The 144,179-nt window shown below is 41.2% G+C and overlaps 2 protein-coding genes and 1 pseudogene across 3 annotated transcripts; 1 reads left to right on the top strand and 2 right to left on the bottom strand.

Moving 5' to 3' along the window:
* Positions 1 to 32,729: 32,729 nt before the first annotated feature.
* On the bottom strand, positions 32,730 to 74,848 carry PLCXD2 (phosphatidylinositol specific phospholipase C X domain containing 2). 2 transcript variants are annotated; one of them, XM_048494865.1, is made up of 4 exons: positions 74,285 to 74,848; positions 47,965 to 48,425; positions 44,384 to 44,625; positions 32,730 to 37,478 (listed from the first exon to the last, which is right to left on the bottom strand). In XM_048494865.1, exons 1-4 carry the CDS (start codon positions 74,370 to 74,372, stop codon positions 37,322 to 37,324), a joined length of 948 nt encoding a protein of 315 aa, XP_048350822.1. In that variant the 5' UTR covers positions 74,373 to 74,848; the 3' UTR covers positions 32,730 to 37,321. The 2 variants fall into 2 exon arrangements, with proteins under 2 accessions (XP_048350822.1, XP_048350823.1); XM_048494866.1 differs by lacking the exon at positions 74,285 to 74,848 and adding an exon at positions 71,713 to 71,803.
* A 1,515-nt stretch (positions 74,849 to 76,363) lies between these two features.
* Positions 76,364 to 78,107, top strand: LOC125431769 (annotated as a pseudogene).
* A 10,849-nt stretch (positions 78,108 to 88,956) lies between these two features.
* On the bottom strand, positions 88,957 to 133,224 carry CD96 (CD96 molecule). Its single transcript, XM_048494051.1, has 12 exons — positions 133,101 to 133,224; positions 129,798 to 130,220; positions 117,846 to 117,892; positions 113,874 to 113,964; positions 113,375 to 113,563; positions 110,530 to 110,610; positions 103,776 to 103,850; positions 98,589 to 98,666; positions 95,470 to 95,559; positions 93,049 to 93,138; positions 91,288 to 91,411; positions 88,957 to 89,209 (listed from the first exon to the last, which is right to left on the bottom strand). Exons 1-12 carry the CDS (start codon positions 133,159 to 133,161, stop codon positions 89,101 to 89,103), a joined length of 1,458 nt encoding a protein of 485 aa, XP_048350008.1. The 5' UTR covers positions 133,162 to 133,224; the 3' UTR covers positions 88,957 to 89,100.
* Positions 133,225 to 144,179: the final 10,955 nt, after the last annotated feature.

The raw sequence follows: 144,179 nt of genomic DNA, 5'->3' as shown, positions 1-144,179 counted from the left end.
TGAACTGCATTTGCCATTTCTTAGCCCACTCACCTAATTTATCAAGGTCCGCTTGGAGCTCCTCGCAATCCTTTGTGGTTCTTACCACCCTACATAATTTGGTATCATCTGCAAAACTTGGCCACCACGCTACCCACCCCTACTTCCAGGTCATTTATGAATAGGTTAAAGAGCACTGGTCCCAATATGGATCCTTGGGGGACACCACTCCCCACATCTCTCCATTGTGAGAATTTCCCATTTACACCCACTCTTTGCTTCCTGTTTCTCAACCAGTTTTTAATCCATAGGAGGACTTCCCCTCTTATTCCTTCATTGCTGAGTTTTCTCAATAGTCTCTGGTGAGGAACTTTGTCAAAAGCCTTTTGGAAATCCAAGTAGACAATGTCCACTCGTTCCCCCTTATCCACATGCCTATTTACATCCTCAAAGAACTCTAGTAAGTTTGTAAGACAGGATTTGCCTCTGCAAAAGCCATGCTGACTCTTTCTCAGCAGGTTTTGCTTTTGTACATGTTTTATAATTTTATCTTTAATGACAGATTCTACTAATTTACCAGGAACAGATGTCAAACTGACTGGCCTGTAATTTCCCGGGTCCCCCCTAGATCCTTTCTTAAAGATTGGTGTGACATTGGCCATCTTCCAGTCTTCAGGGATGGAGCCTGATTTCAAGGATAAGTTGCATATTAAAGTGAGAACATCAGCAATTTCATGCTTGAGCTCTTTAAGAACTCTTGGGTGAATGCAATCTGGGCCAGGGGATTTGGTAACATTTAGTTTATCAATGGCTGCCAGAACTTCTTCCTTGTCTACCACTATCTTCGTTAGTTCCTCGGATTCGCCTCCTAAGAAGCTTGGTTCAGGTGCAGGAATTTTCCTCACCTCCTCTTGGGTGAAGACAGATGCAAAGAATTCATTCAGCTTTTCTGCAATCTCCCTGTCATCTTTTATTCAGTCTCTTGCAGATTCCCTGCCTGAAAGTACTGACGGTGAACAACCTTCCTGCTGAAGAACAGAATCTTGTTGACTTCTTAACTCAACAATCCCCCTGACAACAAGTATTTGAAATACTACAGAGACCACTACTGGAACAATCCAATGTTGAACTTAGTCACCAGTCATAATATTTTCTTGATCAGCAAGTATCACTTAAAGCAAGTGTTCTGGTATGTTACTGACACATCTCTTTCTGACCTTGTCTCTGTAGCTGATGTGGGCAACCTGGACCTACTCAATGTCTTGTTTCTGATCTTTTCACATTTCTTCTTGGCAAACTTTGGCTGAAAATATATTTTCTGCATGTGAGGCAGTTGCTGGGAATTGTGAGAAACATATTTCCCCCTCTCCCACTATTTTTTATTTCATTTCCCTTTCCAAAAAAACCATATCCACCTTGGGTGCTGTGTGGTTTCCCGGGCTGTATGGCCGTGTTCTAGCAGCATTCTCTCCTGACGTTTCGCCTGCATCTGTGGCTGGCATCTTCAGAGGATCAAAGCCTTTGACGATACATATCCACCTTCCTTTCCTGCTCTCTTATTTCCTTCCCACCCACCAACTACAACCACTTTTCACTACCTTTATCTGCTCCCTGTCTTCATCTTTAGTTCCTTCCCCTCTTCTGACAGCTTGTCCGTGGGAAAACTCTGCAGGGTGCTGGCCACCAGATCAAGGCCAATTGCTCAATGGGGACCCCTCATGTTCCTCATTTTCCCTTGTATTCCCCCTCCACACTATTTCCTATTTTCCGCTTCTTGGCAGCCCATATCCTCCCCTTTCCCATTCACCTATCTACTAATCTTTTATTTGCCCATCCCCCAATCTTCTGCTATAATTATTATTTATTTACTTCATTTATACTTCATCTATCATCAAACTTGGGACTCAGTGCAGCTGACATAATTCACCTCTCCTCCATTTTATTTTCACAATAACACTGTGATGTAGGTTAAGCTAAGAGTGTGAGACTGGTGAGAACCTTGCCCACTTTTACTTGAATCCAACTCCAATGTTAGCTATTTCAAAATTCTATCTAGAATTATTTTAGTTCCTAGCATAAGTGATTTTCAGACTTGTATTTTTCCAGTCTCTAGAGCCAAACTGATCTACCTCCCAGTTCCAGGCATATTTCCCCCCCTCAATGGCTATGTGTATGTGTGAAACTACTATACCAAGTCATGTCATTTGTCCTTCTGACTCAGCATTTTAACCTCTGCCATGAAGTCTTTCCCAGTCTATGATACTGGAATACCCTTAATGGATATGCCAGGGTTTGAATCTAAGACTTTTTGCTTGTAAAATCTGCGTCCTGCCACAAAGCCATGTTCTTTCCTGAAGTACATGGTACCTAAAGTTATGCTAGTATTTACAGCTTTCCCTCTCAATTTATGGATTACTCTTGGTACATTCAGACTGAACTTTGGAAATAATTTATCAAGTCTCCAAAGAAAGAAATGGTCCCTTTTCTCACAGACTTTGGATTTACTCTGAATAGTTATGGCTAATGGATTTTATGGACACTTCATCACAGGCACAGCAGCTGGTTACTCTTTAACATACTGATATGCCAGTGGGAGGGAAAACTAACAGAATAAGATGCATTACTAACTTACTGCCCTGAAGCATATTGAAAGGCAGAGCATTTGTTCACTTCCCATGCATGCATTAGCACAGCTGCTGCAGAGTGAAGTCTATTCCATGAGTCACAGTTAGATCTGACTCTGGGGCAAGGTGCTAGTGGGTGAACAGCGGGAGGAAAAGGTGGGGCCATACATTACTGCCGCAGGTAATGATGTGCTTATATTCTCCAAGGGAGGAAAAAAAGTTCTTTCAGAGTGCTTAATAAGACCATTGCTCGCTGTGATGGCTGATGGTGTGTAGTAGCTGGTCAGATGGCAGGAAGCTGTGTACATGTGGATCCTGACCATGCCAATCCCGATACCAATTTTGTCAATGGCATAAAATCTTCAGAGAACAAACTTCCATAGTGCAGCAATTCTGTGCGAACTCCTTGATGACTGAAAAGCTTTTCGTACAAGGACCAATTATGATGTATGCCAAGTCTCAAGGCTTGTGCCAGCCATCATTAGAAATATGAAGTCCTGAGAAATGAACACACATTCTCTTCCTTGAAATCAGATATTCAGAATGAAGCAAATACGTACTCAACCACTTCTGCTATATTTACCATCTGACTGTAAGTTTCTAGAGGAATTAGGCAAACATTTGGTTTTAGCTTACTGCGGGAGGTTAGGCTGCAAGAGAGAAAGTTCTGCATCCACTCTGATCTATAAGTAGTCAAGTACATGTGTTTGTGAACATAGAACACGGCATGGTCAGGACAACACAGAAGTGACAGGCAGGACGATGTTCACATATTGTCACAACCCCAGACTTGCTCAAAAAAAGGAATTAGTACTTCAAAAGCAGAACTCTCATTTATTGATGACAAGCATAGGAAAACTGATGATAATATTGTTTGAACTGAATTCAAGGCAACAGGCAAAAGATTATATACCCCAGCAGACACACATCAGACCTCACCCTTTCCTTCTCCGAAGGTGAGAAGACATACACACTCATGCATTTTCAGAGGGAGAACGGAAGAGGGAATATGGTCACATGCATACACAAACACATTCCACAGATGGAGAGAATGACTAAGAAGAGGGAGTGAGAGACTAACAGGTTTCACTCCAACCTCCTGCAGATGTAAGTGATAACAGTATCTAGCACAAGCAAACTTTCCCAGGCCGTTTGAGAAGAAAGCTCACAATAGCTAGAAATATGGCAGGACCCAGCCTGAGGGCCATGACACGTACAGTGCCAATCTTCAAGTAGGACATGATCTCCTGATATTTTAATTGACCCTCCAGCTAATGAGATCAGTTCTCCTGGAGAAAATGGCTGCTTTGGAGGCTAAAGTCTTATGGCATTATGTTCGGCTGATGATCCTTCTATTCTCAAACCCTACCTTGCCCAGACTCCATCCCCAAATGTCTAGGCATTTCCCAACCCAGAGCTAGCAACCCCATCACCATGCTGGTCATTGCTGCCCCCCACTACTTTTGCACTTGATCAGCACAGGATGTCAATCCTTCTAGGCTTCCGAAACAAATTAGAATACTCTGCTTGGAGCTGTTCTGCCTGGGGCCACCCTGCAGTTGCTCCTTCAGCATGATCAAAGGATGTTTTACTTTGATCTGGCTGAAAGGGAGCCCCAGGGCTCTCATGAATTGGGCACACGGTGTGGAAACTTCCTGAAATTGAAGACATCCCATTGGGCAAATATAAAAAAAAATCTCCACATGACAACACTCATGTAAGCATGAAAAAGAAAATCCCCACATGACAACACCCATATAAGTATGACCCAGGAATTTGAATCTTGCAAAAATGATCACTCAGTTCAATGGATAATGGCAGACTGTGTAGGTAGAGATGCCCCTTGCAGGAATGTGCCAACCACATATGCAGCAGCAGAGGCGGAGTGAGGGAAAACTGCGCCCAGGGTGCGTGTGTGCCTTGCGCCCCTGCCGTGGCACTGCCCGCTCCACCCCCTCCACAGCCTGGCCATGCCTCCGCTGCGACTCTGCCCGGAGCGTTGCACCCCCTTTCCCATGGGCACGACGCCACTGTGCAGCAGTTCTTCAGACATAAGTTCTGAATCAAGCCAAAGAGCCCTGCATCCTGCATCTCCGAGCCAACTGACAGGTATAGCAGCAGCATTGCTTTTTGCAGCTTATAAGCAAAGAGACTTAGGCTGCACGTGGAAGGACCTGGGGTTCACACATTGCAGCTTTTGACATTTTCTCAAAAGCAGCCCCCTCATAACATTACAAGCTGCCTTGGAAAGTCTCCTGTCAAATTTCAAAAGCAATTTGCAGTGTGTGGGCATGATGGGACTTGGGGGTGGGAGGGTGGAAAGGTATGCTTTTCTTGAATCCTAGCCTAATTGGAAGAGGGAAAAAATAGGAAAAGGTTGACTTTTAAATTCGTAGAATGTCTTGATTAATGAATGACACATAGCACCAATTAAATATAGTACCTTGGCAGTTTTATTTGCATCATATTTCAAATTCTGCACTTTTAAAAAGAACATAAGAACTAGCCTGCTGGATCAGACCAGAGTCCCTCAAGTCCAGCACTCTGCTACTCGCAGTGGCCCACCAGGTGCCTTTGGGAGCTCACATGCAGGATGTGAAAGCAATGGCCTTCTGCGGCTGTTGCTCCTGAGCACATGATCTGCTAAGGCATTTGCAACTTCAGATCAAGGAGGATCGAGATTAGTAGCCATAGATTGACTTCTCCTCCATAAATCTGTCCAAGCCCCTTTTAAAGCTATCCAGGTTAGCAGCCATCACCACCTCCTGTGGCAGCATATTCCAAACACCAATCACATGTTGTGCGAAGAAGTGTTTCCTTTTATTAGTCCTAATTCTTCCCCCCAGCATTTTCAACGGATGCCCCCTGGTTCTAGTATTGTGAGAAAGAGAGAAAAAATTATCTCCGTCAACATTTTCTACCCCATGCATAATTTTATAGACTTTTTTAATGCTAAGCTTTTGTGGAATGGGGTGGGGGGAGGACTGGTGAAGTTCCAGTCAGCTGTAGACTGTACCAAAGAAGCTTACACTGGTCTAAGCCCTTTCCTTTATTATTATCTTTTAACATCTTGCAAGCAAAATCATTATTTCCTGAAAACGGTCAAAAGAAATAAAATATTTCTGACTTCAGAAATGTTTCCGTTCATACCACAAGGCTTTCTTTGAAGAATAGTATTCAACTTTAGCTTATCCTAGAGTACCAAACACAGAAATGAGACTTTAAGGTGGCCATACACTGGCTCCAATTCAAGCATTTTTTTTTGTTTTGCATCAAATGAGATTATAATGTAGAGGCTAATGCCTGGCCTCTACCAGACAAAATGTTCTTTCACAGGCCCTAAAATTTTAATTCCACCCCACCCCTGCCCTATATTTTTTCAGTTTGTGAACTGAATTCTGGCATCCCCCAAGATCTCCTGCAGTCTGTATCTACTGGATGAGTATAAGACACTTCAATCATTTGGATCCTGCTTGTCATTCTTGTGAAGGGTGGGAGATCAATTTCATGGTGCCATTGCTGAGCCCTCTTCCTGGATGTGTCTAAAGAAATACTTCTCAAACGTCTGCTAGCCAACTTGTTTCTGAATTAAAAATCAAAGGCCCAGTTTGTTCTTACCAACCCAAAGATGTATATTTAGAAGGCATAAGCATAATAATCACCCACTGTCAAGTGAGCCCACCCACTGCGTTTCTACATGAGTCACTGATCTGGAATGCATCCTGCCTAGACTTTAATTTCTTTGTGTTCAAGGCACTTTAACAGTCCTCTTCTAGTCTGAGAATTACTGCAGATCAAAATGGGAGTTCTAGGACTGGTTTTTTCCTCTTCCTTTTAAAACAAATAACAGACCCCAGTATGGACCAGGACAATATAGGGAGACAAGGGTAATTCAGCCTCCCCCCACCATTTCTCTAATCCAGTGGCCAGGCGCCATTTGAATAGGTCACGTGGTGGCCTTGTTCATTGTGCCCAGTCTCTGAACGCCATGAGGGAGGGGGCAGCCCACCGAATGCACTCCTACATGACCTACTCCAGTGGCACCCAGGGGCTGGGCAAGCTTGCTCTGGGTGCCATTTTAGGTAGCTCTAATCTAAAATAACCTCATGTGCCTGTTGAGCCCTGTTTGTCAAATGAGGCAAGTTGGACAATTGTGGAATTACTTCAGGTAAAGAAAAAGGGGACCTCAGTGGAGTGTAATGCTATAGGATACACTTTCTAAAGCATCCATTTTCTCTGGGTATACTGCTCTTTGGAGATCAATTGTTATTCTGGTATGTGACCAGGCACCACCTGAAGGTTGGCACATCTACAATTTGCACTGATGCCTTCCAGGAAACCATATTTCTGCAACAAGGAGGAAAAGCAACAACTTCCACTGAAATGTGCTGAGGTTCAGCTCTGCATAACATTGCATAGAAATGAATAATGGCATTGTTGTAGTAAGATTTTTGCATACTAGATACTGCATTCTATAAAGGATAAATTATTAAAGACCCCTCAGTGTCATTATAAAGGCACATTGAAAGCACTCCATAGTCAGCCCTCTAGGCTGTGCATAGCTATGCAACTCAATTCCTTCACTGAACAATGCTTCCAGAACAACTTTTTGTCATAGCTCAGATATTGAAAGGAAAGTGCATTCCACCCCATGAATATTTTAGCCAGCAACAATTAGCTTCCATGCTTATCAGAGACAGGGAGTGACCCTTCGGGCTACAAGCACTTTCTCAAAACAGGCTCAGAGAGGGAGTGGGTTAGATGGTCTGCTGAAATTCCTGATATGAAACCAGGCATTGTCTCACACATCTCAATATGTGGGCATGGATCTGTTTAAACTGAGGGACTCTGGCTAAGTTTCTCCAGACAGAAGTGGAGAATACTCTCTGGAAGTATCAGCCAAAACATCCAAAAGACTTAATGCTAGAGCACAGATAAAGGAAAACCAGAATACTTAATGAATCCTAGAATAATTGTCAGGTTTGGAGGTTTCTGTAATGAGAATTTGACTTCAAAATGTGCCCTGCTTCCTTTACAAAATGCATCAGCCCAATATTGAGAAAGATCCAGCATAATCTACTGCCAAGAATGCATTCCAGAATAGATCATAGCTGTGGAATGGAGACTGGGGAGACTTTCCCTTTCCAAATACACATTTGCACTTGAGAGATAAATTGTTGGCAGCTGGAATTCACCTTCATGAGACAAAACCTGATAGGAAGCATTGTGGGCAGGTTAAGTGAAGCCTCCCTTCCCTGTTGCTCCTGCTCTCAACCTCCAGTTTAAATGGTTTTATTGAAGAAAATAAAAATATTCCCCATCGCTGTTGTGGGGCTAGTACACATCTTACAACAAAATGCAGTTACCGTATATATTCATGTATAAGTTGAGTTTTTCAGTATTTAATTTTTTTTAGGGTTTTTACTTTGTCGGCCTCCAGGGAGTTTTTAGGCTAGCAGCACCAAAATTTCAGGATATCATCAGGTATCACTCCAAGTTTGGTAAAGTTTGGTTCAGGGGGTCCAAAGTTATGAACCCCCAAAGATGGTGCCCCCATCCCGCATTGTTTCCAATGGGAGCTAATAGGAGATGGGGGCTACATTTTGAGGGTCCATAACTTTGGACCCCTTGAACCAAATTTCACTAAACCTGGGTGGTATCATCAGGATAATCTCCTTCTGATACCAGCCAGGTTTGGTGATGTTTGGTTTAGGGGGTCCAACGTTATGGATCCCCAAAGGGGTTGCCCCCATGCCCCATTGTTTCCAATGGGAGCTAATAGTAGATGGGTCTACATTTTGAGGGTCCATAACTTTGGACCCCCTGAACCCAAACTTCACCAAACCTTCATCAGGAGGGTCTCCTGAAGATACTCTGAAATGTTGGTACTGCTAACATAAACATTCCTCCCCTGACCACAAATCCATTTTTGAAGGATTTTAACTCTTGTGTTTTAGCTTGGTTGCTGGTTGAGCTAAGGTTTTTTGTGCTTTTAAAGTTATTGTTGAGACCATATTGTTTTTGTTGACCCTCTTTTCCACTTACAGAGCTAGTTTACTGTTTTTCTTTGAAATAAACATTCAAAAACATTTAACCTACTGAAGCCTCAATTAATGTAATTTTATTGTTATCTATTTTTATTTTTGAAATTTACCAGTAGCTGCTACATTTCCCACCGTCGACTTATACATGAGTCAATAAGTTTTCCCAGTTTTTTGTGGTAAAATTAGGTGCCTCGACTTATATGCGGGTTGAGTTATACAGGAGTATATACAGTAGGTTATTGTTGGAGCTTGGAGCTGTTGTAATCTATAATATCCAAAGCTTGCTTCTCATCTATGATAGTAGTGGCTGGAGACCTCAGATTAAACTGATCTCCAGGTGATGAAGTTTATCTGGAGAAAATGGTCACTTTGAAAGGTGAACTGTATGGCTTATATCCTACTGAAGCCAGTATGGTGTAGGGGTTAAGAGGGGTGGACTCTAATCTGGAGAACTAAGAACATAAGAACATAAGAAAGAGCCTGCTGGATCAGACCAGAGTCCATCTAGTCCAGCACTCTGCTACTCGCAGTGGCCCACCAGGTCCCTTTGGGAGCTCACATGCAGGATGTGAAAGCAATGGCCTTCTGCTGCTGCTGCTCCTGAGCACATGATCTGCTAAGGCATTTGCAATCTCAGATCAAGGAGGATCAAGATTAGTAGCCATAGATGGACTTCTCCTCCATAAATCTGTGCAAGCCCCCTTTTAAAGCTATCCAGGTTAGTGGCCATCACCACCTCCTGTGGCAGCATATTCCAAACACCAATCACCCGTTGCGTGAAGAAATGTTTCCTTTTTAGTCCCAATTCTTCCCCCCAGTATTTTCAATGAATGCCTCCTGATTTTAGTATTGTGAGAAAGAGAGAAAAATTCCTCTCTGTCAACATTTTCTACCCCATACATAATTTTTTAGACTTCAATCATATCCCGCCTTAGACGTCTCCTCTCCAAACTAAAGAGTTCCAAACTCTGCAGACTCTCCTCATAGGGAAGGTGCTCCAGTCCCTCAATTATCCTCGTTGCCCTTCTCTGCACTTTTTCCATCTCTTTGATATCCTTTTTGAGATGTTGCAACCAGAACTGTACACAGTACTCCAAGTGTGGTCGCACCACTGCCTTATATAAGGGCATGACAATCTTTGCAGTTTTTTAATCAATTCCTTCCCTAATTATCCCCTGCATAGAGTTTGCCTTTTTCACAGCCGCCATGCATTGAATTGACATTCCCATGGAACTATCAACTAAGACGCCAAAATCCCTTTCCTGGTCTGTGACTGATAGCACTGACCTCTGTAGAGTGTATGTGAACTTTGGATTTTTTTTCCCCATGTGCATCACTTTACATTTTGCTACATTGAACTGCATTTGCCATATCTTAGTCCACTCACCTAATTTATAACGGTCTGCTTGGAGCTCTTCGCAATCCTTTGTGGTTCTCACCACTCTACATAATTTGTTATCACCCACAAATTTGGACACCGTGCTACTCACCCCTACTTCCAGGTCATTTATGAATAGGTTAAAGAGCACTGGTCCAAAAACGGATTCTTGGGGGACACCACTCCCTACGTGTCTCCATTATGAGAACTTCCCATATGCACCCACCCCTTGCTTCCTGTTTCTCAGCCAGTTTTTAATCCATAGGAGGACTTCCCTTTTTATTCCCTGATTGTTGAATTTTCTCAATAGACTCTGGTGAGGAACTTTGTCAAAAGCCTTTTGGAAATCCAAGTAGACAATGTCCCCCTTATTCACATGCCTGTTTACGCCCTCAAGGAACTCTAGTAAGTTTGTAAGGCAGGACTGACTCTTGTAAGGCTATGCCGACTCTTCCTCAGCAGGTCTTGCTTTTCTACATGCTTTATAATTTTATCTTTAATGATAGATTCTACTAATTTACCGGGAACAGATGTCAATGTGGCTGACCTGTAGTTTCCTGGATCCCCCCCCCCCCCAAGACAGTTTCTTAAAGATTGGTGTGACATTGCCATCTTCCAGTCTTCAGGGACAGTGGCTGATTTCAGGGATAAGTTGCATATTAAAGTGAGAAGATCAGCAATTTCATGCTTGAGCTCCTTAAAAACTGTTGGGTGAATGCAATCTGGGCCAGGGGATTTGGTAGCATTTAGTTTATTAATGGCTGGCAGAACTTCTTCCTTGTCTACCACTATTTTTGCTAGTTCCTTGGATTTGCCTCATAAGAAGCTTGGTTCAGGTGCAGGAATTTTCCTTACCTCCTCTTGGGTGAAGACAGATGCAAAGAATTCGTTCAGCTTCTCTGCAATCTTCCTGTCATCTTTTAGCACACCTTTTGTTCCTTTATCATCTAATAGGCCTACTGCTTCCCTAGCTGGCTTCCTACTTTTGATGTACTCGAAGAACTGTTTGTTGCTGGTCGATGTTCGCAGTCATGCATTCCTCATAACCCTTTTTTGCCTCCCTTACAGCTAACTTGCTTCTCTTTTGCCACCATTTGTGTTCCTTCTTGTATTCTTCATCAGTCGAGTTGGACTTCCATTTTCTAACAGACATCTTCTTTTTTCTGATAGTTTCGTCAATCGTTGTTAACCATGGTGGCTTTCTTTTGGACTGGGTGCTGCCTTTCCTAACCTGTGGAACACATTCCAGCTGAGCTTTTATTACTGTGTTTTTAAATAACCTCCAAGTATCTTGGACAGTTTTGACTTTCTTGATTTTCCCTTTCAGCTTCCTGCGCAATATCCCCCTCATCTTTGAGAAATTTCCCCTTCTGAAGGCGAATGTCACTACATTAGTAGTTGTCACTTGCTCACATGCAGAAATACTGAATCTGACGGCATTGTGGTCGCTGTTCCCTATCAGCTCAACAACACTGACTTCCTGTACCAGGTCCTGGGTCCCACATAGAATTAGATCTCCTCTGGTTGGTTCCACAACCATCTGCTCTAAGCCACAGTCATTTAGTATATCCAGGAATGCTCTCTCCTTACTATGGCCTGAACATGCATTTTTCCAGTTTATATGGGGATAGTTAAAATCACCCATTACCACTACGTTTTTGCTTTTTTTGGCCTCTCTAATTTCTTTTTCCATCTCAGAATCCTCCTGTGTGCTTTGGTCAGGGGGTCAATAATATATTCCTAATATTAGACTATCCTTCACACGTGATATTGATATCCTCAGTGCTTCTGTAAGGGAATCAGCTCCCCTTGCATTGTCTATGTCAGTGGTGGCAAACCTTTGGCACTCCAGATGTTATGGACTACAATTCCCATCCATGCTGGCAGGGGCTGATGGGAATTGTAGTCCATAACATCTGGAGTGCCAAAGGTTCACCACCATGGGTCTATGTTATGTGACACTATGCTCTCTTTGACATAGAGGGCAACACCACCCCTGATACGCCCTGTCCTATCCTTCCTGTAGAGCCTGTAACCTGGGATAACAGCAACCCACTGGTTCTCCTCATTCCACCATGTCTCTGTGATGCCCACTATATCAATGTCCTCCTTCAAAACCTTGTACTCCAGCTCCCCCATTTTAGCTTGAAGCCTTCTACTATTAGCACAGAGACACCTGTATATCCTGTCTCTGTCCCTAACCTGGGATTTGTGTGCTTTGCTCTCTGGCCCTTTGTAGACACTATCACTTATCACATGAGTGATAGAATCAAACCGGGTTTGATTCCTCACTCTTCCATATCAGTAGTGGATTCTTATCTGGTGAACTGGGTTTACTTTTCTCACTCCTCCACAAAAAGCCTGCTGAGTGACCTTGGGCTAGTCACAGTTTTCTCAGAACTCTCACATCCCCACCTAACCTCACAAGCTGCCTGTTGTGGGGATGGAAAGGGAAGGTGATTGTAAGCTGCTTTGAAATTCCTTACAGGAGAGAAATGCAGGGTATAAAAACCAACTCTTCTTTTTCAGCGTATAAATATTCCAACAAAAAATTATAAATGTCGTGTGTATATTCTCAGAATTCCTGCAACTCCATATCCATTTCTGCCTTTTCCAATACAGAAGGAACTTAGAAACCAGTTTTTTTTGGAAACTTTATGAACTTTACTTTATGAACTTTACTTTGTGAACAAAATACTGGGGCATATTTTGAGACTGTTTCCCAAAGCAACACTTACTTTGGTTCAATTCATACCTGGAGCTTGTGGTTACAATTTGAACAAAGAATCTACATTGGCTAGAAGGCAATTTTAAAGTGACTCTTTTTGCACACAACATTAACATTTCCTATTTCAAGTTACAATGTGGTAGATTGAATGCATACAGAAGGAGTATTAGATCACCTTTACTGACCCACTTTTGCCCATGAAAATCAAAGTCTATTTAGATATAAGCCTAGACCTTATAGGAGCTTTCTGGGAGAACATTGTGCATGCTTTTGAATTTTCTAGAACTCTTTGTCAGGGTTCTTTTAAAAAAAAAGTTTCAGGCCCCTGTTTTTCACTTTTTAATTTCAAACATATTTTCCCCCTTTTTCCCAGAAGACTAAAGTTACAGTTTGAAACCAGCTTCATTCAGGGTACAGATGAGAAGTGTTAAGATCAGAGCTGAAATATCCCCTTCCCCTCCTGATTTCCAGCCTGATGAAGAGTCATAGAAAAGTTGAAACCTTGCACAGTGAATTGTATTATTTTTATTGTCTTAATATAACTCATTGTTCCGAATCTGGCTTTTCCCACCTTTGGGCCATTGTGGCCACCTATGATTTCTGATTCTAGACGGCACCCTTATTTAATTTTTAGGGGGAGGGGATGACATTCCAGAGGGTTTATTCATCATAATCCACCACAGTCAAAACAAAGAGGGCTGCAGCACCTTAAAGATTAGAAGATTTGCGCTCACATAAGCTTTTGTGAGTCAAAGCCCACATCATCAGAAGAATGGATTGTTAGTTTCAATTGGCTGAAATAAATGTGTAAGAGGAGGAGGAGGAGTTGACTAATGTTATTACAAAGTAAGGCCATCAACTTAAGAGAAAAGTATATAGTGAAAGAAAGCCTTGAAAGATGCCTGAAGAAAACTACTTCCTGATATTCAGAGCTCAGCAAGCTATCTTCAGCCCTAAGGCATATTACTGTTTTTCTTTGTTATGTAGGACAGACTGATCAGAGACCAAGCCTGAAGCAATGGGTGAGGCTGAAAGAAAGCCTTCCCAAGGCCACCCAATCAGTTTTATCTGAACAAGGATTTGAACACAGTCTTTCCTTTTCATTTACAGTTTTTAGTTGCTTCATATTGCTGGCTCTGAATTTAATATTTACCCCCCCCCCCCATGTACTTCATGCCACATGAGCAAATTCCAGCCATTTTTATTAACTTTTTCTAATACCTTCCTTCTCCACTGACTGGGTTTAGGAATCAGGCATGTTCATGAACTAGTTTTCTTGAAGGCACATCAGCTGAATTGGGCTGAGGGTGATTTGTCCAAGGTAATTCATTGACTTTGCAGTTGAATATCTCCCTATAGCAATCACAGTACCATTTGTTCATAAATACTTACTTACAAAAAACTATGAGTGTGGCTGACTGGAATGAAAGGAGAAAGAGAAAGGGCCTGCTAAATCTCACTTAGGAATATTTTAATTTGACCACATCTGAATATATCACTGAAGCGGCTGTTTCCAAACTCTGTACTGGAGCACACTTGTGAAACATGAGAGGCTCTGAGTATTTTTGCTATGTGGTCACCTTTTTATAAGGGCAATTCTGCTTTGTCTCACTACTAACTGAATCAGACCCACTGCAGAGGGGCAATAGAATCAGCACTCCTCAGCACCTGGTCTGTCTCTACCTGAATCCTAGCTTTGAGTATGCTCCTTTTATCTGTTCACGTCAGGTATGAGATGCATCTGTGCCTCTAGGAACTAGTCTGCTTTTTCAGATAACAGGAGTTTGAAAAATAAGGTCACTTGAGGTCCTCTGTTTCGCTAGCGTATCTGCTTGTGGCATGTTGTGATCTACAGTGTGCTTTGACAATCATGTATCATAACATGGGGCATGCCAACTTAATCCTAGGCTTCCTTCTAATGTGGAAATTCATGGTTATAAAATGTTGGGGTGTAATACCACATTTAATTGATTTGTCACTTTGTCGCTTTATCCCACTTTTCTCTCCAAAGGGGACCCAAAACAGCTTACATGGTTCTCCTCTCTTCCACTTTATCCTCACAACAAGCCTGTGAGGTAGGTTAGGCAGCATCTGAGGCAAACTGGGAATTCACATCTGGGTCTCCCAGATCTTATACTCTAACCACTATTCTGTGGTTTCTTCCTATAAAACAGAAATAAATATCCTATTTTGTTTCTCATTTTTTGCCATCCTATAAACAGTAATGCAGATTAATATTCCTTAATGATCTAGTTCAAACACATTTTTGGAATGCAATTTGTGCATATGTCCCCACAAACTTACACAGGACTTTGCAAATGTGTTGAAGAAACCTAAAAGAGATGTTCTTCAATAAACCAGATCCATCCTTTCTCAATTTAATTTCGTAATCACTGTTGGGTACCTGAAAACCATTTATTTGCGAAACTTTTAAGAATGAAACAGACAAACATTCATATTAAAAGTGTTGAATTTGTTTAAAATGCATCTTTACAAATCCGGTAGCCAAATCATTGTTCTTGGGGCTTGATATGTCACTCTTGCATTGAGCTGCTTCTGTAGGTACTTCAGCCTATTATAAAACTGTTCTCTACCCTTTACTGGTTCCACATACCACTGCTACCTTAGTAGAGGCTGGAGAATTTTTGCTCAGCTCAGCCAGCAAACTGATTTATTTGTATTAACACAAGCCATATTTAGCAATGTATCTATGGTACAAAAGGCATGTACTTTCATCTCAGTTAGACACTCAACCCTCACTCCCATTTAGCTGAATCTCAAAAGCCCTCTGGAATTTGTTTTGCATGCCCAAATAAGGTAAACCAAAAATTTCAAAAATGCAAACCTAGTCTGAAATTGCTCTTGCCTGCACCTCTGAAGAATTATTTTTAGCTTTTAAAAATGTTTTGTTATATGTCTCAGGATACTACCTGGATCTGATTTTACTATTTATCTGCAGTCCAAAAACAAAACAAAACACAAAAAAACTTTTTTGCGTGTGAGTTTAAAATAAGCATGCAGCTAAGAATCATAAGAATAGTGATAAATAATGCTAATAAAATCCTTACAGTAGGATGGCCTGTTAAAGATCACAGAGTTTCAAAATGGATGTCTGTTCCTCTCTACAACAGGAAAAATTTTGAGATGTGTCCAGCTCAAGGCTGCAGTCATTTTCTAACTTAGGACTGGGAAAGAAGATTCCCAGCTGAATAGTTTTGTAATAATGACTGAATGCAGACCTCTGTCATTCTGTAGGTAGGGTAAATCAACACAGGTCTGATGAGACCAGTAAAATGCTACAAAATGCTAGAAGACTCACATCTTTAAACATTGATTGTCTCAATTTATGTTCTTCTGTTACTTGCTGCTTCTTGTTTCCAGTGTCCAGCCCACTGGATACTTTTCTGTTTATCTATCTCATTTTTACACTGTCCTTCCTCCAAGTAGTTCAAGATAGTGTACACATCATCCTGATTTGATCTTCTCAACAGCCTTGTAAGCTGGCTTTGGCTGTAGAAAGTACAATCAAGCAAAAGTTGATGGACTCTTAAGACATTGGCAGCATTTATTATTTATTAAGTATTTACTTATTAGTGCTTAAGGTATAGTTGGACTTTTATTTTGTAATATGAGTTTACGGTTGCCAACTGGTCTGAAGGGAAAAAAACCCTGTCCCTTACTTTTAGTAGAGGTTTTATGTATGGACTTAGGCAGCTGAAGATTTTCAGGGCATGGAGATAAATAACATCTCATAGTGAATAACATCATATTAAGCTTCTGTTAAAGTGCCAGGACATTTTTGCTTCAGGCTTTTGGCAGTCCTGCATGGGATTTATACCTACATGGAGATTTGCAATTGGATCTTTTCAGTATTTGTGTGAAACTTTAACCACTGTTCATCACTTACTCTGTCTTTTTTCCAGTTCTGATCTAGAACCAGAAATAAGGTTAAAAATGGCTGGCTCAATGCTGCTGGAAAAAAGCTGTGGGCAACCACTGTTTTGACCTTTTAAAGTACATTCAGCTTTCCCTATACTGGATAAATTTACCTGCTGCTATCGTGAGAAGTTTAAGCCTCAAAGAACTTAGAACACTGGTAAGTAGCAGAGGTAAACCCTTGAATCTTCAGTGGGACATGCAACTTTGAAAGCCATTATAAACAAATTTACTCAGAATCCTACTGAGGTCTATTCAGTGGGGCGTACTTACAGGAAAATGTTCTTAGGATTGCAATACTGGTGCATTTTGTTCCCTGTGGAGTGGTTTGATTAGTACAGGAAAAAAAAACCTCTTGTGTGAAGAGGCACTAAGAAAAATAACTGAAGATATCTGAATCAGTTCAGATTTAAAAATAGGAACAACAGAAGACATTATCCTACCATTAATGTTTACACCAAGGGTGGGGTTTTTTTCTTGTCTGCAATTTAAAATTCATACAACTCTAAATTCTATTAAAAATATTCCTCAGATATAGATTTTTGAATGGCACTCCTTCTTCTGTGTTGAGCCCATTTTTATGTTCCATGGACACCATTTCCTAGATGCTGTTTTTAAGAAGGATCGGTGTGTGTTGTAAATCTTTGACCTCAAGGCAGCACAATTTGATAAACAGCCCTTCTCTTTGTTAATGCAGTCCAGAATTCAGACTCTTGTTCTAGATGACATGAGCATTTGTTTAAATGCAGAGATAAAGAAAGAATAGAGTCTTCTGTGTCCCATGAGCTCTGTTGTTTCAAGTTTGAAATATATTACCTGATAAACTTTTGTTAGCCAGGATAACAAGTTCCTCTCAAGGCACAATTACTGCCTTTCAGAGACAAAGTTTTCTATGACATGCCTCCTCCTCCTCTAGTTGCTGAGATAACAGGGCCATCTATACAACTGGGATGAGCATTCATAATGTAACTTATCAAAATCTAATCACAACTTGTACATGCACTGTGGAAACAAAACTTATCTGAAAGTTGGATTTGCTGTAAGGAACTGAGTAAGCCATATCCCAATGTTATTTTAGCAGTATTGCAGTGAGCCAGGAAAGTGAAGACAACAACTGTGTGTAATGGGTAACATGTTAGACTAGGTCTTGGGAGGCAAAGATCAAATCTGTACTTGGCTTGTGGCCAGTCACTTTTCTCTAACCTTGCTCTCAGAAAGGAAAACCGTGCATGCTACCCCAAACTCATTGGAGACTCACTGTATCTTACAGTAAAGCATGGACCAGTCTGCAGATACTTAAATCTGCAGATTGGGACCACACTAACTAAAAACAGGCTGTTCGGCAAACTTCAGGAACTCCCCAGGTATGCAAAAAAAATCTGGAAACATTTTTAAAATGGTTTAAATCCCCTGACCCCAAATAGAATTGTTATCAGTGTATATGCAGACATTAAACCTATGCTCTCTGGTAATGCAAGGCCGTGGGCAGGGAGCTACACTGTGCCCATTGGTGGTAGCTGGGATGGTGGATTGGGCAGGAGCTGTTGCAAGCTTGTGGGTGGCAAAGGTGAATGCTCAGGAATGCTGCAGCAGGCTTGGAGGCAAGGACTGGGATTCTCTCCATTGAAGACAATGGTAGGGAGGTGGAAGTCATGGCAGACCCAGCAGCAGAGCCTCGGAGTTACTCTGAGCTTGCTGGCAGCAAAGGAGGCGGCAGTGGCAGTCAAAGGCAGGAGCAGTGGCAGCAATAGTATTTGCATGTGTGTGTGGGAGCTGCAGCATCAACAGAGAAGGTGTCTCACTATGAATATTATGGGTCTCCACTTTTGCATTCCAACCATAAAGCAGAGCATTTTATTGATGTCCCCTTCACACCTTGTCAGAATTTCAAATGTGCCTGCAGATTCAAAAAAGTTGGGGACCCCTGGCCAAAGTTTCAGCCTGAGATTTGTAGAATTTAACATAATGGAGAGAGGACAATTAACTGAGTGAAGGTAAGAAGTAATCCTCAAACTTGTGAGGCTACTAAGGAGTGGACAAGTGGACAAGCAAAGTGCCCTAGGCTGGCTCACTTAAAAGGAAACAAGGGTGCCCTGCTACATGGTCTTGAACTGTGGGAAGGCTTATTTAACTATGTCTGATGTTGTGGTCTACTGACGATTCCAGAACAGAGTCTGAAAGAAATAATGCGTATGAGAGGAGGAAGCATCCAAGTGGGAGTAAAGTGAGTAAAGATACTGAGTCCAGACATGCTCATATGAAAGCAGTGCTCTTATGGAGCTCTTTTGCAGCACACCTTTATTAAATTCAGTTTCTTAGACAGGTGTATGTGTCTTGAAAATATACACATAAAGACATGAAACTGTGCTAAGTCAGATCATTGGTCCAGTATTATCTATTCAGATGGTCAGGAGCTCTGCAGTTTCAGACTGAGGTATTTCACACTCCTCCTACCTGATCCTTTTAACTGGAGGTGCTGGTATGGTATGATTTTATTGTATTGGGTTTTATTGTTACTGGTTTCATTATTGTATATCTTGTTGTATTATGTTGTTTACTGAAACCTGCCTTGAAAGGTGGGGTGTTAATATTTTTTTAATAATAAATAAACTTGTGACTTTGCACATGCCAGCAGATGCTCTACCACTGAACCAAAGTCCTATGCTTTGTTATGTGCTGTCATTAATTGTGTATAGCCCTCGAGTCCAATGAGATACGGTGGGGTAGAAATGTCATCTCATCATAAAAAAGAGAATATAAAACGACTTTACACTTTTTCCCAAAATATTCAGCTCATGTGCCAAGTCTAGTTTCATTTTCAAATGTGAGGGTGACCTTTGTTCTCCCCAAACTGGCCAAATGTGAAAATAATTCCTGATTTGAACATGAATGGTTTGAATACAGAAGTAGAGCACCATATCAGGTATGTTCCCTATGCTTCAGTCTTTCTTGCTTTGATTTAATTCTGGACCGCAGCAAGCACAACACAGCTTTGGGGAATATTGACTTTGACCCTTTTTTGCTTTAAAATTTTTCCACATACACTCAGCCGTTTTGGCTTACTGAGCCCTATGGGTCATGTACACCTTAACTGGGTCACACAGAGGCTTGAACAAAATTGCTGTCATGTTACAGTTTCAGACAAAGAGATCCCTTGTTTAAGGAGAGTTCTTTGTGCTTTTTAAACCACAGCTGAGAATGTAATTTTCCAAGAGTATCCAAGCTAATCAGAAAATAATGCAGAAGATATGAACGGGCCTGTAGATTGTAACTAAAAGCATAACCAGATAACCTTCAAATATTCAAAGCTTTTACAAAAAAGAACATTGACACATTTTCTTGATAAGTCAGACTGAAAAATGGACTGGCTCATGGTCCCATGAACACATCAAACTGCACTGAGTCAGGCCATTCATCTATTAAAGTCAGTACTGTCTACTCTGAGTAGGAGCGACTCCCCAAGCTCCTAATAGAGGTATTTTACATTGCCTACTATCTACTACTAATAGAGGTCTTTTATATTGCCTACTGCATTGCCTACTACCTTTTAACTGGAGATGATCTCTCCCTGGAAACTAAAATTTCTACACTGAAACTATCATATTTTGGTCACATTATGGAAAAACAAGACTCGGTGGAAAATACAATAATGGTAGGAAAATTGGAAAACCCAACAGGAGATTGACTAAATCCCAACATGAGATTGACTAAATCAAGGAAGCCACAGCCCTTAGTATTCAAGATCTGAGCAGGCCTACTAATGATAAGATGTCTTGGAGGTTATTCATGCATAGGGTTGCCAGAAGGTGAAAGTGACTTGGCGTACTTAACTCCCACACAATTAGAAACTGAACCCAAGGCTTTTTGCTTGCAAAGCAAATGATCTACTACTGAGCCAGGTTCTCCCCAAAGCATTTTGTTTTGGGTTTGTCATAGGGTTAAGCCAAAATGTGGCAACTTTCAGTTTAATAGTCTTAGATGAATGGGAATATAAGACAATGTGTACAAGATGCATCATTCTCTCATATGGGTTCTTTAATGGCTCCTAAACCATTACTGGTATTTGCACACCAAGAACCCGTGAGAGATTGTGGGAGGGAAAACAATTTGGAAATCCCACACACTCAAAATATGCTCTTCCAAGGTTTTCAAAATTTTCAAGGACTTGAAACTTTTACTTCTAAAGAGGTCTAGGTGTCTCTTACTGGTCACTTGCTGTAACTGCAGGCATCTATGAGAAGAAAAGGCCTGCTGCCTACTTAGCAAAGCTGAGTTCAAATGTTAAAAACTCAACTGGTTTTTTGTTACTCTTCTTTTGTTCTGTTTCTGCCCTACTCCAGCTTTTTAAAAAATTTGAAACTGTAAACTGACCCCACTTTTCAGGATAAATGCTGAATAAAAGAGGTGTTCAGTGAGTGGTTCACATGGGTAAACAATTAACCCAACATTGTTACAAATCATAATAATGAATTACAATTAATTAATTCACTAAAAATGAATTCCATAGTTTAACATTAACAATACATTATTTTATATTTGTAATTTCACCCATTGATAGTTAAACTATCTTTTTGTTCATTTACTAAGGCTAATGCTTTAAAGATCATTAACCTAATAAGCGATAGTGTTCAGCTGCTAAATTGTCTAGTATAATATAATGTATTTATTAGATTTTTATCCCACTCTCCTGACACAGCAGGCTCAGAGTAACTTCCAATTTTGTTCAATAAAATGTGTATAATTAATTGTGACACCTAAAACTCAAGCAAGGGTGGAACAACTTAAACTTAAAACATTATTCATGTGTTACTTTATTTATTGGATTTGATATACCAACCCTCTCCTTTTGGGCTCAGGCAGCTCACAACATACATTTAAAACATAAAACTAGTTAAACATTACGACATTCCAATAATTTATTAAATTACAATAATTCATTAAGATGGTTAAAAAATATACTCAATCCTGTGAGGATTAACAACTAAATGCAGCAAGGTGGAGAGGGGAAGAGAAGGCCAGATGGTACCATAGCCACCTCAACCATACACCTGGTGGAACATCTCTTTGGGCCCTACAGGACTGCATAATATCCCAATGTTTCCTGGTCTCACTAGATAGAGTGTTTCTCCAGACTGGGGCCAGGATTCTAGTTGAGGTTAGTTGAACTTCTCTAGGGCCAGGGACCACCAGTAGATTACTGATCAAAGACCGAAGTGTTCTTTGGAGGACATGCCAGGTCAGACCTTCAAACACCCGTGCCACACAATCAAGTCAAGAACAGAAGAGGAGGGAAAGGAAGGCCAGCCCAGATGGATGATACCCTGTTGCTGCCCTCTACTATAGGTCTGGTGAAACATCTTGGTCTCAATTATACATACCCAGTATAATTAAATTCTGCAGGGCCCTGGTCTCATTGGACAGATTGTTCTACCAAGCCAGGGTCACAACCAAGAATGCTCTGGCTCTAGTCAGACAGCTGGACACTTTTTGGGCTAGGGATCACTAGTAGATTGTGGTTCTGCTTTTTGGGGGACATATTGAGAGAGATGGTCTCACAGGTACAATGGTCTCAGACACTTTAGGGCTTTAAATGTCAATAGTGGAACCTTGAACCTGAGCCAGTGCAGCTGATAAAGCACTGGTCAAATGTGAGCTGTTAATGGTGTCCTGGGAAGGACCTGTGTAGCTGCATTTTGTACCAGCTGGAGTTTCCAGATCAAGGGTAGCTCTGCACAGTGAGTTACAGTAATCCAGTTCAGAAGTGATTATTGCATTGATCACTGCAGCTAGGTCAGAGTGAGATAGGTAGGGTACCAGTTGCCTAATTTGGCACAGATGGAAAAATGTCAGTCTGGCAACATTTGTGACCCAGGCCTTCATAGAAAGGGAAGCAACCAGGATCAAACCCAGGCTCTTGACTGATGACTTAGGTGTCAATTGCTACCGCTCATGAATCATTCTGGCTCAGCCACAAGACAGCCATCTGTTGGATTTAATTTCAACAAGCTTTGCTTCATCTATTTTGCCATGCCCTCCAGACAGGTTACCATATTTTCTGGGGCAGCCCTTGGACAGCCACTAACCAACAGGTATGGCTGGGTGACATCAGTGTACTGGTGACAACCAAGCCAAAAATTCCAGACCAACTGGGATAGAAGGTGCATATAGATGTTAAATAGCACTGGAGAGAGATTGCTCCCTGAGGGACCCCACACATTAATGAATGGTGTGATGAGGTTCTCCCCCCTAATGCTACCCTCTGTACTCAACCCTGGAGAAAGGAGTTTAGCTACTGCTAGGCTGACCCTGGTATATACGATTATTTTGTAGCTCAGAACGTGTACCTGACATGCGTGACAAAGACCTGAGTTAGGGAGGGCAGAATAACTCATCCCACCAGATTTTGTGGTCCTTCACCTGTTTCAGACAAAGGACTGGGGGTGGGAGTGGTGATGCTAATCTGGGAGGCTTTCTCCTTCAGGTCAGTCCCTGTCCCAACAATCCCTGGAACTAATTGTGTGGGCCTGGTATTGGATGCTATAAAGAATTTGGCCATCCTGTTGACCAAGAACCACCAGCAGCCCTGTTCCATCTTCATCCAGTTGTCTCTGAAGATTGTCCATGAGAGTGAACAGAGCTATTCCTATTGCTTGACAAGGTCATAAGCTGCATTGAAATGGGTCCAATATCACTGATTTATCCAGGAATATCTGGAACTGTTCCATCATTTCTCTTTCAACTACCTTATCAAGAAATGACTACAGTGAAATTTGGGCAGTAGCTAAACTCCTGGATGGATCAAAAAGTAGGCAAAAGTAGTTAGGATCCAAGTTAGTAAATGTTGGCTGCAGTCCTAGGATCTCTTTCCTAGGAGTTAGTGCTGTTAAATGACATGAGACATCTGTGCGCACTTGTCAGGCCTCGCCATTCTCAGCCTGGCAAACAGCAAGTCCACATTAAGGCCACAGCTGGCCCGGCCATTATCATTGCTCGAGGCCGTGGCGTAGTAGTTAAGAGAAGGTGTACTCTAATCTGGAGGAACTGGGTTTGATTCCCCGCTCTGTTGCCTGAGCTGTGGAGGCTTATCTGGGGAATTCAGATTAGCCTGTGCACTCCAGCACATGCCAGCTGGGTGACCTTGGGCTAGTCACAGTTCTTCTGAACTCTTTCAGCCCCACCTACTCACAGGGTATTTGTTGTGAGTGGGGAAGGGAAAGGAATTTGTAAGCCCCTTTGAGTCTCCTATAGGAGAGAAAGAGGGGTTATAAATCCAACTCTTCTTCTTCTTTTTGTATGTAATTAGTCAATAGAACTTAACCGTCCACTCTTATATGCCTTTCTTCGAGGGAGTGAACCGCCTGTCCTTAAACAATGTCTCTGTTCACACCAGTCCTTGTTATGCTGATGTTATAGGAGTGCGAGGGTGGGTTTTTTGGGGATTTTGGGATAAGCCATGTTGTAATTTAGGTCAGAGACCCAAATTTCAGGAGTAACAGACCCTAACAACACCTGATCAGGATTGCCCCCTTTGTTGTATCAACACTTCAAAAGCACCCCTTGAGTATGAAGGGGATTAGGACTCTACCTGCATATGCTTGAAACTCAGAAAACTGCAACTCTTAGCTTGTCATCAAATTGTCAGATGTGGCCTATCAAGGACAAAAAAGCCACAAGCCTCATGATATCCAGTTGCACTTTCATCCTCCCCACTGGGCTGGATGCCAGTATCAACATAAAGGCTGAATGGTGCCCTTGTGCCAGTACCTGGGTTATAACTTCCTGTCCACTGTATGATTGTAGTTTAACACCAGCTCATAGTATCAATGGGGAACCAGCTCAGGTGATTGGTGGGATGGCATGGGGAGGGAAGCACAGCTGACTCTTGTCCCTTAAACAACAACCTTCTCTCCTGCCCCTTAGCCACAGTATATAAGCAATCTGGTCCCTTTAATCTCAGCAGAAAATCTTCAGGTTATCTGGTGAAATCAGTGAACCTTCAGAGTGCTTGAATGACGCTGGATTGTACCAAGTATATTAAAAAAAAATGTTCGGATAACTTGTAAAACTTTTTAAAAATAAGCCAATGGAATAATCACACAGTGAAGGCATTTTCTAACTCTTCAAATGCCCCCTTGAATATTACACAAGTAATTAAATATATGATTAAAATATATTACTGTCTAAGCGCTAAAATCCCACTCCATAATTTGAAAGATATTTAGTTGAAAGAGAGTATTGTTGGTTTCAGTGAAACTTTGACTCATAATTGTAGGATATCTCAGAAGAATTTGTGAAAGCCCCTTCTCTAGAGATCCTGGGTAACTAGATTCAGGATCTTCCATGGGAGCTAACAGGATTTGGTGAGAATGATTCAGCTATGACTTGGTGCAAAAAAGCTTCTTTGTGTCTTGTTATCCCAGTCCAACAAAAGGCACACCCTGTATATGATAATTTATGGTCAGGAACGGATTAGTGTCTGACATACGGCTCTGTTATAACAGCTTCCTTTCTTTCAGTTTTATTCGTAATGTACTCTTCAGACTTGTTTGTCAGCTCTCTGCTTTTTAAATGGCCAATTTCTGTTTTACAGTATTCTTACCTAATATTGAAACCATTCTGTTACATAATAGGTCTTCAAAAGAACAGATTAGGTTATTACAAGGCAAGATAAATCAGAGACAAATATCTAAGGCATAATTCACTGGGAACTTTTTTCCTTGGAAGATATAGGTGGGAAAGCAATAAGGAAGTGCCATTTGACCACTCAAAATGGCTATTCTGGACCACAGGACCAGTATGTACAAAAATCAAATGCGACGCAGGGGCCAGAGTATGTATATTTCTCAAAAGAAAACAGAAAAAAGAACAAGTGGAGGATCTCAAAATCCAGCAACTGAATAGAATGTTTAAAAGAAAAAATTATACAAATGTAGACAAAAATATGCTTTGGGTGTGTCCACTCATTCAGTTTTTCTGATGTTATGACCCATATCAATTTTAGAAAATTCATTGAATTTTGAGGATGCTTATGAATTTTGAGGATGCTTTTAAATTATCAGTCCATCTTTTGGAGACTAACCAATCGACAATGAAAATGGACCCTTACTGCAGCTAAAAGACTTGTATCACAACATTGGAGTAATAAATGCCCACCTCCAGTAAATCAATGGACTGAGGAGCTTAAAAGTTTATCAGTACTTGAACCCATGCCATACAGACAATTGCACATGGCCTTATTTCCAGATAATCTTTTGTAAAAACCTATGTGTAGATCTGACAACACTACAACAGCTGTACAAGACCACCTCTGTACCACTTCTATTCCGTTGGTTTGCACTGGAGAAGTGTTCAACCGACTGTGCCTTTTAAAAATTAGTAGGGTTGCTGTATTCTAAACATTATAGGTTTTTTTTAAAAGTCATTAAATTGAACCTTAGAGTGTGGTATTAAACTACTTCATTTTATCAAAGGCATTTTTTTGTCACATTCTAATTTTGAAATTTGAATTTGCTGCATTTGTGTAAAAAACATTTTATATAATGAACACAGCCATCCTAAATACATCAATTTTGTTTCAGCCTTCTTTTACATAACTTTTTTGGGCTGCTTCTCCTATGACATAATTGCAATATAACATAATTACTTCACAAGCCCTTTGGAAACAGGATGTGAACATGATATATACCTCTCCCATATCTCTATCCCATTCATTATCAAAACGACTTGGGAAGCTATCATGGAGAAGTGGCAACTGCAGCCAGCAAACTAGTAGAAGAGGATGGTGTGACAGGCCTTGCTCACCTTTGAGTGATGGGCCTCCTCCATCTAATGGATCCCTTCCAGCCTACTTTAAAAATCTTCCATCCCTACTACTGAGATGATTTTTTATGCAAGCCTGTCTAAATGTACTCCCCCCTCTGCAGTTGGCAGATTTCTTCAGGTCCCATTACAAGCAAGAACTTGTCAATGTTCGCCCAACCAAGTGGAAACAACTGCTCATATACTCTTGTATTGCACTTGCTATACAGAATTCAGGAGTCTTTACATTGAGCCCCATATTAATTTAAATCTTGCAACTTCTGATCAAGACAAGATGCACCTGCTTCTGAATGATCTCTGTTCTAAAAGAACTGTGGACTTAGCAAAGTTTTTGGAGACAATTTTATCAACAACCGCTCACTCCCGATGATCCTCCATTAATCTTTTTCTTTTGTTTGCTTGATTGTTGTTTTTATCTATGCCTAATGAAGGTTAGATATATATACATTTACTGAAATGCAATTTTTCATTTGTTGCCTGCTAGCAATGGCCCATGTTACAGGATGCCACAGAACAGGATGAGAAACAGGGAAGGAAATATAGAAAAAAGCTTATACAAATATATAACTCCCAATTAGGATTTTTGGAAATACCAGAGAATTACCATGATGTCTTATATCCTCCCATTCTAATAACCACAGTTGTGTTATTCTGTCAAAGGGAACATAGCCATTGTCATTTGGGGACAGGTTTTTTTGGGGATGTGTTTTATGAAGAATAGGCAGTGTCTTACCATCTATCGAAAGGCATACAGATTTTTTCCCACATTCCTTTGAATTTCTGCAGCTATTCCTGATGCTCAGAAACATCATTCTAGGATCACAAGATAGAATTTATGTAATTGTGAGGGTTGGTGAAGAGGCACAAGGGGATTCTTCCTTGCTTAAGCAGAGCTGTGCTTGAGGAAGAGCAAAGAGTAATGACAGCCCCTCCAATCCTCCTCCACAATGGTCCTGTGACCCCAGGAATCATCTTTCTGGTGGTGGTCACCGGAGGTAATAAAGAGGAATACAGGATACTGACACCTTTCCATCAGGGTGTGGCAAGATACTGTTCAATGTTACCACTATGACAATAAGGTTTCTTTAAAAAATCAATTACTTTAAACAATGAGTCTTAATAGAGGAGTCTTAGGTGGACTTAGTCTTGTGTAAGCCCATGAAGTAACTTTGCATAGGATTCAATGACCAAACACAACAGGGACTGAGAAGTCATACTGTCCTGGAAGCATTTGAATTTCTCTCAAAGGACCTGGTTCATAACTTGGAGGTGCTGCTTGATCCTGATTTCCAGCTGGAGGTTCAAATCTCCTCCTTGTCATGAAGTACATTTTACCAACTTCAGTTGACACGCCAGCTATGGATGTTCCTCAAAAAGTGTAGACATGGTGATCCACACTCTGATTGCAATAATCTCACCAAGATGTATTGTGCTCTGCTTGGCAATGCCTTTGAAAATGGTTTGGAAACTTAACATCATCCCAAATGTGGCAGCCAGGCTATGGCAGAGTACAGGGATCATGTTAGCCCAGTTCTGAATGATCTACACTTGCTGTCCATTTGTTGCTGGACACAATTCTGAGTGCTGGTTCTTATGTTTAAGCCCTGAATGATTTGGGGGCCAGGATACTTAAAGGACCTCTGCTCTCCTAAGGCCCAGCCTGCCAGCTGAAATATGCCATACAAGCTCATCAGAGGTGAGGTGGGTAGCAACTAGAAATAGTGCTTTTTCTGTAGTGGCACCTTATCTATGGAATGACCTCCCCCCTTGATGCTTGCCTGGAACCTATATTATTCTCTTATTCTCTTATTCTCAAAATGTCTCTGTTTACCCAGGATTTTAATTAAGGTGTTGACCTTTTAACACCATCCTTATATGTGTTTTAGTGGGCTCATTTTTAGCAGCTTGTTGTTCAGTGAGTTTATGTTGGAGCTGTATTTTTAGTGCTTGATTTTAATGAATAACTTCTAATGTTTTGTTTTCATTATGTGTTATATTGTAAGTCATCTTGGCAGGTTCCTCGAAGATGCAACATAATTTTTTTAAAAATAACAGGAATGTGCTGTAACTCAAACAAACCTATCTCAAATGGAAATAGTGAAAATAACATGCCAGTTTAATTAAATCAAATCCCCCTGATTTGCTCTTTTCAAAATACATGTTATTTTGAACCAGGACTGTTGCATTAGTTCAATACTTGTCCAATATGAAATATCACTCGTGAGTTTAAACAGACTCACAGCAGCCTAAACGGACTATTCCTGCATAGATGCACTTGAAATCACAGCCCAGATTTTGTTCTGTTTTTGAGGAGAGGAGGTTAATGAAAAGGGAACTCTTGTCTCTCAGGAATGATTGACCTTGTCTTCAATGGTCTGTAGCTGGAAAACTAAGCTCAAAGAACAGCAGCACTTCTCAATGCCTTCTGTACCTTAAGGGCAAAACATGGATAACCAGCACAGCTGGCAAACTTTTCAAGGGCCCCATCTGCTTTCTATCAAAAGCCATGAGAGAGTATTTTCCAACCTCAGCAAAAGGCTGTGATGTGGTTTATCTTAACAGGTAAGCACTCTGCCATGTGTCATTCATGTGGCTGTACTGAGAAATTTCCTCTCTGCCAAAAGATCTTTCTTTATGGTAAATTAATGAGCCCCAACACAAAGTACTATAACCGATTGGCTGCTCTGGCACAAAGCTGAACGTTAATTGCCTTTCGGGAGACTCAAGCGGACAATCCCCAGCTATGAAAAGTCAAAGGACTGTAGAGCTCTGTATTCTACTGTGACTTTATTCTTTGCAATATCTTGAAAGTTAGCAAAGTTCAAGAAAGCAAAACACATCAAACAATGTTACTTGTGTCTAGCCCACAGTAGCATCTGAATAGGCTTATTCAGTCTGATTGATGCTTAGGGATATGTTGGGACTGAAAAACCCTGTCCAGGTTCTGGCGGATGCCGCCTGAATATTTCCTCCCAGGTGGAACTTGGACATGCTGGACAAATGCATATTGTGAAGAGCCACAGCACACCTGCACTTCTTCAAGCTCATGCTCATCCCCATCTTCAGTAGGAAGTTGATTGGCAATTGAGCTGGAGCTTTTCCTTACTGACATCCTGACTGTCGAATGTCACTGCCAGAAATGCTTGCACAGCACCATTCCATTTTTTTGGCAGCTAGTTTTATTCATCCAAGCATTTGATTGCTATTTTTGTTCTGCTTCTTTGTACTAGCTTACTTACTAAACTGGTTTTTGTGTACATTTGTATGAGGCATGCAAGTTGCCTTTAATTTTTGTTTAAAATATTTCAAACACATTTGGCAGCAACAGTAAATTTCCTGTTTGGAATTTTTTTTTTCATATAGCAAGTTAAATATCAGTAAAGTGCTTTCAGGTGCAGGTTTGATTGCTAGGAAGCTCTTAGAAGGAAAGATTCCTAAATAGGCCATTCATCTACCTTATGGCCTACCGGTATGCAAGTGTGGCCATTCAGGGCATTTGATACAATCGGAAACTGCATGATTCTCTTTTACACCAAATTCGGCTCCCTTAGAGCAACAATGACTACTGAGAGGGAAGGAAGAGGGGTCAGAGAGCAGGTCCAGGTTCAAAGAGAAGAACATCCCATTCAAGGGATAATGTTATGCACAAAGTGAATTAGTGCCCTGCAATGTCCAGGAATGCCAAGTTGTTCACTTCAACAGTGTGTTGGTTGTCTATAGATTTATGATTCTGGAATGTTCAGAAACAAATGTAAGGGCTTTGGAAATTGACATGCTGTTGTGCTGACTACTTAAAGCTGTGTTGGCTCTAACGTTTGATTTTTTTCTGTGTTGGAAAATTGCTTGTCACAGAAGTGGTATGTATGCTTATACATACACCCCTCCAAATGGGGTAACTCAAAATGATTTTAATGGATGGAAGTAGTTACATTTTTGTTTTGCATGTTTTAATTTTTTCTAGAAAAATGCAGGATCGCTTTATTCATGACCAAGCTGAAAAAACATATGCGGCTGTTTAGAACTCTCGTGACAAACTCTGACAAGAATCCATTTGGAATGAAGGCTATGGAACCTGTGGCAAAAAAAATACTGCCGAATGTTTTCCATCCATCTCTTAAGAACAAGTTGCTTGCCTGTGTACTGGGCAACCACAATCCAGGTCACTGAAATTCAAAAGGTCTTGAAAAATAAGCATTCTTGGTCAAAGGATTCTGTGACTTAAGTCTGAATGGAAACAAATATAAATGTTTGGTTGTACTCTAAAAATAAACATATGTTGTCATTTCCTGCCATTTTGTAGCTAGCCTTTTGTAATGTTTACTATTACCCTTAACAGCAATGATAATATTGATAAATGCAATGTCTTTTTTCAGTTAAATTTTGACAACGTTGACCTTTTACATACAAGTTATTTAAAACATTTCTGGCACATTAATAAATATAACTTTATTTTCCCATATTGATACAACAAATGTTTTATTTACCTTTTAATCCTTCATTTCAGAATCCCTTTTACGATTTATTTCCCTGAAAACATTTCCAAGCCAGCTCCATTTGCAGTGCAATCATCTTGAAACATTTTAAATTTCCCGTCAAAAGCTGGCCTTTTCTAAGTCTCTGTGCTGCTGTTCAACTTTTCCCTCGCCTCGTTTCCTCTTTTGTTGTTTATAAACCAGCCTGTTTCCTAAGTCCCTGTGCCCTTGTTCAACTTTCCCCCACCCACAGCCTGGGCTGCTATGTTTTAGTGTCTCTTGCCTGTGAAACGTTTTGAGGAGAGTGTGGACTAACGTTGTTGGAAATGGGGGGACTGAAAATGTTCTGCAAATGTTTTAATTGTGCAAAAACAGCCATTGTCATACATCTCAATATTCCTAAGGGGCATGGCTCAGTGCCAAAGCATCTGCTTTGGCTGCTACTAATCAGAAGAGACAGCTAGGTAGACCAATGTAGCATCACAGTATAAGGCAGCATGTGTCCTTTACATGTGGCCTGAGATCATGTCTTGGGAAAGTGGGATTTTTATAACTTATCTGCCAATCTACACCAAAGTCTGTTTGTCTGACATGGGCAAAATGTACCCAACTGCAAACACAGAAAACATGAGTTATGTATACTTTCCAAACAATTGCTTCTTTCAGTCATAAATTTTAACAATGACATTCCTAAACCATTACACTGTATGTGTAATGAGCTGCTGTGACCTGGCAACACCTGCTTTTATTAAAGGATGTTACAAGATAAATGAAAGTGAAAATAAGACCAAATCTCCTGATTCAAAGAAGAAGAAGAGTTTGGATTTTTATCCCCCCTTTCTCTCCTGTAGGAGACTCAAAGGGGCTTACAATCTCCTTTCCCTTCCCCCCTCACAACAAACACCCTGTGTGGGGCTGAGAGAGCTCAGAAGAACTGTGACTAGCCCAGGGTCACCCAGCTGGCATGTGTTGGAGTGCGCAGGCTAATCTGAATTCCCCAGATAAGCCTCCACACCTCAAGCGGCAGAGAGGGAAATCAAACCCGGTTCCTCCAGATTAGATTGCACCTGCTCTTAACTACTACGCCACTACTGCTCCCACAGGATGATACACAAATTTTCTAAATAGAAACATTGTTCTTTACTAACAACCCTCGACAGTGCAAATGTTTTAAGAATTTCAGCATAATGTTGTAGTTGTAATATGAGGCTACTTGTTGTTTGCACTGCAGTATTTGAATAAAGTAATCCAAGGAAGATTGTATAGTAAAGTAATCCAAGGAAGATCTTAATAGCTTTGCACAATTAGAAAAAAAGCAAATAATCTGAAACCTTTGTTTTGTGTATCAAAATAATTTTATTACATTAAAAATTATTACATACTTCTTGTGTGAAGTTAAAAATCCCAGGATGACTCAGTAAAGTACTAAATTAATGTAAGCATCAGATGTAAGCCCCACATTTTATGTGCACAATTAAAATGAGGTACTCTAGGTTTACAACAACCAGAAGGGAAGAAACAGAACATGGACCATGTTCAGTGAACAATGAACTAGAACAGAACACACATTCTGAGGGGAAAAAATGAAGTGTAAACTTCAGAGGAAAAAAAATCAAACTATAAAAGCAAAACATCCGACTTTCTCATAAAGCAGTCAGATACCAGATGTTTACATGAAATAAGCCCTCCGGGGGAGGGCGGTTTATAAATACAATAATAAATAAATAAAAATAAATAAAATAGACTTAATGAATGCATGTATAATTTTAAATTGCAAACAAAATCAACAATACTAAGAGTAGGCTGCTAACGGACCACAAGTGACCCAATAAAACTCAAATGATTTTCCTGCTTAATTATAGATTAGGTTCCTAGTTTGCCAAGCAAAACCATAACTGTGAGCTATTTTCATTAGCATGAATACAACTAACTCAAAACACCACCATTATTGTGTACTGCTGGTGATGGCAGTGCCTAAATTTGGGCAACAGCTATGCCTACTTTGATAGTTGCTGAATAATATTCAGCTTGTTAAAAATATTTCAAATAACAAATTCCAGAATAAGGAGATATATAGCAGCCTACAAGTTAACAAAACAATAAGGAAATAGTTCAAAAATATCCAGTCCCTTTTTACTAAAAGACTTATCCTTCCTTGCTGTCAAATTGCACATGGAAGACCCCAGCCCTACATTTGAAAAAAAACTGAAATCAGTTTGATATAATTGGCATTGTTGAGGGTGCACAGCATCCTTGACACCTTTGCTTCTGAAATTCCTCCTTGTTCCCAACACAAGACCACATCCTAAACCTGCCATAAACCATGTGAAAAGTAATTCATTATCCACCCAGTTGTACATGGTATGCAAGTCCAAGTGATTCCCCACAACCACACATGTAGCTCAAGTGGATTCTAATAATGTTAATAATAATAAACTCTATAAAATAGTCAAAGTCAGAGGTTGCAGCAAGTATCTAAGATGACCAAAGAAGGAGGAGCCATTTGTGTAAATGTACAAACTGCCTGCCATTCTAAAATTTACAGCAATAGTTCCCCCACCAAGAAAACAATGAGGGTTAACAAGGAACAGACCTTCAAGTTTAAGCACATGTTGAGACCATCAATTATTTTTATCTTGTGTAATGACAATGTCCCCTCACAAGCACTTCAAAATCATGAGTTAACACTTCAGTGTCATAGCAATGTTCCTATACATTGCACCAAATACTTTAAGAAAATTGCTACGTTGTATGCTCAACAATAGTGGGAGGGAATGCCACATGGTATAGTCAGTGGTGGGATTCAAATAATTTAACTGGTTCTGGTGGTGGGATTCAAATAATTTAACAAATGGTTGTTTATAAGCACCATTTTAACAACAGGTTCTGTTGAAGTAGTCCAAACCTGCTGAATCCCACCACTGGGTGTAGCCCAATCTTGTTAGATCTCAGAAGCTAAGCAGGATTGGTGCTTAGATGGGAGACCAGCAAGGAAATCTGCAATGGTAAACCATCCTACTTAATTACTTGCCTTTAAATTTCAATATGTCGGCTGTAACTTGATGGCACTGTGTACACACATGCTCAACAAAGCAATGAGAATAAGTGAAAATAAATGCTCATTGTTTATTACAGTGGGAGGGGGAAAAAAGCAGAAACCCATGTTTTGCCCCATATGCTATTTTATTCAAATAAATACAACCCATTTAGAAAACTCATAATAATAAAACTGTTTTCATCCCCAACTGATGAGCAGAAAACACTTCAAACATTATCTATTTAAGCCCAGTGATTCTATCTTGAGGAAGGCTCCTAGAATAACTAATTCTCAGGTCTACAGAGACCTCTGTAAACTAGTCCTTCAATAGTCATCCAAACATTGCCACTTCAAGTTCTTTCATACTGGCTGAAATGGTTTATAACATTAAGAATGGGCTTAAGAAACAAATGGTTCGAGTGTTGAACTATGATCTGGGAGACCGGTTTCATTCTTCTATGGAAGCTGTTGATGACCTTGCCCCATCACACTCTCTAAGTCTAACCAAATTCACAAGGTTGTTGTAAAGATGAAACAGAGGAGGGGTAATCAAATGCATTAGGTCCCCACTCCCCAATGTAAAATACATTAGGTCCCCAATGCGAAGAAACATGGGGTATAAATATTTTGATAAATAAATAAATAAATGGAGAAATAAATAAATAAATAAACCATCAATTCACAATCTGGAATCTGGGGTATGCACAGAAAGAAAAACAGATTCACTGGAAATTATCAATCTCGCATAAAGCTGCCTTATACTGAGTCAGATGACTGGTCTATCAAAGTCAGTACTTACTCTGACAGAGGGTCTCCAGGGTTTCAGGACTTTCTGTGTGCACAGATGATACTTTACCACTGAAACCCCTTCCCCAGAGGTGGAGGTGCAATGGGGACATCTGGGGCAGCTTGCCCCAGGCTCCGCCACTGCAGTCACATGTTGGAGACATGTTGGGGTGTGGTGGGGCGGGAGGGGGCACGCAGGCAGTTCATGACCCGGGCACAGTTTTCCCTCTTTTTGTCACTATGCTTCCTCCCATGTCAAGTAAAGAATTTCCAAAAATAAAGTACAATAAATGTATGTTTCCTGAATAAAAAGTATATACCGTTTTTACAAATCTGTAAGGCTCATTCCGCACATGCAGAATAATACACTTTCAAACTGCTTTCAGTGCTCTTTGAAGCTGTGCGGAATAGCAAAATCCACTTGCAAACAGTTGTGAAAGTGGTTTGAAAACGCATTATTTTGCGTGTGCGGAAGGGGCCTAAGAAAACTAAAGCTAAAATGATCTACTATGCTAAATTGGGCCATCAAATCACTGGTGGCAAAATTGGGATTTAAATGGGGTGACTGATTTCACCAGCAATCTATAGAACATGCAGCCCTCTGTTTGTTTCCCAAGTACATGGAGGTCTCACTTGAATGCAGGACCACAGAGCGATGTTAAGCCTCCCTCACAGCATTATTTTCCTGATCTACAACAGCCCTGGGGAGCTACTACTGTTCCACTGGAGGAACTTAGCATGAACCAATTGGCTAAATGTTAAGTTTCCCCACAAAAGGAAATAACAGGTGCCAGGCACCATGTCATATTGGGAAAATGGCACTGCAGGGAAGGCACTTCTTGCACACCACTGTCCTGATCCAAATGGGGCATCTGGGAAACAAATAACTTATTAAACATGCCTCCCTATAGATGAAAGCCATGGATGTAGCTGTAAAATAATATTACACAGCAAAGAATAATACACCCTGAATAATATTGGAGGCACACTGCACTTCCATGCCAAAAGATTTACTTTTAGCATAGTTTGTAGTGTGCAGTAGTAAAGATGACACATGAAATGTCATCTTCCACATTTTGATTTGATCTGGGATTGCCTTCTGACTGGAATGCTATAAGCATAGAGTGGTAACTCATATGATGCCACAACAGACAGACTCTTCAGAGGGTGGGTAAAATTCATGCATCTGGGAGCTTATGAACAATTCCATCCTTTCCATGTCTTTCAAATCAAACACAGCTTGAGCTTGATGCAGACAGAGCAACACTACAGCAGATTCCGCATGGGCCAAAAACAGCGGTGTGAGAATGGTGTGAAAACAGTTTAAAAGGGTTTAAAATAGTGTAAAAGGGTTTTCACACCATTTTCACACTGCTGTTTTTGCCCCATGCGGAATCTGCCTACCTTGCAGGGAAGACTGATTGCAAGTAAACAAGTGAAAATCATACAGGAATGCCTGGTTTAATCAATCATTTTCTCGTGGTAAACAGCAATTCTCTCATGGGGCTTAAATCCCTACTCATGCCATGAGAGCTTGCTTGTTGATGTGGGGCCAGTCACACACTCTCAACCCAACCTACTTCACAGTATTGCTGTGAGGATAAAATGGAGAAGATGAAAATGATGTCCCCATTGGGGAGAAAGATGGGAGTTAAATAAATTAAATAAATATGAAAATGGCTACCATTGATCTTTCCAACAAAATACACAAACATAATTTTTCACATTAATGAATCATTTCAGAAAATATTTTAAATACCTTGGGAAAAACATAGTCTTAGAATAGAGAATTACAACATAACTTCCCACGTCTCAGCATAGTTGTTTCAATAATTAACACAATTTCTACAAAGGATACACTTTTGTATTTAAAATAGCTATCCTTTGGAACCTATCACCTCCCATTAAAAAAAATTACAATTTGAGTAGCATAAAAAGGCTGGGGAGATTTTTGAAAACATAATTTCACAGTGAATTCTAAAAGGTCACAAGCAATATGCCTAGAAGTCATACTGAACATTAGACTTGCTGTTTTTTTGTTTCTAAAAAGTGACTGAGGTAGAATAATACAGTTCACTGGAGGGAAGAGTGCAGTGCACAGGTCTGACGGATGTAGCCAGCCCAGTAATACTGTGCATAGAGATCAATAATTATCTTTTGAACTGGATCCTAGACTTCACAATAGGCAGGATTCGCATAGTAAACAAATCCAAAGAGAGGCCTCTGCTAATTATTTGCATGTGTGCAAATATCCAGACTCCAAGTTGGCTGGCCTTCAGCATACCCTGTATTTTAGTAAACACAAGCAGAGAAGTTGCACAGAAAAACCCACTGTATGTTGTTCAGAACGGTGCAGACCATCAGCGTGTGCAGTTTGGTGCCTGTTTTCTTGATCCTTTGCAAAACAGCAACATGGTGAGACATCTTGAAAAAAAATTATCCGCATTACTGGACCATATTAAATACAGGCAAAATAAATTCTGTAAGTGACAGAAAGTTTAAAAAAAAGAATCAGGATTTATGTAGAGCTCTTTCCCTCTTCTAACAAGAGATCATTTAATGCAATTACGGAAGCTGCAAAGTCAACCAACTCCACAAAGTCTGATGTAATTATGTTAACACCCATGATGCCTGGTTTCTGTGACTTCACCCAGTTCAATATCAAAGGGAGATTCCTAAAGAGAAAAAGAAAGAGAAACATAAAAAATAACCCTTCAGCTTGTGCACCATCGACATGTTAGCTTCAAATTATGATTCTGCACATGTCTAGGAAAATGATTTTCAGATAATGTTTGAACAAATCAAAGACACATTATGTTATGAGGATGGAGAGCCGTGTCTTTAGAAGATGACAATGGCAGCCCATCACGTAACAGACTTTGCTATGCTGCCTTTACTCATGAAGAGAAATTAACAGCCACACCAGATGATCTCAACCATTACAGACATGCTTTAGAATGCACAAGGAAGATCTCAATAAACGCCTGTGTGTCTAGCAGTGGGGGAGGAAACAAGCAAATATTTTACCATTTGCTCTGTTTTTCATAAAAAAATTACTTTAGAAGCATGTGGTTATGTGGGGGATGTTCTCCACTATTTCTGACTCTGAGTTGTTTACAAGATAAACTGGAAAGGACAGAAAATTAGAGGGGTAAGATTGTTAATTTTTATTTTTGGAAATGTATTTTTACTAAAACAAATACTATGGTTAATACTTTAATATCTCAATGCAGGATCCCAGGCAAAAAAATGGATGTGTACATGTTCCCAAGCCAATGAAAACATTGACTGGAAAAGCCCCATTTGATTCATTTGTCTGAGAAAACAAAGTGAGGGCTGCAGTGCAGAAAACAATGAATGAATGAATGTCATTTGTTCATTCATTGTTTAGAAAGTTCAGAGATGTCAGAGAGAGGCAGGGAGACTCCTCCTCCTTTCTCTTCTCATCTCCCCTTTCAGCTTTTTGCATTTACTGTGGCACAGCACTGCTGTTGTCCCATTGAAGCACTTGGTCACCCATCTTATAGGTGAATGGGAAAAAAATCAGACTCTTTTTTCACATGTTGCAAAAAAAACCCAACGAGGTTTATTCCTCACTAGCACAACTCTGGCTTGTCGCCAGGCTTCCTCCCTTCTTCCACTTTTTCCTCTGCAGCACCAGGGAGACTAAACCCTTTCTTCATCAGTGAACTCCATTTAGTTCTGATGCTCAAAGGCAGGGACTGGAGCTATCTGAAATATGTTTATTCCTCAAGCTAGGTTTTCTAAACCAGAACTATGGTGTAACATACCCATCACTGGGGAATCAACAAGCTCTGACTTTCACAGATGCCTGTACTCGGACTCCGTGACAAAATGGGAAACATTCAGCAAAACTTCTCAACTAAGAAGCTTCCAATTGTGCTCCAAGAGGAGCAGGAAAAGGAGTGCATGAACAGAATACCAAGCATGCACCCATTACACAAACCGGACATTTCTCATGAGCACAGCCTCCCCCTCCCGTTCACTCTTCCTGGTACATTAAGCAGCAACCCAGCTGGCAGGGTACAGGGGTAAGGTCTCTTGCCGACATCTTCAGGAGGTTTGGTGCTGGGTGCCATCAAAGATGCTCAGCTTTTCCTCCTGCTAGATAAGCAGCTGGCAGCAGGGCTCTTGGCATTCTCCCATTGCCTGGATGTTGTGGTCCAGTAGTTAAGGCGGAGCTGGATGAAGTTGAATTTGTCCAAATCAGGTGTTGGTGCTAATCTTTAAAACACTTAATGTTATGGTACCCTTATACTATGCCTGTTCTCTTACAATCGTCCCTCCTCACCCCCTTCAGTCAGCTTCCAGAGGCTTCTTGAAGATGCCTGGCCCCAGGAAGAGGAAGAATTTGGACTTTATTCTCCTGTAAGAAGGCTCAAGGCAACTTACAAACTTCTTTCCCTTCTTCTCCCCACAACAGACACCTTGTAAGGTAGGTGGGGCTGAGAGAGTTCTGTGACAACTCTGACTAGCCTATGTGACTAGACTATGACTAGACTAGTCACCCAGCAGACCTTTTGTAAAGGAACAAGAAAAATAAAACCCAGTTCATCAGATAAGAGTCCGTTGCTCATGTGGAGTAGTGGGGAATCAAACGCGGTTCTCCAAACTAGAGTCTACCTGCTCTTAACCACTACTCCATGATGACTCAGTTAGCTGTCTCTACAGGAAGTGCCTTTTCAGATGTGGCCCCTACCTGTGGGATGCACTTTCTGATGACACCTGTGCAAGCCAGCCTGCAGGGGGGTTGGGCTCGGTGGTGGGCACCCACAGTGCCTGTCTGGTCTGCCTGCCATGGTGCCCTCCCTGCAGACCAGCCTGCAGGGAGGGTGGGATGCTGTGGCAGGCAGCTGCGGTGCAGGCTGGCCCAGGAACCCAGGAGCCGCGGCACCTTTCTGAGTCATCCCCGATCCCTGTCCTCCCTTGGCCTCCCTGCTGGCTCCCATAAGTGGAATGCTGGGGGGGCAGGGAGCCGGGGGTGGTGGTGCAGGGAGGCAGTCATTTTCCCCCAGGCACCATTTAGGCCTGGTACGCCACTGCAACAAAGTGAATGTGATTTATTGTTCATACACTATTTAACCCTAAAAATATCAACAGACTTTTTTTAAAAAAAATGATTCTAATATATAGTAACTAGATTAAAATAACACATTCAGGCACCAATGCCCTCCCCCAAACAAACCCATTTCAAACCAAGGGTCTTTTGAAACAGTTCTGCTTTTAGAAGTAAGAAGAAAAAATACGGCCTTTATTTCACTGGTCATCCCATTCAATAATGACGGTGCTCACAGAGGGAGAGGAAGTATAAATCTTTTTGAATGGAAACTTATATAAGTAAGACTGACTTATATAAGTAGAAGAAAGTACAAATGAAGGAAACTTTTAACATGATTTTTTTTTCCACATCAATACATAGCAAAAGTCCAAACAAGCGTGAACTCTCCTTAAAAGCTAAAATGACGAAACTGAGACTATTGTACTTTGGTCACATTATAAGAAGACAAGAATCACTGGAAAAGAGAACAATGCTAGGAAAAGTGGAAGGCAGCAGGAAAATAGGAAGACTGAACATGAAAAGGATTGATGCTGTAAAGGAAGCCATGCCTCTCAGTTTACAAGATCTCAGCAAGGCTGTTGATAACAGGATGTACTTTGATTGATAACTACAAGTACTTTGATTTATAGGGTTGCTGAGAGTCAGAAGTGGCTTGATGGAACTTAAACACACCCACAATTGTTAGAACTCCTTTGAAATTAAATTCTTTAACACTAGACAAATCATTCTGACCCTTTAAGAAACTGTCTGCTTTGAGGAAATCACTGTGTTTTATTAAGACTATCTAGCACAAAAAAACCCCCACCCTAAAGATCATGGAAATATTTATTTGTTGAGCAACTTCCTTGTAAAATAATGTTTTTGATAATACTCATTTAAACATGGATAATGAAAAAAAATACTGTAGTGAAGCTCATTCCTTATTAAACATGTTAATGTTTGTTTCTTAATGATTAGAGTTGTTTCACCATTCCAGCAACTCTTGTAGAACAAGAGAAGCTACATTATGTCCAAGTGGCTGCCCTTTCATTGGGCTGCCTCCTCTGCAGCCATCTGGGACATGTAAGTCACTCTTGTTATGAACAGCACTGGATGTTTCCTGAGGCCACTGGGATGGGCAGGCAACAATGTTCCATTTCTTAGTTTTGCAGCCAACCAGAGCCAATGACACAAGTGCTTTCATCTATATCTCTCTCTTGCTAGTCTCCCTTCATACAAAGTAAACAACATGTGGATCACCATGTACAAATTCGGCTTGTATTCATACTCAACTCACAGTTTCAGTAATATTAGGATAGGAAAGAGGAGCTACGTAAAAAAATAAGGAGAAGTTATTGTTCTTGTTGGTACAATGGGATATTTTAAAAAAAAATTTAAAAAGATTTTTCCATATTCCTAACTTGGGTTTTGATGATGGGGAGAAGCTACAACTTGCAATATTAACCTTCTACGTAGGCAACACACAGCCATGTTTAGGCTAAAGAATTAGACACTGAAATGCATTTGTTTATAAGTGGGATACAAGCACTTTGGTGCCATCTAGCGTCTAACAACTGTCAAGCAAAATAGAAGGGTTGGTTTTTTATAATTACAAGTTACATATTACAGAGTTAGAAGTTCTGAACACCATACACCTATTCACGATATTCTTATTAAAACTTTTGCAATTGTAAAAGCTATAGTTATTTGTTACATTGGCAGCCTACAACTGAAGAGATTAATCTATTATTATGATTACATAATCAATTGGTTATTTTAAAGCAAATCAATTTATGTGTAAGAAATTTAAATCTCATCTCTCTCTCTGTAGTCAACCTATGAGTAAAATGGAAGCCAAAATAGTATAAAAATTATTACCCCCTAACAATAAAACCTATCACTTACAAAGCAAAGGCTTGTTCCAGATGGATTCTGGGCAAAGGGTTGGACTATATGAAAGAGATGAAAAGTACCGCAGAACTGCTTAGAAACATAAAAAGTCCCATTTCACATGCACATACCTAAAAGAAAACTCCTTACATGTAAACAGAAATGTCCCTGAAATCTTTCAATACTGTAACACAATTATAGTGACCTAGCATATGTGGGATAACTTCACCATCCATTTATCTGGGGAAGGGGAAGTATCACAAGGCTACATTCTTGGCTTCTACCAAGATAACCAAGCTGACCTATCAGGTCCTTCTGCAAGTATGTGGATAGAAAACATGGGGTTTTTTGCTCATATATTTGGTTTACAGCAGGAAGAAACCAACCTGATCTTCAGCAGTTTACTAATCAGCCTATTTGTGCAGTTTGATGAAAAACTGATACATACAACCCTATTTTGTCTTTTGAACTGGGCACAAAAGTGCTGAGTGAGCTCTGTAAGCACACATGTAGCATGGGCCTCAGTGACAACAGTTAGGATTTGGCTGGCTGCCATACTCTGCAGAAGTATTTCATCCTCCATCTCCTCTTGTTGCATCACAATACCAGAACCAAGGCAGACAGTGCCAGCAGCAGGACCAACTTCCTACCTAAACAAAAGATGGAGGAAGACCCTGTGATCGTTGATACAGAATGAGTTGCTATGGTCAGCTTGGTGGCACCTATACTATTCATTTGCCCAGATTGAAGTGGTGGGCTGGGCATGAGGGAGATTTCCATATTCAGAGCAGGACTGCATGCCACTTCAAGTGTGCTCTGGACATCACAGATAAGAATTTTGATGCATATCAGCTGAAATGGGCAAAAGAGAGCATGCCTGGGATAAGCGCTCCAAGAATTCAAGATAACATTACATGCAAACAGAATCTGTTGACCAAAACAATGTAGCCAGGTTTCTGGGAGAACACTGAGATGGATTCTGAGCAAAGGGTAGGACTATATCACCTGTATGACCTGTCATGACCCTCTAATGTCTTAGCCATATTTCTTTGTACAGAGTGCTTAAGCATCCTTGAGATTGTCTGCCTTTCATTTCTCCCTGAGATTGTTTGCCTTTCATTTCTCCCTATACCAGTCTGCAGATAGAGTGTGGGGGGAGGTTGGGACTGGGTGTCTTCTTCCCAAGTTGTCACTGTCTGAGGAATGTGTGTGAGTGTGTGAATGTGTGACAGTACTTTTCCAGGGGAGGTAAGGGGGAGTTGTGGCCCTGATGCATCTATGCTGGGGGATGTATTGCGTTGCATGTTTTAATGTACTCAGTTTTGACAACGGCTTTTCTATGCTTGCAGTCAATAAATAAGAATTCTGCTTTCAAAGTACTGATTCAATTATTGCACAAGTCTGGGGTTGTGACATGACCTCTTCCAACTGTATGGCACTGTATGCACTCCTTCACTTTGATAATTCATTCCCTTCAGGTTGGGTTCTCGGATATGCACATGTTTCCCCCTCTCATGAACTCAGATAATCTATGTGGTTTGTGAAACATCTGAAAGCATGACTTTTCTTCTCCCTCTGCAGAGAGTATGAAGGCAATCAACATGAATTTCACTTTCTTTGGGGTTTTTGGTTCCTTTTCCCACCCACACAGCAGCAGTTCCTCCTGTTCTTCTGGGCTCCACTTCAGAAGGATCAAAAGGACTGGTTCTTAAAAAAAATTCATCTATTTTATTTGACCTAGTAAATTACCTCTAGACCAAAGACAGCACCCCCCACCAAAAAAAAAGATGGCAGACAACCTCCCTAACTGTGCATGGATAGAGCAAGGATGGGTGAACAAAATGGAGGATCAACTTGGCTGAGGACAGAAAAATCCCGTTTAAAGAAAAAAAACATGGAAAAAACCACTGTGAAGCAAACAGCCCCGAGGTAAACACTGCATGCAGAAATGGTCTATGATTCTGTGTCTTAAAAGAAAGTAATAGTATTACTTATTTTTAGTCTGTAGGTGGCAGCAACTTGCTGTAATAATGATTTTGATGTTACCCATATAAGCACTAAATGTCTTGCGCCTTGCCGTATTGCAACATTATTCATCTTTTAGACTTACAGTTGTAAGTACATTCAGTTAGCTTAAGATCACTAAGTGTAATGTGACACAGAAAGATTTTATTTTGATGACAAAACAGGTTGATCAGATTCAAAACCTAGACAACAAACTGGAGTGAAGTACTGGGTTGGAGCCACTTTCCCTTCTGCTCATGCAGGTAGGAACAGCAATTTCTGCTGATTTGTCCTTCCTGAACTTGTATAATTTCTGTCCAATTTCAGGAGTGGCTTTTCAAAGGTTTCAGAAAGGGGAGAGAGAGGAGAATCAGAGTATATATGCCCAATAGATAGGACTCTGCCTCCAAGGAGCTTACACTCTGAACTGGGATGGATGGAAATAGTAGTGGTTGGAAAGGATGAAAAATGAAAGGTAATAAGTCCAAATTAACACAATTGCTTAGGCTTTGTTTCTGTTTGGCACAAAGTATGCTAAACGTTACACGATTATGTTTACATGTACTGGAAAAATAAAAGCAGCAGGCAAATCAATGAGATCCCAGTGAAATTTTAAGAGGTACTAACCTGTGAACAAGTGTGTTTTTCAGGCCCCGGATGAGGTGCCGTGCAATAGTTTTGACCCTTGGAGTGAGAATAGCTTGTGAAACGTGAAAAGTTCCATGTTTTGCTCGCTCTCCGAGTGTGGTCTCTAAGAACTGTAACAGTTTATGCACACTGGTTGTGTTTGCCCATGGTGCTGGCATTTTATTCCCTGGCCACAGAATGGGGTTTTCTTCGTAGATAGGATGATGGTAGAAGATAAGAACCTGAAGAATCAAGAAAGAGGCAAAACAAAAAACAAAACAAGCAAAACATCAGAACCATCTTTCCAAACGTGTTTCTGTTTTAATACAAACCCACCGAAATTGCTTTCTATAACTGGACAAGGAAAAGGATAGGAGAACAAGGCCTTATTGCTTTGGTGTCAATTTGTTAATTAGAGGACCAGGGCAGAGATTAAAAGCAAGGAAAGGCTTCAGTCGAATAAATCTCATTTCAGCCACTAGGTGGCTTTAGGACTCTTCTCTCCCTGGATTGCTATAAAAATGCAGATGTAATTTGAGCAATGGAACAAAATGCTATAGATAATATTTATATTACTTTTACATACTGTTACATACTGTTTTTTTAATGCTATTAAAATTGGTCTATGTTATTTACAGATGAGACACTGAGGCTAAGAATGGCTTCCCTACAGTCACCTAATGAGTCCATTGCCAAAGTAACATTTGTAAATTACCAGTCAGGAAGTGCTGATAAAACACTTGATAATTACAGTGCAATGGGCTTAAAAGGGTGTAACCGAGTCTATTTCTGACAGTGCCATCTTATGAAGAGTCACTCCATGGGCTTGAGACTACAGTAACTTCAAACCGGTATATTGCCAGCCTGTACAGTTTCTGAAACTACAGTTTCTAACTCCCTCTTACCAAAAGTTTATAAATATATTTTACTTTATTTTTTTATTTTTCACAAACTGCGCATTCTGTCTTCTGCCCTAGATCGCAAGTGGAACAAGCCATTCCTTTAGACACATGGGATAAAATGTGATCAATCATGCAAAAAAGGAAACAAAATCACACAATGCCTTTTATTGGGCATTGACTTAAAACTTAAGTCTTAATGACTTAAAACACTGTGCAAGCTTTTGAGTTCTACCATTCTTTCCGAGGGCAAAAAATTACACAATGAAGGAGGGGAAAAGGACATTTTCTAGTGTACTGTCAAAGGCTTTCATGACCGCATTAAACTTGTGGATTTTCTGGGCAGTATGGCCATGGTCTGGTAGGTCTTGTTCCTAACATTTCACCTGCATCTGTGGCTGGCATCTTCAGAGGTGTATCATGGAGAGAAGTCTGTTACACACTGTGTCCAGTGAGAAGGGAATGTTTTTAATGGGGTATATATTGTCCATGTCCCAGGGTGGGGAACCAATCGGTAAGTGTTTGGGTGGAACTTGCTATGCAAAAGTGTGCTTGACTGTATTGTACTGCCTTTGATGCTGTATATTGGCAGGGTCATAATTTGATTGTTGTGAGTGTGAAACTGCAGAACTAGGATTCTGGGAAGAAAAAACAAATAATTTTGATTTTGAATAGAAGGCGTAACTTGATTTTTTTCTAACCATGGACTTTCATGGACCAATTCAGCCCATAGTTATGACGTGGACACAGGCAATGGCAAATGACTTTAACATGTATTACCCTGAAAACCTCACCAGGGATCACCATAAGTCAGATGTGACTTAATGGCAAGCAAAACAAAACCAACCCATAAAACGTTTTGAAGCAGCTGCCACTAGGAGGAGCTTCTTTTAGCACGTTTCCAACCCTTTGACCTTCCTCAGACAGAGAAACAGAGAGAGAGGAGTGACAGTCGACAAGTGTACAGCGTGGGAGGAATGCAGCTCACTGGAGCTTATGCAAATGAATGGTGGCATGTACAGATAATCTTTCCAGGGTTTTACAGGATGTCGAAACATAAGATTGATAAGGCATGCATAAGCAGCAGAACTACAAAACAGTAGTAGATGTCTAAAGTTGTTCGTATAAAGGCAGCAACAAAGTGAAGCAATTTTATTGAGATGTCAAAATCCCAAAATTGGAATAGTGCAACTAATAGGGCCAGGATAATTTGGAAGGTGGTCACTAGAATTGATGGGTGTGCAATTCGTAATGGGAAGATGTTGGTTAAGATTAATTTAGAAGTTATAGTATATTCCAAGTAGCACACTATTTTTATTTTCTTTCTTATGGAGAGAGAATATGAAAGTTGACATAAGTTCACTAAGGCACATTCAAGGTGGAGTTATATTTACTTTTAAGGAAGTATTGGTTCATCACCATTTGTTGTAGTGTGTACTGGCTACTGAGAATTTCACTTTGCCGTTTTATCTTGAAGAAGTGGGGGAAGTATTTTGTTTCCCAAGTAAACAATCTAAAGGTTCCCTGTTCTTAGCTGGAACAGAGTGGGAGACACATAAGCAAGGTGTAACAGTTCAAAAACAAGGTTTATTGCTTAGAGAATTGAGACCCTAACTCCTCCCAGGGTCTAACTAAGGTAAGGTACTTGCTTGACTGGTGAACAAACTTGAAGTTGTAGACTTTTATTCTTTCTTGGCTCCTTTCAAGAAAGTCCACTTGTCTTGCTTCCTCCTGGTTCTTTCAGTCTTTTATCTGAATTCTACTTTCCGTTGACACCTCAACTTTATGTTCTCTAGACTATATATACTTTAGTCTATGCACCATAGACATAACAGATTTTGCAGCCTTCCAACTCCCTAGGCACCTTAAACTGACTGAGCTATACTGGGGTATTGCTGGGTAATTAAGGAAGTCTGCCTCTAGGGAAATTTCTTAAAGGGACAGGGTCTAACTAAAATTCCCTCCCTTAGAACACTTATACAAGGAATACAACCCATGCTAGCTATAGGGAAACGTAGGCCTCTTCCACACACGCAAAATAATGCGTTTTCAAACCACTTTCACAACTGTTTGCAAGTGGATTTTTCTATTCCGCACAACTTCAAAGAGCACTGAAAGCAGTTTGAAAGTGCATTATTCTGCATGTGCGGAATGAGCCTAGACTTCATAGAAAAATTACAAAGCTTCTGTGGGGACATGACAGGAAGGCACTATAATAATAATAGTTTTCTTCATGTCCACATAGAATAGAATACATAGAGTCACTAAGTACACTTTTTCATTTAAGAAAATTCAAGAATCCTCATTTCCAAAACAAATTTTGCCACTTTAACAGTCATTCTGACATTTTAAAATGAGGTATTTGTAGGCTAATGTTACTTTATAATTAATTATCAGGACATAAAGACAACACATTGCCACAATCAAACCCCTGCTTACAAGTCATTTGAATTACTGAACTAGATCCAAACTTAACTGGCCATTTCCACCCATCCCCCTTTTCCAATGCAGACCCTCCTCATGTCATTGCTCAGGGACCCCCACCCCCCTGGAGATTAGTGAGCTGCAGCAGGAGAGGGCAGGTAGGGAAATTCCATTATGCTATTGGGAAATTTAGTCTGGATACAACCCTCTTTATAGAATTTTGGTTCTAAACCCAATTATATGGAAATTTCTTTCTACCTGCTGTTTCTTTTCCCAGAGGTAGTTCAATGTCACATTTTCTACACACTCCTTTGTACAAAGCCTTGATCCAAATACTTCTTTGATCCTGCCAATCAGGTACACATGATGGTTCTTATCCATAGCATAGAAATGGTTGAAGTCCAGGAAGACCACTTCTGTGGGGTGATGTGTTAGGAAGGTGTTTATCTCCATCAGCCCGTCAGACACTCTGATTCCAAACAAGCCATGTATGAAATAAATCTCCTGTCCAGCTTCGCCTGGTTTGGAAGATACACGAAGGTCAAAGTAGCGTATTCCACTTTCAAGTTGCTCCTTGAATGTCAGATTTTGTGTCACTGACCACTTCTTCATTAGTTTTTTTACTAAAGAAATTTTAGCCAACCGTTTGATAGCTGTGGCTTGATCTGGCCCCACGGGGGATTTGTCATCAACCCAGTAGCTGAAGGAGTCATGTGATCCTACAGAAAAGAAAGGAAATACTATTTTATTCTTACCACGTTAGATTTTCTACTGAAATCTGGATTCTATTCTTGTTCTGCTCCTATTTAACTGTGGTAAATCACATAGTGCAATCATATACAAAGTAATTACAGTCTAATGGTTAATCCACATGGTACAAAGTCTTCATGTCTTTCTCCCATGCATCATTCTCCTCACCTGGAGAAGCCTGCTGTTACTTGTCTTGCTGAGAAAACCTTTTGAACAATACATCAGCATTCCCCAAGTCTCCCCAATGGAAAAGTGGCAGCTCATGGGGGAAGGGTTTCAAATCAGGAAAATGGTGTCTCAGGCTTAGGCGCCCTTTCCCAGCTACAGTCCTTATCTGAATCAGGCCCTCATGGATCTGGGATTTAAGTTCTGAGCCTAAAACTCTTGAAGAACATTTGCTGGCAGAAGCTTTGTGGAGCTTCTAAGATTACTAAATAAATTAACTTATAAGGCAACAATTCTGCACTGGTCTGCATTGTCAAGGTCAGTTCACATTGCCTAATTCAGGGGTAGGGAACCTGCGGCTCTCCAGATGTTCAGGAACTACAATTCCCATCAGCCCCTACCAGCATGGCCAATTGGCCATGCTGACAGAAGAAACTGATAAGGGTGGATATGTAGATTCATTACGAATATTCTAACCCTTCGATTTTAGCTGGATATATATGTTAACTAGACCACATATACAAAAAGTTAGCATAAAGTGGTTGAACATGAGGGAAGCCATTTCCAAGCATGGCTGATGGAATCACTGAAATGACATGCATACCCTGAATCACACTAGTCTTTCTCCGCATGGCTTATTGCATTTGGACATTATCAATAAGATGTCGTGCTTTCAATAACAACATTTTTGGAAGCATATTTTCCCTAAAGCCTGGTCTTGAAGAACCTGGATTCCAAGCATATACTTCACATGCTTCCATTGCTATTTTGAGCAGGATTCTGGACAGGAATGATTAAAAATCCTGCCAAAACAAATAAATTGCCAGTCTACTTAATTTTTTTATGCCAGTCTGACCAGAAGTGTGCCATGTTCAAGGTAAATTGCCCTTATGGGGCATTTGCAGATGTAAGCACTTAGCTCCACGAACAATGGAATTGTATGTACATATTTTGCAGGAATTCAACTTTTCAGTCTGCCAACTTATGGGTCTTCATAAAGTTAACAGCCCCCTGGTCTTCAATTTACTCTTTCTGATAAAAGGAGAGTTTGTGATTTCCCAGTCTAGCCTTGTCTGTTAGTACACTTCCACTTAGTATTAGGAGCAATGATCAGTTTTCTATGATGGACAACTGCGCTACAAATTGGGAAGATTCGTATTCAATCCTCTTGTTCAAAAGTGCTGCATAAATTTTAATGTAACCCAATATTTTGCCATTCTGTCCTATCCCCAAGAGAACAACATCCTATGGATTCTTTGTGATTCTGTTCAACAGCAGAAGTATTTTCCAGGTGGGTTACAGATCAAAGTGTTCTGAGTTCTAACTCTCGTCTCATGCCTTCAGACATGGGACAGGTTCTTTTTCTGCTGACCTTACCTAAAGGCTAACTTGTATTGCTAGGAAACCAAAGATTTGTGAATTAGAAAACAGCTCCCAGTTCTTCTCCACCTTTGTATTCTGAGTTATCCATACAGCCTGTGAAACCATGGATCACTCAATTATTATTATTTATTTATTTATTTATATTTCGATTTATAAACTGCCCTTCCCTGCAGGGCTCAGGGTGGTTGGTGAGCAACAGTAGTAAAACATGATAAAAACAAGATAATAATAAAATATTAACACATAAAAACAGTTTAAAACATTCACAGTAGACCATCCTACACCCTTACACATCCTTGGGAGGCCACAACAACAATTTGATTTCAATTCAAAACTGGCTGGCCCGATGTAAACACCTAGCAGAACAGCTCCATTTTACAGGCCCTGCGGAAACCATTCAAGTCCCGCAGGGCCCTGATTTCACTAGAGAGCTTGTTCCACCAGGTAGGGGCCAAGACAGTAAAGGGCCTGGCCCTCGTGGTGGCCAGCTGAATATCTTTTGGGCCAGGGACCACCAGCAAATTTTCCTCTGAGGAGCAGAGGGATCTTAAGGGGCAGTGTGGGGAGAGGCAGTCCTGCAGGTATGCAGATCCAAGACCGTTCACAGCCTTAAAGGTCATAACCAGAACTTTGAACATGATCCAGTACTCAATTGACAGCCAGTGAAGATGATGCAAGACCGGAGTAATCTGATTCCTATAACATTCCCCAGTAAAGTGCCTCCTGGTTTTCCAGTAAGGAGCCTGGCTGCCGCATGTTGTACGAGCTTCAATGTCCGGGTCATGGACAAAAGTGAGACCAATCAATAAGAAACAGAAGTTGCAAAATAATACAATCTGGAGGTGGCCGTTGCATGGATTACTGTGATCAGGTCAGAATGGGAGAGATATGGAGCCAACTGACGTGCCTGACGCAGATGGTAAAAGCTACCTGGGCAGTCCTGATAACATGCGATTCAAATGAAAGAGTTGAGTCTAAAGTGACCCCCAGGCTCTTGACAGATGAGGGCAGATGTAATGCCTCACCAGCCAGCGTAGGCAGACTGAAGGCCATCGGTCATTCCCCCCGATCCACCCACAGAAACTCCATCTTCACTGGATTCAGCTTCAACCTGCAGCAATGAACTCTTTAACCATCCCAGCCACGGCTACGAAGCTTTAACACTGGGGGGGGCCCTCTGGGGCCGAGGTTGAGTGGCCAGCCATTGTAAAGATGAGCTGGGTGCCATCTTCATATTGATGACACTGCAGCCCAAAACTCTGAACCAGCTTGGCTAGGGTGTGCATGTAGATATCAAAAAGCATCGGGGAGAGGATCAGTCCTTGCAGCACCCCACCCTGGAGTTCTCACCCCCCCAATGTCCCCGGCAATTCTTAGTCTCAAAGGAACAAGGTCAGCCAAAGGCTGTCCCTCAAAACCTGATCTCGGTGAGGTGGTAGACCAAAAGGTTGTGATCTACCATATCAAATGCTGCAGTACGATATAACAAAAGCAGGAGGGCTGAACTGCCTCGATTTAGCTGGAGTCAGAGTTCATTCACGACAATGACCAGCATTGTTTCAGTCCCATGACCAGTGTGGAAAATGGATTGGAAGGGATCCAACACATTAGCATCATCTAGGAACCTCTGAAGCTGTTCCACCACCACTTGCTCAATTACCTTGCCCAGAAACAAAAGTTTCGATACTGGGTGGTAATTGGCCAGATCCAAAGAATCTAACTGAGGTCTTTTTTAGGAGCGGGTTGACCACTGCCTCTTTAAGCTGCCCAGGAAAAATTCCTTGCTCAAGGTAACGATTGATGATATTCAGCTGGGTCCCCCAAAGCTCCTCCCTGCAGGCTTTCACCAACCAGGAAGGGCACGTATCAAAAGCTTAAGTGGTAGATCTTACTGCTGCCAGCATCCTGTCCACATCAGTGTCATGATGGTGCATTGTAGGGGAATCGCTTTCGCCTTTGCAGGTGCAGTATGATCACTTCTAGCTGTGGCCTTGGAGTTCTGCGGCTGGGAAGAGACTCCAGGCTGGACAATGCCAACTGTCTGCTTCTCATGGGGGGTGGGGGTGGGATCTTATATTATCAAGAGCGGTTTTCGCCAGAACTCTCTTTCTATGTTCCTGACATGTCTTCAATAAAAGCCTTGAACCAATCAAGTGATTTATTGTCTGAATGGGAATTTGACACCAACAAGTGGTCCAAACAAGGACCAGAAGACAGCCAAGGGACCTCCCGTTCCCTTACCGTATCAATCATGGCGGGAAGGGTTTGGCAGAGGAACAAGACTTTATCTGCAAAATAACTCACAAATGCCTCACAGCTAAAAGTCAATTCCTTAACTTTCTGGACCTATAGAAGAGGTTGTAAGTGACTGAATCACACCAAACAATTGTGCCGGGCATGAGTTTGCAGAAGCATTGGAGGAAGCAAAGTACACTTTCTTCACCTCCTTCATGGCTTTCTCGTAAGACTTCATAAACATTCTATACCTTGACCCTTCATCAGGGGCCCATCGCCATACTCGCTCGAGCCATCTCAGCTCCCGTTTCATCCTTCTCCACTCCTCTGAATACCAGAGATCCGGTCTGGTGCAGAGGTGGAGAGGGCATCTTGGAGCGACAGTCTCGATGACTTTAGAGAGCCTGGAATCCCAGCTTTCTACCAGTGCATCCACAGTGTCACCAGTGGGTGAGTTTCCTGCAGGATGTCCTGAAGCTGCTCCTGGTCCATTAGTCTCAGTGGGTGGGCCCAAATATGCCTGTCGCCTAGACATGGGGGTGCAGCAGCATCAATTCGGGCCTTAAGGACACGGCACTCTATATGTAGAGGATAAGGCCACATAAACACCTGTAGTGAAGATCAGGTCCAGAGTGTGGCCACCTTGGTGGGTAGGATCCTTGGTGTTTACAAGAGAAAGGTCTAGCGTCGCCATGGAAGACACCAGATGTGCAGTCACCAAAAAAGAGGCCGAATCAGCGTGGACGTTGAATTTATCATTTATGTATGATATTGAGATGCATTGTGTGTGTGTGTGTGTGTGTGTGTAAGTGCCATCAAGTCACTTAATATTAATGATGCATTGTGCGTGCGTGTGTGTGTAAGTGCCTTAATATTAAGATGCAGTGTGTGTGTGTGTGTTTGTGTGTGTAAGTGCCATCAAGTCACTTCCAACTCATAGTGACCTTATGGCTCAATGTCCTCCAAAACGTTCTTCTGTTAACAGCCTTACTAAGGTCTTATTTGTTGCATTTTTTATATTGCTTTTATTTCAAGAAGCCCCTCACCTTTGTTTAACCCCCACATCAACTCTGTCAAGTAGGTTAGAACAGGGCTCTGCAACCTGCGGCTCTCCAGATGTTCATGGACTATAATTCCCATCAGCCCCTGCCAGCGTGCCCAATTGGCCATGCTGGCAGGGGCTGATAAGCTATGTATCCATGTGAACATCTGAAGCACTGGAATTAGGCACCTGGAGTTAGAAGGAGTGAGACCTAGCCCAAGGCTTATAGCCTTCATGGCTTATAGGAAGATTTGAACCCAAGTCTCTTTGTCATAACTACTATATCACATCTGCTCGCACTCCAGTGTACTTGCAGTTACAAACATGACCCTAATTAACTTTTTGAGTATTTCTTCCCTGCTCCCATGGTTATTTCTTTTTTTGCAAGCACTTACTAACACTTACAAAGGTTCCTTTCTATAAAGAATCCACTTTACTTTTTCTAAAGCAACTCAGTTTTTTTAGTATCTAAGATGTACTCACCAAAAGCAATAGTTTTCCTATCACTAGGAGCTGCAGATGAGAATAAGATCTTAAGTAGATTACATTGTTGGGAGATTTGAATCCACCTGAATACCCACGCACAGGACAAATCAAATATCAACATGACTCATTCTGAGAATACCAGCATGAAGGATTATAGTCTTGTTTATGTAGTTGTAGAACATTTAAATCATGAATTTGTAAAAAAAAAATGGGTTACTTGGCTTTACAAATACAATGTTTGCTTTTAGACTCCTTCAAATTGCTTTATGTATCTGAGCCTCTGGGATTGAACAATCTGAAGAAAAATAAGAGGTAAGGGCTTTTTTAGCCTGAAGCAAATAATGTAAATAATTTTTTTCTTTCACAAGACTGAACACATGCTAGCATGAAAATATTTACAAAGAAAAAGCCCTGTGGAATCTAAATGCACAGAGATCATCAAAGAGAATCCAAACAGCCTCTGACTTGCAAGAAGTTTAGGGGTAGCTGCCGCATAATTAATCAAAGTGAACGAAAGCTTACAAAATAATTAAAGCATATGTACAATAGGAAGACAACTAAGTGGAGTAAAGCAACTCTTTCCAGCACAGATTGCCATGAATGGTTGGCATGTTATAAACATTGCTTACATAGTATGATCTTATGACTGGAAAACATAACAGATAATCTACTGTATTAATCAGGCTGGCCTGAACTTGTCAGATCTTAGAAGTTAAGCAAGGTCAACCCTGGCAAGTATTTGCATAGGAGACTTACAAAGAATACTAAGGTCATGACATGGAGGCAGGCAGTGGTAATCCATGTCTGAACTTCCTTTGCCTTGAAAATCCTACCAGGGGTCACCATAAACTCAGGTGTAACTTGACAGCAAAAAAATTGATCTATAGTGCAATCCTAAATCGAATTGTTATATCCTATACCAATTAATGTCAATGGGCATAGAAATGTATAACTCTGCCAAAGGCAGGACTGTTAATGGGCTAATGCAAATTCCTTCTCTCCAGAGTTCTAAAACTCTGTTCCCTCTCTCTAACACTAAATTTGTCCAGATTTAATATTAAGAAATATGATACTGTTGCATTGTAAGTCATTCATTTATTATACCCATAGTATACTGCTCGTACTCTGATCTGGATGGCTCAGACTAATCCAATCTTGTCAGGTCTGAGAAGGTGGCCCTGATTAGTATTTGGAGAGGAGACTACCAAGGAAGTCCAGAGCTGAAACACAGATGCAGGCAATAGAAAACCACCTGTGAACCACCTTTGTTGCCTTGAAAGGTCTAAAGCTGAAAAAGGCAAACTCTATGTTGGGGATCATTAGAAAAGGAATTGATAATAAAACTGCAAAGATTGTCATGCCCTTATATAAAGCAGTGGTGCGACCGCACTTGGAGTACTGCGTCCAGTTCTGGTCGCCACATCTCAAAAAGGATATTGAGGAGATAGAAAAAGTGCAGAGAAGGGCAACAAGGATGATTGAAGGACTGGAGCACCTTCCCTATGAGGAGAGGCTGCAGCGTTTGGGACTCTTTAGTTTGGAGAGGAGACATCTGAGGGGGGGATATGAGTTGAAGTCTATAAAATTATGCATGGGGTAGAAAATGTTGACAGAGAGAAATTTTTCTCTCTTTCTCTGTCTACTCACTAGGAGAACCGAAGGGGGGGCATTCATTTGAAAATGCTGGGGGGGGAAGAATTAGGACTAATAAAAGGAAACACTTCTTCACGCAACGTGTGATTGGTGTTTGGAATATGCTGCCACAGGAGGTGGTGATGGCCACTAACCTGGATAGCTTTAAAAGGGGCTTGGACAGATTTATGGAGGAGAAGTCGATTTACGGCTACCAATCTTGATCCTCTTTGATTTGAGATTGCAAATGCCTTAACAGTCCAGGTGCTCGGGAGCAACAGCCACAGAAGGCCATTGCTTTCACATCCTGCATGTGAGCTGCCAAAGGCACCTGGTGGGCCACTGCGAGTAGCAGAGAGCTGGACTAGATGGACTCTGGTCTGATCCAGCTGGCTTGTTCTTATGTTCTTAAAGCTGGGATTTTGAATTTATTTGTGATGACCGTCAGATATGACATAAATGTGACAGCTGGGCCAGACCCTGTGGGTGTGTGGCTGCCTTAGCTGGTGAGCTCCCATCAGAGTCTCCAGTCCAGATTAGCACTGGGGGAGATGGAAAGTGCTGAGTGGAATGACTACCTCAGCCGGTGAAGCCACAGCAGGCTCGCCAGCCCAGATTGGCACTGGTGTATGTGTGTGGGGGAGGGAGGATGGATCACCAGGTCAGATTAGGAGGGCGGGAAGATGGCTGCCTGGACTGGTGAGCCTAGTTGGCAAGGTGGAGGGGGTGGCTGCTGCAGCTGGCCAAATTGGGAGCTGGGGAGGGGGTGCCTGAACTGAGGAGCCCACAGCAGGCTTGCCAGGCAAGAGCAAGGGGGAGGAGTTGACTCAGCTGGCTCATAAATCCTCTCCAGAGGCTGAATCTGGTACACCTACCACATATTTGACAACCCCGGTTTACAGGGTAACAAAAAGTGAGCTGTGACTTGATTGTACTTTCCATGACCATAGATATATGAAGTTGTTTAACAAGTTGCTAGGAAAAGGATGCAGGTTATAAACAATTTCCTGGATATAATAAGAATGTCAAAGGAGGCTTGCTCAATCAGACCACCTAAGTCCAGCATCTTCTTGCATGCCGTGGCCAAAGCAGTTCCCTGGGAGGCCAAGACAAGGAGCAGAGGTCAAGGCCTTCCTCTTACACTGCCTTCTAGAAATGGGTTTTACTGATTCTGAATGTGGATATTCCTACGGTCCATTAATGGCTATTAGCCATGATAATGAATCCTTCATGAACCTGACTATCCTTTTAAAGTCATATGTGATTTACTACGTCCAATGCCAGCAAATGCCATAATTTCATATTGGAAAAGCAATTCCTTTTTTCAGTCCCCAATCCTCTGTTCATCAGTTTCATTGGGTTCTAGTATTATGGGAGAGGGACAAAAAGTCCTCTTTACCCAATTTCTCCCAAGCCATGCATAAATTAATAAATTTCTATTCATATCTCCCCATTAGGTATATTTTTTCCTAAACTGAACATCTCCATACTCTTTAGCCTCTCTTTTAACACTATGTGCTATGGCAATAATTTGAAACAGAATTATCCTGTGTTGACAAGACAATTCACTTTCAAATGACTGCTGTAGCACAATAAACAAACAATGAAAGGATGCAGTCCCATTTCTCTTTTGTAAAAACAATGAAATGAGACAAGTAGTAAGGGCTAATCAGAGTACCTCCAGTGCAAAACGAGGCTAATCCTTACATACTTCCAGTTCCAAGCAAGGGATATAGTTTTGTTCCATCTGTAATCTGGCTAATCCAATCCACTAGCAAAAAGATAAATGTCCAAATCCACTGAAGCATTTTTTAGCCACCAGTTAATCATAAAAAACTGCCAGAAGAACTTCAATATACATATGTCAGGATAGATTTGTAAGAAATATAAATTTTTAAGCTTTTCCTCTAGGTAAGCATGATTTTTTTTACAACAAACTGTATGCTAAGTAGGAGAGAGGTGATATGGGCCTGTGACAAAGTATCCTCATTGCAGTGCAGGCAGAGGGTATATGGTTCAATTCTGGCATCTTTGAATTAAAAGATCAAATAGTATTTGATGTTGAAGACCTCAGCCCGCGACCCTGGAAAACTGCCACCAGTTTTTTTTCAGTGAGGATTTGCCCATAGTGGTTTTTTTTTAAAAAAAACCTACCTAAATCTCACAGGATGCAACTGAAAACAGAGATCATGTTTAAATTACAGGAGGGGACACAAAGTGTTCTGTCATTCCACCTCTTGTGATAGATCCCTTAGGTATAGTTTTAGAAGACCCCCAGCTATTACTGTTCCAGGGCCATGGTCTATGCCTGGATCTCTTCATGATAAGAACATTGAAACAAAAATGGGTCTTCCTTGATCATGTCTTTCTCTAGCCATGTGCCTGTTTGAGGACAATATTCTGGTCTCCAGTTGTGCACTGCTATGTCTCTTCTGTTCAGATCCAGCCATATTATTACTCTAGATAGTCTTTAGTCAGATTACAAGTTACCTGCCCATGCCTTCCATTCACTTGGTTTGTTCAAATACATTCTCTTGTCCATCAAAATGACTTGCCATATTCCAAAGCTGCAAACACTGGCTGATGGAAGTTTAGAATCACATTAAATTGCTTTAAATCTTCCCTTCTACCTGGCAGTATGTCAGAATCCAAAACATCATGGAATCATATCAAGAGTCTGTTACTGCATCCTGTGCTATCCACCCTGTGTTTTATCTTATTGCCCGGGGTGAATCTAGCACTGGGGAATATTTACCTTTTCGTATCTGACAAAACTGAGTAGGGATTTATTATTACAACTAAATGTTTCCCCTTTTGGAATAGGTCCTATATGAAGAATTAGCAGGCACTACTCCAGTTGCTCTTTCTCTCAAAATTGCAATTTCCAGGGCTGCTTTTCACTTAAATAATGAAGATTACACTATGTAAAGTGTAGTTTGAACCGTATTAGCAATCTGTTCAGCATGACAAAATTGACAAAAATACTGTTAGTCACTCTAAATGAGGGATTCTCAAACCTATAACAAAGCTTAACCATCACAACTGATAGCATAAGAATGTTCAGAAATTCTGCTGAGGTTTAGTAGGTTGTTTTCTTGTGGTCATTTCATATGCGATGATAGAGAAAGAAGGAGCCTACTTTTCTTGACACCCACGGTTACACCCAGCATGTGCTGTGCCAACCACATGCATCCGCTGCCACGTGCCTAATTCTGCCATTATCACCAACCTACAGCAGAGCAAGTTTCAGAAATGTGTTGCAAGAAATACATACAAGGCCAGAACTTGGGTGTGGTTAACAGATCTTTTTACTGGAGCTGACAAACTGCCTCCTTTTACTGGAGGTACACAAAAATCTGTCAAAAGTTTCAGAATTGTTTACATCAAAACTATCATGTGGATGGTCTCAAGCATCAAGTCATATACACTAGGGATTTTTAAAAATGGAAAGTCAGCCTAAGTCAAAGAACCTTTTCTTTGGGCATCCAGGAGTTTCTCTTTCTAAAGTCTTTTGTAGCCTTTTGGAACCCCCAAATCTCTTTTCTCTGCTTGGCAGTTGTGGGGGGCGGGACATGACCCAGCCCATTGTCTCTTGCTATTTCCAGTAGCATTTCTAAACAGGTTGGTGAGGTGAGGTGGGCAAGCAATTGAATGACTTCCCCCTCCCTTCTGCCCAGAGGAAAAAATGGTTAAAACATTTCCTTTAGACCTCAGTGGGAAAAGCTATTTCTTCACAACTTCAAAAAGCCTCTTGCCATATATATCTGATCTTTTACAGAAAATAAGGGATCTGTCATAATTAGTGGCAACACTGTCAACAAATTATAAGTCTCAACAAATATGCAGAGGGTTGGTGTGTGTGGGAGAACAAAATGTAAAAATATTGAAACAAAAGGAGTTTCAATTTGTTATTATAATGGTTTTTTTGCACTTGAGAAAAGTCTACCCTTGTAGAAGGATTTGTTACTGAAAACATCTACATATCCGCAAGTCTCTCAGGCATCCCAAATCCCAAGATGGGATAATGGATTGACACAGCTTTTTGTACATAGAATTCAATACCATGTCTAGTACAGGGATAGCCATCCCTGAAACTGGAATTAATCAGTCGGTTGGGGCCTCCCACTACCCATTGTGATTTCTGCAATTTCCTCATGGCTATGACCTCAAAGTAAACAGATGGCCAGCTTAGTTCCCTTTAATTCAGTGAATCCTTTCATCATGTTGCTCTTGTTTGGATTCCATGGAGTGATAGTGGAACAGTGCTTCCCATCCCCCATCCAAGCCTTTGAAAGAATAATTTATTTCCTAAATAGTTTTCCTCTGTGAGGAGAGAAAACTTCAGCAAAGCTATACAAAATGATTCTGAGGGAGAAAAGGGAACTAAAAATCAATGTTTACTTCACATACACGCTACAGGGGTCAGTGCTATCAGTCACAGACCAGGAAAGGGATTTGGGCGTCTTAATTGATAGTTCCATGGGAATGTCAACTCAATGTATGGCAGCTGTGAAACTTAGTGGAAACTCTATGCTGGGGATAATCAGGAAAGGAATTGATAATAAAACTGCAAAGATTGTCATGCCCTTATATAAAGCCGTGGTGCGACCACACTTGGAGTACTGTGTTCAGTTCTGGTCACCACATCTCAAAAAGGATATTGAAGAGATAGAAAAAGTGCAGAGAAGGGCAACGAGGATGATTGAGGGACTGGAGCACCTTCCTTACTGAGGGAAAGAGCTGCAGCGTTTGGGACTCTTTAGTTTGGAGAGGAGACGTCTGAGGGGGGATATGATTGAAGTCTATAAAATTATGCATGGGGTAGAAAATGTTGACAAAGAGAAATTTTTCTCTCTTTCTCACAATACTAGAACCAGGGGGCATTCATTGAAAATGCTGGGGGGAAGAATTAGAACTAATAAAAGGAAACACTTCTTCACGCAGCGATGTGAAGTTGAGGTGTTTGGAATATGCTATACCACCGCGAGGTGTGTGTGATGGCCACTAACCTGGATGAAGCTTTAAAAGGAGGCTTGGACAGATTTATGGAGAGGAGAGAAGTCAAGATTTATGGCTACCAATCTTGATCCTCTTTGATCTGAGATTGCAAATGCCTTAACAGTCCAGGTGCTCGGGAGCAACAGCCGCAGAAGGCCATTGCTTTCACATCCTACATGTGAACTCCCAAAGGCACCTGGTGGGCCACTGCGAGTAGCAGAGAGCTGGACTAGATGGACTCTGGTCTGATCCAGCTGGCTTGTTCTTATGTTCTTATGTTCTTAATGTGAATTAATTTGCTCTGAACCACTGTTTTTCTTATCAGCAATCAGTACTTACTCCTCTTACATCTCTTTTTAGCACTTTTACGGATGATATTAGTTATATAACAAAAAAAATTACCTCTAAAATTGAAATCTATTCAATAAAACCATTAATGGGGGAAAAACATCTGACAATGAAAATATTCTTCTCTAAATTCCCCACATTTCTTTGATGCAGTTGAAAGCAGGTGTGGTTATCAATTATTACTGCTTCTATTGTCCCTAGCCAGGTGTAGAAGTAGTAATAATGATGCTGAGCAACATTAAAAGATTTTACTGGTTATATTCATCATTACAATGGCATGCCTTAAAAAGTAAAATAATATAGGTCCCAGGCTGCCTGTACTGTCATAACGTGTCATGAGAAATATACTGAGAGGAAACTGACCGTCATCTAACTTAGTCATTGGCTTATCTCTAAATGCTTTTAGTGCACCTCATACAAGCGATGATGTTTTACACAAAGACAATACAGAACCCAGTATACTGTACACATAATTGATCAGGCTTCAATTGTATGTTATCTTTATTACACATTGGGAAGGAGTCATTGATACATATGGGAAGTTTGCATGTAAATTCTTTTTCTAAATAATCACCATGTGTCCATTCCTGCCTCATTATACAAAACATTTGCATTATTTATTTGATAACAGTTGAGGAATCATGGCAATTAGTTCCCTGTGACTTAGAATACTGGTGGCAAAATAAAGAAAAGAAAAGAAAAGTTAAAGCTAACAGATCTCAGACTTATCTCCAAACTATTACCTGTCAAGTGGCATAGGCAATTGATGAACAAAGCACCATTTAAGAGATTATGTGCCCTGACACTGGCAAGAAGTATGAGTCATGTGGGTCATAACTCTTCTCACAATAACTTATCAGAGTAATTAAGAATGCTTTCAAGTGTTATCCTTTGCGATCCCCGTAAGGAAGGTAGATTGATAGCATCGTACTGGGATGAGCTAATATTGTTAAACTTAATAGCATTATCTAAAAATTGTTTTTAATTCTTCTAAGTATCTGATGACAACTTTAACTCTATTCAGACTGAATAATACTATTATTTATTTACTTTATTTATATCTCACCTTTCTCCCCAATGGGTACCCAAAGTGGCTTATTTTGTTCTCTTCTCCTCCATTTTATCTGCACAACCTTGTGAGGTGGGTTGGGCTGAGAGTGTCTGACCAGCCCCACATCACCCAGCAAGCTTTCATGGTAGAGTGGGGATTCAAACCTGGGTTTCCTAGATTCTAGTTTGAAACTTTAACTACTACACCATGCTAGCTCACCATAGGTCTCAGCCCAGTTAACACTATATCACAGCACATGGGAACTTTTAAGTAAGTATTTACTGTGCAAATAAATAATATTCTAATTGGGTATGTCATTTATTTGGTCTGGAAAAATAGCACTGATTCCAAGCAACCAGCATGGCATTTTAAGGCACTAATTCTATATATTTAAATTCAATAGTATCTGCATGTGCACTGACTGGGTGGATTGTAAATAGCTATGGTTGGTTTTAAAAGAAATGGGTGCTATAGCACCTGATTATTTTGTAGTATTTGTTCAGGGATCCCTACAATCATGTCCCAATACTATCTGTACTCTGGACAAGAAGCTACTGTTAAGGCAGAAGATTGATTGATTGATTTATTGATTGATTGATTGGTTGGTTGATTGATTGATTGAGTTTCTATACTACCCCTCCTCTCTCGGGGGTTTCCAACTGGCAAAGGTTCCAAGCAAGGATGTATTTTATCTCCCTGTCTCCTTGATCTATATGAAGAATATATCATAAGGAAAGCTGGAATAGGGATTAGATTTAGATGAAAGTGGAGTGAAAATTGGTAGGAGGAGCATTAGCAATTAGAGATATGCGGATGACTCCACATTCTGCCAGAAAAAAGTAAACACTTGAAATTACTGATGAAAAAAAAGAGAGAACTACTGGTAATGACAACCTTTAGGCTGCAATCCAAAGGCAGGTGGGACTGAAGCCTCCCTGAATGCAATTTAACCCCTATGCTAGAGTCAGTGCCACCAGCACCATGCAAAGAGGCACAGATGCCAACATAGGAACACTTAGACAAGAGAGTTTCACATATTTGGAACCCGACTGTCTTGTACCACAGAAAGTCATGCTGGCATGGAGGGAGATGATCCAGGAGTGTTCCCAGGTTTTTGACTTGGAACACACCCCTTCAACAATGCAGACTTATGCCACCAAAAGTGTGGGGTAAATCACGATTTCATGAACTTTTCCAGGAGAGAAAGAAGAAGAGTTTAGAGTCTCCTGTAAAGAGATTCAGGTGGCTTACAAACTCCTTTTCTTTTCCTTTCCCCACAACAGACAACTTGTGAGGTACGTGGGGCTGAGAGAGTTCTGAATGAACTGTAACTAGCCCAAGAGCACCCAACTGGAATGTAGGAGTGGAGAAACAAATCTAATTCTCTAGACAAGAGTCCACCCATTCTTAACCACTACACCACATTGGCTCTTTTCTTCTTTCCCCTGGCACTCGCGCTGTTGATTGCCTCTTTGGAGGTGTGCCATAGCATTGTCCCCAGTTGCCGCTGTACCCCACCCCCCATAGATTGAGCTGCCTGACCTTGAAGGATCCACTGAATCATTCTCTTTTTCTCCCTCCGCTCCCCACAAAGCTTCACTGGACGTTGACACATTTCTTTCTATGTTTCCTTTAACAGCATGTGCTGCAACCTTCTTCTCTAGTCCCTTAGAATAGGTAAAATCATTAAACGCTCTTTGCATCTTGAGAGTTTCTAAAGAACAAAACTAGCAGATGGTCACTTGGATAGTATTATAGAACATTTTTCTGTTTACTTGTCTAGCACACAGATTACTAGTAATAAGTAACAGTGTTGCCTGGTTTCAATAAATCCTTTCTCCAAGATTTGCAAACAGTGAAAACGTAATTACCCAGAATTTTCCAGGTAATTCCTAAGTAGCACATTCTACAAGGAAAATTAGTTGTGTAATGTTCATTCCAATGTCTCTTTAAGCACTTTAGAATCTTATTCATCTTTATCCAAAGATAAGAATGGCAGGCTACTGTGGGTTTTCCAGGCTGTGTGGCTAAGGTTTAGTAGTTTTTGATCCAAATGGTTCATCCGCACATATGGCTGGCATTTTCAGAGACATGCCATGGTAATATGCGTTACTCTCCATGGCACAGTGTGAAAAGATTGTGTAGTGAGGTATATGTTTTGACCACTGCACAAGTATGTGTGTGGAAGGTGGGGTAAGGCACTTTTGCATGTGTTTAGAGTTCATTTGCAGTTGCAGTTCTGTCTGCATACCTCACCCATCTCACCCCTGAGATGGACAAAACATATACTCTACCACACAATCACTCCACACTGAGCCATGGAGAGAAACACATCTTACCATGACATACTTCTGAAGATGCCAGCCATAGATGCAGGTGAAACTTTGGCCAGTTACACACAATGTGCTTGGCGCGTGATGGGGACAAATGTCTGTCACAGCAAGATTTCTTGTACAGACCTGTTTCCTCAAGCCCTGTGTTCACTTTCTATTCTTTCCATGGCAAGCGAGACCACTATTAGCATGACTTTTAATTTGCTTCACCGCCAGAGCGGGGAAGTTTACCAGTGAGCACAGCGTTGCCTCAGAGAGCTTCCCTCTGCTCACAGCCAGCCTTTCCTCTTCCTCATGCTGCTTTGCATGCCTCCCCCCCCCCCCCATTGCTGGCTGCTTCAAGTAACAGAAAAGAAATTTATTTGAATAATACTGACCACTAATGTTCCTGATATTTTCATACATTAATATAAAGAGAGCTTGAAAATAACAAGCCTCTGTCCTCTGGCGGCAGCAGCACCAGCAGCAAGAAGTGTTGTGTGAAGTGGAGGGAAGGGAAGGGAAAAGAATATCTGCTTTAGTAGTCTGTGTTTCAGGAAACTGCTTTGCCTCTTTTATTTGTGGGGGAGGGGAAGGATTACTTTTGGAAGAGTAATATCGACGTAAGTGCAGCTTAAAGGCTAACCCAGCAGTCTTGACTACCGGGTGTAATGAGTTCTGTGCCTTTAACAATCACTTGATGGGTGGAGTGAAGAGAACCAGCCTGGAGAGCTCTCTGGAGAAAACCTTTGGGGAAAGGATGGAGTGTATCCTCGCATGTAAACACAGAAATATGAGGAGAACCCTCTGTAAGCCACTGTGCAGAGAAGAGTTCTGAGGTAAGCATGCCATGCATAATGGCCCATTAGAAACAAAAACTACCAAACCACAGTCACACAGCTCATAAAACCAGCTGATTTCAGCCTTTGACAATACATACAAATTACATCTATCCATTTCTTAAAATAACATTGCTGTAAATGAGCCTAGCTAACCAGGATAAAATGTTCAGTACTGCCCACCTCTGGCATTAGGATGTAAATTGATCGCAAGTTGAGATCAAGTAACATTTCCAGCCACAGCCCATGTTGTTAATGTATTATTGCAAGCACGGATTAATTATTGAGGAGGGAGTGATCTTTTCTCTGAAACATCCAGGACTGCTTTCTGCTAGAGACAGGATTCCAGACAAGATGAATCATTGTTTGGCTGTAGCAATGCTTATCTATGGTCACCTTCCAAAATAGTCATATCCATAGTTTGGCACAAGCTGGCATTTGGCTGCCATATGTAGTATACGTAACTAACTGGAAATGTGGCTGTTCAGCAGAGCCACAGGTTTAATCCTGGTACTAGAGATTCTGCTAGCTTTTCCAACATGGTCCACATCTGAAACTGATTATAAGACTGATACTTATAATCCTGAAGCATATGACTTTCTATCACAACTATTAGATGAAAAAAATGACATGTAGAATTTTACTTCATTTATACATAATGAAATATGTATATACATTAGGGCAAAACAGGGAGCTGCACAAGGCACACTATCATTGCAAAATTATTGTGTATAGACAAAAGTTTTGAAGATAGTTCAAGAGGCCTATGAAATGGGGAAAATGGTTCTTTATTCTGAGTGAAAGCAGAACATATCCTTATTCTAGTTTAGCTTTGTGAAATCTCTGTATGCGATACTGTGCTAGCATCATAACCATGGTATGATCTTAATTGACTGAATCATATAGCTAAAATCATGAACCCTGCTCCCCCCTGCTGTGTTACAGCATCTCCAAGAAATGAAAACAAAAGGAAAATAATATTGAAAAAATTGAACAGTCTTGGGGAAAAATTTTGCTTCCACCATATTCCAAAGTTATGTAAAATCTTTGCTCATGAAAACTGTTCTTTTCATCATAACTGCTGTATACAAACTGATACTGTAACAAAATATTGGACCACAAGTTTTGCTTCAGGAATATCCTTGAGCCTATTAACTTTTTACTAAGTTTCTGGCATAGTCCCAAGACTGAGCATTCTCTGAGCACACAGATGAATTTTTCAGCATATCAGCTCTTCACATCCCCATGAGAGGTGACAATTTGCATTTTAACCATCTCCAGCTTACGTTGAAGTATTGACATGAGACCTATACAAACAACAAAAAGTCATGGGGCAATGTTACCTTATAAGCATACCTAACTACTCTTCTCATAAACTCCTTTCTGCAATCAGGGGAATTAAAAGTACAGGCAGGACTTCAGAAAACTTAAGAGAAGGTTGGAGTCCATAGTTCAATTACTGTATTTGCTTATTTCTTAAATCTTCAAAACCCAATTTCCTTCTCTTCAGCCTAAAATATTAATATATGACACCATAGAAGATAGGATAAATAGATCCACAATACAGCTGTGCACATCCTTGCTAAAATGACATGAAGACTGCATATCCAGACTATGCATCAACTGCCTTCCAGTTGGGGATTGGTTTTAATATTGATCTTTAAAGTACTATACAGCCTAGTGCCAATGTATCTCTGGAACCCTTCTCTAGTACTCACTTGTGAGAGCCTTACATTCATCATCTGAAAACCTATTGTTCATTCCTGGTCAGAAGGCTATCAGTTCAGAGGCGTTCTGCCCATTGAACAAAGTGGGCATTTGCCCAGGGTGCCCCCTTGTGGGAGGCGCAAAAACTGCAGGTTCGTTTGTGGGATTTTTAATATTTTCAGTGTTTTTCTGTTTTTGGCCTGCAGCGGGCACAATTTTTAGGCTAACAGCACCATAATTTCGGGGATTTTGGGGAGACTCTCCTGATGATATCACCCATGGTTGGTGAGGTTTGGTTTAGGGAGTCCAAAGTTATGGACTCCTAAAGGGAGTGCCCCCATCCCCCATAGTTTCCAATGGGAGCTAATAGGAGATGGGGGCTACACCTTTGAGGGTCCATAACCTTGGACCCCCTGAACTCAACTTCACCAAACCTGGGGGGTATCATCATTCGGGTCTCACAAAGATACTCTGAAATTTTGGTACTGCTATGTTAATAATTTCACCCCTGACAGCAGGCACCCCCTAAATTTCCCCAGATTTTCCTTTTAAATCCACCCCCTTCCTGCCAATGCTTGTTTTATTTCTTTCTTTTATTCTCTCAATGCCTAATAAAGGTTGTTGTTGTTGTTGTTAAATCCACCCCCTTCGGCATGGATTTAAAGGGAGAATCTGAGGTCCTCAGTCCCCAGTTTAAACATTGAAAGTGATGCTGTTTCAGGGTGGGGGATAATCCACCCCAAAACAGCATCACTTTCAATTTTTTTTAAACTGGTGATGCCAGATTCTCCCTTTAAGGTGGATTTAAAAGGAGAATTTGGGTTCTCTAGTTTAAATGCCATTGAAAGTGATGCTGTTTGGGGATTCCAGCATCACTTGTTTAAACTAGGGAACCCAGATTCTCCTTTTAAATCCACCTTGAAGGAAGAATCGGGGGTCCCCAGTTTAAATAACATTGAAAGTGATGCTGTTTCACCCAATTGGGGGGACTAGATACAATACCATAAAATGTTTTCATAGCAGTAATAAAACATTTTGAAATCATTTTGAAAATGTTTTCAAAAAAATTTCTGCTGTGTGGCATGACCCATTGCTGTGTTCAGATTTGTGAGCTGGGGCATGTTCTATAATGTGATGGTGACTTTGAAACGAACTGGTGGAAAAAAATCACTGTTTGGTCACGGTGGAAGAGGGTGGCCGCCCATGGGGGGGGCATCAAACGCAGGTTTTGCCCAGGGCTCCAGTTTGCCTAGGTACGCCACTGCCTCAGTTAAGACCAGGGCCTTCTCAGTCCTGACCTCTACCTGGTCGAATGCTTGAGCTTTAAACAAAATAGTTCAGTTCCTCAGGCTTGTAAGGCAGAATTGTTCTGCTAGGCATATGGTTGAGGCAGAAACAATATATAGTCAATGTACTGGCTGGCCTGGACCTTGTGCTCTCCCCCCTCATATTGTGCACTATTTTATCATCCAGTTTCCTCAGCAGATACCATACCAGCTCAGTTAGCTAGCTGCATATTTGCTCCTGGAGTATGAACTGGTAGCTGTATTTAGGTCGGGAGTACTACTAGAGCCTGCACACTACTGCTATATTATACTGTTTTAATTTAGTGTTAATCTATGTATTTATTCATTTATTACCCATCCTGAACCCTGCTGTGAAGGGAAGGGCAGACAGACTAAATAAATAAATAAATAAATAAATAAATAAATAAATAAATAAATAAATAAATAAATAAATAAATGGAGGTAGGGATAGATGGGAGGGAGTTCTCTACAAACTTGAAGGAAGTCACAGATATGCAGAGAAATCTGAAATGTAGTTTGATAGAACCAAATACATGCCTGTAGTGTTAAGAAAAGAATGGCCATTGAAAACTTGGCAAACCTTTCATTAATTTTTGTAAAGCTAAGTCATGGGGAAGAGGGTCAGGGAGGGATTGGAGGCAGAACAGGCCCAGAAAAGTCCCACTGTTCCCTTGGGATGACCCCCTAATGGAGGAAGACTAGCTGCGCAGCAGTCACCGGACATTCAATGCTTACACCACTTGGCTCAGCAATCACCATACAATTTTGCCAAGCTTTTCACAGAAAGGGGCTGCCAAGCAGAAGGAAGGAGGGAAAAACTGAAGACAAGGAGCAGATAAAGGTAAATTGGCTGGTGAGTGGGTGGGAAGAAGAGAAGGAAATCTGAGAAGGGGAGAGGCTGTGGGGGCTGTCAGGGAAGGAAAAGAGGAAATAGTGGGTCAAGGGATACGAGGGTAAATGAGATTTTCCATGCAATCCTCGCAGATTCATTGCTAGGTTAATTCTAAGTGCAGAGTTCGCTCTTGTTCCACTAAAAATGTTCAAACGCTGTGAGACTTAGTGCAATGTGTGAAAGCCAGTGAGGATGTTAGGATCTCAGAGACCAGGTTTGAACCCCTGCTCTGCCAAGGAAGTTCACTGGGTAAGCCACTTTGGGTCCCATCTGGGAGGAAGGAGAAGCAAAGTATTGTTAGGGATTCCCAGTGTTCATCTAGTTTATCATTCTACATATGAATTGGACAGTAAAAACTTATTACGATACACTTCCACCCATTCAAGTCTGGCCTGGATAGCTCAAGTGAGCCTGATCTCATCAGATCTCAGAAGCTAAAAGGGTCAACCCTGGCAAGTATTTGGACGGGAGACCTTCAAGGAATACCAGGGTTGTGACGTGGAGGCAGGTAATGGCAAGCTAACTTGGAACATCTCTTGCCTTGAAAACACCACCAGTGGTTGCCATAAATGTGACTTGATGGTGAAAAACATGGCCCATTCAAGCATAACATCTCTGTATGTTATCTGCTTTCACTTTTTATACTGTTCTTTGAACTACCATACTAATCTTCTGCCAGGTTCCTGACTGATATGGAAGAATCAGACTGATCTGCTTACCTATTCCCATCACGTTTCATAATAGTCCTTAACCAGGGATCTAAACATACAGACCTAACTTGCACTGAGTTACGTAACTGATGCATCTAGCTCAGTATCGTCTACTTTGACTGGCAACAGTGGCTCTCCAGATTAAGATCCTTCTATGCAAGTACATTTAACTGGAGATGTCTCAGACTGAACTGGTGAGCCACAGCCTGTCTCAATCAGACTTTCAAAAAAAAATTAAGTCAAATGAATAAAATGCATTATCCTCAACAACTACTACTACCATCCTCCACAACACAGTGATAATATAGAGCCTGTGCTCATTCAAATATATACTGGTCTGAATAGCCCAGTATTCTTTACTTTGACTGGCAAAGGCTAAATTCAGCTTCAGGCAGAGGTTTTTCTAAGTCTTTATACTTTAGCTGAAGATATCCACAATTGGACCCTGACCTTGACAGTCCACGCTAGTCTGATCTTGTCAGATCTTGAAAGCTAAGCAGGGTCAGCTCTGATTAGTATTTGGATGAGAGATCAGCAAGGAAGTCCAAGGCTGTGACGCACAGACAGGCAATGGCAAACCACTTTAATGTTTCTTGCCTGGAAAACAAAGTCACCTTAAGTTGGCTGCAACTTGACACTTTTCACCACCAGTTTGCAAGTGCAATATTAGTCATTCTAATTATTTCTTCTCAGCTGAGTCTCCTCATGCATGAAATATGAATTTCATACACAACTATAAGAAGTCATAACTGAACAGTTCATTACTTCATGAAAAATATTCTACATCAGAAGTTTTGAAAATTCTACATTAATTTAAACTGATATGCCACTTTACAGGTAATTTCTTTGCTTTTTTTATTGGTAAGCAAAAACTTATTTAAAAATAACGATATAAGTGTCAAGCAAGAATGGAAGATAATAAAACTGTTATTTTTTTTCATAAAGGCAAATATGTGAATCACATAAATTTGACATTGAGCCAGTCCCACACACACAATTCAAAACCTTTTGTGTCAGTCATCTAGCAACATGTGGGACATGATTTTGAATTTTACAGTAATTAAAACACAAAGGTCTCCAACCCTTTGGAGCCTGTGGGCGCCTTTGCAGTTTTGACAACCGCAAAATGACTGCCACAGGAGGAGGAGACAATCACACAACATTAGGGACTGAGGTAATGCATAACTCTAACAGTAATAACATCCAGAAGTTCTGTTTAACAGGAGGCCTTTTAAAACTAACACATTCTTCTAAAATATTTGTTGGCATTCACAGAGCTCACTGTCAGTCATGCAATGAAGATCTTGGTGCTGTGGTAGCAGCTGCTGCTGAAGCGACTTTAAAGACCTGCACAGTGAATCAGAAGCCCTACTGGGCAAAAGCCCCACATGACCTTCCCACTTTCTAAAAATCATGCTGTCCTTGCAAGTATGTTTAAAGTGCCTTCACTGCTTTCTGATGTTTAGCTATGTTTTGGAGGAATGAAATTATTGTACAGCAAAGTACAGCCAAGAAGTGTTATATGGTCCATTACATCAGAATCTCGACCTGAATTCAGCATGAACCTGCAGTATGACTAGGACTGGTCCTACCATTTGAGAGAGTGACCTACCTCAGTTAATTCTGGAATACTATTAAAATTCACGGAGGACAGGTATATTTACAACTTTTAGCCATAATGTCTATATAGAACTTCCATATTCAGAGGCAGTATGTCACTGAATACATGATCTTCAGGATAATAGCAGACAATGTCTATTAACTTCCTGACCAGCTTGTGGGTTTCCTGAATACACCTAGTTGTTCACCAAAGGAAAAATTATATGTGGTGCTTTATACATTTATACAGAACTAGCTTTGATCCCACAAGCCTCTTCTTATGTCTGATGAATTAGTTATGTTTATTACCACCATAAAACATACCATTTAAGCAGGTTTCTGCCTCAAGCACTATGAAATATCTTACTAACTGTAAACTAGGAAGAGAAATGGGCACTGGAAGGAACATGAAATGGAAATATTAACACTTAAGTACTTTGATGGTATTAAATTACCTTCCAGAGCATGAATTACAGCTGGAAGCCCAATACAAAACTATGTTGTGTATGAGTCACTGGATGACCTTAGATAAGTTTCTCATGTCTCTTACCCTTCTGAATCTGTAATATGCAGAAAAAATTACTTGCATAGTGCCAAAACTGGAAACGATACAGGCGTTCCATGACTGCAATTCCAGATATGATGTCTGTCTCCGAAAACCATCCATAGAAAGACCTAGTAATAAACTGGGGTCACATCACTGGGAAAATGACAATTTGGCTGCATTAAACCCCAGTACAGAAAGATACAGGTACCACTTTGCTTGTCACTATTCCCTACTAATGCTTAAAGCAGATGCGGAAGATATTTTGGGGAAGTGATTTGAGGGAAATAACGCAAACATAAAGAGTTAATATCCAGCACTTGTGTTCCTAATCAAGATGCCCTAAAACTGACTTTTACACCCAAATTGCACATTAGAACTTCTAATCATAGCATTTCAGCATGTAGTTTGGCCATTATTTCACAGTGTTTTATAATGATTACTGAGACAATACTTGTGAAAAGAGAGAGAGAAGGAAGGAAAATGAGAATTTCACACACACACACACACACACACACACACACACACACACACACACACACACACACACACACGTATGACATTTTCAATCAATTCCAGTTTCTTTCACCACAGGACCTGCCTGGGCTTGAAGGTGGATTTTTTAGAAGTGTAAATAGCAGGTGCAAGGAGACCAAATTTGGATCCGAGGCTCTGATCGGGACAGAGCTTATATTTCAATTTCCTGGACAAACTGCTCTCTGATTTGCTATCTCTGCATTATTTCCCATGTGGAATTGCCTACCTGAGTAGATCAAGAAGGCTCCCACCTTTCTATCATTCTGTTGATTGTACAAAACATTTTTAAAGGAAATTTTTATAAAGAGATTAGAATTGCAATATAATGTGACAGTCCAAGAGCTATTCAATCTCACAGTTTTATACTGAGTTAATGTTTACAATATTTTTGTAATCTGCCTTGAATCTCAGTAAAAAAGGCAAGTGAAAAAATTAATTTCAAAAAATTGTCCAAATATCATACAAAGATACCCATGAATAGCAGGTAGCAGCTTGATGGTAGTGGACATTCACACCAGAAAATATTTTTTTGTAATCCACCTGGAGTCTTAGTGAGAAAGGCAGATGATAAAATAATACATATTTTTAAAAAGTACAAAGAGAAAGCTTCTAAAGCAGGGGTCTTCAAACTATGGCCCTCCAGATGTTCATGGACTACAATTCCCATCAGCCCTGCCAGCATGGCCAAGTGGTAGGGCTCATGGGAATTGTAGTCTATGAACATCTGGAGGGCCATAGCTTGAAGACCCCTGTTCTAAAGGCACCCATAAACAGCAGACAGCAGCTTGGTGGTGGGGATTCACACCACAAAAATGTCCTTTTAATTCACTTGCTACCAAGATTGCTCTCAATAACTAACTGTAGATTTTTTTCTAATTGCCTTAGTGGACCAGGACCCACAACTGAGTTGTACTCAGGCTGAAGGTGGCCAAACCAAAGACTATACCATTATTTCATTAGAACAGATGAAAGCCATGAAGACAAAGAGGTGACCAAATAGTCCACTTCTAATACAAATGTTAAAAATATAGGAGCCCTGGCCTTCTTCACATCTGGTCCTGCTAAAAAGGGGTACGATCATACGCTGTAAAATAACCCAAGTCCCAGGAAACAATTCCACAATGGGGAAAAGGAGGAAATACTAGTGTTCTTACAACTTGAAGCTGCAAGAGCATTTTACTTCTCTCCTTTGTATAAATTTATATTTTACATCATAGTTAAGTATTCCAGTTTGTAGAAATGCAAGTTTGTGTGCATTTTGTCATTATACAGACAAACAAATACATACATGCATACATACAAAGAATACTGGTAAGCCGTTAAAAACGATCACCCTAAATTTGGGATGGAATCACAATTGTATTTTAATTTGCATAAAATCCCAAAATAATAGTAGTACTAGAATAGCAGACTAAAGTGCGAGAGAACCAGGTTTGACTCAGCTATGGAAACTTGATGGGTGATCTTGGGCCAGTCACATATTCCCAGCCTAAATTATCTCACAGGGTTGTTGTAAAGATAAAATGGAGTAGAGGATTACATAAATCACTTTAGATTCCCACTGGGGAGAAAGGTCAATGAAGCAAATAAATATTTCTAGGTCCATATTATCTGAACCTAACATGAGCCGCTGCCTTAAGTGATTGGTTAGCCTAAGATCTGAGACACTCCAATTCAAACCCCCATTCTCACTAGTTAATGTTGGACTATTCGCCTACTCTTAGTCTAGCCTACATCACAGGACTGCTGTGCGAATAACATTGTATGCTATTTTGTGTCCCCACTGGAGAAAAGGGGAGGGGTCATAAAAAGCTGAGTTGATTTTTTTTCCTCACACGTCCCCAGATGAATCGTAACTGTATTAGAAAAACAGCCGTGCGTACTCTGACATTGTTTCTGCATTTTACAAAATGTATAGAGGACTTTACAGTATACAGTGAACTGTCAAACCAGTCAGTGAAACTTTAAAGCTTAGAAACTCAAAACATCCATTGACGTCTCACATTCCAGCGCCACCGGAGAAGCCAAACACGCGACTTACCTGGGATCGCCAGATTGGCAAGGGGTAGAGCGCGGAGAGCAGGCGGCAAGGAGCCCATCCACTTGGCGTTGCTGCCGTCTCCGGCCATCCTTCCTCCGCCTCGGGCTCCCAAATTCACTGCTCCTGCCGCTGGCCCACTTAGAAGTCAGCGCACTCTTCGGAACCAGCGGCGAAGACAAATCCACTGGCGAGGCGTTAGGGCTGTCGCCTAAGAGCGCCTCTTCCTTCTCGCGCTCCGGAAGACTGGGCTGCCCTCCTGTCCATCCCAGTCACTAATCTGACCCCGCCTCCTCCGAGAGGGGTGCCTTCAGCGAAGAACCTGCTGGAGACACCTGATCTCACACGGCCCGACAGTGCGGCCTCCCCCTCCGGCGAGGCTGTACCACTGGCCATGTCACAAGAGGCTGGCTTGCTCTGCCCCGCCGCACCTGCGAGCCCGGCAACCGCGGCCACATGCCTGGCGCGCGCGGAAAGCCGAAGCAACAGCAGCGCTGGGCACAAAGCGCCGTCACTGGCTGCAGGGCGACCGAGCCGCATTCTCCGCATGTCAGGGCGGCTGGGCAGTGAGGCTGCAGTTTGCATGGCCGGACAGTTCTCGGGTGTCGATTGGCTTAGGGCCCTCTTAGCTCCGATTGGCTAGTTTTCTTCCTGAAATTTCCACTTCTCCAGTCGCCGAGGAGGCTTCTTGACGTTTCCGGGTTTGAATGCTACGACTCGAAAGGAACAAGCGGGAGAAGGTTGCGGGGAACAACCTGCCTTGTCTTTCGGAAATAATAACATAGGAACAGGCTTTTGGTGTCTGTGGAAGATGCATGGTAACCTCTCCATTGTTTGGGTTTGATGTTTTTTCTTTTTCCTAAATGGAACAACAGCCAACCTTTATATTTGACTCTCTAATCGTTATTTTTTGACATTCGGCATTAGAGTCCAAAGGGTTGTCATCTTCTCAAATAACAATACATTCTAAAATTTGAGGAGACCTCGAGGAAATGGTAACATTTTCTAGGTTTAGGTTTTGTTTCTTTAAAACTGATTGAAACTCTTGTTTTGCACTCACACAAACGGCCTCTTCTCATACCAAATAATTATTTTATACAATCTTCTGTTTTGTCGAAGGCTTTCACGGCCGGATTCAACTGGTTCTGGTGGGTTTTCCAGGCTGTGTGGCTGTGGCCTGGTGGATTTTATTCCTAACATTTCGTCTGCATCTGTGGCTGGCATCTTCAGAGGTGTATTACAGAGAAAAGTCTGTTTCTCACTGTGTCATTGTGTCTGTGTCTCACTGTTTCTCACTGTGTTCCTTTCGAGTCGTAGCATTCAAACCCAGACACCGTGAGAAACAGACTTTTCTCTGTGATACACCTCTGAAGATGCCAGCCACAGATGTAGGCGAAACGTTAGGAATAAAATCCACCAGCCCACGGCCACACAGCCCGGAAAACCCACCAGAACCAATCTTCTGTTTCTTCAGTGTTCAAAGAACATTCTCAACTTTTCAGGTTTGGTGCGGCAATCCTTACCATACCAAAGTACAGAATGTTTATAATAACTCAGTAGTGTTATAATGCTGTACTTTCTTGCTTATTTGGGAATAAACCCAAACAAGCTCTTTGGAATTTACTTCCTATGAAGTAAATAATTAGATTATAAAATTGTCATACTATACTCTTCTTTATCTTCACAATAAAAATGAGGCAATCTTTCTCTTTTATGAGAAAGCTATCTTGACTGTCTCCATTCTCTCAATGATGGTAGTTATTTATTACTTATTTCCTTCATTTATTATCTGCCTTTGGTCGATTCCCCACTTACCATCTGCTGCATGCTACTCTTGGCAAGTAGCGCGGGGTCCCGCAGCACTCCCCACTACAGGGGCAGCGACAACGCAGCCGCCCCGACGCTGCCACTCTTGCACCCCCTCAGCGCACGTCATTCCTGGCACTCCTCAAAATGTCGCCTTTTGATGACTCCGTGCAGAGCACGGGGTCGTGGGGAAGCCTGGGAGCGCACCAGAAATGACGCACGCTGAGAGTAGCGCGCAGCAAGGGTGGTCGATGGTAAGTGGGGAAACGACCTTTCACACTGAGACTCAGGGAAGATTACAGAGTTATAAAGACAATATAATAAAGACTATATTGTACTGCAATAATGCTTGATTTTTAGAGAAATGAAGAACCAATGACAAAAAGTTTTAAAAATAATTATTTTATTGTGATATGAAACTATAAAAAGAAAACTAACAACTGTCATCTTCTCCATCTTCTTGGCTGAGATTTGGAGGCAGGCTGACTCAGAGTTGCTGACTGTTGATATTAGTAAATTTATTTGGCAACTTTTAAAAATATATGAAGATTTTATTAGTAAAAATAATCACATAAAAGAACAAGAAAAATACAGACAATAAATATCAGTTTTGATGATATACTGAAAGACACTTTTGATGATATACTGAAAAAAATATACTGAAGACTAAGGGTTGAAGATGATCCCAAAGTTTAATTTACTTTCCTGGAGCTGTTGACTTAACTGTGCCTGTTTTGGTCCTATTTAATCATTATACTCTCCTAGCTACTGAAGATAATACAAATCAAGCATATTATTCAGTCCTGGTAAACATGAGTTCTGAGCATTCCATGCTGACCTTATGAAGACTTTACCATTGGATTCTTTGGGCAGGATTCTCCTAACTGACCTCTTATAGCATATTCACCGATTCTCAAACCCGGTTTCAAGTTCTTCCAAACAGTGGATAGCCCTGTTGCAGTGAGGAAATGGTACCTTTAAAGGAAGATTACTGCTAGCAGCTTCACACAGTGTTTCAGCTGTGGTAATTTACTACAATTTATCCAATGAAGAGCTTGTAACTATGACTCATCAAGGAACTGGAGACATTGTTGCTGTCACGATTACAGAATCAAAGGTTAGATCCTGAATTACTTAGAAGAAAAAATGTTTGTCCTAACTACAACAGCAGTTGAAAACTACCATCAAGCAAAAAAAAAAAAAAACTAGTCGCATCAATCAGTCTCTTCTCATCATATCAATATTGTTTACAGTTTTGATGATAATTTCTTCAGCATGGTTAATATTTTATTTCATCTAAAAGATCAGGTACACAAGTGCACGTGATTGAAATCAGCAATGTCTTTGAGACGGTGCCCAGAAAGCTGTTGGCAAACTGCCAACTAGGACTATAAAGGAGGGTGACAAGGAAGCAGACCCAGACTTTGATCACTGTACTGTCTGCATCAAACATTACAAGCTGAATGTTGTCCACATTCTGAATGTTGTCCACATTCTGCCTTGCAAGGATGTTTTCCACAAAACCTGTATGGATCTCTGGGTCAGTGAACACTGTACCGCCCTATGACTAAAATGAACATTTTATAAGCCATGGGAATTGTAACAAATGTTCCATGGGCCAACAATATGGCCTTTGACATGGAAACGCTGATCAGAGGTCAGTTAGGCTACAGGAGATCAATACTTGGTGAACTTAGCAGTGACAACACACTCAATCTGGAACCCTATGTATCTCTGGCATATCACAGTTTCCACAGGATGGGGAATTGGTCCCAAGGCCAAAAGAGATCAGCACTGCTGTAACTAAAGAATGGTTTATTATTGCCAGTTTTGGCCTCTTGAGGGCCTTTACACTCTAGCTACATGATCATCAAAGTCACAGCTAGCTTAACAAGGATGAGTGGTATTGAAGGAACATTTTGACAAATTGCCTTGAAGAGTGAACCACCTATGATTTATTGATCATATAACTCAAGCATATGTCTAATACCTTCTATTTTCATAATTTGCTAATGCTAAAGCTTTGTAAGAGAAAAAAAATCAATTAAACTTTAGTTATTAAAAAAACCTGTGAAACTATTTTTTTTAAAAAAACCAGTCCTCAATCTCATTGCTCCAGGCCATTACTTAAAAACCATTAATAACTTTTCTTTCCTACAAAGTAGGTCAGATTGGAGCAGGCTGAATGCAGTCCCATTGCAAGAGAAAATCCTTTAAGCTATTCTTAGCAACTGTGACAATAAGTCTGCTTTGAAAATAATACTGTGCTATAGGCTGGGGCAGAGACCAAAGGTATTCAGTTATATTCTGTTACATCTTGTTACAGCTACACCATTGAGTTAGATCGTATATAATTATGAAGTTCGGACCACATTGTGGATAGCAGAATCCATGCAAGGGGCAAAATCTGAGACAGCACTGCATACCAAAAAATCAACATCTTCCTTAACTTCACTGTTGGGATACCACAGAACATTAATGCTGCAAAGAAAGCCAAGATAATTCCCAAACTCTTGCAAAGCTTCAGGTGCCATTTGGGGCTGCTTTAGCAAACTGATCAGATGTGAGTCTTACAGTCCCCCTTGTACAGGCTGTTATCCAAGGATTAGATACGTACAGCAGAAGACAGAGCTGTGTGTTCTGTAGACAGGCCTTGTGACACAATTGGTGCCATACATATCAACATTTGTTGCTTTGTTGCAGCTATCCAAAAAGCCCTGCAAAAAGAGTTTGGGTGCCATTTTGAATTGTTGTAGCAACCAAAGCAGGCACCAATGCAACTCAAGGCATAGAAGGAGGACAGGAATGCTAACAACAACACAGTGAGTTCAGTATAGACTTTGCTCTAGACTGGTGGGTCCAGTTCAGAAGTATAGAAAACTAAGACAATTATCTTGAATCTAGGTAGACATAGCAGTGACTGGTGTTTGCTATAACTGTCCTGTTCTATTGGCTTCAATGGAATTTAGCTTAACTTTAGTTCCATGTCAGATATTTCTCTTCACACTTGAGAATGGTTCAGATATTGGAAATTTCACACACTTGAATAAAACATTCTCTCTTGTTTTCCCTTAGGCCCCCAAATCCTGTGTACGAGCTATTTGTTTAGTCACCAGTGATTCCTAGCTTAAATTCAGCTTTAATGGATAATGTATTGTTTGTGCAAGTCTTGACTTTGGGAAAAAATGTCAGGCGTGAATCCATAGACACGACATTGTAGGGTTTGACATGGACCAAACTACTTGAATGGTGTTTAGCTAGCCATTGTAATGAAGTCATTGTTGCATGAACCTTATCGAAGCATTTAAAAATTCAAAGCTTTTACATATGATCTGTATTGTAGTCAGACATACTAATAAAATTCTCCAGTCACGTTTGTTTATGATTATAATCTCAGATATATATATATTTTTATCATAAAATGTATTGGATGTTTTCATAGTCAATATCAGAAAATCCTTTGCATTCCTAATTCAGTAACCTGATCACAGTGGACTCATTTAAAATAAGCAATAGGCATTGTGTTTTGGAAGGAAGTCTAGTCTCTGCACACTGAGGGTTCTTATACTTTGCCAGAACATGATCTGAGGGTATTGTTTTCACTTGGACATGAATTATCATTATGCCCACTGGACAGACAAAGGACAATGCCTGTTTCAGAATTTAATTCCACCTGCAACACTGCTGGGCCATGAATGGATTAACATAATACATTTTGCCGCTGCATAAAGGGATTTATTAAAAATAGCATGAAGAAAGCACTGCTCACTGTAGATACCATGTCTGTAAAAGGATCAGTTTCTCAAACCATTTTAAAATCACTTTAAAATGGTTGCAGTCTCCTTGTGTTGGCCATGAAAATGCTGTTTCTTCTCATGTTACCCAAGAGGAAGCAGTTCCTGTCTCTGCGGCAAGCAAGAAGGAATAGTGGATGGTCCTAGGCAGTTACCTTTGCCAGGGTTGTTGTTCTGATGTCAGCAAATGATTAGGAGAAGTGCCGGTGTGCTACTAGATTTCCCCTTGACTGCTGCAATGCTGGGATCAAGTAGCCTTCACTCTTGCCATTGGTAATGAAAGAAAGAACATGTAAAGTGATAATCTGCCACCTACAAAATGGAATTCTTGGTCTCATTGAATATTTAGGACTGGGTTAATTAAGATCATAGGGAGAGGCCCTCCTGACTGTCCTATCAATCAAATAAGCTCATTTGGTGGATACATGAGAGATGGCCTGTTTGGTGGCAGCCTCATGATTACGGGCAACCTATCCAGGGAGGTGCACCTGGCCTCATCACTTTTGAATTTTAGGAGCAACTGAGGCCAGTTGTATTTAGGACTGCATTTGACTACTTTAGTTTTTATTTATTAGCAATCCTAATTGAAATATGAAATTGCAATCTTTTAGGCATTATTTTTAAAACAAATAGACCATGTTTTATATACATTGTAAACCACCTTGAGTGCCATAAGGTAGAAAGATGGCTAATGAATGTTTTAAATAAACAAAACAAATATTTGGCAATATTTTGATGTGGTAATATACTACAGTGCCCTGACCTGGATGGCTCAGGCTAGCCCAAGCTCACTGTATCTCGAAAGCTAAGCAGAGTCATCTGATTAGTATTTAGGTGGAGACCACCAAGGAAGTCCCGGGTCATGACACAGCCAAGCAATGGCAAACCACCCCTGAATGGCTTGTGCCTTAAAAATCTTATGAAGTTCCCTTCAGTCAGCTGTAACTTGGCTTGTACTTTTCACCACCATTAATATACTGCATTATCAATTGGCATGTCATCTTTACTAATATTTGAAGTATGATGTATGTCTCTACAGGAAACCAAGTCATTCATGATTCTTATTTCAAGACTGGTCTTGAACTTGCATCTTCATACACAGGATAGCAGCAAGAAAATGGCTGCCATCTGCATTGTAGATTTAGGTTCACGTGACTGCTCAGAATCTTTTCTGGAGTCTGCATATGTGACATTTCTAGAGTAGTTTATATGGCAGCTGAGCCAATTATTTCCTGGCAGCTTTTAAAGCATGAGTAAAGATAGTAACTTCAGAAGAGGCCCTCATTTAATCCTGTCAACAATTCTGTGGCTAGATTAAGGTGAAAGAAAATGGTTCACTCAGTGTTAGCCAATGAACTTTAAGGCAAGTAAGAGCTTGGAAGTGAATTGCTTGCATACATAACACTGTGTCATGATAAAAATGATGTGGTCATGTAAGAATTTCATTCTTGAAATAAAGAGCCAAACATTTTAAAATAACTATAAAAGACAGTTGTACTGTTAACTATTTGGCAATTGCTTTTGACATTAGCTGTTGAAGCTGCTCAGGCCCAGAATCCACCATTTGCTTTTAGAGACGGTACTGATTCCAGCCATGCTTGGTGCTGTTTCAGCTGACCATTCCAGTCATTCCAGCTTCCACTTGTAAATGTGAGCAAGTATCTTGTATGGAAGCAAAGTTGAAGACATGTATGTGGTGTGATTGTGGATCACTTTGTTCTGGTATGAAATGGCTTTGGATTGAAGCACTGTAATTTTGGAGGAGGTTGTATCAAAAGTGACCTGTCTCAGGACATAACTACACAAATGTGCCCAGTGAAGCTAGAGAAAAGGGGTGAATATTTCTATTGATAAAACTTGGAAGGGGGAAACTGGAATCTTTCTCCTCCTCCACCAGCAGTGTCTCTTGCAGTGCTAAAAGTACAAGCAGTTTTTATGATGAGTTCCTCTGATATATGTCTGTAAGTCCAGACATGTAGTTGTGATCAGATAGGTGTTAGACACATTGGGTAGTTATGTCCTCACTCTTTCTCTATAAGAAAGTGAGGGAGAGAGAGAGAGAGAGAGAGAAGTGCAGATAGGCACTCAGTAATATAGCAGGTGTTGATTAGATGAAATGTTACCCACCACATTTCAAAAAGAATTCCATTTCTTGTGCCATGCGATTTAAGTTCTACTGAGTCAGCCTGTTTGTATCCTACCTATTTCCTCCTTCTGTGCCAGCTGCCACTATACCATTGAAAAATCATCTTGATGAAATTCATCAATGTATATTTTGATTCCTGAATGTGTGAAGAAGCATGTAACAATAGTTTATGTTGTCATAAAGACAATGAATAACAATTTAGATTTAGACTCTTAGACTTGACATCCCAAACACTCAAGGGAATCACCCTATTAATTAAAAAATTATATAAAATTAATTATTAAAAACATTGCACAATCATATTGACTGTGGTTAACTAAATACACAAGCAACAGAAGACACTCTGATTACTGGAAAAGGACCCCCCCCAACTGACTAAAGTTGGTTGAGATTAATTTATCTCCTATGGGACTTAGTCCTGATTAACTTGTTTGAATTGCGTTTAAGTCATGACAAATAAATAAGAGTTGCTGTGGTTACATGGGACCATTTGCTGTCATGACAAAAATGCACTTCACATTTGCTCAAGGACTCTTTCATGTTCCAGAGTGCTGCCCTAGCATTGAAAGCAGACTATTTGTATTCTTAACACACCATGTCACTGAAATGCCACTTCTGTAACAAGAAGCTCTTGTCAGAGAAGTGCCTGCCTTTCAACTTTGTTTATAAGCCATGTTACTGTATGATTACTGTATGATAGCTCTTTCCTCTTGGTTCTGCGGAGGTCAGCTGGAGGACAGCTTAAATGCCTGAAGCAGGAGCAGGTGCAGGCTCCATTAACCCACAGCAAATCCATAATTATGCAGGTCAGAAAGTCAGTATTTCTGTACGGAGAAATGTGCCTTGTTCTGTAATGTTCTAAACTGCAGTACCAATGTTCTAAATAAATGCTGGAAGAACAGCTGACAGGGATGTTACAGGCCTTCGGAAAACATGTCCTCTATAAGAGAATGAGATTAATGTTTGCATATTATCCCTTTCTATGCTTCCCTGAATTCTTCAGGAAGAGTTTTTAATATAGTACATTCACAACTGTTTGAGAAGGAAAACAGGAGGCGATGTTGTCTTGCTGTTCCATGTTTATTCCTTTATTTAAATTTATAACCTGTCCTATTCTAGTCCTAGACTCAGTGCTCAGCTCATGCCCTTTTACATGCTCCCCACGGCATACTTCACTACTCATATCTCACCCCTTTCTAATCTTTCCTTAATTCATCCTAGTCACAGTCTTTTTTTTCTTAAAGGATTTTCCTCTCACTCTCTATTCAGTGTAGGAAAACCAGGCTCAAATATCCTGTCATATATTAAACTGAGCCTTGATGAGCCATCAACAGGCCTAAGCGGAAAAGAATAGGTAATGAGAACACGTTTATATGGATCCTACCATGCCGTGGAATGCAGAGTTCTCCTGCATCCCTCACAGTTCCTGCAGCACCTTCCAACTCTCCCCAAAAATCATATTCAGGGACATGGGAACAGCCACATGAGTTTGGGAGTATGGAAGTATGGAAGACTGGAGTATGGAAGGACAAGGGGTCAGGAATGTAGGTATAGATTTTTTATGGGGGGATTGTAACGAGACCACAACCACACCCACCCTCTGGGGCATGGCCATGCCTCCCCAAGCCCTGCCCCCAGCCTCAGTGCTTATAAAAGCAGCTCTCTGAGGCTGGGGATGGCAGACTCCCCTGCCCCGCCCTACCCTGCCCCCCACCAACTGGGCTCCCAGCCGGCAACTGGCAGCCCCTTCTGCCCTCCCCTCTGGGCAGAGGCATAGCTAGGGAAAATGGATCCCAGTGCAAAATCTGAGGTTACCTCCCCCCCCCCGCACGGGTGGCCACTGTGATGTTGGAATCCACCCCCAAACAGCATCACTTTCAATGGTGTTTAAACTAGAGAGCCCAAATTCTCCTTGTAAATCCACCTTAAAGGGAGAATCTGGGGCCCCCAGTTAAAACAACATTGAAAGTGATGCTGTTTTGGGGTGGATTCTCCCCCACCCCAAAACAGCATCACTTTCAATGTTTAAACTGGGGACCTCACATTCTCCCTTTAAATCCATGCCAAAGGGGGTGAATTTAAAAGGAGAATCTGGACACATTTGGGGGGTGCCTGCTGTCAGGGTTGCAATTGTTAAGCTAGCAGCACCAAACTTTCAGGGTATCTTTAGATGACTTTCCTAATGATACCACCCAGGTTTGGTGACGATTGGTTCATGGGGTCCAAAGTTATGAACCCTCAAATGTGTAGCCCCATCTTCTATTAGCTCTCATTGGAAACAATGGGGGATGGGGGCACCCACTTTGGGAGTCCATAGCTTTGGAACCCCTGGACCAAACTTCACAAAACCTGGGTAAGAGAGTCTCCCAACAAGTCCCTGAAATTTTGGTGCTGCTAGCCTAAAATCTGCGCCCCCTGCAGGCCAAAAACAAAAAAAACACTTAAAAATATAAAAAACCCATAAATGGAGGGTGGAGCTTTAGATATGTAATGCGGGGGTTTGAACCCGAGTACCCCCCCTTACCCACGTCCTTGCAAGGAGTGATTCCTCCCTCCTCTCCTTCAAGTACTGTTCCACTGAGAAAAGAGGCTGAGTTATTTCCTTGTCCCTCATTCCCTGTGCCCATTGACATGTATGGCTCTTCGTCCACATAGATCCTGGAATAAGCTTTCCATAGATCAGAAGGGCAGAAACAGAGATAAAAATGAGCAAACATTGGGTGCTTTCTGTGCCTGCATGGTTGGATACATATAATTGTTTCTGTACTCTGTAATTTTTGAATATAATTGTGTTTGTACTCTGTATTTTAAAAACCAAATAAAGAAATATGAATAAAATAAAGCGTACAAAGAAGATGCAGTTCAGAATACACTGAAGTCAATGTAATAATTAGCAATGACTTCTTCCACTTGTTTTGGAATAAGCCCTTAAGGAAATAATGTTCACTTCTGTGTTTCAGTTTTATTTTGTATGCATTTTCACATGATTGAGTGAAGAGCTTTACCCTGCAGAGCTCATTAGAAAAGGTCTTGACTCAGTGCCAATAAACCTCTTGGGAGTCTAGCAAGGGAACAGCAAGTCACTTCTTATTCATCAGGGAAATACCTCTGTTAAAACCAATCTGGTATTTTAATTCCACATGCTTTCTCCAGAGGGTTTGATTGCATGTAGATCACAAATGCTTGGATGCAGCAACAAATTATTCCCAATACAGCCCAAATCCTTTAATAATCCTATGTCATTCTGATAGTTTTAACTTATATGAGTGGGTATTCAAAACAGCATAATTTACATAACTTTATCACAGTGGCTGTTGTGGGCTTTCAGGGCTGAATGGCTGTGGTCTGGTAGTTGTTACAGCCCGGAAAACTCACAATAGCTTGTTGATTTTGGCTGTGAAAGTCTTTGACAATACATTATTCCAATTCTTCTGAATCTTCTAAGGTCAGCCCAAACTGACAGTATTGTTGCTCTCCAAATTAAAGATGCTGTTCAACATGAAAGATCAGTGGCACATATTCCAAACTTGTGTGTCCCTGGATGACAACAGAAAAACCCAGTAATGGTGGCTTCACTGTTTCCACACTATGCAAAAACTTGGCAAACAAAAGATCAAGTGCAGTGAGATATTTTTGAGCCCTGAATCTCATCTGCTTCCCTGAAACCTTCTTGACTAGCCCAATGGCTCATGTCAGATCTGCCTACCTAACCGTTTTGCCATCCACTGCTCTTAAAGTCAGTAACTTAACAAAATAGTATCTGAGACTAGGATACAGGTGCATACTATTTAATAGTCTAGTTTGGATTCTATACAGAGTTACACTCTTCTATATCCACTGAAGTCAATGGGTTTAGAAGGGTGTAACTTAGGAAAGCACTGTAAGAACCAAACTAGATGTGATACCAGAGGGACATCTCTGCTATTGTAGGAACAAAATTCTTTCTGTTTACAACAGTCTTGGGAGTCCAATCCTAATCTAGCCATGGTATGGGGGGGAGGAGTTCCTGCTCCCTTCCACCCACAGTTTTTCAGAACCCAAACACTGGGGATTTGGACTCTTGAAAACAGCAGGGAAGATGCACAAATCCTTCCTCCCAACTTAGGCCCCTTCTGCACACGCAAAATAATGCGTTTTCAAACCACTTTCACAGCTGTTTGCAAGTGGATTTTGACATTCCGCACAGCTTCAAAGAGCATTGACAGCAGATTGAAAGTGCATTATTCTGCATGTGCGGAATGAGCCATTGTTTTAGGTCCTCTCCATAAGGGCTCTTTAAACTCGCTTCTGAAGGTAAATATATTTTTATGGTTTTACAAGAATAAAGTGCAAGGATAAAGAAGCAAGAACAACAAGAAAAAGATCAACACAAGTTCTGGAAGATTCACATCACAGCTTCATGTATTGCTGATGGACACATTTAATATTTGACGTATGTAAAACTTTAACAACAACAAAAACTCTGCTTACCTATAGAAGCTAAAGTGGGTTAAAGAACCCACATAAAAGGGACCTTAATCTACAATCCACTTTCCTGAAAAGTGGATTCCTAAACTTTTTCAGAGAAACATCAACCCAAATCTATGAAATGAAATAATGTGATACACTTACCATTTAAATGCTTATTTATTTATTCAGTTTAAATCCTTCTGCATTATGGAGTGTTGTTTGGACAAAGGTTAACTCCCAAATTACCAAATGTTTAAAATATAATATTTCTTAAAATATAATGTTGTATATTGTTAAAATATAATATTTCTAAAACATGAGGCGTGCTTAACAGTCAGGAGATTGGAGACCACTGGCGGTAAGTGTTTTGTATGCTGCTGTCAGAATTTTCCAGATATGCTGTCATTATGTTTTCAAGCAGTTTATTTCCTTCCAAATGACAGGAAGTTTTTTGAAATCTAATTGTGGTTGATGAATCATAGGCAAGTCTTTTACACTTCTTTGGTCTAAATCTGTCAATTTTTTTAAAAAAATATGTTTTAAGAAAATAATCTCCTCTTGACTATTAACCTACTCATCTCTATTTCATGACACTATTGAAGCATATTTGATATTAGCAAATGTACCTGGCCTGCTGGAAACATTTTAACAGCAAGAGTAAATTTGAAACTACTGTGCCATCTTCTGGTGCAATGTGGGTGTTACACCTGTATATACAAACATGGTGGAAAGTGCCCTGAAGTCACCCCCATAGGGTTTTCAGGGCAAGATACAGATTGAGGTGGTTTGTCATTGTTTACCTGTACATAACAGTCCTGGACATCCCTGGTGGCCTTCCATCCAAGTACTCACTAGAGCTAACCTTGCTTAGCTTCTGAGATCAGGCTAGCCTCAGCCATCCAAATCAGGGCAAGGATATGTATGTATTGTTTTTTGCTGTCAAGTCACACCTGACTCTTGGCAATTCTGATGGCCTTTTCAAGGCAAGCGACATTCGGAGGTGGTTTGCCATTGCCTACCTCCACATCAGGACCCTGGGATTCCTTGGAGGTCTATCATCTAAATACTTGCCAGGGTCAATGCTGGCTAGCTTCTGAAATATGACAAAATCAGGCTGGCCTGGACTGTCCAGCTCAGGCCATATACATAATACATCCATCCATAGTGCTGAATGTTCAGATAATTTTAAGGGGAAAAAAAACCCTTGTAAAAAGCAAATTTCACAATTATGAAATGTGAGAACCTTTTGGCAATTATTTTACTTGCATTTTGTTAGAAAGCCTCTCTTTATCATATTGTGTTGCATTTACAAGCCTTTGTCTGACGCTTGGATTTTTTTTAAGCAACAGAGCACACTGAGTCTAGATAACATAGAATAGGACCAGATGCCACACCTAGGTCTGCTCAATACCTTGGTTTTAATGGTATAGATGTTGTAATCTTATCATTCCTCCCCTGTTGCTGTGGCCAATTTGTATTATCTTCTGCCCACAACATAACATGTTTTGTGGTTATGTACCATTCAGTTAGGGAGTACACTGTCAGCTTGATTTATAACCTCATATTTTGTCCTAACATTGTAGAGTATGAGAACAATCACAATATGGATCAACTGCACAAATGAACATAAAGACTGATCAGACTTCAGAAGTGAACAAAATTGAACCTAAGCATGATGAACATAAACATAATTGCTCCATATTGATCATGCATATAGACAGTCAAATGGCAGCTTACTGGTTAATTCTGGGGACATGGAAAAATGTTTAAAATCCTGAACTTTCAAAGTGTCCAGGGATGGTGCCGCCTCCCAGCACTCAGAAGCATGTTCCATCCCCATCCTTGTCACAAATGCCCACTCAGGGACCCTGGAGCACCCCACAACTAACAGCCCCACCCCTGGACTTACCACATGGAGCAGGGACAGCAAGAAAAAAATGGCAGAGACATGGTAGGGGAACTGAAGCAACAAAGGCAAGCCACAACAGTTCCAGGGAATAGGGTGGAGGTAGCATAGCCCTGGCCAAGATGCAATCAGCAGTCTTTAACAACCATAGAGCATGGGGTGGGGTCAGCAGAGCCCCAGCCAGGCTGCAATCAAGGAGGAGGGCCAGGAAGGCTAAAGAGCCAGTTTCAGACTGGCAGGGCATGCCAGACAGCTCCCCAGCCACTAGAAGGCTGGAGCAGAGAGTTTCCAGCAGGGAGGGAACCTCTGAGAGGGTCAAAGGGGACAAAGACCAAGAGGGAGGAGGTTGGTGTGGTTCAGGAGCTAAGAGTGCTGTTAACTACCTGACAGAAGTAAAGAGCTTATGTATGCATCAATTATGTCTCTTATTGAGAGACAATGGTTTTTTGTTTCTGTTGATAGATACTGTGAATACCCTGTCCATCTTGCCACTTCGTTTGCCTACTAGTAACTGATAATATATTTTCTTTAAGAGCTTTAATTGACTGTATGAGGGTAAATTTCATGTGTTAAGGGTACTTAGGGAATATCATGCTTTTGGCATTAACGTAAGGTTAGGGAGTCACAACTGGAATATGGATCACCACCAGCGAACTCTTACAATTCATTTCGAAAATTATGAATGAATCCATTATTTGGCTGGAGCACTTCAGGCCCATTACAGATTTTCCAATTGATGGCAGGTTTGGTAAGCTCCGTCACATTCTTGCATAGATGTGTACTTGACTGGAGGTGGAGGAGGCTTGAAAGATGGTGGTCTGTTCATACTGAAAATAAAGACAAGGCATTTAAATATCAGCAGATGATAAAACACACAGGAAAAAATAGTAGACAAAATTAAGAATTGTGTTCACTGTTCTGTAAAGATGACATGACTGTCTCAGGTTGTAACCATTTTCTGTAACTATGATTTGTGCCAGATACTCATTTCATTAACATCAAATTCTTTCTCCCATATACATATTAGAATGACTAATATTGATGAAAATGGCCATTGTCAAGCCAAAAATTACATAAATGTGACTCCACTGATTTTGGTTGAATTGCGATGTGCAATAATGTGGGTAGAATTCTAGTCAATTATGTCACTGATACCTGAAATAAATGTATAGTTATGCATACATTATGTATATTGATGTATATTGATTTCTAAAATCCTTCTAGTGTTTCTGTCAGGTTAGTACTTGTTTTCACATGCTATGAATTTTGAGCCATCACAGAGGTTAGGGCTTATTTGGTTTTTTGCAAAAACTGGCCAAAGAATTAAAAGTATTAAAATCTAAAGACTGGTAAAATTGAAAAAATCATATAAAAATGAAAAATGCAAAAAAGAAAAGAAAAGAAAAAGTAAGAAAAGAAAGAAAACAAAACACAACTCTCTGTTTAACAAAATCTAATACTTAATCCACAGTACCTTCAATTAAAAAGAAAGATACTGCTAATGTAGAAGTTCTCTTTCTCCCATCCTGGACATTCCACAGGTATATATCCTCCACTTGCTTTACTACCATCAAATCCTCTGAAGATGCCAGCCACAGATGCAGGCAAAACGTCAGGAGAAAATGCTACTAGAACACGGCCATACAGCCTGGAAACCACACAACACCCCAGTGATTCCAGCTGTTAAAGCCTTCGACAATACATTAATACTGCTAATATTTAATATTCCAAAATAGCAAAATAACTCATTACCAATACATAATCTGTCTTGAATAGGAACAACAAATATGATGAGTGAAATTGCCATCAGCTCACAGTCAATTTATGGCAACCCTGCCGGGTTTTCAGGGCAAGAGAGATAGTTTACCTGCCTTTGTGTAACCCTGGACTTCCATGGTGGTTTCTAATTCAAATACTAACCAGGACCAATCTTGCTTAGCGTTCAAGAAATCATGAGATTGGGCTAGCCTGGCCATGCAACTACCAACTACAGCAACTATATATTGTAGTGAGATATTACAAATTGCCACAATTAAAAAACAATATCCCCACGCTTGGCTTGCACACTTTACTCCTCCCTTTCCTTTCTCATGTTGACAGTAGTGGTTAGTTCCAGATTTCAGTTACCCATGAAGTACAAACACAAATGTGCAAATTACACAGGACTTACTTTTCCTTGTCCACTAACCAGGATTCTAAACCAGGGTTTAGCCCAAGTTTAGAAGTCCAATTAATGGAAAGAGAATGAACTTAATTTAATCTCATGCCTGCATTCATCTCTTATAGGCAACGAATAGCAGTGTGAAAAGAAAGGGGAAGCTGTAAGGAGCGCACAGTTAGTGGGGTTTATACACATTTTCCCTTTACTGCAGTTATATTTGATGTCTGGATATAGCTGGAGAGAAGGCATCATAAAGGTTTATAAAGTTAGGTATGGTGTGTGTTGTCTGGGGCAAATGGACTGACAGAATGTTGTTTGACTCCCATTACCTAGACTCTAGAGGGTGAGGGTCAGCCAGTGACTGATTGTAGATTCTCAGTATAGAGGTGAAATATATAATTTAATTTGTGGAATTCACTGCCTAAGGATTTGGCTACTGTCTCAGATGGCTTTAGAAAGAGATTAAACACATTAATTAAGGATAGGCCCATGAGTGAGTAGCATGGGACCACTGGTTCAGAGCAGAATGGCAACTTTGGAAGCAAACAATGGTGGAGTGCTACTGCTTTCATTCCTGTTGGTGGGTTTCCCAGAGAAAACTGGTTGGCCACGATGGGATGCTAGAATATGCAGACATTTGGTCTGATCCAGCAGTGTTTCTTCCATTCTACAAGAGTTACTTCTCTCTCTGTCCCCACTTCCACATTGGAGAATAAAATGCTACATGAGTGCCACTGTACTTACATTTCCTTTTGATAATGGCACCATTTTCTGATCCCCAAAACCATTAAAAGACAGCAGACAAAAAGCAATGCTGCTACAAATGCTGGCCAGAAGAAATGATGGGGTTCTGGATTCATAGTGATGCCTGCAAAAAATTACAGAACACCCAACTACATTCTGTACAACAAGCTTTGAAAAATGACATTGTTCATATTTCTAAATAAGGTAAATATTCAAATATTACGTTTTAAATACATGCATGGTGTCCCAAGTAGTTACACCCAAGCAGAACTAGATTTTTGAGTCACAGTTACAGTTTCAATTCTTAATTTAATAGCAACTAGAAAAAAAATATGGCTATGATGCCAGAAACTGTGGTGGGCCACATCTGTGCTCCACTGGTTTCCACATTGTTTTTCTAAAAAAACCAATATGTGACCAAGGAAACACTGCTTATGAACAGTTATCGTGTGACTAATCCTAATGTGTATATTCATCTATATGAGAATCCATGTTGCTCAAAATGGAATCTGGAAATTTCAGTTAGCTCTATAGCAGATGAAGTTATGGGCCTCCCTTAAAACAGTTTGTGATAGGGCTTAAATGAATATTTATTCCTCAAATTTGTGGGGCCCCACTTCAGATTCAGATTGGCTCTCTGATACAGGAAGAGAAGGTACTTCAGCCTCCCACTCTGGTACTGTATTCCCAGTCTAAAGATAGCACCAGGGTGGTTCTGTTTTCCAGTTGGAGTGTTGCACACATAGTCCATCAGTACATCCCCAGGGAAAAGCTGAATCTTCTCCCACCCACACCCACACCCACTGCACCCCCACTGCACCACATGGTCCCAATCTGAATCAGGGCCCCATGTGATTGGGAAATGAATTCCCTCGAACCTGAGATCTATCTCCATCAAAGTTAGCTAAAGGAAACCAGGACACTGTATGGTTGACCCATAATTACTCTTCAAATTGTGTGCAGCTTTGTAAGTAGAAAACTAACATCATACATTTTGCGCAGAAGATAAAAGAAAGCAACTGTGAATTGCCACCAACCCACACACAGTGCACAATTAACACGTGCACAATTAACAGAGCAATCCTAATTAGACTTAGACAGTTCAAGGAGTCTCAAACTGGCTTAAAATTGACTTCCCTTTTTTTCTCTCCACAACAGGCACCATGTGAGGTAGATAGGGCTGAGAAAGTTTGGCATGAACAGTGAATACCCAAGGTCTCCCAGCAGGCTTCAAGTGGAGGAATGGGGAATCAAACCTGGTTCTCCAGATCAGACGCTGCTCTTAACCACCAAACTATGCTGGCTCTCAGAACCACCTGGGAAAAGTTATCCAAATATTTTTCATCTGTTCTACATTCTCAGCCCAGTTTTCTTAGGAGACTAAGAAGAAGAGACCAAATGGACTATTACTTTGAAATGCATAATTACTATTAACGCTACTGTAGAACAATGAGCGATGATGATTACTAGAACAGACATGAAAATCTTATGAGCATGCATGTTGGAATAGGGATCATGGAGAATTATTGCATGGAAACAAAATTTGGTGCAAAGTGGTCTTAAATGCATTAAAATGTGAAGGGTGTAGGTAGGAGTCATTGATTTGTTGACAAAGATATGCTCAGTACTGAGATATCTGACTTGGACTAACATCAATCCATTGCTCATTCTTGCAGGTGCTATATGGAACTGTGTGAAGATCGGGGTCAAATAGCTGAATAAGAAAATTACTCTCTTGGGGAATAAAAAAAAAAGACTTACCAGTAATATTAAACTCATCCTTTCCAGTGAGGGAGTTACCATGGCTAATTAATGAGGTTAGTTCAGTCACTTTTGTGGCAGACAAATTGTCTAAAAACAAAAAAACCCACAAAAATATGCATTACCTTGACCTGATTATAGTATTTGGAATTTTTAAAAATATGTTATCACTTGTGAAGCTCTGATGGCTGCCCCTCAGCTGTCTTGCCAACCAACACTGAGGCACCCAGACCTCAAAATGGAAATAAGAGTAAGGTTGTGCCACCTTATTCTCACTTCTCCTAGAGTGTTTGATCACTCAATCAAGAGCAGTGTTTTCTCCTTTCTCCCTGGCTTGATTGTGGAGCACACTTTTTAAAGGGTGTCCTTCACTCTGTCTCTCTTCCCAAAACTGCCCACTTCCTTTCTCTTCTTGCCACATCCTCCCACTCCATCTCCTTTGCTGTGTAACAGCAGTCCTTCCAATCGCTGCTGGCCTCCCTATGGCTACTGCAGAGGACGCCCAGAGTGGGTTGCTCTGACAGCATGCCTTCCTGTGCCCTCCTTCTCCAGAACCTCTCCACTGGAGGAATGGTTGTGTTGGCCCAGGGTAGCAACATCAACCCTTTCTATGAGGCTTGTGTCATTTACTTTCTAGCCCAGCCACATCACATCCTCATCAAGAAGTGCCCAGGTGTCTTTGTGGCCACTGCTGTCTGCATCACAGTTTGATCTCTCACTGTCAGGTTGGATGCCAGATCTCTGTCTGAGGCTGCCTCCTGTGACTGGATTGAAAATAGGTCTTGGGCTGATACCATTCCTGGACATCACTTCTATAATGAATTACTTTTAAGAATCCTGAGCATGTTGCTTATGTCCTTGTAGCTTTTCCTTTAACCTTTTTGTTTGTTTGTTTGTGCTGCATCTGTTCTCTTCTGTTTGTTATTTGATCTTCCCACACACTCCCAGGTCAGCCATATTTACAGATGCTGCAAGGAACAATATTATCCCATCAAGCTTCCATTGCAGAGTGGGGATTTGAACCTGGGTGTCACAGATCCTACTCTATCCACTACAATGCACCCATCATTTGAGAGCAGGGAGCTGATTTGTTACTGAGATGTTTGGATTTTTTCATTTTGCATGATTACTGTATTTTCTGGCATATAAGACTACTTTTCAAACCAGTAAAACCTTCTCAAAAGTCGGGGGTCATCTTATACGCCGGGTGCCATCTTATGGGGCAGGTGCTGAAACTTCTGAGCTGGACTGGAGAATCTGCTGTTGCCGCATATGGTGGGGGGAGCTCAAAAACGGCTGTGGCCGTATCCCCGCCATATGCGGCTTTCCGGGAGCAGGGAACCTCCCCTCCCCGGACTCGCTGGCAGAGACCCACCCCTCCCCGAGCTCAGGAGGGGCTCCCCACCTTGGACTGGCTGGAGGGGACCAATCCCTCCCAACTGGCCAGACTCAGCAGACTTGCCGGCGGGACCCTGTTGCGGCAGGTCCAGGCTGGCGCAGGGATGTGGAGGGGAGGTGGCAGACAGCCAGCCCACCTGTTCTCCCAGGCCAGGAACTGACGGGCCTGAGAGGATGGAGCCAGGTGCTGCTGACAAGGCGGGCTGGGCGCCACCCGAGCGAGCATGCAGGTATGTGTCCTTGTGAGGGCAGGCCTGTGACGAGGTGGGAGGTGGGTTCTGGGCCACCAAGGCTGGCTGGATGGGCAAGGAGGTCGGGAGGGAGGTGGGGCAGAGAAGGGGAGGGGTCTTTATTGGCAGAGCAGAGTCGGGAGGGGATAAAAAGCGTGGAGGAAGAAAAGGTGGGGACGCGAAGGGAGAGGTGTGAGGGAGGTAGATGGCTGAATGTGGGGGGCTGGAAAGGAGAGAAGAGGAGAGTTTAGGAAGGAAAGAAGGAGAGGGAGACAAGGAGAGAAAGGAAGAGGAGGAAGAGGCAGGAGAAGACCATATACAGGAGAAGGAGGAATGGACTGAGAGAGAAGGGGAAGAGACCTGTGAAGCTAACAGGCTCTCTCTCTCAGGGACAGCAGTGCCAGGGAAGACAGGCTTGGGTTTGCTGGTTTACCCAACAACTTAGCATGCTGTGGCTTTAAAGGCTGTCACAGCTAGTCCACCCCCCTGATAACGGGGGTGAGGCTGGGGATCCCAGCACCTGGGAAGGGGTAGGAGGGTTGGCCACAGTCTTATACAGCGAGTATATCCCAAACTCTATATTTCACCTGGAAAAGTTGGGGGTCGTGTTTTATGCCCAGTCGTCTTATAAGCTGGAAAATACAGTACACTGTTTTCCTACATGATTACAATATTTTTTCACAGGAAAACTTTTGTCAGTGCCTTCAGTTTTAAAAGGCATGTATCAAGTTTTCAAGACCCAGAACAAAATGAAATGGTTATATAAGCATCATTTGAAAAAGAAATAACTCACCAGTAATATTAAACTCACCCTTCACAGTGGGTGAAGAACTAGGGATAGTCTGTGAAATCCGGTCAGTTACTCTTTTGGTAGATGAAATGTCTTTTAAAAGAACATACAAAATGTATCAGAATGGTTTAATGTTAACATTTTTAATTTTTTTTTGGGGGAAAGATAGTGTTATGAGGTGATTTGGCTCATGTCCCTGTCCCACTCACCATTTGCAAGCAGTGATCTGAGAATTTTCAGGAAACAATTGTTTGAATTACTATTTAGGTATCTCTGTGTACTTCTGGTATCGGCTCATTAAAGCTCTGAATCTGCTTTCCTCTCTGTTCACAGAAGTTGGTAGAAGAATCTCTCAGAATTTTATTTTTTGCCTTGAGCCAATAAGTATTGTCATGGCATGATATCAGGAATATTATTTAAATTTAGGCGTTTCCGCACGGCCACGCTGGGGGGTGCATTGGCGTATACAATGCCAACACACACACCCCGGGACCGTTCGCACGAACGGTCCCGGTAGGGGCAGGGAAGACGGCGCAGTGCTGGGGGGGGCGTGTCCCCAGGCCTGGGCGACGTGCCGGAAGGTCGCAGGGAAGGTACGTTGATCAGGAAGGGGGGGATGGTGCCTTCCACACAGAAGGTCGCAGGGAAGGTACATTGATCAGGAAAGCAGGGATGGCGTGTTCACACGGCAGCGGCTGGAAGCTGCTGTTTCCAGAAAACCTCACTCGGGGAGTGGGGTTTGGAAACAGCAGCTTTGCGCCGCTGGGGGGGAGCAAGGGCGGTGCGGTTGTGATGCAGCTGTGCCCCCCATGTGAACAGCTCCCTAGGGACGGCATTTTTGCTGTAAATGGCCCATGTGGAAAGGGCCTTAGAAACAGTGAAAGGATGTAACAGCACCAATTTCATTTTTTGTCTAAAAAAAAGAAGTACCTATGCAAACAATTCACAGCATTATGATTGGAACTTCATGAACCAAAACTGCAATGCCCTGGTACTGTTTAACAGGCAGCTATAGTGCAAGTGCAAAGCTGTTTGACATAAACTTGAACAATAGCCATCAGGATGATTTGATCAGGGGTTTGCCTCATGTCTAATCAAGGCAGTCCAGCAACATATGTTCCCTTGGCAATTGTGTTTAGGTCCCAATGGACAATGTGGTTATCCACTACTATACTGAATGGTACTTTAGAATCCCTATGTATAAGGTTGCAGCTAATAGAATAAGCCTGAACAATGTAATTGGTTCTCTTTTCTTGTGTTAGTTAATTTGGTTGGCTATGGTTTTCAGGTACACCCCTTGTCGGTTTCTTGGAACCAAGGGAACTGGGATTTGGTGTCTCTGTGAAGTTCGGGGTGACAGTCAGCATACTTCTGTACAGGGTGGTTGTGAACTGAGGGGTGACATGCAGAATATTTCCTCACAGCCTACCTGTGGAGTGACGGGGTGGTTTTTGCATATGTTGCAGCAGCTTCCTGGCGCTGTCTGTGGGTAATGCAAGGGTAAGTTGATGTGTGTATGTAAGGCATGTTCTCCCTTTAGCAGTTTCAGCGGAAGGAACAGGTTCCTATGTGCTGAGGAGCGTGGTGTTAGACAGGGCTCCTGTGATTCGCAACGTGTTGGTGATCACAGTGTCTGTATGAATTTGTTGAGTCACCCTGTAGCGGTTGCAGAAGAAGGAACAAGTTGCTGTGCATGGAGGAGCGTTGTGTTGGATAGCAGGGCACCCGTGGTTCGCTATGTGTTGGTGAGAGCGGTGTCTATATGAATGTTAGGGTAACAGGCAGCATACTTCTTTGCAGTGTGTTTGTGAACTGAGGGGTGACATGCAGCATGTTTCCTCACAGCGTGCCTGTGGTGTGACGGGGTGGGTTTTGCATATGTTGCAGCAGCTTCCTGGTGCTGTCTGTGTATAATGCAATCTGTAAGTTGCTGTGACTGTAAGACATCCCACCAGTGGATCAAGCATGCCTGTTGTTTGGTGGGCAGTACCACAGCTTGTTGATTTGGATAGTGGAGTTAGAGCAGCAACATGGCCATCACTGAAAAGTCCTGTGACATGAAGCTGTATATGTAAACGCGGAATACCAATCACTGTTAGAGTGAGTGACTCATCAAAGGAACTGGGAAGCTGATTACCCCTGGGACAGCCCTTTATAGGCTTTCTTTGCAGTTGTCCAGTTGGATCCTCAGCATCCACTGGATGTTGCAAATCTAACATATTTATATTTTTCGTAATTAGTACAGATAAATCCTCCCCTTTAAAAAATTTGGGAGTCTGTTCTATGTGCTCTGTGAGTGGATTGTCTATATCTGAAAATTGAGTTTCCTCCTGTAAGCATTCACCCTCACTTAGATCCTCTATACCCAAGGGACTGTGTTGAGAGAAGCTAAATGGTCCAGGATCTCATGCAGGGGTAGGGAACCTGCGGCTCTCCAGATGTTCAGGAACTACAATTCCCATCAGCCTCTGTCAGCATGGCCAATTGGCCATGCTGGTAGGGGCTGATGGGAATTGTAGTTCCTGAACATCTGGAGAGCCGCAGGTTCCCTACCCCTGATCTAATGGAACAGCTCTCTCTGCTGGCTGTTGTGGCCATTGTCTGGTATTCTGGGAAGGCTGAAGTGCTCAACTGTCACCCACGGAATGTTCGGGCAGATGGGCAGAGATGAATAGGAAAAACAGAAAATAGCTAATAACTCAAGTTGACTTCAATATTTTTTGAAATCCTTTCTTATTGAGCGCCTTGGGCACATGAGGAACCGGCATGCCAAATTTCAAGTGCATAGGTTCAGCGGTTTCTGAGTTCCGTTGGCGAGTGAGTCAGTGAGTGGAATTCGCTTTTATATATATAGATTGCTGAGTATGCCCATATCAGCCCATTGCTAAGGCTGCAATATAAGGCTGAAATAAACCATTTGTTCTCATTAAATTTTTTTTAAAACGCATAAAAAGTAGAAGCTTTATAAATGAATGGTCAAGTTAAAACAAACAAGCAAGCATTACTTGGTATTAGTATTCTTGATATACTGGTAACTTCTTTCTGCTTTCCAAAATTCTAATTACATTTTTTATATTCATTACGTAATAATGGTCCACACCCAAAAAGCGCTGAACACTTACGTCCTGGTAGTGTTAAGATCTGATGGCGGGTGACATGCACAGAAACCTTTGATGGAACAGTGGTAGAATCCTGCAGTCCTGCATACAGACATTTTGCAGAAGTCAATTGATACATTTAAAGCCTTAATATCTTACCTTTCTACTAGCAATGGCACCCAAGGCAGCTTCCAAAAGAAGAATTACAATGAAAGAATTACAGTGAAAACTAAATGAATAAATAAAAGAAAACAGAGACTGGTAGGGTTGCCAATTTGGTTTGGGGAGTCCTTGGAGATGGGGGGAGGGACCATGGACGTAGGTAAGGGGGGGGGTTCTTGAGTTTGAACCCCCCCATTCATGTCTGAAACTCCGCCCCTCCGTTTGTGGGTTTTTAAAACATTTTAGTGCTTTTTTGGTTTTTGGCCTGCAGGGGACGCATTGTTTGGGCTAGCAGCACCAAACTTTCAGAGATTGTTTGGGGGACTTTCCTGATGAACTACCCAGGTTTGGTGAGGTTTGGTTCAGGTTGGGTTCAAAGTTATGGGCTCCCAAAGGGGGTGCCCCATCCTCCATTGTTTCCAATGGGAGCTAATAGAAGATGGGGGCTACACATTACTTTGGACCCCTTAAACCAAACTTTACCAAACCTGGGATGTATTATCAGAAGAGTCTCTTATTGATACCACCCAAGTTTTGTGAAGTTTGGTCCAGGGGGTCCAAAGCTATGGACTCCCAAAGGGAGTGCCCCCATCCTCCATTGTTTCCAATGGGAGCTAATAGAAGATGAAGGCTACATCTTTGAGGGTCCATAACTTTGGAACCCCTGAATAAACTTCACCAAACCTGGATGGTATCATTAGGAGAGACTTCTAAAGATACCCTGAAATTTTGGTGCTTCTAGCTTAACAATTGCACCCCTGACAGCAGGCACCCCCCAAATTTCCCCAGATTCTCCTTTTAAATCCACACCCTTCGGCATGGATTTAAAGGGAGAATCTGAGGTCCTCAGTTTAGAAGAAGAAGAGTTTGGATTTATATTCCTCCTTTCTCTCCTGTAGGAGACTCAAAGGGGCTTACAATCTCCTTGCCCTTCCCCCCTCACAACAAACACCCTGTGAGGTGGGTGTGGCTGAGAGAGCTCCAAAAAGCTGTGACTAGCCCAAGGTCACCCAGCTGGCGTGTGTGGGAGTGGACAGGCTAATCTGAATTCCCCAGATAAGCCTCCACAGCTCAAGTGGCAGAGCTGGGAATCAAACCCGGTTCCTCCAGATTAGAATGCACCTGCTCTTAACTACTACACCACATTGAAAGTGATGCTGTTTCAGGGTGGGGGATAATCCACCCCAAAACAGCATCACTTTCAATGTTGTTTAACTAGGGACCCCAGATTCTCCCTTTAAGGTGGATTTAAAAGGAGAATTTGGGCTCTCTAGTTTAAACACCTTTGAAAGTGATGCTGTTTGGGGGTGGATTCCAGCATCACAGCGGCTGCCCGGGGTGGGGGGGCGCATAACTCAGATTTTGCACCAGGCTCCATTTTCCCTCTATGCCTCTGCCCAGAGGGGAGGAGCAGGGCAGGGGAGTCTGCCATCCCCTGCCTCGGAGAGCTGCTTTTATAAGCGCTAGGCCAGGGGCGGGACTTGGGGAGGCGTGGCCATGCCCTAGGGGTGGGTGGGGGTGTGTCCCCCCCGGACCCCCCCATTAAAAAAATCTATACCTATGTCCCTGGGAGGGACCATGGGGAGGGCAGGACTGAGAGAATATAATACAGCAGAATATAATGGAATTCACCCTGCCACTTCTTCCAGGGTAACTGATCTCTATAGTCTGGAGATCTGTTGTCATTTTAGGAGAGCAACAGACCCTGTTTGGAGGTTGGCAACCCTGTGACCAAATCAGTTCTCCTCTCCCTTTATGCAGTGCTGGGACTGGATAAAGTAGACAAGAGTTCTAACCTCAGCCCTCAAGTGGTCCTGCTGCAGGCTCTTTAAGAGCTAAGGTCAGGGATATCCAGAAAGGGAATGAGAGTCACAAAATTTGGGGGGGGGGGCATGCTGGTCATCCTGACAGCCTATGGCACTGAACAAGTAATGTGATTTACTTTTGTACAATATTCAGCTTGGGAGTGAGGAGGCCTAGACAAATTCTTTGGGACTCACAGTGGCTCTTCATAATCATGGCTATACGGTGAGCCTAGTGGCCTACTGTCTTCCCAGTTAGCTGGTGAGTACCTCAAAAATATCCTCCCTGGGCCACAATTCTTAAAAAAGCCCAAACTCCTCTTATTTCTTTTGCAGTGCTGCAATCTAAGAAGACAAAATCCAAGGGATGTTCTGAAGGCAAAAGCTTCAGCAAATGTTGATACTAAGCAAGACACAAACTTCTGTGCTTCAGTCAACATTTGCAATGCTCATGTGCCAGGAACAGTTTGGAAGTGAGCAATCAATATGAGTTTGAACCTAATTTTGTGTGTAATGTGTATGAGCTATCAGAAACAGAATGTCATGACACAGGGAATAATATTTCTCAGCTAATGTCAAGTAAGATTTCTCAGACTTAAACTAAATTAAACTAAAACAGGTCAGTGCCTTCATAGGACAGCTCTTGGGAACCACACACAGACATGTATGTTTGGTATATTGTCAAAGGCTTTCATGGCTGGAATCACTGGGGGGTTGTGTGGTTTCCAGGCTGTATGTTCAGCCATGTTCTAGCATTTTCTTTTGACATTTTGCCTGCATCTGTGATCCTCACTCATGATCCTCTGAAGATGCCAGCCACAAATGCAGGCAAAACATCAGGAGAAAATGCTGCTAGAACACGGCCATACAGCCCAGAAACCAACAACACCCCATGTATGTTTCAGTTCGTAGGCACCAAAATTGGGAAGTATGATTCATACAATGTGGGGAACATGTGTATTGAGGGGATCCCATGTGGCACACTCTTCCAGTATGCTAGGTAGAAGCAGCACAACTGTGACAACTGAAAGCAGCTTGATTCTGGAGCTAATGCAGCTCATTGGGGGAAAGAGGGGAGATATGCAGGTTTCTGTTCCTCCAATCTCCAGAAACAAGCATGTGGGTGAAGAAAAAAAAAGAATTCTTGTCAGGAAATAAACTTTTACACTTTAATCAACATTTACAATGATCCTGTGCCAGGAACAGTTTGGGGATAGACAATCAATATTGGTCTATTTGAACCTAATTTTGTGTGTTATGTATGTGAACCATTAGGAGCGAAATGTCTTGCCACAGGGAATAGCGCTTCACAGCTTATGTCAAGCAAGACTCCTCAGACTTAAACAGCAGCAAGCAACTAAACATGTTAGACATGGGGAATGATTGTGTTAAGAAAACTGTAATTGTGAAAGGACCACATTAACCCAGAGGTCATTGGTTAGATTCTTCCCAGAATAATGAGTGAAAAACTCTGGCAATAAAGAACATATTTTTTTCAGTCTGAACACTAAGGTATTACTAGGCACGATATCTGGGATAAAGATGCCCCTTGCTAGACAGCTGGCAGGGCTTAGCTGCTGGAAAATGGGCTATTTGTCACTGAAATAAATGCACAAGGTTTTGAGAGTTCCAGTGATTTAAAAGGGTGGGGGGGACTAGACTGCTATGTAATGGATAATTTAGCATTGCTTGTGTTCACCCAGCTTTGTCCCTAAATTTTAAGAGAGATGAAGTTTTCCAAATGAACACATGAATCTACTTTATACTGATTCAAATCAACGTTTCCTCAAAGTCAGTATAATCTACTCAGATGGTCAGAGGCTCTCCAGAGTCTCAGGTGGAGGTTCTTTAGGAGGTTGGCAAGGATCACCTACACAACTTGATCCTTTAAACTAGAATGGTCAAGAATTGAACTTGAAGCCGTGTGTCTGCCAAGCAGATGCTCTACCACTGAGCCATTGCTTCTCTTGTCTTGTATGATAGTTATACAGCATGGAAATCAATCACATTTGAGAAAAATATGATAAAAATAGTTGTCAAAATGGCAAAGCCAAGAGAGAATATGAGTTGTATATAAGTGGTTTTATGGAGGCAGTTGGCAAAAAGAAGAAGCTTAACTGCAATTAAGAGTACCAACCTCTACGTGAGGCCACGAGTTGGAATGTCGGGTTTCAATACTAATCCTGCATCATTTACATGCCTGATAGTATGTATGTCGGATTATCATGCTTGCTGCTTTGTAGATGATTAGGCACCTCTGGTTGGATGTTGGCAAGTTTAAGGGCAAGACGTCATCATACACTATCCCAATAAGGAGCACTGCAAGGTCAGGCTCCCAGGCAATGAGATAAGGCAGGTGTCTTCACTAGACATAATTAAACCTGAATGTGAGTGGTTCCCACTGGCATGAAAGGGAAGGAGGGAGAGCGAGCTGATAAATTGCCAATGCTTGTTTGCGCGCTTTAGAACTGGCTTGAAGAAACTTGGGTTCTCATACCTGTTCCAGTTATAAAGACTTCTGTAACCAAAACCAGAGTCTGGGCAAGAATCGCAGACCTAACATGGAATTACAATTGATCTACAGATTACAGAGACCAGTTATCCCCCCCAAAATGGCAACTACAGAGATAATGTGGCTTGACCTGGCAACAAGTAGAAAGCCATGGGCAGAGACACAAGAGGCAGCCACTGGTGACAGCATGACATCACTTCAAGGAAAAACCCAGAAGTGACATGTCTGTTTTGGAATCGTTGGAAACTCTATGATTTTACATGGAAGTGACATTACGCCATAGGCCATTTAGTTTTTTTTCTTCTGCCACTGTTCAGAGCAGCAGTGGGAAACGGGGATCCCCCACCCCTGTTAGGGAGCTGGCAACCCTGTCAGAGGGCAGATTATGGCATCATATCTCCAAACAGCTTCCTCTAACCCTTGAACTACACACTGTCCAGGCTAAGTCCATCAAACTCCAGGAATTTTGCAAGCCAGAGTTGACAACCACTGAATGTTCCTTGTTAAAAATATATGAAAAATATACCCTTTGAAAGGATTTTACAGAGGCCTGTTATAGTACAGAACTGAAATTCATTTCTAGTAAGTTGCTTAATTTTAAAGATAATAACTAATCTCCCATAGATAGAATCTTTTGTATTACTGCATTCAGCAGTACTTCTAAGCTATCATCTTTCATTAACTTGGAATATTAGCTAAATTTATCATTTGCAAAAGCATTCATGAATTACTTACTTTGTGGCACTGTGGAGTAACTAGAGACTTTAGTAATAGTAGTCTTCTGCAGGTTTGCAGTAGCATGCCAGTGTCCTGGGGAAACCAAATAGCTCCTTTAAGTTCAGTGTTAAAAGAATGACTTTGCTGAGGGACAAGTTTGAATTCAATTTCGAAGACATGCAAAATGAATGAGAAGGTTTCCTTTTGGGGTTTAGAAAGTGGCAAACTTTACAAGACAAGCATTGTGACAAAATAATTTAAACATTAAAGTGTGGAACAGAGTACTGGGTGAAAGGCAAGCCTGATTTCTGCTCCAAAAGAAGCTTTCATCAGTGATGACTGTGGCAGAAAGTCCTACCAGAGGTGTGCTGAGTGTTTCGTATTCAGAGCTCCCACCCAGAAGTCTTTTAAACTGAATTTAAAACTGACCACGGCATTGGCTTGGAAAGGGGGTATTCTTCCAATGTGAAACTCTCTGAAAAAATTGTATTCAATCTGCTAAACGTACATGCATCAACAAGTTTTGCCCATCAGAGCAAGTAGCAGCTCATTTTAGTTCTCGGCAAGCAGAGGAGGAAATATTAAAACTGTTTCCTCACATGTTGTGGACGCAATCCGAATTGGTCTTCTGCTTGCCTAAGGCTCCTTTCGCACATGCAGAATAATTCACTTTCAATCCACTTTGCAGCTGGATTTTACTGTGTGGAATAGCAAAATCCACTTGAAAACAATTGTGAAAGTGGATTGAAAGTGCATTATTCTGCATGTGCGGAAGGGGCCTCCATGTTTTTTAAAATATCACTGGGACCTCCAAACATGGAAGTACACACCTATAGTACAGTCCTCCACTGTCAATCCCATTTTCCCCTCCTGTTCCTGGCTGTCTTTGCCACAGCTCAACATTTACTGTTTTAAGCCCTTAGCCTCCATGTATCCTTAAAACATCCTCTGGCCTTCTTGTCATATCTTCACAGCCTCATTTGCCACCCCACCCCCTTTCTAGTCTTTCCACAGCTTCTCACTCCTTGTCCTCTTCTTTCTCAGTAATTCTTAACCCAAAGTTTAACAAGACTGTGTTTTGAAGGAGCAAGATGACATCTTTCCTTTCTGAAATCTATTTTGCATTTACTCATCAGTTTAAATGACAAAAAGTGAAATGTCCAATATTTCAAAACTGCAGCTAGTTCTTTGTCAGATGTCCAAGCTTAAAAAAAGAGTTCACGTCGAAAAAAGCAGCCTTCTATTTCTTTATTGATTCAAAGGCCTTGTTTCAGACATTTTATGGGAATAGGTCAATCAACTTGACACCTGTCTGGATTTGGGACGAGCAGAACTCAGCCATCCAATAACGGCTGTGTGCTTGAGAAGATGAGATATAGAGTGATTAACATCAAAATGTCTCTTGATACAACACACAAAGAATGTTCCTCTGGAAACTAGGCACTGAACAGCTGTCTCACTGAGTAAAGCTGAATAGAAAACTTTTGCTGTAAAAGGGGAGAAAAGTCAAAGGGAAATTACTGTTTCATTAATTCAACTGTTTCTTTTCAGGCAGGGGATTTGTTAGATAACATTTGCAACAAGACCACTGGGCAACTAATGTGACATTTTTGAAGCATGACTATGATCCAGGATACACATAAGTTCATTGCACGGTTCAGTTAAATACCACTGGAGAAATTCTGCATATGCAGGCTTTGATCCAGCTATGTTGTTCACTGGTGAAAAAGGGATGAGGGAATTCCCTTTGATTAAATATGCTACAATAGGAATCATGGGATATACATGGAGAAAAGCGATTTGGTATGTGGACTGTAATAAGAAAATGAACTGGGCAAAAACTATGAGAGGATCCAATCTACATGTTGAACACTAGCTGCTTAACATATCATCTTTGGCATGTACTGTACATGGGATTAGGGCAGGCTTATAATCTACTGCAAATAAACCAAAATGAATGTTCCAATCAAACAGACCTTTCCCCTGTTTTTGCTCCTAATTGAAATGACTAGCTATATTCTAAGGATACCTGCATAACTTCCCCCCATTTTTACTTTTTCTTTGCTTTACTTTTACTTTTTGTTTGTTGCTGTGTTGTCATATAGGTTCATCCTATACAACAAATTATCCTATTTTTCTTCAGAGCATAATGCACAAGCAGATAATGTTCGGCAGGGAACAGGCTCTATTTGCTTCCACCTCAATTTTTGATTCCCCATATCTACATTTTTCATTTAAAATAATCCACATTTTCTTCACATGTGATTGAGCAAACATGTAATACATGAGGATTCCTGTATGGTGTGCGCATGTTATGTGCTATCAAGTCACTTCTGACTTATAACAACTTTATGAACCAATGTCCTCCAAAACGTCATATCATGAACAGCCTTGCTCAAGTCTTGAAAACTACGGGCTGTGGCTTCCTTTATTGAGTCAATCCATCTCAGGTTGTGTTTTCCTGTTTTGTTGATGTCTTCAACTTTTGCTAGCATTGTTGTCTTTTCCAGTGAATAAATTAGTATTATTGCTATGCTGCAAATGTGGAAGTAGCTTGTCTAAGGCCTCTTGAATGTTACCCTACAAAATGAAAGACTTCCCATATTACAGCTCATTCTCTCAGCCACTTTGCTACACCAGTTTCCAACTAGGGTTCCAACTCAGGCTTGGGAAATTCTTAGGCCCCTTCCGCACACGCAAAATAATGCATTTTCAAACCACTTTCACAACTGTTTGCAAGTGGATTTTGCTATTCCGCACAGCTTCAAAGAGCACTGAAAGCAGTTTGAAAGTGCATTATTCCGCACGTGCGGAATGAGCCTTAGAGATTTGGGGCGATGGCTGAAGATGGTGGAGTTTGGGATGGGAGGAAGCTCAGTATAAATGTAATGCTATAGAATTCAACTGAAGCTGCTGTTTCCTGCAGGAGGAATAACTTCGGTAGTCCAAAGATCTCCTATAATTCCTGGAGAACTCCTGGCTTCACTTGATGGTTGGTAACCCTATTCCCAGCATGTAATTAATATCCACAACTCTAATTTCATCTTTTACACTGCACACATTTTCCATCACTGTGGGTGAACTGTTCCACAGACAGATTTATGAACATTTATGAGGCAATTTATCAGTGCCAGGGATCCCAAGAAAACAGTAGTACATTAGTGATAGTATGCATGAACTGTACACATTTTACATAAGGTAAGGAGTGTTCTCTCTCTCTCTCGTGAATAGCACTCCTTATCCTACGCAAAATATGTAGCGTTCACACATACTATCACTACAGTTATTCTGAACTCACTACTGGTCACTATTTCATTGTTTTTGAGCATTTTCCCTGTAGAAAAGAGATTTTTTTTAAAAAAATAGAGAGGGATTATTTTCATATGCATCTTTATACAAAGCCAAACAAGCCCACGTAGCATTTTGGGATTTCCATGAGGCAATGATCATTTTTTGATAAATATGAAGGAGCTTTGGAATCAGTATGTTTGGCAACAACATATAAAGATAAAATACAAAGAAAGAAAACAAGCCAGGGCTATTTGAATCTATTTTTAATGCAGTAATGGCAGACTAGTCTCCTTTGCCAGATGAATTATGCCTCATCATTACGATATGCTATGTCTATCCTACAAGGAAATCTGAGCCAGCTCAAAACAAATTTTAAGCAAAAAGCTGACTCTGAGCTCCAAATCCATCTCTGGATTTCATTTCGCATGTGTGCAGTGACTCCCAGGAGAGATTCAGGAGTCATTGTCATATCATCTCCAATTGAATTCCCTTTTGACTACACAATTTTGTGACGATAGCTTCACAATCTTGCTGTTGCCTTTATGTGTTTCTTCTGCATATTTTTTTTTAGAAAATATACAAGCAGAGCACCCACAAGGACTTGTGTGGGCTACATAATTTTTTCCGTCTCCAGTATTTCCTTTTCCTTCCTTGGTCATCCCCATTACCTTTCCCCTTTTTCTACTTCCTACTCTTTCCCACCAATCAAACTATATTTATCTGCCACCCTGTCTTAAGCTTCTTTTCTCCAGCAACTTCTCTTTGGGAAGGTCTGGTGAAGGTGTGAGGGGCCAACCGAGCCATACCAAGTTGTGCAGTGGAGAACCTGCAATGACTTGTACCTCACTTTCCTCTGCATTCCCTGCCTACACTATTACTTCTGGTAGCCTCTATACCCATACCTTTCCCTTGTTTCTTTCACTTCTTCCCAGCCTCAAGCCAACTTGCCTTTTACCTGACCCCCCCCCCATCTTCAGCTATATTTATTATTTAATTACTTCATTGATATACCATCTTGCTTCTTTCCTCAATGGGGACCCAAAACAGGTTACCCAAATCATTAATCTTTCCTTCATTTTACCCTCACAATAAACTGATTTGGCTAGGTGTGTGAGAGTGGCCCAGAACAATGCAGAGTGAAGATTTGAACCTGAGTCTTTTAGACGGATTCCCCATGGGACAAAAACAGTGGTGTGAAAACCATTTTAAACCATTTTACACTGTTTTCACACCGCTGTTTTTGGCCCATGCTCAATCCGCCTTAGTCTGCAACTCTAACCCCTTTGCCTTTACCTGAAAGAAACTGAGATTTGAAGGATGGCAATACTGTTGTGGTTGCTTAGCAATGGCCACTGAAGGCATCTGTCTCTCAAATCTGCAGGTTCTCTTTTAAACATTGTTTGGGGGGATTAAACTCCCCCCACGTATTTCTTTTTTAGATTCCCCCCCCCCCCCAAGATCTGGAGCTTTTATCAGGTTTTTAGAAAGATCTATATTTTTCTGCCTTTGTCTCCAGTCCTGTATTTAAGTATCCAAGACTGGGCCAGGTGGAAAATTAGATGCCGGTGTATTGATTTTTAAGAATTAGCAAGATGCAAATAGAAGAAGGCTAGCTGTTTTTCTAAATCTATGAACTGTCAACATAGAGAGAAGGAAATCAAGATTTACAGGGTGAATCCTCTCTTCAAATGACATTTGAGCAACTAATTACCATCTTCTTCTATGAAGAAATGTAGTGCAGGGTTTGTGCTGGCAAATGAAGTGATGCTTCCATTAAGACAATTAGCTTATTTGACTGTAGGTGGCACTAGGCCATTGTTCTGTAAATTGCAGTGCCACTTCAAAATATATCAACTAAGTTTCATCTCACAGGAAACCGAAAGAAGTTGAAGAAGAAGAAGAGTTTGGATTTATATCCCCCCTTTCTCTCCTATAGGAGACTCAAAGGGGCTTACAATCTCCTTGCCCTTCCCCCCTCACAACAAACACCCTGTGAGGTGGGTGGGGCTGAGAGAGTTCCAACTCAAGACAAACACAAACATTAAAAGCTATGCAACATATATAATAAGCCAATTATTTAAGAATCTTATCACTAAGAAGATAAAAATACAATAGGGCCAAGGTCACCCAACTGGCGTGTGTGGGAGTGCGCAGGCTAATCTGAATTCCCCAGATAAGCCTCCACAGCTCAGGTGGCAAAGCGGGGAATCAAACCCAGTTCCTCCAGATCAGAGTGCACCTGCTCTTAACCACTACACCACTGCTGCTCCCTTTAAGAATGTAAAGCTCCCTGCTCAGAATTTAAAATAATTAAATTCTGAGCATGTGCCAACAGCTCCATGTCAGCTTCCAGATGCAAAAACTGTACAGCAGTTCAAAAATATTTCGTTATTATGAAATGAGTAAGAGTTCCAGGATAAGGGTGCCCAACTCAAGACAAACACAAGCATTAAAAGCTGTGCAACATATACAATAAGCCAATTATTTAAGAATCTTATCACTAAAAAGATAAAAATACAATAGGGTCTGATAGAACCACTTTCTTGCTACCTTGCAAATGGCATTCTGAAGACAAACTGAACACCTGTGGGAGAGTAGGAGTTGATGACTTGTAGAACACATTCATGTTGTTTCATGCTCCCCTTTGTCCTTTACTCCCTAGAACTGAGTATGCTGGCCAGATAGTGGAGTACTGAGGGAAGGACATGTGTAAGGAGACTGGGGAAGGGAAAAGTGGTGGTAGTGTGTGTGGAGTAGGATAGCCCTTCCTTACAACAGACACAGGAGCTCTATATGACAATTTCCTTCCCTCAGGATTCCAAAATGACAATACAGTGGCTGGATGTCTGATTAGTTTGCAGAGCAGGCATTCCATGCATCTTCTGAAGAAGACTGTGAGAAGAGAACTTGATTCCAGGGGCCAAAAATGGTGTTGACAAATTTAAAATGTTGGTATCCCACTTTCTGGGGGAAGTCTTTCTCTACAAGCAGCATATATACTTGGATTCTTTCCAACGACACCAGTCTAGCATTACAGGTGCTCAAGATGGAGCAAATGGTTAATTGCTACATTAAAGTATGATTAGCATTTTATGACTTTGTTGCCAGTGACTGATAGTTTTTTTAATAAACCACACATGGATGTATATTTTTTATTACTCACATACACAAGAAGATACTGGTGATGCTTAACAGTGTCCTGCAATGAAGATACTCAAAGCACACTAGGAATCCTTCTATCCCTTACTAACATTTCCAGGTATATTTTGGAGGACTTGGAAACATAGTAAAAGATTAACAAATATCTGGTTCTTTATTTAAGGACAAAAACAACATGGGAAGAAAATAACTGACCATGGGAAATGCCAGAATATCTTATCACCACCAAATTAGCTCTCAAAATTTCCATGTATGTTATTTTTCCCCTTTTTGAGAAAAATTACAGAAAATATTAAATATACTTACATAAGCAGAAACTTACTTTCTCTGGGTGGATCTGAACCAGGAGTGACTTGACTAGTTACCGGTAATTCTGGGCTTGCCAAAGTTGTAGACTGAAACCCTGTTGAAATAACCATGGTTTGAAATGTAGTAAATAAAGTATGTAGTAACGAAGGACAGTAATAGCATATTCCCGGAAGCACCTTTTCAGTGTTCCCAAATGGTTACTTGGAAAAGAGTGGATACATCCAACTTTTGACACCCAAAGGAAGTAATTCCACCCCGAGGAAGTAATTCAGAAAAGCATTCTATTAGTCTAAGCACCACAGAAATATACAATTATTGTATTTACTCTGAATAATTTATCTTAAGAAAATATGGAATAAATAGGAATAAAAATCTAAGAGATGGACAGTGAAATCCTAAGAACTCTTTTCTGGGAGTAACTTCAATTATGCAGAACAGAGAAGGATTCTGAGTAGATCAATTGAGAATTGTGTTCTGTTTCTCAGTAACTAAGTAGCTTATGGCCAGGTGTCCAAACGCTGAAAAATAAGCATTCCTCCCCTCCCCCCCCCACACACACTTTCAGGAAAAAGGCCTTTTCATACTATCATGAAACAATCAGGAAATAGGGTGATTTACAATACAGTTTTAGGCAGAATTAATCTAGCCTATGTATATTGAAATGAATACATGGCAAACATATTATTATTATTATTGTAATAGGTAAAAGACATTTCTTAACATTTGAAGTGGGCCCAGGGCTCAAAATAACACAGTGATCTTATTGAGATGGGGAAACTGGAAAAGTTACATACTGTTCTCTAATTGACAGCACTTTCCATCCCAATTACAAGCCAATATGATACCATTATGAAGTTCATTAGTTAATTGCTGCCCGTGGGAACTGCTTTACAAATCAGTCTGAGCTGCAGTTGGAAGCTGCTGTGGCTCATCATGTGTTTGAGAAAGGAGGGAGGCTGCTGGCCCTGACTGGTAATTGTTCCAGGGGGAATGAAGTTGTCAACTGTTTGGGCTACCATCATGGCATGAACTTAGAGCTTCTGCCACATCAGCTGGGTGGTAGCAGTCAGGAGGCAGGTATGGGTTCTGTGCCTGGCATTGTTGCTGCCACAGTCAAAATTACTCCCATTGTCTCATGAAAAGTGTTAATCTTGCAACAGGCTGTGGAAGGACAGGAAATATCTTCAGTCTTCTGAGTGGTTTCCAAAGAGGCTGGGATCTGGCTGAGGGAGACATGCCTGGCCACTTGCTTCAGACAGCACAAGAGGTATCCACATATACCCTTTAGTTCTTCCCATGAAAAGCAGTGGGGTTTATCACTGCTTAACAGGGTTACCTACACTGCTTCCCCAAAACTAGGTCTGCAGTTTAATGCTAATAATCTCCCTGAAATAATTACACTATTATCACACTGGGGGCCTGGCGGAGGAAGGGTGCGGGGGGAGAGGGAAGTAAAACTTTCGCTTTCTGAAACCCAATAACCCGACCACCACAAAATAGAAGTAAAAAGGCAGTCAAGGAAGGCAATCCTAAGCAAGAATGCTGTGCAAGGGGTGTGATAACTTCAGGAAAGCTAAATTGGTGGAGCAGCCATCTGATCTGCGGTTTTTCCTTCACATGTCATCCACAACACTTTGACTTCCCACAAAAATGCAAATAACAGGAACCAGAAAAATAATAAGCATGGAGAATATTTTGGAAATTGTGGACCTCTCTTGTCACATGCATTATTTTGCCTCTGTCAGAATGGCCCTAATTCTGACAAGGGGGGTGGGGAAGGGATGCTCAGGGTGGTAAGGGATGCTCCTCTCCCTTTCCTGCCAGTCAATTCTTTATCAGTGTAAAATGCCTTTTGTCTTTTGTACTTTTGCTTTGATCCTGTGGTAACGGGATTGGCATCGCGAGCCTAGGGACCTTGCAAGATCTCTCCTCCCCGCCCGGGGCTCCCAGGCACTAAAAACCTCATCACTCTCTGTCCCAGGGAAGGGAGGCCCTTTACAAACAGTTCACTCCAATTGGGGCGAGCGCCTGAATCCCACCACTGCACCTGCCTTGCTCTTGGCAGACACACTCCTCCCAATGGAAGCCCCTCACCTGGACTGCTGCTTTTTAATCCTACCCCCAAAGGTTTTGTTTGGTTCCAAAAGTTACACATCAAGAAAAGCGTGCCAGCCTCCAGTCTCCCAAGTTTTGTGAGGGAGGGGGTACTTGTGGGGCGGTAGATGGTACTTACAGCAAATCAGGTTGACTCAAGAGGACCTCCCTGAAGCTCAGCCCCAGCTGGCAGAGTGCCTTGTGCACAGCCAGCCTGTGCAGCGTGACTCCCAACTGGCAGCCGCCTCTGGCTGGGTGAGGGGGGAAGGGGGAGGGGAAAATGACGGCATATGTGCCCACAGAGATGGCTCTGAGTGCTGCCTTGGGCACCTGTACCATAGGTTCGCCATCACGGTTCTACGCACTTACATGTCCCTGTCAGAGAGCAAATGCAATGTTCAGAAATGGTTACCAGGGATTCAAATATCTCTCTGTGTGCTGGAAGGGTAAAAAGACTGAAGTAAAATGTATCCCCCTATTGGTGCTATATGGTGCTTGATGTGCGTAAATTAAATGCATGTTGAAAGGCCATCAAAAATAGATGGAAAAGGAATATATAACCTTTTGAATGTGTATTAGTTTTGACTATATCAGCATCATTGACTATCTCTGGAGCATACATTTGAAACCTTGTGTACAATGGATCACAAAGTTTTGCTTTTCATGTGGAATTTATAATTCCAAAGTATATTCGGTTAGACTGAGTTCCTGTGCATGATTGCTCTGTTCCAATTTTGGATGGTTTATAACTTAATTTTACTCACCAGAAGGAAGCCGTATGTCTTCAGATGAAACATTCCTCAGTTCATTTCCTGAGAAAGGGTACACTGCCATGCATGTGAAAATCTGAGGAATACCGGTAGGTGACTGAGAGGGATTCCATATTGTCAGCAATGATTTCATCTCATGAAAACCTTCTTCATCCTTTATATCTTCATTTTTGAGAAACATTCCTTTGAAAACAGAAAGAAAAGGAGATTTTTCTCCCTTCTCTATTGTTTTCCATCAGTTAACTGTGAAAAAACTGCCCTGAAAATGAAAGCAATATCAAATATCTGATATTCTTAGCTTAGACTTGTGGTGGTTCTTTTGTAACTCTTTTTTTCTTTAGTGTCTTCAGCATTTAAAGGAAATTTATGCTCCCAAATAAAATAGGGATTCCTAATCTCTTGCATCCAGTTACAGTGCTCTGCATTGTTCTCACAGCCAGATAAGGTTTAAAGTGTGATTTTTTAAATGTCACTTTAGAAAAATTTGCATTACCTTCAGATTTGTTCTTCAGAATCTCTCTGTCCATGTACCAGTGGAGATTTGTCTTGGGAAATGCCTTCCTTACTGCACAAGTAAGAGTCAACTGAGGGGAGGAAAAAAGAAACTCTGAAGTCAAAAGTTTTAAAGTTTGGTAGTTTAGTTCTAAAGCCGTAATGCTAAAAATACTTTCATTGAACTCAGTAGAGATCACTTTTCAATAGGACTGGACTGTAACCATTACTATAGAATAATAGCACTAATCAAATAGTTGTTCAGAATCCTTGGTCTCTTTCATTAATAATATCTATGCTTGAAACTTTTGTGTGCCTGTCTATGTGGTGGTTCTCACTGTAACTGAATATTGACAACTTTTAGGGGAACTCTCCCAATTTCTGAGAAATGGAGATTGGTTCAACCTTATATATGAGCGTTGGTACTGTTTTGGGTTTTTTTTTGCTTTTTTAAAGAAGAAATTACTGGCTACTTTCATCCATGTTGTTCTAGTTTTGTATTTCATTCATTTTGTCCTTAAAATCTAACACAGGCAGAATCTGCATGGGCCAAAAACAGCGGCCCTGGGACTGTAAAAATGCTGTTCGCCCTGGGATGCTGTTCGCATGGCTGCGGCCTCCACAACGAAGTAGCACCATGCTTTTCCCCTCCCACCAGGGCGGGAACACTGTTTTCCTATTGGGAAACAGTGTTTCCCTGTCGGTGCTAAGCAAATGGTGCCTGCAGAGAGAAGTTAAGTGTGTGTGTGTGAAAACGGATGTGCCTCCGTGGGCTGCAGCTGCTCTGGGGCTGCTTGCACCTCAGCATGTGAACAGACCCGGGGCTCCACGGCACCATATATGCCGGCAGGAAGCCACTATAGTGGCCCATGCAGAGTGGGCCATATTGCTGCCAGCTCAAGATAAGAAATTATTAGAAATTTGGGGATGGAGAACTGTGGTTCATTTCATTTAAAAGATTTCTCCAAGGCCTTTGCCAAAAACAAGGTCCTCTGCCAGAGAACTCTTTCAAAGAAGATTGAGCTATTTGGAGGGGGGGAAGGGAGGGGAGAGATAGCATATGCCTGGTGTTCCAGCAAGATCTTCCTCTGCATTAAAGAATTTATTGGAAAAAGACCTTGGATAAGTTTGAGATACTTGATAAAGCTCAAAAGTGCTTATAAGCCACTTTTTATGTGGTTGTTATTAACACTTTATATAGTATATAAATTTATAAACTCAATTGATAAAGTGCTGCCAAGAGTCTATTTACAAGATTAAAATTCTTTCAATATGTTTAAGTTTTCTATTGCCTAACACGGTGTTTTATTCATTGCAGCAGTTCACCTGGCGGTTGGTAATCCTGTCTGTTAAGTAGCTGAGATACATTTTCAAATAGCCATTGAGTGCAATGGTTATATGACTTTCAATGGAACATGAAAAACTGAAGAGTGGTTACATATGAAGAGCATTTAACCTCTCCAATTTCTTGTTTCTCCACTGAAAGTGAAGAACTTTTATCAAATTATACATAATTTCTAGTTCTTTCTGAAGAACTGAGTAGAAGGAAGGAAACAAGAATAGCCTTTCCAACTAAGAATACATCTTGAAGTCTGGGCTCATATAAAGCACATGAGTTTGTTGGAAACCGTTGGATTAACCTCACCTGTAAATCCTGTCACATTTAATTAAATGCAGTGAAACTATGGTTGTTTCTGCATAGCATAATAATAATGGGTTACATTCGGTATTTTAGAATTTGGGTCTACTTTGCCCTGATTTCTCACTTTTCATGGGTGCCTATTTCCATGAAGGAATTGAGTTAAGGCTGAGATAAAATATTCTGATTTCTTTCACATGAGACAGTTGGCATGGTTGGGGTGATGCTGCTCCACGCCATTGCCAGTCCTAGCATGAAACGGCTTTCTAGGAATGGAAGCGTGAAATTGGTCCACAGGTGCATGTCACATTTCAGGTGATATTGCACCAGGTGTGCAGGCATAAGGAGGATTGTGCTTTCAGCCACACACATTCGATTTCAGCTGCCCCCTTCATTTGCGGGGGGTGCCAGTAAGGAAGGCTGAAGAGTGTTTTGGGCAAACTGGTCTTTGGAGCTGTCATGTGTGCCATGATTCTGCAGGCTGCTTGAGTGCATCCTGTCAGGCAGGTGCTTTCCCCCCCCCAGGACCCCAAAGGTGTTCCCCCCCCAGGACCCCATTGGAGCCTGGAGCTGTGGGACTGGGCTGGCTGGGCTGCAGTTTGACTAGCAAGTGGTGCTTGGCAAGAGCAAGTGGAAAAGGGGAGAGCACTCATCCTTTCCTGCATGAGCTCGCTTCCTGGGGTCTGAAAGAGCTGTTAAAGGCTGCCAGAACTTGTAAGCAAGGCAGCCTGCAAAGACCATAGCGGCAGCAGCATTGTTTATTTATTTACTTTATTAGTTTTCTATCCCGCTCCATCCTCCATCCTACCACTAAAACTATAAATCCTAATTTAAAACTTTAAAAGCGTGATATAAATTAATCCATCCCATCATTTCCACCCTGCCTTTCCTTTCCCCCGGATCTGCTCAGCTGAAGCATTGAAATGTTGTTGTGAATCCATTGCCATGCACAGTTGGGTGAAATGGCATTTACTCACTGCCATGGGTAGAAAATGTTTCAGAAAGGGTGAGCTGCCATGCCCAGTCAACTGTTCAGCAGAAATGAAACTGACATGAGGTAAGGCAGGGAGAACAAGCAGTGAGGTGGAAAAAAATTGTTTGGGTGACCATGGTATTCCCATGGAAGTGGGTCCAATGCGGGATTTTTGAAAAAGATGGCTATTTTAACATTTTTTTAAAAAACCTGAGGGAAATATAGTGGGACAATCCCATTTTGCAAACCCATACGAAATTCTTGCTTAAAACTAGGATATTTCTTTTTGTCAACCCGGTATATTTGAACAATGCAAAATCGACCTAAAAGTAATATCATTCAGGAAATGAGCTGTGTTCAAATATGTACCAACCATTTACAGAAAGAAACAAGCAAATGATCTTCTTTTGTTACATAAAAGCTGGTATGCACTGCCAGCATCGACTCTCTCTTTGTTGCTGTACTATTGGAGGGCTATTACAGCCCATGGATTTGCATGAGACTTCTCTGTTGGGCCTGCTCTGGAGTTAATCAATCTGTGAATTTCATCCCAGTAACATTTAAATGCATCCTATTATTGACTTCTGGATTGTTGATTCTAACATCATCTCATTATTCATAATGTCAACCGTGTACAGTTGATTTACAACTTTTGGCTATTATTTCCAGGTAAATAAATGAAACCTGGATTTCATGGCACATAGCCTGTCTGTAAATTTTCTACAGAGTCAAATGTGAAATGAAGGTGTAATGGACCCCCACACCTTCTTAACTTTCTTCAGGCAAAGAAACTACTCACTGCCTCCCCAAACAGTATGGGGAGGCAGCAAAATGAAAAATACCTGATCGTCTGAAAGCCATTCATAAAGCTTAATAAAGTTATGCCACCTGAAAGGCTGAAGCCCTGGCTGCAGCATTCTCAGACCTAAAGAACATCCTAGGCTGCCCCCCTGCATTGGCAACCAACCAGACACCAGCACTGCTTTGTGGCAGTGCCCACTTATGAGTTTTGCTGCCATAGAGCTGTGGGGTGGCCAGTGGAGGGGACAAACATGTTAAGTGCAACCTAGTGCCACTTGCACAGTCCATTCACCCCTGTATGGATTGGGCTGCCTCTTTCTTTAATTATCCCCTAAAGTTGTGTACTACTAAAGGCAAGTGAGCAAGAACAGTTCTTCCCTCAGACAGAAGAAAATTATCTCACCTGCTCAACTACTGAGAGGAGATTTCTGGCAGGCCAATTCCTACCTTAAAACAAACACATAAACACACACTGTTTGCAGAGTTTTTTGCCTCATTTAACTAAACGACTAAAAGAAATATCAACTGTAAACTAACTGTAAATATGCAAATTCACTCACCATTCCAGTTACGTTCATGTGGAGGGCAATAGAGATTTCTGGTTTGACTTGAGCACAGAAACAAAACATAAATTTTAAATAAATAGGTAGCAATTATTATAGCACCGTAAGTTTGTTCACAAGACCCAGTAGTCTGTTAATATAACAGATGCAGAAACCCATGTTTATAACGACAGCACACAGGTAAGTTTCACCTCTCACAAGAGTTCACACCTCATAAGTAGTAGTTATGATATCATGATTATTTTTACAGCCCAATCCTCTGCATATTTGGTTCATTGCTGGCAAGTGCAAACACATCTGTAGTGTTCAGTCATGCCTGCAGGATTTCCCACTCAAACTGCCTAAAAGGGTTCATTCCTTGTTTGCCCAGTTCTGAGGATTGATTCACACAGTTGCTTTGAGGGCTCCATTTCCATTGCTGTTAAGTTTCTTTTAAAAAAAAAATGCCTGCATTGGATGTGGGGTGTGAAACTGTGATTACCTGGTTACTCAGCCACAAGCCTGAATGCTAACTGAGCATGTTCACGGAAGGGGCTGAAGCCTGATTCATGGACATAATGAATGGGAATCAATGGTAGAATAGACCTGTGCAGGTAGAATATACTGCACTACATCAAGATGTGGATGGACGACATTCAAGGGTGCATTTTGGAATGCTCCTCTGTGCTAAACAATTCCTACCTATTAAAAAACTCACATCCCACTAAAACAGAGAGTAGTAGAATGTTTCTGCCTGCTATGCTACTTTGTATAGCATTTTATATTCAAAAGAACATTTCATGCCTAAAATCCTCCACTTGCAATTCAAAAATAGTAAAGCTCTTATTGGAACAGCAAAGGCAGCACTGTACTGCCTCCAAAAGGGCTACTTGTGGTGCAGAAGGGAGGTGCCCTCCCTCTCACCACCCTTGCCTGCCAACGCCTAAGTCAGTGGTGGCGAACCTTTGGCACTCCAGATGTTATGGACTAAAATTTCCATCAGCCCCTGCCAGCATGACAAATTGACCATGCTGGCAGGGGCTGATGGGAATTGTAGTCCATAACAGGCCTAAGTCATTTCATTGGCACCAATGGCAAAAATGCAGTCAAGGACTGGTGTTCCCAGATTGGAACACTGGTGGAAGCTGACTGATGTTGGCTCCACCCCCAGGATACTTTCACCCACTCCCTTCATTCTGAATGCCAGCGTTGCTTCACAGTGGCCTGGACCTCTGAGTTCATCGGTTTTTGATTGATTCTTTTATTTTGCTTTTGGATTCTTGCGTTTCACATAAGTTGAGATTCATGAATGTTATATAATTTGAGATTCTCATGTTTTAGATTCTTGGGTGCAGCATAGTTTCATATTCTCAGATGTTATGTAGTTTCATGTTTTCAAGTTTTACATTGTATTGTCAAAGGCTTTCACGGCCGGAATCACGGCCATACAGCCCAGAAACCACACAGCACCCAAGTTTTACATTGTTTGGGCTTAGCATAGCAATAACTTCAGGAGGGTTCCTCTGGAAGGAGATTTTTAAATGTTACTTTTTTGTGGATTTTCCTCCACCGAAAACAGGGGATGATAGTTGGGGTATCTTGTTTAGGGGTCCATATAATGGGATCCCTTGGTCCAAATAACTTTAAATTTGGAAATCACTTAAGGGATGGTTACCAACAGCTCCCCTTCAGCTTTGGAGCCAGTACCTTTAAAATACCCCCACCTCCCTGAAATAATACCCATAAGGAATAAATGAGTTGAAAAATATTGGAAACCTGAAAAACCCAGCTGTGAATACCATGCCAATATTTGGAATCTGGGAAACCAGAAATACCATTTTTTTTTTACTCAAATATATCCATATCCAAAAATTACAATTTTTTTCCCTGCACACTTCAAGCTGCTATTTGGACAGGATCCGATCACAAAATATTGGAAAGTCCCATGTATAGTTAGGAGGTTCCAACTCAAGCATCCTGTGGTGTGGTAAAGACAGCTGTTTCCAAATGAGTCTTCTCTGAAGATATAAAAGTTATGTTTCCTAGGTCCATCTGAGGCATTTGCTACTCCAGTGAAGAGGGAAGTCAGGGCTGGATAAACAGGTAACACACTGGCTTTGTATTTACAGGCACCCTTTTTGAGCTCGGTGCCTTGTTATGATGCTGTACTTTAAACAGCCATAGAGAAGTGGCAAGGCAGAAAACATGAGAGCTTGAGCTGGCAAAAAGGTCAAGGAAGAAGAGAATGGGGAAAAACACAATTTTAATCATGAAAACTCAGTTAAAGCTGACTGTAGCCCAAGAAAAGAGCAAGACTAACCTCCAGAAGGCTTTATAACCTTATGAAATCCAGGTAGGAACTCAAAGGGGCTTCATAGGCTAAGAAACAATCCCCATCATTTTAGGAAAGCAGAAACAGAGTCAGACAAACAACTCATTGCTATCTATAAGAACAGAGACTAAAAACAGGTAAAATCTTTAGCTACATCGTGCTTTTTCAGTTGCGCACAGGGCAACTTACTTTGCAGACTTTGGGAATTTTTTTGTCTGCATATGTTGGATCTGATAATCGTTCACCAATTCTTTTGAAAGATACTTTAGAAAACAACAGAATTGGACACTAGAGAATCTTGCTGCTTCATTCAGAAATTTACTTCCTTTCACCAATCATCATTGACTCATGTTTGTTTTGATTATGGAGGTGGTAGGCATAGCAATTGGAGATCTTCCAAACATCAAAGGCATCAAAGATTCTGATGAGGAGTGGATGAACTGTGAATTTGAATATTTATAAGAAAATATAAGACTTTTATGAATTATAAATGAAAATAGTTCAGATGTATATTCTACTATATTTTCTAATGTTTACATTTACATCAGTACCTATGGTGGCAGATGCAGGCTGCTGCAGCTTTGCAGCAAGAAAAGAAAAGTATTTTTAAAAGAGAAATAATTAAAGCAGAGAAAGGGAAAGCAGTTTTTGGAGTAATTTTAACCTGTTCTGCCATTCCAAAAAAAGGGGATGAGTTTGAACAACACCAATTCTTTGTTCCAATCTAATGGTTCCTTTTAATATACCATTGAGGTGGGGTGGGAAGCTTGCTAATAGCGTTGTGAATTCTGGGATTCTGATAATTGCTAGAACCCTAAAGGTGCAATCTAAACAGATCCAATCAGAATATTTTAAGTCAATTCTTTGGGGCTTACTCCTAGGAAAATGCTCTCAGATGTTCTAGGATCATGTAGGCTGTTGCCCAACCCAATAAAAGACAACTAACTTCCAAGTTACTCCAAGAAAGTTTCTAGCCCTCACATTCTTTCTCTCAAGAGTCAGGATTCCTGGTACTTTATCGCTTGGGCCACATTTGCTCATTTGGGTGCTCCCCAAAGCTATAACTTGAATACTACTGCTCTCCAGTTACCTGGCATATGTGGTAGTTCTACATTATTTTTGAAGTATTTCTACTGCCTTATTAAATTTGCATCCTAGAACTAAAAAACAGATCGATCATTTCTCATCAAGTGTTTTGAAGCTGGGTAGCCCAATCCAGCTGGGAGTGGGGGATCATGGCAGCCAGGGAAGGCACGGCTATGCTGCACAAATAAAACAAAAACTGTGAAATCTTCCTGCCCTTGGGAAACCCCATAGGGGAAATAAACTTCTGCCATGAAAATTGTGGCACAAGTTCAGGGGCAGCTGCAGTGGTATCCTGCAGCAAAATGCCCAGTAGAAGCCACCTGCAATCAGCTCCAATTTGGGTCCAACTCCGGAACACCCCCTTCCCTCTGGCATGCAATTTCAAGGCAGACAGGTGCTGTGGCCTTCTGTGGCCTTCTGAGTGTGGGCACCGCAGAGCTCTGCAGCACCCCTCCAGAGACAGGGGTGCCTCTAATGCTGGCAGGATGGACATCCTCATCGGTGCAAGTCTGCACTTCATTCAGTGGGGAGTTTCCAGAGTCTGGTTCCATACTACTTCTACCACATAACTCTCACAGAGAGAAGTCTGTTATACACCTCTGAAGATGCCAGCCACAGATGCAGGCAAAATGTTAGGAAGAAGATCTGCCAGACTATGGCCACGCAGCCCAGAAAACCCACAACAACCAGTTCTTACTATGTTTTTAAGTGCAATACAACTTTTTTCACACCAGGAGATGTGGAAGAAGAGGCAGAACATTTTTTTCTTGGGGGAGGGAGAAAAGGGGGGGAAAGTATTGTTTGAAAATGTATGAAGAAAATTACTATAAACTGTAAAATTCAAATGATACAATAAAAAATTAAATAAAAACATTTTTTTCTGTATTTGGATAATCAGAACATCCCTGCCTCCCTGTTACCGGAGAAGCCTGGTATTGGAGAAACAGCAGACTGAGGAAGTAACAGTGCCATCCTAAGTAGAGTTATTCCCTTCTAAGAATGGCACAACAGTACCGAGAATAGGGTTCAAGCAGAAGAACACAGACCAGGCAGTTTAAATAACATTGAGAGACAGGAAGAGGTTTGGCTAAGCAGCAGGATTCTTTACAGCTTTCTAAGGGCCCTTTGCATTCCCACAATGATGTATCAATGACTATTTTGTCATATTTCCTTTGATCCTGTTCTACAGTAACCCTCATTTCCTCCACTTTGGGTCTTCGTGTTTGCCAGTTTTCAGTCCCCAGTGATTTTGCGTGGGTTTGTTCCATCCAGATGGGTTTACTTGACTTTGATGTAGAGTTATGCTTTCTTAATGACTAATACCCCACATCCTCCCACTCAGTTTCTGTGCATGTTGTATCCAGTGAGTTGAAAGACAAAACTAAAATGTGCATTATGTCAACTATTTCTGGAACTCTGTCTAGCAGGCAGCACGGTAGACATTAAGGGCTGGAGATATCATGGAAGAGAGAGGAAAAGTAAAATAAATAGATCATAAATAAGAGCTGTTTGACTTCTAACCTATTTCAATGACCGTGATAATGTTAGACAGGTTGTTGAAATTGACAGTCAAACTTTGGCAAAGAGCAAGCCTTGGAACAGATGAATTCAGTCCAACAAACAAGTATAAAGACACGTTGTGAATGTTAGATACAGTAGAAACGTGTCCTCTTCACCAGCGTCATGTGGTTGGGTTTCTATATGCTGCCCTTAGGTGACAAAGTCTGAAGAAATCCTGAACAACCTTTTTATTTGTTTATAGTCAGCCTTTCTCACAGGGACTTAAGGTAGATTACATATAATGAGTCAGTACAATCAACAAAACTGGACCTTTATTAACAACTGACTTAGGATTTTAGAAGTTTAGAATCATGAGAAAGAACTGAAACATAAGATAAATCTTAAGTGGTATTCTGTACTACACTAAGTAATCTGTACCGCATTGTGGTACAGATATTGCCTAATAGGATTCTACTTACAATAAACTATATGCAGCAGTGTAGACGACAGTCTTAGCCTGTTTCCTGAGGTCTGAGATGACTGTGATTTAGTTAAATTAGATGGAAAATTTCTTTTTTTTTTTGCAAGGGCTACTTTTGTGGTGATGTTTTGTGCGATGGTGAGTGGAAGGATGGACAATTCAAAACGCAACATTATGGATTTAACATGTCTCCAGCTCCTGTTTTGCTGAGTTGCTGCTGGGAGACGTCGGTGTTTGAGACAGGTAACAGGCCCTAACTTTGATCTGTGAAGAGCTGGGTTGCAGTAGCCCGGGTTGGCTAGTGGCAGGAGTTCCCCTGGTGGACTGCATAGCGGGGAGCTGGTGGCAATGGTTTCTTTACAACAGGCGCAGTTTTGTGCAGAGTGGATAACTGTGATCCCTCGGCAGTTCGGACAAGGGGAGTGGTGGCAGAGACCCCTCCCCACAGCAACAAAGGTGGGGCTCACCACAGTGGCAAGCACAAAAACAAATTGGGGATTGGAACACCCCACAGGTGGGATCCAACCAGTTCTCACCACTTCTCTGGAAGTGGTTACTAATTTTTTCTGAGTGCCGAGAAGGGGTTACTAAAGCAACTTCCCTGCCCAATAGGGACTGGAGGTAAATGTGTGCAGCGGCACCACTGTTTGAATCCCACCACCATCGGAACCTGTTATTAGAATTTTTGGATCCCACCACTGGAACACCCTGCTAATCTGAGTTGCAAAGAGCCGGGCTGTGGGGAACAGATGGCAGAGGTTTTCCTGCAGCGGCAGATTATGACTATAAACAATAGTGGACTCGGATTCTTTCAAACTGGCTTATGCTGCCTGCAACCAAGAAATATCAATGAAGCTTTACACTGGCTGTGACTGTGATCTTCAACAGACTGGTGGGCAAAGGACTAATAAATGGGGGTTGGTGGCAGAAACCCCCAATAGACTGGTTGAGGGAGAGGAGACAATAGCCTTCTTTGGGCTTTTGTACCATCACCCCTTCTTTGCTGTTGCCTAAGGTAGTTAACTATTAGGAGTGTGTGCTGCTAATAGTAGTTAGTTTTCTACTTGTATATTGTTAGTTAGTTCCCTTTTCGTATATTGCTAGGGACTGTAGTTAACTTGTAATAACTTCTTTTGGTTCAGTGCTAGGGAGTGTAGGTGGGATAAGTGTAGCCATCTCCTTCTGGAGTAACTGGGTAGTATTGTTAGGTTGTCTTTTTTGCAGCAGTTCTAGTTTAGTGTAGAGTAATTTTAATCATATTGTTAATATTTTAGTGTGCTGTTAATGCATTAGTATAGGTTTGATGTATTGATACATTGTGAACTTATGGTTGTAAATTTATTGATATATTGTTACTTGGTATTGTATTGATATTTGATATGTTGATAGATTGTTGATGTTGTGTTGTTAATATACTGATTTATTATCAATGTATTGATAGTGTGGATTTAGTACTGATATGTATTGATGTAATGCTGCGGTTACTGTTATTAACAAATTGTTAGGCTTGGGGAGTTTAAGTCGCCATCTAAAATTTCATTATTATTTAGTTTTTACATATTTTATTAGTATTTACTTTGTTACAATGTATATTGTTTTATGTATATTGTATATTGCCCTGAGCCCTTTGGGGATAGGGGTATACACTGAATTACAAATACAAATCATTTATTCAAGTAAGTTCATGAACAATTTTGTACAGTGCAACTCTATTATCTGTGCAGAAAAGCCTTATTGAATATTTCAGTTCTGCATAGTTTGAAGAAAGCTAGGAGAGTGAGATCTTTCCTGAGGTCCTCAGGCCAGTCATTCCACAAGATGAGAGCCACAACACAGAAAGTGCATGTATAGGCAGTTGTTGATTTTGCCCATTTGGAGGTTGGCACTTGCAGAAGCCCTGCCGATCTGAGCAAAGTTGTCACATTGGAGCATAAGGAGAAAGGCAGTCCTGCAAATAAGAGGGGTCCAGGTCTTGAAGGGTTTTGTATTTATTTATTTATTTATTTATTTATTTATTTATTTATTTATTTATTAAATTTATATACCGCCCGATCCCCGAAGGGCTCCGGGCGGTGAACAACATCATTTGAACATCAACAGGAGCGGTCATACAAATATAAATACATAAGCTCCATCCCATAAAATAGCTTAAAACTCATAAAAACAGCGAATAACCATAATACATAATAACAACAAGAGGCGTCCAACCCCAATTTAAAACCTTCCCCCATGGGGGGGGCGGTGGGGCCCCTCAATATGAGGGGACCCTGATGTAACTGTCCCAGGCACTCAGTTAAACTCAGTTTGGTAACAAATGGGTACCCAATGGACCATCTGCAGAATAGGATTAATGTGCATGCTCCATCTAATAGTTGAGCCATGACATTCTGGACCAGTTGGAATTTCCAAGTTAATTTTGAGGGAAGATCAATATATAGTGCATTACAGTAGTCTAGACTCAATGTTACTATGGTATGCGTCCAGGTGGTCAAGTCAGGTGGATCAAGGTACAGGACAATCTTACAGGCTAGGATGAGTTGGTAGCAGCTGCATTAACTTGCTTCTCCTGTAATAAAGGTGAATCCAGTATGACACCAAGGCTTTTAACTGAGCTTGCAAGGGTCAGTTGAACTCCATAAAAAGCAGGGAGAACAATGCCCTTTAAGACTCTGCCCTTCCAACCAGCATTACCTATGTCTTTTCAGGGTTCAGTTTCAATTTGTTCACTTTAGGCAGTTACAGCAATTCATTACTTCTCCCACATTACCAGCAGATTTGGATAACTATTATTATTATTATTATTATTATTATTATTATTATTATTATTATTATTATTATTATTATTATTATTATTATTATTATTATTATTATTATTATTAATTTGATTTGATAAACTGCCCTACCCCCGAAATGGAATAGAATTGTGTTGTGTGAAACCCAATAATAAAGATTCCCCACTTATGAAATCTGGTTTCCAGCAGAAACCCTTTGAGTCTTATCCATCATTGTGGTAACTACTACAAACGAAAGGATACTTATCAGTGGATTTCACTTCTAAACAATGGCTATGCCTGGCTGAGATCCTTAATCTGTCTGAATCATCTGGTTTATATTTTAGGTCAGATAACTATCTCATTGTTTGTTTATTTAAAACATTTACAGGCCTGCCTTTCTTTCAGATAGCTGAGTTGAGTCACAAGAATAAAGCCAGCCCATCACACACACACACACACACACACACACACACACACACACACACACACACACACAGAGAGAGAGAGAGAGAGAGAGAGAGAGAGAGAGAGAGGGGCCCTTAACAATGTCCACAAGAGACTGCAGGCCTCTGACAAAGCAGATAAAAATCATCACCAAATACACTTTTAAAAAAATTATACAAAATGCCAATAGAGACAACAGTATCCTAATTTCTTCTAGTTGGTGCAGCTACAAAAACATACAAACAAATGGGCAACAGTGGAACACAGCTTTTGAATCATGCCCAGAAACTGATGGGCAGCCAGTGCAGATCTTTCAGCTCAAGAGTGATGACAATCTCTGTAAGTATCCAACTCCCAACAGGAGTGTGATTGCCACATTTTGCACAAACTCAAGTACTGGATAATTTCTGTGGCAGTCCTAAATATTAAAAGTGTTATGGAGGAAGCCTAATCCCCCAACTGTTGTCCAGGATCCATCAACACCTCCATGGTATAAACCTCTTTCTTCAGCAGGAGTACAATTTTTTCCAGAATGTGCTGGATTTTATTGTAACCAAAAGCAGACATAAGAAGCAATCCTCAAAGTGAATTGGCTACTACCAAGTTCAAAACTCAACTTGAAAGTGCTCTTCATGAATAAAACAGTTGTAAGAGTCTTGTGCCACTCAGATGGCATTATTCTACAAAAATTATGCTGAAATAAAATCATATTAGTCTCGAAGGTGCCATAAGATGCTTATTACTTTTTGTTGTACCAGACTAACATAACTATCACTCTGATATTACCATGTAATGTTCTTCTTAAAATATGTGATACTCTATGCTCCAGCTTGGTAGTGGTGGTGGTGGTGGTGGTGGGGAGGATATTACTGATGAAACTGTGTGAAGAGGTTGCTCTGGTTACAGTATCAGGCAAATTCACACTAGCCTGACAAGGGCATTTGATCTCCGGACAGGAAATCAAAAGGTTTTGAATAAATTACCCAAAAGGAAGCTAGTAGCCAAACAGTGGTAGAACAAAGCAGCTGGTTACAGAATGGCCAGGAAATGGAGTTTACCTGAGAACCAAGGAAAGGAAACCAAGGGTATTCAGGCCAGGCAGGAGAGAGCACCTCCTGAGCCCAGGTCTGAAAAAAAAACCTGCCTGAAAATCATGCTGTTAGCTGATAAATCAATGCATTAGAACATTTTCTTGTTTTCTGTTTTTCCCCCCAATAAAAGCTTTGAAAACTCAGCCGTTTTTGAGTATCTGGAGAAAAGAATCCAGGATTTATAAGACAGGCATGGATTCCCCCCATTCCTGGTCTTGTACCAAACTGTCCCAAGGCAACCAATTCATACGGGCAGGTTGAGCATGATCACACCATCTCTTTCCTGCAACATGGCTGACATCTGAATTTGAAGTACAACAATTTTCCTATTTATTTATTTACTTCATTTATATTCCCAGTGGAGACCCAAAGCCACTTACCACGTTCTCTCTTCTCAATTTTATCCTCATAAAATTTTGTGGTTAGGCGGAGTGTGTGTGTGATTGACTCAATGTTACCAAAAAGATTCCCTGGGACTTCCAGATCCCAGTTGGACACTCTAACCAGTACACAATATTAGCTTTGGACCTCCTGAGCAGATCCAATCACCCAGTATTTTGTTTAGTTTAGACTTCAGTGACAACTAGGCCTAAGACATTCTAATATTCCAAGGTAACTATAAATTCACATTTTGTTTTTTTATTCATTTTTGTTTTATTTTTGTTCATTGTGTGACAATTATTCCTGGATGACAATCTTGACATCTGCTTATTATTTTTTTAAAAAAGAAAAATCAGTATAGCTATTGTGGAAAGAACAGCATTTCAGTATCATTCTGTACAATATTTTTACCCAGTTCTCTCATTCTGTGAGTTTATAATTTGCTTTTTTAACAAAAAGATTTAACATTCTACAGAAGGCTGACCATGAATGTCAACATGAGATGTATTCACAAATACATTAGAAATATTTTAAAAATGTTAAGCCAGTTTTTCAGGTGAGATTCCAAAGCAGCTTCCAGTTATAACAAAATGATAATTCTTTTTAAAAATCCACTAAAAAAATTCATTAAAAAAGAAAACAAATATTTAAAAATCCAGCAATTAAATGGGGAAACTATTTTAGCAACAGAAAGACTTGCTGTAACTTTGGAGAATGCCAGCAGGGCGGGAACTATATTTCAAAACTCAAGGGCATCTATTGAGAACTACCTACAAGCCAGTCAATCCCCCTTATTATTATTCAGAAGGGCCCCTTTTACACATGCAGAATAATGCACTTTTAGTCCACTTTCACAATTGTTTGCAAGTGGATTTTGCTATTCCACACAGTAAAATCCAGCTGCAAAGTGCATTAGGTGGATCGAGAGTGCATTATTCTGCATGTGCGGAAGGGGCCAAAGCAGTTTGTACCTCCCAGTGTATAAATACCTGGTGTTTGGAGCAGGACTTCTCTTGCTGATTTCTAGGACATATTGAGCAGGCACTCATACAGAAGACAGAGATTGTTTGCAGATCAATATCAGAAGCTTCAATTGAGCTTGAAACCAGACAAATAGCCAGTGCAGTGGTTTTAATACAAACATAATAGGATTCTTCCCACATATGCCTGGTTGCAGCATTTTGCAACAGATGTAGGTTGGAAGCAGCCCCACTTAGAATACATGAAAGTAAACTAATCTGGGGGTCACTATAATGTGCACAAAATCTGCATGCATCTGAAGCACATCAGTTGCAATAAAGAGATATAAGCTCTCTGTAGATAATATATTGGTGTTTCATTCACATAAATGCAGGAACCCACCCGCCATGCATTTGCAGGCACTATGATCATCTTACCATGTGAAAAGGACAAAGCATTTGTTTTCCACAAAGGTTCTGGTTGGCCTGAATGGATGTTCTGCCTGCATGGAAAATCCACACAATAGGATAATAATGTATATTGACAGCATTGTGAGGACCTTGTGTTCCTGACAAACATATGTGACATTGTATGAATGTAATGTCAATATATTATCTGCAGAACAATATAAAAATGAAGCACATCCATTGTAACAGAACATGGCTGCAAAAGGAACACAGTTGATTAGGTAGGTAAGAACAGAACTTATATAGATCCCATGTGGAGCCTCCTGAATTTTCCGTTGGGTCAGGAGAACCTAGGAAATCCATGATTACAATTGAACATGATTAAACAAGATGTGGATCCAATCAATGTATGGATTCAATTCTACTGAGCAACACATATTTACATTATATATTACATTACATTATACATATGTATTCCTCATTAAATAATAGTAATGTGTTCACTATTACTTACCAGGCTTCATAATAATGAGGTTAATTTCTGAGTTTCTGATTCCAACTGGATGCGTAGCAAAGCTACACTCATACCGTCCTGCCAGTTCCAGACTAACATTATTCAACTGTAAACTCCATTGGCTGCATTCTGCATATCTTGCAGTGGAATGGCTGTGGCTGAAAGTTCTGTTCTGGTAATGGTGGCATTGTTGACTGAAGTTTGCAGAATGGCTGTATCCCAGTTCAGCAAAATGCAAGTATTCAGTACCATAGGTAGGATTATGTACAGCTATCGTGGATGAAGAGACACCATCCACTTTTGACCACTGAGTTTGTGTAACATGGATTCTGCCTTGTTTTAGAATGCAACACTGAAGGGTCACATTGCCACCGAGCATGGCATAGACAGTTTTCTGATTCTCAATGATGACTTCATGTTGGGCTAAAACAAAACAAAAATACAAATGTACATTTATTCACAGTTGTGGTCTCCCCCAATATATATTTATTTTCTTATTAGAATGGATAACTTCCAAATATGATAATTATTCTGGACCAAATCCAGAGAAACTGGTCCAGATCTGTGGCAACCATTGACTTTGGGAGTGTCACTGATGGCTTGTTTCCTTCCTTTCCACTTCCTTAGAAGCAGAACAGAGGGGAGGAAATGCTTTAACGCTACTTGTATTCTTAGCAAAGAAATGCAATTCCCAGTTTCCATAAGTGAATTAGAACAGGTGCATAGAGGAAACAAAGAGGCAGGAGATTGAATGATGTAATGATATCAAAAAGCAGGGCTGGAGCACCAATAAGCACCTTCCAAATGAAGGTGGAATGAGGGAGGGGCTCAAGATCAGGCCATAAGTGTCCATCTGAGGGCTAGGCAGGAGGTACAAGCAAAGCAGTAAAAGAACAATCTTGGTTTGTATACAATAGAGTAGTTCAAAAGGGTCAGAGCAAGCGATAAAAATAGCAGTAAAATCACACTGTGCAAGGTTTTGAGTCCTCGGAGAACTTCTTCAAGCTGCTTAGCCAAAGTTATTTATTGATGTATTTAGAAAATGTATATGCTGTTTCTCCAGAGACTTGCATTCAGCAGAAGCTTATGGGAAGCAGGGGAAGAAAAAGACACCCTGGGGCATAATAGAAAAGCTCCTAAGCCTGCAAAGTTGGTTTTTTGTTTGTGTGTTTTTTTGCCCATCAACTTTTAGCTGATTTATGGTGACCCTATCAGATTTTCAAGGCAAGAAACATTGGGAGATGGTTTGCCATTGTTTGGAGGTCTCCTTTCCAAATTCTAGCCAGGACCTACTTAACTTCTGAGACCTGATAAGATCAGGCCAGCCTGGGCGATTCAGGTCAGGGCTAGTTGTGAAAGTCATTTAAAAAAAGGAGTCCAGGAAGTGCTGCAGGGTAAGCTGTGGAGAGGTTTAGTTTAGTTCAGCATTTTGCATTCAGGAAGCTGCTTCGCTTTTGACAGACTGTTATACAGGAAATTCTTTCTGAGAAAAATTCTTCAGAGCATGCATGAAGATCAAAGGGCAACATCCACGGAGAATCAGAAATAAATATTTTAATAGTTAACTTTTATTAATAGCCCTTTTATCTCTAAATGTGTTGCAACGTTGAGTTTCTGTATCTTTCAAGTTGTCGTGAGAGGTCTTATTAACAGGCCGACTTTTTTAAGCTTGCTTTTCTAAAGTTGAGCTGCTCCATCTGGGTTTAGGCTTATAATCTCGTACAGAGACTCAACTGATTACACTGTCTATTAGGATCAAGTCCATTTGTAGAACTCTGAAATGCACAATTGCTTATAGATAACGAGAGCCACTGTAGCAGCATCACAAATCATATGCTTGTATTGTCTTTGGGCCAGGAACTTTAGCCATAGAAATCCTATTGAAAAGAACAACAGTTCTGAAAGACTGTTAAGATTAGAATAGTTCATCATTAGTGCTCTCATGTATGACATTATATCTATATAGAGAAGTTGCCTTTAATTGCCCCTGTTTACCTTTGTCTTTATTTTCTAGTTCCTATCCCTGTTAAGTCATTTTTTTTTGCCATTTGGAGATGTGTTTTACAATCTTCTGGAGGAAACTGGTTCATTAACTTACTGGGAAAGATCCTAGTGGGCCTCTGCCTTGAAGAACCACTAGCTGCCAAGAAACACGTCACACTGACTCAGACCAAAGGCCAATCTACTCAAGCTCTGTAAACAGTTGGACCCCTCCTCCCATTAAGGAATGCCATGAAGACATGGGACCCAAAAACTAACATAAGATCAAGACACTGCTTCCCAAAAAATGGATGCCTCTCAGAGAGTTCTGGGATCCATCTTGTGTGTCAAGCTTTTGCAAGAAAGAGATTGGCTGCTGAACTTTCCCCCTGTCTCTATGGTGTGCTTTGCTGGATAATGGGGCTAGCTAATCTCTACTGGGTCACTCTAAGGTCCTTTGGCCATTCATAGTGTATGTGCATTCTGGATCCGCATGTGCACCACTACTACTGTGTAGACTCTTTCCTTTATTCCTGAAAATGCTGGTCCTCATTGTCCTCTTTTTCTGGATGTCTCTTCAGGATTGGTAACTAGCACCCATAATTGAAACCCTATCCAGCTTCTTTTTCTCTTATAGTCAGCTTTTGGTCTTTTGCAGACCCAACCACCAATTAGGCCACACAATATACAGAAAACCGACACACACAAACCAGTATCTACATAAAAACTCCAATCACCATCCACAACAGAAAAGGGGCATAATCAAAACTCTGACAGATTGTGCAAAACGAATTTGTGAACCTCACCTCCTCCCTGATTAAATCAATCATCTAGACTGGGCTCTGCAGGCTAATGGCTATTCCACAACAGAAATCAGAAGAGCTTTAAGACCAAGAGAAACCCAGAGGACTGAGGAAAAACAGCCCACCACAGGAAAAATATTTCTACCATACATCAAGGGAATCACTGATCAAATAGGGAAACTGATGAAGAAACATAACCTACAAACCATCTTCAAACCTACCAGGAAAATGCAGCTATACTCAGCAAAGGACAAGAGAGACCAGAAACACCCTCTGAACTCCCCAGAAGCCCCTCACTCTCATTCCACTTCACAGTCTAGAGACTGGGACCAGCATAGAGCCACTGTCTGACTGCTTACTTAGAGGAATAGTGCCTCCAGCAAAAGCTACATAGAATTACAAACTTTATTAAAAAGAAATACTACAATGAGTGTCATTATATACACTTGATTCTTAGTTAAAGGCATAAAACAGGTTCACTAATGTAACAGGAATATCTTTGTTAGAAGAAAATAGTTACCTCTGATAACATGTGTCAGGAGAAGCAAATAATGCGCCTGAAATGACCATTTTATCTTCATTTTGTGCTGCTAAGAAAGATTTTAAAAAATCACACTGAGGTTCTCCTGAAGAAGCTCAAAGAAGTCAAAGAATTCTGTCTAGTTAACCCAGACAATCACCAAATGCTCATCTCTTTCTCTACAAGTGGTGAATGATAATTTGCATATTCTCTTTTTCACGACTGAGAGGAAATGTATGCTACAGGAAACCATGTCTATAAATGATTTGGTACATGCTTGCCTGTATGTGAAATGTGTCAACTATTTGTGAACTTGTATGCGAACAGTTCACAAACTGCTTGTATGTGAACAGTTTGTGTTAAGCAAATGAGAAGAAAAATAATAATACAATACACTTGTTACTAAGGTCTTTTTTTTTACCTCAAGATGTCAAGGACTGAAACGAGAATCTTTTAATTGCATGTGTAACAAATGCTCTACCATTAAGTCACAATCGCACTCTAAATAAAACTTGAGGAAAAGCAGCTTGAACACGTATTAAAACTTTGCCTTTTCATCAACCACTCTCCCTTGCAGCTGGAGAAGAAATGGGAGCTAGAGCTATCCATGGGAGTTCCACCTCACAGGGCAAAAACTGGGGTACAGCATTCCCTTGGCAAATATGGCTTTTGGCCCTCAGAGGCATCCACTGCATCTGCTTGCTGGATTTCCCTCTCTAAGGGTTAATTTCAAGGTTTCAAGGCTGACCCAGGCTTCCTTAGCAGCTCACTGTCTGCCTCCTTGCCTCCATTTGCAAGTTTCCATCACTCGTTCTTCCTCTTCATCACTCTCTGCTGTCTTCTTGCTTCTATCCCTTTAAAACATATTAATTTTAATTTTTGACTCAATGATTTTAATCATTTTAACATTTTACTGTCACAGTTATAATTACTGTTTGTAATCATTCCTTTCTTAATCTGGTTGTTGTTGAATTAGGATCTTGGAAACCTAGGAATGAATCCTCTGCTATGGAAGCTGACTAGTGATCTTAGGCCAGTAACTCTCAGCCTAAACTATCTAACAGGACTGACTTTGGGAATGGAAAGAAGGGAATTTTCTTTGAGTCTCCCACATGAGGGAAAAGTGGGTTATAAATATCTAAATAAACAATAAAAGTACTTAACCATAGGCCTTTGGAACAAGCTAGTCTACTAAAATGGCACCCCTGTGAGTACAAGGGAAGAAGGAACACAGAGCCTGGAAAGGTGGTGGTGGTAACTCTGTTCCTGTCTTCCAATCCCTGAGGCACTGCTATATAGTCTCATTCATCTATTTTTGGCCTTGTGTCCTTCAGATTATTCTCTACCTACTTTTTGCTAGAGAAGGAGAGAGGAGCAAGAGGTCAGCATATGCCATTCCATTTGTGTGCCATTCCATTTGTGTGACATGCTTGAAAAATTGCTCGGTAGTTGTTTTACTGATGCTATAACTATTCATCACAATTGGATAGGACAGCACAGCACAAGCACAGCATGATATATGTCATATCCACTAGAGGGTCACTCTTTTAGCCCTCAGTAGTTCCTAGGACTTATTAAAGTGAAGCATGTTAACAATCATTATTCTTTGGCATCAACTTTCACTGGCCCATGTTTGCAGGCACTTTTCATTCCACTGGGACACAGAAGATAAGAAAAACAACTTAATTTATCCATCAGGAATGCAGGCACACAGGACTGATATTTATTTACACCTGAGGGGAAAAATTTCAGGAAAAAGATTATGCTTTTGATGCAATGCTTTCCTTGACTTGCCAGAGGTATCCTTATGTATTAAATACTCATAATATTCATGAAAGTACTGTGGTATCTCCCACAGAACATAATCAGCAAGCTTTCAAAGACCAAACACAATCTAAGTGGCTATATTACCTGACATTGCAGTCCCTCCAGATCTGTTAAGGCTCCTAAAGGAAGGCTCTAATAGACCTGGAGGCTCAGCAAGTAGGAAGGTTCCTCTGAAGATTACATTTGAGAAAATATCCCCAAAGCTCCCATCTTCACAAAGTTGTACAAGTTGTGTTCAGAATATCAGTGAAACAGGCTGTTGTGTTGGGCCATAACAAACAGTGAGATCTATATAATCAAAGGAACTTCCTCATCTAATTTATCCATCTGATCTAACACTTCTGAGTGGGCTGCGTAATCCAGTGCACACATAGGACAAGAGAGCCACTGAACCAAAACTATTGGACTGAAGTTGGTACCTTTTATATAGAAAAATTGTTGTTAAATGTTTAGTACACTGAGAATCCGTACTTTGATTAGAATTCAAGAGAGAGCCATGTTAGTCTAGGGTTGCCATGAAGGACTAGGCAACTGGTGTGGGGACTTAACAGGAGTGGGATGTAATGATGCCACTGGCAATGTGTTGATTTTCCTGTCTCTTTACCTAGAAGTGACATAATATAGAATTTTGCCTCAAAGCCAGAGCGTTCTTGGTGTCCCACAGCAACACACTGAGGTCATTTTCAGGTGCACAGGGAGTGAAGTCAGTGAGAAAACAAGTCCTAATTTATTTATTTATTAATTATTTATTATTCGGATTTGTAGACCGCTCCATCCCCGAAGGGCTCTGGAGTTCCCTTTGTATGGTCTGTAACAAATTCTGGTTGGGCAGTAAGTTAAATATGAACAGCCAGTGTGATGCAGCAACAAAAGAGACGGATGCTATCTTAGGGTGTATCAACAGAAGCATAAAATCAAAACTATGAAATGTATTGTGTACAGTTCTGGTGGCCTCACTTCAAAAAAGGATGTGGACATAATTAAGCGAGTACAGAGGAGAGCGATGAGGTGATCAAGGGCCTTGAGACCAAGCCCTATGAGGAAAGGCTGAGGGATTTGGGATTGCTTCATATGGAAAAGAGGCGACTGAGCGGGGACATGATTGTTCTCCTTAAATATTCAAAGGAATGTAACTTAGAGGAGGTCAGGAAGCTGTATCTGTTGGCAGCAGAGGATAGGACTTGCAATAATGGGTACAAATCATGAAGAGAAATGTTCAGGCTGGATATTAGGAAAAGTTTTTTTTTATAATAAGAGTTGTGCAATAGTGGAATCAGTTGCCTATGGAGGTGATGACCCCCCCCCCCCCCCACTGGCAGTCTTTAAACAGCGGCTAAACAAACACTTGTTTGAGATACTCAAAACTGGTCCTGCATGAGCAGGAGGTTGGACTGGATGGCCTGTATGCCCCTTCAAACTCTATAATTCTATTCTATCTACCCACCTAACATGTCTCACCATACAACTGGGGCAGGGGAGAGATAGATCATGTGGAACTTAAATAAACCCTGCTTTAATAATTTCCCATTTAAATTGAATGTAAAGTGAGGATCCTCTCTTAGCATCTGAAGAAGCAAACTTCAGTCCATGAAAATTTATGTAGGAATAAAATATAGTTAATTTTTACAGCGCCAGAAGATCTCTATTTGTTTTTGCTGCAATAGAGTAACATGACTATATTTCCAGACTGTTCCATAAAGTTCCCACGGGGTTTTTGGATAACGTTCCTTTTCTAGTTGCTATTGCTTTTCTGAGAGTGCTTCCACTTTAATAGTCCCCTCACATTAAATATATCTCTTTTCAGTTTCCTACTGCTTTAAAGAACACTGGGATTCTTTGGAGGGAGGGACTGAAAAACAGTTTTTCAAAATGCATTTATATTTTAAAACATGATCAAAATCTACATTTGCCACCGTTCCCTAGAGATCAGTTTTAAAGAAATGTCAGTAGATGGCACTGAAATCCCATCTGCTGGTTCCTCTGTATCAACGTTTAAAACCAATCTCCTGGTACACATTAAATTTGCCCACATATGGAGGGTGGCGATGGGGCTCCTCCAATTATCTTCTATTGATGCTCGTACTTCCAGAAAAGGCATTCTGAATGATAAAAAAATTTACTTCTCCAGCAGAAGGCACAACAGTTCCTTCCATTATACCTCCCATTCAGAGAAAGAGAGAGAAAAAACGACCATCAATTGCAATACAATTCTTCTTCCACAATTACTGTTCAAGAAGAACACAGGAGTTCAGCCAGTCCCACAGCAAAAGAAATCTTGAACTCTGGGGACAGTTTCAATTATTCACAAAGAGAGCCTTTTCAGAGAAGTTGGCGCGAGAGCTGTTTCTGCTAGAGGCGAGGAATGATTCCCCTTGCAGATGGATGTCCTCTCAACACTGCTTAAAGGAAGTTCTGCTCCCCACTGTAAAAGAAAGAGGACACTTTGAAGATGGAATGTCATTAAATGATAAACTAACCTTTTTTAAAAAAGTGATGCTTGAAGTACCAGAGAATTCCTACTTTGTCCTATTTTGTTTTCCATGGTTAGGCAGTGAGTTAGTTTCTACAGAAAAATGTAAAAATAAAATTAAAAGGACTATTTCACTTTAGCTGGAGCAGTAGAATAGCCTAATTGGTGCACATAGAGTCAATGTGAATGGGGACTTTTCCCCACACCTGTAAATTGTTTTGTAGGTTTTTAAAGGCAAAACAATACAGCACTGATTCTCTGTGGAATCCCTAGATGGTAATCATCCATCAGCGTAGTGCCAAGGGGATGAGGGTGGGGGTGCATGACACATTGGGTGTGCACCCCTGTGGGGGGTGTTCCAGGGTGTTCCAGGGGCATTCCAGGGCATGTCAGGGGCGGATGGGGGCATGGCAGAGACACAGGGCACACGCGTGCCCCAGGCACAGTTCCCCCTTGCTCCACCCCTGTAATAATCTCAAGATCAGGGTTATCTTTCATGGAATGTTATTTAGCGTAACATGGCTCCAACTACTAATACTAAGTAAGTCATAATTTTAAAAAATAGAAATACACAGCCTCTTTAAATTCTTTTTCCCCTAGGGAATGTTTCCATAAAGGTATCAATAATATACTGTGGTATTGTGTGAAACTTTTTTAAAAAATCTGTTTGCCTCCAGAAGCCAAAGTGGATAAAAGAGTTCATAAAAAAGGGACCCCACAGAGCAATCTTAAGCAGAGTTACATCCTTTGAAACCCAGTAACTTCAGGGGACTCAGAAGGGTGTAGCTTTGCTTAGAATTGCACTCAGTTTTGCACTGCAGCCCAAAATAACCATCACAGTGCTGCTCATTGGAGACTGGAGATTCTCCCCCAGAAAAACTTAAGGGTTGAATTGGAGGTTCACAAGGAAAGGGGGGATCCACCTCAGATCCATCCTAAGGTGTATAGTGTGTTGTTGTTCATTTTTTAAAAATCCCCATTCTTTCCCATAGCAGTCATACTAAATAAATGGCTTCAGTTTTGAGCACCCACTAACAAAAAACAAGTCTTCTCTTCCTTGGACTAAAATTAGTCAGTTAATTCTACTTTTCCTCTGACATCTTGCACATCAAATCCTCTGTAATTTTTATGATTGTTCCCGGAACACTTTCCAGTTCATTCACTACTGCAAGTTGTGAAACTAGGAATCTGCTTGGCTCTAATCTAGACTAGGAAAGAGGAGTGCCTTTTTATTCTAGCACATTATTTCTACTGACTTTTCTTTCACTGTTCTGACAGACCAGTAATAGCTTAGAAGAAGAGTTTGAAGAGTTTGGATTTATATCCCCCCTTTCTCTCCTGTAGGAGACTCAAAGGGGCTTACAATCTCCTTGCCCTTCACCCCTCACAACCAACACCCTGTGAGGTAGGTGGGGCTGAGAGAGTTTCGAGAAACTGTGACTAGCTCAAGGTCACCCAGCTGGCGTGTGTGGGAGTGTACGGGCTAATCTGAATTCCCCAGATAAGCCTCCACAGCTCAGGCGGCAGAGCGGGGAATCAAACCCGGTTCCTCCAGATTAGATACACGAGCTCTTAACCTCCTACGCCACTGCTGCTCCTAAAACTGTAAACTGCTAATTTCATTCTGTGAGCCCCTTGTGTTTAGGAAGGGATTTAATCCTTCATGGAACTTTCTGTCCACCCCTAAGAGGTAGATTAGGTTCATTCAGCTGACACTTTTACCCTGACACAGCAAAAGCTATTGGACTACTCTTTAGTATTTGATCAGCAATGAAATGGTAATTTAGATGTATAAGCACATCTTTCTTGTGATTGCCATTATCTTTAGAGGCAACATTGGTGTCAGATTCCCCGTTCAGACAATAAATCACTTGATTGGTTCAAGGCTTTTATTGAAGACATGTCAGGAACATAGAAAGAGAGTTCTGGTGAAAACCACACCAAATTCTTGATAATATGAGTGTAAGATCCCCATCCCCACATGAGAAGCAGACAGTTCTTATTGTCCGGCCTGGAGTCTCTTCCCAGCCGCAGGACTCCAAGGCCACAGCTAGAAATGATAATACTGCACCTGCAAAAGTGAAAGCGATTTCCCCCCACAACGGCACCATCATGACATTTCCATTTCTTAAGGCCCTCCCCTGGTTTGTTTGGATAGGCTCAGTGAAAGGCTTTCATGAGCTTGGGAGTCCGAATGCAAGTTGCATTCACCTACTCATTCTGTCCAGGTGAATAACCCTTCCATGAGATTAGATACTGCAAGCAGTTGCGATAGATGCGAGAGTCCAATACACCTCGGATTTCATAATGTATGGCCCCATCAATCAGAGTCAAAGGAGATGGAGTAGGTGTAGGATGCCAGACATCAGACTCTTGGACCCTTTTTAGGAGGCTGCAATGAAAAACAGGGTGAATTTTATGTAGAGCTTTGGGCAGTTTCAGTTGCAAAATCACCTCATTGATTTTGCGAATAACAGGAAAAGGACCAATGTATTTGTGTCCCAATTTCTGGTAGTTATGAATGTTCCTAAGATTCTTAGTAGGGAGGAAAACCATATCCCCCACATCCAAGGAGAAGGAGCAGTGACCCTTGTCAACCTGTTTCTTGTGAGTATCCTTAACTTTCTGCAGTGCTCTGGGAATGGGATCCCAGCCATCTACAATCTGCTGGATCCATTCCTGTAATTCCGGAGGGTCAACAGTAGTTTAATCCAGAAAAGGTAGGGGCTTGCTCAACTATCCCGAGACTGCTTCAAAGGGGTTTTTCCTAGTGCTGCTGTGAACTGCATTATTGTAAGCATATTCAGCATAAGGCAAAAGATCCACCCAATTATCCTGATGATGGTTACTATAGCATCTGAGATACTGTTCTAGTGTCTGATTGGTCCATTCATACTGGCCATCTGTCTCCGCATGATAAGCTGAAGATAAAGCTTGCTCCAACCCCAAGAGTTGTAAGAATTGTTTCCAGAATTTTGAAACAGAAATAATGTTGTCTGGGGCTGGGACTGAGAAAATGCATAAGACTATAATTTAAAACTAATTGAATGCATTAAAACCAAATGCACTGCTCTTCATTATTCAGGGCAACAAACAACAGGAGAAAAGGAAGTGCTAACAAAAGTACACTCCGACCTAACTGGATCTCTAATGCCTTCTGTTGGTCGAAACAAATACGTGCTGACTTTTATTGATGCAGAAAACAGATTTGCCCATATGTATTTTCGCAAATCAAAAGATCAAGTATTGAATAAGTTTAAAATTTATGTAGCAGCTGTTAAAAACAAGCATGGAAGAGCTCCATAAATTTTATTTTCAGACAATGGGACTGAATACAGTGATAGTGAATTCCAACATCACCAACCGTGGTGGTGAACTTATGGCACTTCAGATGTTCGTGGCCATGGTGGCAGGAGTTGATGGGAATTGTAGTCCATGAATCTTGTTCCTAAAGTTTCACCTGCATCTGTGGCTGGCATCTTCAAAGGTGTATCACAGAGGGAAGTCTGTTACACACTGTGTCTAGTGAGAAGGGAATGTTTAGTGGGTTATATATTGTCTATGTCCCAGGGTGGGGAACCAATCAGTAAGTGTTTGGGTGGAACTTGCTATGCAAAGATATGCTTGACTGTATTGTATTGCCTTTGATGCCTTTGAGCCAGATCACTTCGTGAATTGTAAATAGATGTAAAGGAAACTCAGATCCAACTCGTTAAAGAAGTCTCAGTTAGTTTGGTTTTAAGAGAGGAGACCCAAACCAAGCACCAGATTGCTATACTAGTAATGAGCTAAATAGAAATCCTTTCTGTCAGTGAATGATCTATTAACGTGCACATGACATGCCCTGGAAAATGGCCCCACCTCGCGTGAATAGGAGAAGAAAAGAAAGTGGGGGCCATACTTGCCTTCACACTGCCTTCTAACTGAAGGAGGAATAGAGCTGGTTCTCTGTAGGCCACCCATTGGGAAAGGAGGCATTGCCTGGAGCTGCCACTTGTCATGGCTTACCTGATGCTGTCAGTGGGCAGGCAGGGTGACAACATGACTAGTTTGCACCCATACACCTCTGGTACCCTGGCTGATTGCCTAGGTGTGCTTAAAAGACAGGCCACATTTATGAGTGTTTTTGACTTTTCAAAGAGCTTCATGTACTAAAGTTACACATTACCTCAGTAATAATCACTAGACTGCCAAAAACATATGGAAGTGGAAAGACCGGCTTTACAGTGAGCTACAATCTGGTTTTGTTATTGTGATTTATTTATTTAGTGTTTTCCCTGTGGTTCAAGGCAGCCTACAATAATAATTAATAGTAGTTAAAATAGTTTTTAAAAATCGAAGTAGTGGTACAAATCTTGTTATAGCATTTAAACATATTTTATATATTTATCTGTTATTTTACCATTTTCTGTAGGCAAATACGCAACTGTTGTCAATCAGAAGATTAGCAACTGATTTTTCATTAGTAGCCAGATTTTTCATTTTCCCACTACTTCATATCTTGTTGTTATTTAGACGACATCGTAGTTTATAATTATTTAACTGTTCCCAATTGCTGAAGTCACCTCCTGCCCCTTGAAAAATCAATGATACAGTAAATTAATTTCAGTCTGTTCCTGTAATTGGATTTTGAAAACAGCTGCTTGTAAAATCTTCTATAAAGGCAAAAGTCTGGGGAAATTCAACTTAAAGAATAAGGAAGATAGAAATCTTCAAAAAAATTTACAAATGCAATTTTTCATTTGAATTGATTTAATTGGCAAACTAAAATCACATGCTTTGCTGTAAACTACTGCACAAGAATGTCACTCCTTCCTCTAGTAACCCTATTCAGAACAAATAAGAGGACGTTCAAAATGCAAGAAGGAACAGCAACAGCAATCGCCATTAGATCACATTCTACTTTTTGAAAGACTGGGCCAACTTGTATTGACAGAACCCATAACAGACAAAGACAGTTACAATGAGATTATTAAGATGGAAAAGGATTTACTGTGGTAACTTAGAGTGTAATAGCCCAAGAGATTTCCACGAAAAGGTATTAAACCCAAACAATTTCATGCTAACCCAAACAATTTCATGATGCCAGCCACAGATGCAGGCGAAACGTCAGGAGAGAATGCTGCTAGAACACGGCCATACAGCCCGGAAACCACACAGCACCCAATTTCATGCTAACTTCACAGATTTCAGTGAAAATACCAAATTAATCAACCTATATACTCAACGAAGTTTTTAAAAAGGTGCTGAATACAGAATTTCAACTAGACTAATTGAACCTACCAACACATGCTGGCAACTTTGCACATTGTAGCTTTTTGCCTCAGCTGCTTGAGCTGAATGCTTCGTGCCTTCCGGGACACTTTGGGCACTGTAGGCCAGCTCAGGCCAAAGACTGTAAGCTTGGACCACAGCCACTTGTGAGGAACTGCTTCAGGCTGGCTAGCAACTTTGGTCACTGTATGTCAGCTCAAGCCACAGGCTGTGATCCTGGGTCACAGTGGCTCGAGGGGATACCTGGCATTATTGGCATGTGGCCTCTGTCAGAGGAGAGACCTGCAGGGCAGCTTCTTGCTTGGCCTGTGGCCAGGGTGAGAGATGCGTTGGGCATCACGGGATGTCATTCAGGGCCGAGACACTGGATGGGTCTAAGCCGTCACTTGTCTGGTATGTGAGTCAAACCTTCAGCTGCACAGCTCAGGGTTAGTGCTGGGTTTTATTATTGGCTCCAAGATGTGAGAAGTGTTTGGCAGCCATGGAGCGGGTGGTGTCCCCGCCTTTGGCGGTTAGCGCATGTGGAACTGATCTGATGGTGAGGGGAGCTGCAGAGCTAACCTCTTCTTTGGCGGAACCTCCTGAGGCGTTTGGGGTGAGCAAGCCGCGGGTCAGGACGCACTGTGCCGGGGGCTACTGAGGCTCTTGCACCCTTAGCGGTAAAATGGGATTCTTTCTCAGACAGGGGCATGTCAGCTTCCACCTGAATTTCCACTCACGCTGTCGCCACGGCCATGAAAACGGATCTCCAGAAAGGGGCACTTCGCCGGGTTGGTTCCAATGCATTGCTGCGCTAGAAGGTTAACGGCTTCCTCCAGCAGGCGCATGGGTTGGGAGGAAAGTTTTTCACCTGGTGGACAGCCCCCCGGCTGCCCATAGTGTTCCAGTGATTCTCTCTCAGGATCCTATGCTGCGCCTCACGCTTCTTTTTGTCGTCCTTTGTCAATAAAACGGTTTGGCTATGGCCAAAATTTTAACCCACAGACAAGAGTGTTGTGTCGTTATTTTGTTAGGAACTCTGAGCAGTGCCAGTCCCACCCTCGGGTGGCAAATGAATTTTTTAAAATGTATTATTCAATTTGAGTGTCTCATTCTGATGTTTGATCCTCACTGCCAATTTCCTGAACAGATTTTGTGTAATGATTTCCTTCCTGGAGAGTGAACAGAGATAATGGTGCTACTCTGAATCCAGAAAGTCACGGATTCATTCAAAACACACTTCATGAAAAGTGGATTGAGATTGTGCAGGAAGAATATGCTCAATCTATGCATCAAACAGAAAGAAGGTGTAATAGAGATACTAACAGGTAAATGCTGTTACACTTTATACTGCTGCTTTATACTGCTGGGCAGTTTAGAGTGAAAGCTGTTTGAAGGAAAACTGCTGCTGGTGACAGCACTCTGCTGGGCCTGATGCAGGGAGGAAATCTCTCAGTCACAATCACCCTTACCTACACATTCCTCAGGATTGAGAATTGGGTTAGAATATATGAGGTTCTCGATCTGAA

The sequence above is a fragment of the Sphaerodactylus townsendi genome, linkage group LG04 (assembly GCF_021028975.2).
Source record: "Sphaerodactylus townsendi isolate TG3544 linkage group LG04, MPM_Stown_v2.3, whole genome shotgun sequence".
Taxonomy (NCBI): Eukaryota; Metazoa; Chordata; class Lepidosauria; order Squamata; family Sphaerodactylidae; genus Sphaerodactylus; species Sphaerodactylus townsendi.
Note: the sequence above shows the minus strand (reverse complement) of the source record. Positions and strands in the feature narration are given on the sequence as shown.

Bases quoted from the DNA above. Each gene is read 5' to 3' on its own strand.
- PLCXD2 (XM_048494865.1), bottom strand. From the start codon at position 74,372: ATGGCCGGAGACGGCAGCAACGCCAAGTGGATGGGCTCCTTGCCGCCT. The intron at 48,426-74,284 runs GTAAGTCGCGTG...TCTTTTCTGTAG, and splicing joins TGCCAATCTGGCGATCCCAG to GATCACATGACTCCTTCAGC. The intron at 37,479-44,383 runs GTTAGTACCTCT...TTTTCTCTTTAG, and splicing joins AAAAACACACTTGTTCACAG to GAATCTCCCTTTGATATTGA.
- CD96 (XM_048494051.1), bottom strand. From the start codon at position 133,161: ATGAAGATAAAATGGTCATTTCAGGCGCATTATTTGCTTCTCCTGACA. The intron at 130,221-133,100 runs GTAACTATTTTC...GTTTTGTTTTAG, and splicing joins CCTGACACATGTTATCAGAG to CCCAACATGAAGTCATCATT. The intron at 93,139-95,469 runs GTGAGTTATTTC...TTTTGTTTTTAG, and splicing joins GGGTGAGTTTAATATTACTG to ACAATTTGTCTGCCACAAAA.